This window comes from Meriones unguiculatus, chromosome 10 (genome assembly GCF_030254825.1).
Source record: "Meriones unguiculatus strain TT.TT164.6M chromosome 10, Bangor_MerUng_6.1, whole genome shotgun sequence".
NCBI classification, from domain to species: domain Eukaryota; kingdom Metazoa; phylum Chordata; class Mammalia; order Rodentia; family Muridae; genus Meriones; species Meriones unguiculatus.
In genome coordinates, this window is record NC_083358.1 from 10,404,997 (window position 1) to 10,528,733 (window position 123,737).

The 123,737-nt window shown below is 45.9% G+C and overlaps 2 protein-coding genes and 2 long non-coding RNA genes across 6 annotated transcripts; 3 read left to right on the forward strand and 1 right to left on the reverse strand.

Moving 5' to 3' along the window:
* Positions 1-6,250: 6,250 nt before the first annotated feature.
* On the reverse strand, positions 6,251-62,929 carry Hsd17b2 (hydroxysteroid 17-beta dehydrogenase 2). Its single transcript, XM_021640031.2, has 5 exons — positions 62,604-62,929; positions 32,937-33,149; positions 24,056-24,241; positions 12,459-12,596; positions 6,251-6,655 (listed from the first exon to the last, which is right to left on the reverse strand). The coding sequence occupies exons 1-5, from the start codon at positions 62,866-62,868 to the stop codon at positions 6,312-6,314; spliced, it is 1,146 nt and encodes a 381-aa protein (XP_021495706.1). The 5' UTR covers positions 62,869-62,929; the 3' UTR covers positions 6,251-6,311.
* LOC110550261 (uncharacterized) lies at positions 38,678-41,402 on the forward strand. 2 transcript variants are annotated; one of them, XR_009594528.1, is made up of 2 exons: positions 38,678-38,938; positions 39,221-41,402. It is a non-coding gene; the product is annotated as an uncharacterized LOC110550261 (long non-coding RNA). The 2 variants fall into 2 exon arrangements; XR_002476509.2 differs by having other exon boundaries at positions 38,678-38,883.
* Positions 62,930-63,685: 756 nt separating the features above from the next.
* On the forward strand, positions 63,686-71,426 carry LOC132656803 (uncharacterized). Its single transcript, XR_009594529.1, has 3 exons — positions 63,686-64,021; positions 64,962-67,149; positions 70,204-71,426. It is a non-coding gene; the product is annotated as an uncharacterized LOC132656803 (long non-coding RNA).
* An 18,827-nt stretch (positions 71,427-90,253) lies between these two features.
* On the forward strand, positions 90,254-99,182 carry Sdr42e1 (short chain dehydrogenase/reductase family 42E, member 1). Of its 2 annotated transcripts, none has more exons than XM_021640028.2 (3): positions 90,254-90,373; positions 95,805-95,898; positions 96,729-99,182. In XM_021640028.2, the coding sequence occupies exons 2-3, from the start codon at positions 95,831-95,833 to the stop codon at positions 97,840-97,842; spliced, it is 1,182 nt and encodes a 393-aa protein (XP_021495703.1). In that variant the 5' UTR covers positions 90,254-90,373; positions 95,805-95,830; the 3' UTR covers positions 97,843-99,182. The 2 variants fall into 2 exon arrangements, with proteins under 2 accessions (XP_021495703.1, XP_021495704.1); XM_021640029.2 differs by having other exon boundaries at positions 96,750-99,182.
* The last annotated feature ends 24,555 nt before the right edge of the window (positions 99,183-123,737 follow it).

Here is a 123,737-nt window from a genome sequence, read left to right on the forward strand (position 1 = left end):
CCTTGAGACTGTTGAAGGAAGAAGCAGGGGCATGGAAGCCACAGCCTTCCCCTTTCGGGCCTTTAGCCCAGAGAAAAGAAAGGCCTTTGTGTGGGACCCATGCAGGCTTGCAAGCTGCAGCTCATCCCAAGCTTCCCATCTGCTAGAGAGCTATCCTTGTAGGTCAGGCTGTCTGTGTGGTATCAGTGGACTGCTTGAACCATTAGCTTGCCCACTAATGAGAAAGAGCAAGCATGGTTCCTTTCGAAGTCAGAGAAAGCCCAGTGACCACAAGGAACTCCCCCCACCCCAACATATCATAAGAAACTGACCCCTACCCCAAGCGCAGCCCAAAGAAGTCCGGAGCCTTCTCCACAGCTCAGCAATGTGTTACATCTCTCCCAAAACTGGCTGTATAGAATGATAATAGCCAGTGGTTAGAGCGTGTCTACTAGGTCAGGGGCTTGATGTATCCACTACTTGATGATATATTCTACTGCATCAGGTAAGTTGCAAGTACTTAAATAGCCTTAAGTTATTTAACAGTGTCACTGCGCCACCAGATAAGCACTATTAATGATCTTGTGTGTGTATGTGCATACACCACACACCCTTAACAGATAAGTGCTGAGCACTACAGAAACCAGGTAACATCCTCTGGACCTCATAACTCATCCAAGTCAGAACTATGACAACCTCAGGAGGCTAGCTCCGCAGAGAAATTAAGTAGCACACCTTTACAATCTGACGCTGACTAAATAGCACAAAATCACAACTCTCCTACATCGTGCATGTATGGCTCTGAGTAAATTAGCTTTCCACACCCTACATCTTATCTAAACGCGGAGCTGATTAACAGCGACTCCATGTGACTGATACAAAGACAGGATTGTTAAATGAATTGAATTGCTTGGCAGAATTCCTAGCACAGGGATGAGGAAGTTGCTCTGTAGTAAGATGCTAGTCTAGGACTTGCAAGCCCCTGAGCTTCATCCTTAGAACTGCAAAATAAACTCAGGGGTGGGAGGAAGGGGAAGGAAGGGAGGGAGAGACAGAGGGAGAGATTCTAGTACATAGGAAATCAGAAGTAATTGCTGCCTTTAAAGCAAAACTCAGAAGGCTAAGGCAGGAGGATCACTGTTGAGTTAAAGACCAATCTCAGAACAAACAAAAGACAGAAGAGATTTTAATCAGGAGGAGAGGTGTCAACTTCCTTGTTTATCCATAAAGAAAAACCATGAGGCAATAGGAATTTTTGTCAGGGGTCAAAGGTGTGAGCTTCATTGTGTATTTATGATAATTCCCCTGAGCACTGTGGGAGAAGTATTGGCCAATGAGCAGAAAAAGAGGACTATTAGCCAAGCATGGCCAGTTCTGCTGCAACAGAGGAGCCTAAGTCAATCAGAAACATTGCTACTATTTTTGTCAGGAAGATCCTGAAGTTCTGACTGGAGACACAGGGCCAATGTGGTCTTCCTTTTATGCCACCTCAGCCTAGAAAGGGCTCGCCCAAGTGACCCCCTCCTTATTCAGATGTAGGACAGAAGAAAAGAGCTGTTATCACTCCCACATTCATTAAGCCTGGATTGCATGCCAGGTGCTGGCTAAATAAAGCCTTTGCTCTTAATCTTCAGGAGGATTCTAGGAGATTATCACTCACTGTTATTGCTGTGTTTATAGTAAAAAAAAAAAAAAAAAAGTCCCCTTAGAACCTACTTCAGGCCACCTAGCTTTTGAACCACAGACCCAGGGACAGAACACAAGTCTGTACGTCTTGGTCATTTTTAGCTGCTATGGCATATCATCATAGGGTGGCTGGCTTAAACAATAGTTTATTTCTCCCAGTCCTGGGGCCTGGGAAGTCCAAAGTTGAGTTGCCGGGCCCTGCTTCCTGATATACTTGTCTGTTCTGTCACCATAACAGGCAGAGAGTGGTGGGGGCTCTCTTCTCCTCAGAGCACCAGGATTCCACCTGCCCCCCACCCCTGCCACCTCACCTGCCAAAGTCTCCACCTCCTCACCTTCACCTTGACAGTCTGGATTTCAACATAGGAATTTGCAGAAGACACATTCGGTTGACAACATCGTTTAACTCCACAGTGTCCACACCACACTGCTTTGCTTATCTGTCACCAATGTGACCTATCTGGAGTAGTGCCAACCAGGAGCCAAAACACTGAACAACAAAACTCAATGAGTGTCAGAGCTGGGAAAAGCAGTACTCTGTCTGCCGTGAAGAAAGCCTGGAGGTGCCTCTCAGTTCTGTGTCTATGTCACCCTAAGAGCCTTGCTGAGGCTCCCTCAAACACTCTACTCCTGTAGAGGGATTTTAATTCAGAACATGGCTACTCTGGCAAGAGATCACATGCAAGAACCTTCTAGGTCTGTGTGATCTAGCTGTACTGCAGATACCTCTTTAATCTCAGGAGACAAAGGCAAGCAGATCTCTGAGTTCAAGGCCAGCCTGGCACAGATCAAGTTTCAGGTAAAGAAAAGGTTAGGTCCAGGCATGGTGGTACACACCTTAATCCCAGCACTCAGGAGACAGAAGCATGTAGATCTCAGAATTCTAGTCAGTTCTATTCAAGCAGTTTGGTTGAGTCAGTGAGTTGAGAGGCAGTGCAGTGGAATTGAGTTCATGGCAATTGAGATTATAGATTTCAGAGGCAATTTTAGCAGGAGAGTTTAACAAAGACAGGTTGAAGAGAGAACAAGCTAGACACAGGTGAAGACAGAATGAGCCAGAGAATGAGAAGGAGCCAGAAGATTAAAACATATCGCCAAAGTTATGAGGCCAAGCAGAGCAATTCTGTCAGAAAGATGAGAGAAGCCAGTTTGAATTAGTCAACTAGGAGAGGAGTTTGAGCCAAAACAGCTGAGTTGAACCCGCCAGCCAGAGTTCAGAAAGAACTAGAAAGGGTGAGTTATTCAGTAGTAAGTCTCAGAGGCTGAAAGGACACTATATACTCATTAAAGGAAAAATCTACCAAGATGACATTCCAATTCTTAACATCTATGCCCCAAATTCAAGAGCACCCACTTTTGGAAAAGAAACACTACTATAACTTAAATCAAATGTTGACCCTCACACACTGATAATGGGAGATTTTAATCTCCCATTCTCACCAGTGGGCAGGTCATCCAGACAAAAACTAAATAGAAATACTGGAGCTAGCAGGCATGATAAACCAAATTGACCTAACATGTTTACAGAACATTTTACCCAAACACAAAAGGATATACTTTCTTCTCAGCACCTCATGGAACTTTCTCCAAAATTGACCACATACTCAAACACAAAGCAAATCTCAAAAAATACAAGAAAATTGAAATAACCCCTTACATTCTATCTGACCACCGCTTGTTAAAGCTGGATATCAACAACACAAAGTTTACAAACCATGGGAACCGAACAACTCACTACTGAATGAAAAAAAAAAAAAAATGGGTCAAGACAGAAATAAAAAAACAGCTTTGTGTCATTAATGATTCTTTGTATCATTCTCTTTGTTTCCATTTTATTGATTTCAAATCTCAGTTTGATTGTTTCTAGAATTCAATAAAAATGAAGGCACAATATACCCAAACTGATGGGACACAATGAAAGTGATGCTAAGAGCAAAGTTCATAGCACTACATGCTCACATTAAAAAGATGGAAAGATCTCATACTAGCAATTAACAGTACCCCTGAAAACTGTTTAAAAGAAGTAATAAAGAGAAGTAATCATTCACAAGAGAAGTAGATGGCAAGGAATAATCAACTGAGACTTGAAATCAATAAAATAAAAACAGAGACTAATACGAGAATCAATGACACAAAGAGCTAGTTCTTCAAGAAAAAAAAATCAACAAGATAGACAAACCTTTATCCAAATTAGGTAAAAGACAGAAAAAAGAATATCCAAATTAACAAAATCAGAAACAAAAAGGGGACACAACAGACACCAAAAAAATTCAGAGAGTCATAAGGACATACTTTAAAAACCGAAACCCTACCAAACTGAAAAAAAAAAAATTCTAAGAGAAATAGATAATTTTCTCAATAGTTACCACTTACCAAAGTTAATTCAAGATCAGATAAACAATTTAAACAGACCTAAAAACCCTAGTGAAACAGAAGCAGTCATCAAAAATCTTCAAAAAAAAAAAGCCCAGGGCCAGATGGTTTCAGCACAGAATTCTACCAGACTTTCAAAGAAGAGTTAATGCCAATACCCCTCAAATTATTCCACAAAATAGAAGCAGAAGGTACATTGCCCAATTCGTTTTATGAGGCTCCAGTTACCCTGACACCAAAACCACATAAAGCCTAAGAAAATTACAGACCAAGTTCCAATGCCCAGCACCACTTAGATAGCTAGGACAGAGCGCCAGGAAACCCCAGAGACCTACGGTTGTAGTGCAAGTTTTGATGTCTTTAAAAACTCAGTTCTGTTACATAAATATGCTTTTGGTTTAATCCTAGGTGTGGGGTATGGGGCTGCTCCAGATTGTCCATAGCAGCAGACTATTTGCCCTGTGCAGGTTCTGAGAGGGCTGTGATCTTTGCCAGCTGTAGATAGTTTAATTCTTGGAACTCTGGAGAGGGAGAAATGCCAGAGACAGGGTGCTCAGAGGAAGAAGGCTGCTGTTGTTCCCTCTCCCCCACCTTCTGCTCCTGGTCCCTATTGATGCAATATGATGAGAAGTTAGAAATATCCTGACTGTGAAGATTGCACTTGCCTCAAGGAACCCAATGACCCCAACTAGCAGAAAGTAGCTAAAGAGAACTTTGGCCCCTGTCCCCACTAGCCGTCTTTCTCTCCTACCTGGTTTTGGAGTGCTGGAAGGAATTGTGGTAGGAAGGGAGAAAGAGATATAAGAACCCAAATTATATGTATGTATGTATGTATATATATTTAAAAAGTGCCAACACTAGGGTAGAACCAAACATGACTGGTCTTTAAAAAAAAAGCAATAAAATGATTTCTAGTGATATTCTGCTATGCTCATGATCAGTGCCTTATCCAGTTATCATCAGAGAGGCTTCCTCCAGCAGCAGATGGGAGTGGATGCAGAGACCCACAGGCAGACACTTTGTGGAGAGAGAGTCTAAATCAGAGACCTCCATCGGGTCCCTCCCTTGGAGCTCCGTGAACCCAGTGGAAGAGGCGGCAGAAGGACTCTAGTAGCTAGAGGGGATGGAGGACAGCAGGAAAACATGGCCCACTGAATCCACTAAGCAGGGTCCAGATGGGCTCACAGAGACTGAAGTGGTGAGCACGGAGCCTGCCTGGGACTGCACCAGGACCTCTGCTTCCGTACTGTCGCTGTTAGCATGGTGGTTTTGTGGGATTCCTAATTGTGGGAGCAGGACTCCCCTGTTGTTTTATTGATGGCAGGGGCTGAAGAAACAGCTCGGTGGGTAAACAGGCTCACTGCACACATAGGAGGACTGTGCACACAGTCAGGTGCTGGAACCTACGTAAACAGCTGGCTGCGGTCTCAAGCTCCAGGTTCAGCGAGAGGCCTTTCTCAAGGGAATAAGGCAGAAAGTGATACAGCAAGACACTGGATCTCTTTGTCTGTCCCCATGCACCTGGACACACACATGCATACACACTCTCTTTGTTTCTCCTCTCTCTCTCTTTCTCTCTCTTACACACACACACACACACACACACACACACACACACACACACACAAGAAGGGCCTGTTGGTTGCATGTGGGAGATACAGGCAGAAAGTTCAGGAGTTCAAGGCTATCCGTAGCTTTGTGGCTACACAATAATTTTGAGGTCAGCATGGGCTGCATGAGACCCATCTCAAAGTAAAAAATAAAGAAAAATAAACTGCCTCAGGAACCCCAACTTAAGTAGCCACCACCCGGATCAGCAGCCATCAGTGTATGGCAAAACTAGCCAGTACCAGAAAGGCGATGTTCACTAAGGAACGCAGTAGTTGTTGGCCTCTTTGAGCAAGAAGGGATGCTCTATTTGGGTAGATATCATTGATTTGTTGAGACATAATGCCAGTGCACGCTTTGCAGAATCCAGCATGGTGTAAACACATTTGTACGTGCTGGGAAAGGGGAAACTTCCAGGGACTTGGTTTGTCATTATATCCCTGTCGTGAAGTGGTCTAGGCCTGAACGTCCAACATCTGGAAGAAAGCCTGTCTCTGACAGGTGTCTGGTGGCAGAAGGTCTCAGCAGTTTCTCCCAGTGGTGCTCCTTGCCACTCTCCAGTCCTCCTGCCACCAAGTCACAGGAAACATAACACGTTTCAAGATTTGAGGTAGAAAATGAGTTTAATAAGAGGTTTCCCTTTCATCCCCCTTGGGGCCTCATTCTTAAAACCTGCTATCCCTTAGAGCTCTCGGTATGTGCTTTGGACCAAAATACCTTTGCATAACAAAGTCACATACAGTGGTTGGGAAATAGGCTTCCAAGCAGATCCACAGGTAAGCCATTTTCCCTGGGGCATAAAAGGGAGAGGGGTTCTTGGCAGAAATGGCGAGCTCGATATCCCGCAGCACGGGGGTGATATCTGAGCCGGACAAGTCTCTCATAGTCAAGAGGTGGTTCTTGTGTGCACGGACATAGTCCCTGCCATAGTCCTCCTGCATCTCTTTGGACAAGTGCTCCAGGATCTCCATCTCCATCTTATCCCAAGTGTCAGGTGAGCCAAAGATGTCTGGAACACAGAAAGAAAGGAAGACTCAGAAGCTGGGAAGGCCAGGCCGAACGGAGGAGGCAGGTAATGGATCATGAGCCAGGCTCTGCTGGAGAAGATGGGCGCATATGAACGACTTTTTTAAAAGCCAATTTTCTTTTCAGTTTTGAGATGATCATATAATTGCATCATTTCCCTCTTCCCTTTCCTTCCTCTAAGTCCTCCCATATGCCTCTCCCTAAAGTTTTGTTTTTGTTTTTGTTTTTTTGTTTTTGTTTTTGTTTTTTTTTTTTTAATTTATAGCCTCTCTTTACGGAGTCTATATAAGGCTACTCATATGTTTTGGTTTTTTTTTTTTTTTCAAGGCTGAACATTTAGACATGCCAGAGTAGACAAGGAAGTCCCATAAGGCCCCAGCCCTACACAAAGAACTACAGCCAACTAAGGAATGCTGCGAGTGAGAGAAAGTATTCCCACACCAGTGAGGCATCTAAAGCCAACTGGTGAGCTCTGTATATTCCTTTCACAATGCATGCTTGATAATGTCACTGATTGTCATCTTCCAACCTACACATGAGGCTGGGGAAATGACCCAGTGGTTAAGAGTACTTGCTGCTTTTGCAGATGACCTTGCCTTGGTTCCCAGCATCCACACCAGATGACTCACAACTGCCCATAACTCCATCTTTAGGGCATCTGACACCCTCTTCTGACCTCCCCAGGCACCTCCATATACGGAAGCATGCACAAACACACAGGCACACACATGTGTATAAGACAAAAGAAATCTTTTAAACCAAAATAGGATAAAGATGGATGGTTGCTTCACAAGCTGAATAGCTGAGTTCATAAGCAACCAGTCCACAAACAGAACAGTGCTCACCTCAAGGTCCCCTCTTGTCCTCACTAACAGGGCAGGCTCATTTTGCCTGTTTTGAACACTTATTCTTTGGTGTCAGCTTTTTGACTCAACATTGTGTGTGTGTGTGTGTGTGTGTGTGTGTGTGTGTGATGTATCCACATGTGATATGCCCATTCTCTTTACTTCATAGCTTTGTGTTGCGTAAATATTGCCAAAACTTGTGGATCCAATATATTACAACAGATCTTTGTGTTGTTTTTCTTTTTGCAGCTCTTACAGATATGGCTGTGTCAAGCATTCTGGCACATGTCTTTTGGTAATTATATGTGCAAAACATAATGTCTACAATGTATGATCTATTCTGTGTGCATAAACACATAAATAATCGTATATGCGGGACTTATTAAATATACAACATTTCCTTCTTCTGTACTGAAAATTTAGGGTGCAGCTTAAAATACCTTCTGTATGTAATTTTAAACATTAAATATTTCCTTAATATAATTTCAACACATGTTTAAATTTTATTATGTAAATGACATGATTACGTAGAAATATATTTTAACATGCAGACAATGCCTGCTTATTATATGAAATTAAATACAATATATTACTTTAAAATGCAGCAGCAATGCCTGCTTATGTTATAAGTAAGTAACAAGCAAATGTGAGTGCTTTAAGGTCAGTCAGTCTTCTTTGCTGTAGCTAATGGTTTGGTGTGCCCCACTACAGTTCCTCCTTGTTTGTGTACTTATGCATAGAGAAACCTGCATTTTCTTTTATCAAGAAGGAACAGAAAGGTGCATTCTGCATTTTCCTAGTCAATGACTATAGACATTAGCTGTGATTTAAAGTGCAGCAATAGAGTTTCCATTGAACAGCTCTCAGCTGACTACTTTTCCGTCATGGCATTACCAGCCAGCCCTTGCTAGGTTTTGCCGCTGCAACACTCAAGTCCACAGACTTACATCATATACCCTGCTGTACGTAGGCTTTATATTTGCAGGCTGGAGTCCCCAAAGTGCAGACAGCTGGTTAAAAAACATGAGCATTTTTTTTAATTTTAGTAACTACTACCAGATTACCCCTCAAAAGCACACTGTCCTGCTAGTTGGCTGGCTGTGGGATGCACCTTCATTTGCTACTGTATGAAGTGTTGAACCCCTGAAGTCCAGGGATGCTGGGAGAATGCAAGCGAGCATCCCATGGCCTATTTCTTTTTATGAAGGCACTGCGGGTAGAGAAATGATTACCCAACTATTGAAACTGAACCTTGCAAAACATACTTGTTTACATGTCACGTCCCTTCTCCCACCTCTCTGCAATCACTGATCTTGAAGACTAGAGAATATCTATCTATCTGTCTGTCTGTCTGTCATCTGTCTGTCTGTCTGTCTGAGTGTTGTACAGGGAGTAGGGATGGCCTATGTGCCAAGATGCTTGTGTGGAAGCCGGAGGACAATTTGCAGAATCGGTTCTCTTTTTTCCCCATGCGGGCCCTGGGGTTTGATCTTAGGTCATCAGCCTTGGCATCAAGTGGGCTTTACCCACAAATTCTTCTCTCTCACCTATTCCTGGGCTAACCACATTTGAGAATACACTGTCTAGAGCCCCCAAGTCTACCTTGGAGGTGATAAAGCCAACAGCTTTTGCTAACATCACCAATATTACTTTAGGCACACATAACCTATGCATCCCTGGTACTTTGAAGCAATACCCCGTCAATCTAGCCTGACTCAAAATCCTATCTTTGCTTTGTATCAGCTCTGTGGCTGGGAAAGTCCTTAACTTGAACATTGATATTTTTTTATTACTACAAGAACAATATGAAAATATTCTGTTGCCTCCTTCACAAACGGAAACTGAGTGAAACAGTGCAGGAAGCTGGTGTGTTTAATATGTGCTAGGCATGCAACACTTTAGCTGTTTTTATTGTAGGACACTAGAAAAATACCTGATCAATGTCCTTGACTGTTTTCAGAAGCTCAGTGCCTGTTTCTTGGAAAGTTCCTTTCTTTCTCAGTTAAATATAAACCCAGGGCATTGTTGTCTATCCTGCCCTCTGTTCCCCAGCCCCTGCCCCTCCCCCGCCTTCAGGGAGCAAGTCAAGTATCAACTGCAAAACGGAAATAGCCTGAAAGACAGCACCAGAGCTGTGCCCACACTCCTCCTCATTGTGTGTGCCAGAAGCCTGCGCAGGGATGTATTACCCACCTTGCCTCAGCACCCTCACCAAGAGACTGTCAACCGAGCCTGCCCTGGATCTGCTTAATAAAGAGCTAGAAGAGATTCCCAATAGAACAATTACAGTTTAAGAAAATGGAGATGTTGAGTTCACCAATTTGCTCATTGCACAGTACACACACACACACACACACATACACACACTTTCTTGTGTACAGTGAATTTTAGTGACACCCAACATAGGTGACTTGTAAAATCACAACATTGAACAAAAGAATCCAGGCAACCACAGACACACAAATGTTAATCCCCCCAAGCTAGTAAAGCCAAATTTCTATTTGAAGGTAGCTGGCAGGACTTAGGCCTTCAAAGAAAATCAACACATCACCGTTGTAAGATGAGAGGAGGTGGGTACTGAGAAGGGGAAGGCTTGTCAAGGGTCTTCCAGGTGCTAGTTTCTTTGCTGATCTAAGTACACGAGTGCTTGTGTTAAGTTGGTAAACGGTGAGTGTCATACCTTTCCCTGTGTCTATGATACAGTTCTTAGGGGAAACAGTCAGATCAACTCCACCAGGTATGTGTGACAGCAGGCGGTGCCTTGTAAGAGCAGCTCCCAGAAACGTCAGCAGCAAGACTTCCCTAGCCCCTTAAAGTGTAAATTAACACCAGCTTTTCTTCAAAGGGAGCCTTACATAGGTAGGCTGGAATTTTCTTTTGCCTCATGGGCCTAACCTAACCCTTGATCCTGCTGCCAGGTGTCAAGTCCGGTTCAGGCCAGAAAGACTTGCCACCAAGTCTGACAACCTGAGTTTCATCTATTGTGGAAAGAGAGAACCAACTCCCCAAAGTGTCCTATGATCTTCATGTACATACCATAGCGTGCATGTATGCACCTCCACACACACACACCAATGAAGAAATTTTAAAAAATGCAGTTTGACATTTCATTGGCCCACCAGCTCCCTGCTGGCTCTCCCCATTCTGGAACACCCCGATTTGCCTTCTATTCCTGTCTGGCTTTAATCTGTTATTGTCTATCAACTTCCCTCAATTCTCCTCCTTGCTGAGGAGTTTGGCTAGAAGCCCCTCCCCCAAAAAAATGTCATCTTCTCTCCATTTTCAATTGATTCCCCCTTCTCAGAATATATGGCTAATATCCATTTTTATGTTACCAATGGTTTCTGAGCCTCCTCCATAGCCTGGTGAGGTTCCCATCTTCCAACTGCTTCAGGCCAGAGGTTCAGTTTTTCTTTATAAATTTTACCTTGTGCATTTGGCAAGTAATACCTTCCAGTTTGTGGTCCTTATTAGACTTTCTTCTCACACCCTCACTAGCATGACCTATTAGATGTTTTATGGTCCAGGAAAAAAAAATGGATGAGCCTTCTGTCTCTGGCCAGAGTTCAGAAGTTCAAGGAGGGGATGGGAAAGGACAACAACCCCCATGAAGGAAGGAGGTGGCCCTCTTCTCTAAAGGAGAGGGAAGAAATGCTGTTTCCAAAACACAGAGAAGCTGGGGAAGAAAGCCACCTTACAGGGATGAAATGGGATGCTAATGTTTCCCGTGTATCCGCTCAGTTTATTTAAGAGCAAATCGCTAAGTCTAAATGAACAAACCCAGCAAGAAGCTGATGGATGCCATATTGGAAGTAGGGTTTTAGATGGCTTGGGAAAATCAGTGAGTCCATCAGGGTTGTTTCTGAGTTGTGCTCCCACAGAGCAAATATATCTTGGGCAGAGAAAAAGGGTCCATGAGGAAGTCCATGTTCAAAGGAGGCATCAGGGGACCTAGGCTCACACTCAGCATGCCCTCTGTTTGTTTACAGATTCTGAGCTCTCTCATCTACTTCCAGGAAGGAAACTGAGAAGGGACTCATCCACAGAGGGACATGGCACATGCCTCTCAAAGGTTAGCTGAAGCCCGCCTGCCCACTGAGCATTTGCTAATGCTCTTCAAACTCCTGCGTGAAGAGGCTGACCACACACTAGGCCAGCAATAGGAGTATCAGGACTAGTCTAGAAAGACATGAGTTTCTGCTTGAGAGGGTTCATCGTGGCCAGGACAACTCACTATTGTCCTGGCAAACACACCTCTGATGGAGGCTCCTCGCCTCTCTTGATTGGAGCATTCACTCAAAAGATTTTTCAGTTGTGTGTCTATGTATCCAGGGCAGCTCAAGGCCCTCAGAGCTTATTCCTTTGAAGAGTCCTCCTGAAGGATCAGACCTGTCTCCCAGTTTCTGTAGAGGGGTAGAGGCCTAAAGTCATGACCTCTACTCTTATCAAGCCTTTGTACTTTTATACTTTTGCCTTGGCTAAGCCTTGTGCTCTCCACTCACTCAGCCCCATTTAAACAACCAGGGCAGAGGAGGAGACATGGCTCTGTGGTTAAGAGTGCCTGTTGCTCTTGCAGAAAGCCAGAGTTCAGTTCCCAATACTCACATAAGGTGGTTCACAACTGCCTATAACTTAAGCTCCAGGGGACCCAACATTCTCTTCTGGCCTCCCCAGGCACTTGCACACATGTGCGTGCACACAGAAACAGACACATGTTCACACACATAAAGATAAATTAGAAATAAACTATTTAAACCATCCGAATCACATCTACACAGTCAGGTTGGAACTTAGCTCCTACTGAATAAAACGAGTCATCACGGCTGATGCCTGGCTTTATTCACCTCCGTCAACCCTGGAGAGTTGTCTTAACTGACCACAGAAAATGCCAGGGTCCTTCTTGAGGTGAATATCACAGAGTTCTTGAGCTCAGATACCTACTTGTTTTGAAACCTCCTGGTTGTATGGTAATAACTTTGACTCCCCATTTGGAAAGCTCTATCCTCATGACTGATGAAAACATGGTTATCGCTGCCTTTGTTGAGATGTAGGCTGCCATCATTTGAAATGGAATTCTGCCTGTGGGAAAAATGGGAGAAAAAAAAATAAGGCTTGATATTTTCATTCACTCATCCAATACATATTTAAAGTATCTGACTGCATTCCAGGAAGTGATGTCAACAGTAACCAGGTCAGGCAAAGGTATGCAAGGTCCTGCTGAATCCAGGTGAGTTCATATTCTTGGTTACTCCTACTGTCTGGATGTATTTACTTCTAAATGAAATGTGATTGATGTTGGGTTAACAGCATCTACTCTACTCACTCAAGGCCTTCAGCTTTATCAGCCTTCATTCTGAAGGTCCACCTAATGTATCATTTGGTGGGGGGAAAGGTTGGATAAGGTTACATACACTTCTGCCCATTATGGCAATATCCAACAATAAACTCAATACTAGTTGCAATGAGGAGCAACATATACCATGGCGAATTATGGGGCATTTCTGTAAAGAGCATGAGAAATAACTTAGTCTGTGAATGAACAAATGTCCATTGCCCTGCCTATATCACATTTACTTTAGTACATTGAGCCTTAAGCTGGGCCAGGTTGCAGACAAAGGAAGAGCTTTAGAAGGCACGGTCTCAAAGGAAACAAGAAAGTGTGAAGCTATCTGTTTGGAATAAAGGGCTCTGAAGATGTGATTAAGCTGTAATCACTAGGTAAGGTTGTTCTAGACTAGAATAAGCCTTTAAGGAGCTGGGGAGATGGTTCACCAGCACACATGTAAAAATCCAAGTGTGATGATGCATGTCTGTAACCCCATCACTGGACAGGCAGAGACAGGCAGATCTCTAGGACTCATTGGCTAGTCAGCCTAGGGGAGCTGATGAGCTCCGGGTTCAGAGAAAGACCCTGTCTCAAAAAAAAGTAAGATAGAGAATGATCTAAGAAGAGCCCTGGCAGCAAGCTGTAGCCTTCCCAAGCACATGCTCACAGATACACCTACTCATACAAACATGCGCACACACTGCACATACAGGTTACACACAAACAAATAATAACAACAACCAAATAAGTAGATGAAGTTGAATGAGCCCTAAGAAAGCAAAGGATGGGACATTAGGGGCACAGGAGGGAAAGCCACATGAAGACAGAAGCACAAGTTTGGGGTCTCCTGGGAGAAGCCCAGGACATCTGCAGCCACAAGAAAATGGAAGATGAGAGCTTAAACTCTCCTCCAGAGACTTCGAAAGGTGCAGTCATGCTAAGCCTTTGATTTTGACTTGTGGCCTTTAGCACCATGAAAGAAAGAAAGAAAAAAACAAAAACAAAAACAAAAAACCTTCTGTTTTTAGCCAGTTGGTTAAAGGAACCAAGGAACTGATCCAGATATGTTCTAGGTGGGGAAACAATGGTACTCTGGCGAGATGAAAAATACCCAAGTCTCAGAGCACAAAGAAAACAGGACCAGGACATGACCTCTAGTATTGAGAATGATTTCCTTAGCCAAAGAAGATTCACTTGGTGAATGGCTACAGTAGAATACAACCCAGCCATTAAAAGGCATGAACTTAGTATGCATAGCCACAGAGAGGTCTCAAAGTAATTACAGTGAGTGACAGAACCAAACAAAATTGAGTGTGTGCTCTTTATTATGGTATTTACGTAAAACTTCCAAAAATGCAAACTAATCTATAATAAGAGAAACTTATCTGTCTCTTGGCCTCGGCCTCTCTGCCTTTCTCTCTCAGTTTCTCTGTGTGAGTGTGCATGTATCTGTATCTGTCTGTATGTGACTGTCTCTGTCACTGTCACAGTCTCTGTCTTTTTCTCTTAACTGTCTCTGTCTGTCATTGACTCTGTCTCTTTGTCTCGCTCTGTCTCTGAGTGTGTGTGCATGTGTGTGCGTGTGTGTGTCCATAATATAAGAAAACAGTGAGGAGGAAGTGCCTGCAACCTGGAAGCCAGCCCTCGCCAGAACAAGACCCTACTGGCATTTTGACTTCAAACTTCAGCCTCCAGAAGTGAAAGAAAATAAATTTCTGCTGCTTGAGCTGGCCGTCTGTGGTATTATGTTATGGCTGCCATGCAGACTAACTCAGGAGATGAGGAGGAGCAAGAGAAAGGGATTAAAATTGTCCAAGGGCTTCAAGAAAAGGAAGATCACAGGAGAGAGAAAAAGAGGAGGAGAGAATGAGGAGAGGAGAAAAAAAGAGAGACTGCCATGGGTTAGCATAAAGAACCATGTGGCCAGGAGGAGCTTGCTCAGAGGATCAGGAGACAGAGAAAAGCAGCCCAGATGGAAAACATGTGCGAGTATTTATGAGAGTTTTGGATGGGAAGTAGCCCAGATAGGAATAATTAAAGCAACTGGCGTGGGATATGAGGCTGGGAGATAACAAGGTAGCCTCGGGCATTAGTTTCTGCCTAGTTCCAGTTTATAGGTATATTAGGAATCTAACAGGTGCCTGTGTCTCTTACTGATATGATAGCGGGTTAAATAATAACCACCATAATAATAATTGTGTAATTAAAAGTAAGCATTAATAGCTTTTCCTCAGCACACACCATTGCTGGTGGATGAGCTTTTACCATCCCCTCCTGTGCCTCCATCATGAACAGACTTCACTTACACAAGGCTGGAATACACAGTATAATGACTAGGGTACACTGCCTGGGACTAGATTCTTTTTTAAGCAAACTGAGTAGACATAGAGCTGGGATTCGAACACAGGAAGTATTAGTTCCAGAGTCCATATATTAGCCTCTATCTAATACCATGCCTCCTGGCTGGCCAATCTCCACCATTCATATAAATGATGAAAAGGGGAACATACAGTTAAACCCCATGATCTGTCTGTACTTGCTACACAACTAAGAGTATGCCCCTTAACCCACTTTCTCTTTTTTTGACTTTTGCACCAAAAAAAGGAAGCAGTTAGATGACAGATGTCAACAATCATGTAAAGACCATGTGCTCATGTGTGTTGGGAAGGGAACCAATTTTGTCACAGTCTGTCAACCTAACTTACTTAGTGGGTTCTAGACCAATGAGAGACTTTGCCAGAAAGGAAGAAAGAAAGAAAGAAAGAAAGAAAGAAGGAAGGAAGGAAGGAAGGAAGGAAGGAAGGAAGGAAGGAAGGAAGACTGGACAATGTCCAAGGAACAATACCTAAAGTAGTCAAGACTGTCCTTCATGTATGTGAACACATATGACACACACAAAAAGAGAGAGAGAGACAGACACACACACACACACACACACACACACACACACACACACAGAGGGAACTACTGACAGTACCTGCATCTATACAGTTGACACGAATTTAAACGGCTAGCATGGCACCAGCATAAAGTTGGCACCCTGCAAGGCTTCCTATTATTGGTACTACCCAACTTTTTCACCTAACAGCCTTCTAGCCCACAAGTCTCTTTTTTTATTAAATTTTTATTTTTTATATTAATTACAGTTTATTCATTTTATATCCCAGCTGTAGCTCCCTCCTTCATTCCATCCCAATCCCAACCTCCCTCCCTCATCTCCCCCCATGCCTCTCTCCAAGTCCACCGATAGGAGAGGTCCTCCTCCCCTTCCCTCTGACCCTTGTTTTTATCAGGTCTCATCAGGAATGGCTGCATTGTCCTCCTCTGTGGCCTGGCAAAGCTGCTCCACCCTCACAGGGAGGTGATCAAAGAGCCAGGCACTGAGTTAATGTCAGAGACAGTCCCTGTTCCCCTTACTAAGGAACCCACTTGGACACTGAGCTGCCATGGGCTACATCTGAGCAAGGGTTCTAGGTTATCTCCATGCATGGTCCTTGTTTGGAGTATCAGTCTCAGAAAAGACCCCTGTGCCCAGATTTTTTTTTTTAATTTTGTTGCTCTCCTGTGGAACTCCTGTCCTCTCCAGGTCTTATTATTTCCCCCTTCTTTCATAAGATTCCCTGCACTCTGCCCAAAGTTTCTTAAAGATTAGATTTTACCATTTTTTAATTATGCATGGGTGTCTGTTTGCAAGCATGTACACATGAATACATGAGCCCATGGAGGCTAGACAATCACACTGAAACTGGGGTTACAGGCAGTTGTGAGCTGACCAATATGGGCACTGGGAACCTAACTGGGTCCTCTGCAAGAGCAAAAGGAGCTCTTAACTACTGGGCCATCTCCCCAGTCCCAGGGTCCCTTCCCCCAACTCCCTTTTGTAGCATGAAGCTAAGGTGTGATTATATGGAAATTAAGGGAGAGATGAAGCTTCTCAAATGAATTCCCCAAGCAGCACAGCAGGGGGCAGAAAACAACAGCCTTTCCCAGGGGCTACATAGGAAAGATGGAAGTTCAGGATGGCTCATTCACTCTCCGGTACCTCGCCTAGCTAGGGCCACCCAGACCTAATCTCAGGAGAACATTATGAGGTCTCTCACCTAGCTTCTGATTCTTCTAAGGTGGACTGAAGTTGACAAAGTCTGCTCAAACCCTTCCCATGAGCTCAAGAGAGTCAGGCCTGCTGATTCCCCTGAGGATGATCAACAGAAACTCCCAACAGCATGTAATGGTTTCCTTGCTATTTGAAGGTCTCTGAGACTATGATGATCTGCGGGTGCCACAAGATCAAGGTCCAGAACCTTGTTCTCCAAAAAGTGAGCAAGAGCCAGAAGTAGAGGCATAAATTCTCAGGCCCCACTCTAGAACAATCTAGACCCATTAAGTCAGAAATATGGGGTTGGGACCCAGAAAATCTATTATTGTAATAAAGCACGTAACATAAACATAAGATTACATAACACAAAATTGACTATATGAATATTTTAAAGTATATGACTCTGTAGCATTTAGTCCATTCAGCTCTGGGCCTCCAATTGTTTAGTCCAATCAACACTTCCATCAGTCACTTCTGCCTTTTAGAACATTCTCATCACCTCGAAAGGAACGCTGACACCCATTAAGCCATTATTCCTCGGTCAACCACCTATGTTGCTTCCTGTCTCTATGGATTCCCCCATTGCAGACAGTTCACAGAAATAGAATCACACGCTGCTTGGCCCATCCATGTCCGTCTTCTGTCTAGAAATCATGATGCTACGCTCTATGATGTTTTCAAGCTTCATCCATACTGTAGCATGAATCAATAATTCACTCTTTCTCAATGTCTTGTTGAGATTCTATGTCTATTCTGTGCCACATTTGCATAGTGACCCATTGATGGATATCTGGGTTGTTTTCACCTTTTGCTTTTGTGAGTAATGCCGCCATTTACAGCTGTGTAGCAGTTCCTGCTGAAGCCCTTGCTTTCTATTCTTTTCGCCTAGGAATAGATTACTGGGCCTCCTGTTCTCTGTTTAACTTACTAAGGGACTGGCTAATGGTTTTTCGCAGCAGCTTCCCCAGTTTCAATTTCCACCAGGAGGGGATAAGGATTCCAGTCCCTCCACATCCTCACCGGCATGTGTTCTTTTCTTTAGTTTTGATGTGGACACAGTGATGGGGCACTGTATGTACTTTGTTCTGTGGGAAGGGATCCACAGATATTGACACTGCTCTGCTTGCTTTTGGTGATGTTTCAACCAATTCCTCCTTGGCTCAGGAGGAATGCAAGACTCAGAGGCCTCAATGTTTGCAAATCCTCCCTATTCTACTGAGAGAAAACAATGTTGAAAAAAAAATCTTGCCCCTTAACAAAGTGGCCACCATATAGACAAGTGGCAGAGCCTTAGGTTTTGTCACTAAGGGGCGGTGGGTGTGGCAGCTTCTAGGGGATCAAAGACATGGGTGTTTCTAAACTCCCCACAATGCATAGGATAACCTCCTGCCCCAAATGTCAGCAGGTCAGGGGAAGAGCTGCTTGACTTCCTTACACAACCTAATTTTGAGACTTCCCAGGTTCTTCATAGTTTCCACATGACGGCTCATACTAAAATAGAAGATAAGTAAGCACCCTGCCCCTTGTCACCATCTGATAACAAGAGAAAAATTTAGATCCTCCCTGACTCGAAACCCCTGAAGCCCAAGTCATTCCAGAAGGGGTTGTTTTCAACCGTTCTCATTTAGAGACACTGTGTAGCTGTATACAAATATTTGCTTTGGTTTCCTAAGAAGAAAACTGGCTGGGAAAAGCTCTTAGATCACTCTTGGACAATTGCAGATCTTTCTCAGTTCTCTAAAAACTTGGTTAAATATTTATCCAACTGCTTTTCTGGGATTAGAGCTGGAGAGCTAACCGTGTGTGGCTGAGATAAAAAAATATGCTACTACAGGAGAGTGCCCCTGAGTGGGTATGTGCTCAGTCCCCCCATTCCCTTTACTCTAGAGAGAGATGTGGAGATGGCAGGGTGTCATTCAACTAAGAAGTAGAGCAGATTCTGAACTTTCTAACTTCCAGCTTTTGACAGGGAGGAAATGCTTGACAACTTGCTAGAGAACAATTCATGGATCAAGGTCCTAGGGCAGAAGGGGATTCCCAAGGGAAAGGAAGGAGTTAGGGAAGGAGATGGTGAAGAGAAGGGTGAGTGAAGACAGGAGGGGGGCAGTTAGAGAAGCTGACTATTTCTTCAGTCTGTAAGAGCTCCAGATAGGAAATCAATATGGCCTACAGTGTACACCATCAATCCTTCCTCCACCTCGGCTTACCACTGCATCCTAAGAAAGGCAGAACTTATTGAGGTTCCCAGATCAGCTTGAAGAGCTAAGAACCAGTGAAAGGAATGTGCTGTAAGTGTCTGAAAAGAAGAGCATGGGAGACAGAGAAGAGACGAGTCAAGATTTAGAAGCTAGAGAAGACAGAAGAAGGATGCTGACCAGAGGTGGGATGGCAGCGGCTGAAAAGCAGAGAAGTATCTCGGGGGGGGAGGGGGTTTCATTAAAGAAGATCTGCGTATGAGATTTACCCTCTCCCTCTTCTCTCCACTAAGTGTTTAAGAAAATATGCTCTCTGCAGTTGGCTTCGACTTTGTGGGATGATTGAAGAACTAGTAATTAATTTAGGAATGTGTAAAGACTGAATAGAGGGTTGGTGAGATGGCCCAGCAGGTAAAGACACGTGTTTCCCAGCCCAAGGACCTGAATTCAATCCCTGGGACCCACTTGGTAGAAGGACATAATTGACTCCCCAAAGTTGTCTTTTGACCACAAATTCACCATGACAAATGTACACACACACACACACACACACACACACACTCACACACTTTAAAATAAGCGTGAGGAGATTTAATGGGTTTAAAGATATTTCCATGTATGCTCAGGTTGCACAAAAGTGGGAGGACTGGGTCTTCAGATTTGGAGAAAAGGAAAATGTTTGGGATTGGCCTGGCATGTAGCATAAAACACAGGTAACAAAGGTTTGCCCACAGAGAGAGCTAAACCAATCCATTAGACATGTTCCTTACTGGAAGAAGAGTGTTAGGCATCTAGTGGAGAGTTAACAGAAGATATCATCAAGACATCTGCTGAGACAGCTTGAGGCACAGTGAACCATGACTAACCACTAGTGTTCGGTATTGAAAAGGGAAGTCAGCCCAGCATTTTGGTAGGAAGTATAGACGCATCGCTCTTGTAAGGAATCTGTGAAAGGGCCTATAGGCATTCGATCTGCTATCCATGTCAAACCAGGTGTACTAGCTCTCTGTTGCTGCTAGAATGAACTACCACCAACTCAGAAATGCCTGTGGGTGAATTCTCCCTCTCTTCATCAGACCAGCTTCCTCCTCACAGCAGCATTAGCCTCCTTGGTGCTATTAGCCCACAGTCACAAACTATGTGAATAGACTTTCTGCGTTCCAGCTCAACTCTTTCTGGCTTGTAGAGCGTTCCAGGAAGGGTAACAGGGATTTCAGACTCCAGAGAGTCTGCCAGGTCCAGATAAACAGGATCGCTTTGGAAAGCAGACACTAGTGACTAGCTCCCTGTTTTCTCCTTCCAAGATCCCTGCTTCAGAACAGGAAACCAGTCACAATGACGCTTTTCAAAACCACTCTCGTGGCAGTATCGCCAAGAACGGCAGCATGGAGTTGACGGCACAGTGAGTGCTGACGCCTGTGGTTATGTAGATTATGGGTTACCTTTTTATAAAATAATTATGGCTTTTATTTATTTGTATATATGTGTGCCTGTGGGAATTTCTGCGCACCCTGTACAAGCAGAAGCCTGCGAAGGTAAGAAGAGATATGTACACACTACACACAAGTATGTGTGCATGTGAAAGCATGTGAAAGCCAGAGGTTGCACTAGATGTCTTCCTCATTTTTCTTTCCACCTTACTTTTTGAAACAAGGTCTTCTTGAATCTGGAGCTCACCCATTCATCTAAGCTGACTACCAAATGATCTTCAGGGAGCCACCTGTCTCTATCTCCCCAGTGCTAAGATTATGGGTACATACTGCCACAGCTGGCTCCCCACACAGGTTCTGAGGATCCAAATACAGGCTTTACAGACAGAGCTATCTCCCTTGCCCTAAACCAGCTCTTTACTTTTCTTCAAATTATTTTTTTATTATGTCACAAAATTCTCCACGATGGTCCAAGAAATTCCTCTTTATAACTTCTGCTGAATTCTTTGGTCCCTCACCAATATACTACAGATAGAATTTTGTGTACATTTCCTGCAACCTTGTGTGCTGAATGAACCCCTCACTCTCAGTGTTATGGGCATTTACAGAGACCATTAGGGTCTCTAATAGGTCCTTAAGTCGGTTTGATGGGCATCTGCCTAAGAAGAGACAGCAGGAATACAAGTTCAGACAGGAAGAGTAGAAAAGGGTACATCACAAAGGGGCCTTGAAAACCCACAAGAGAAACCTCAGCAGAAACCAACACTACTGACCCCTTTGTCTTGGACTTCCAGCCTTCAGAAAAGAAACACCTTCTGTCTAAGCCACCCAGTCCTTGGCCATGCTTCTGTTCTGCAGCCTTTGCAAATTAATACAGAGGGGGGATGGATCTTCAGGAAGCTGAATTTCTGTCTTCTAACAGCCCCCACCCCTACCCTCTATCTCCCGATTTCCTGTTACTATCCCATGACCTTTCAACCAAGTCCTTCGTGGCTCTTGTGCCCTCCAAATGTGCTTCCTGAGTTTCTCTGAGATAAAGCTGGGCTTGAAGAAGGAACACTTCAAACACTTGGTGGAGGCTTGGAAAGGAACAAAGCCAAGCAGGTTCCGTGCTTGGAAATGTGAGAGGCCAGAGGAGAAGAGAGATATAAGGAGAGCCAGCATGGGAGGCCCAAAGTAGAGTTGATTGCAGATGCAATGTCCTGGTACTGACCCTAAGTAAATGTAACGGTAAGGCTAGATGCAAAACCACGCAACCGGAGGTTGAGGCTAGAAGCAAGATGATGTGGTTTGCTTTAACACTCTGGAAAGTTACGAAAACTGCAAGAACTTGTGGCCATCAGAGTGTCACAAGCCAAGCAGAAGACACAGAGAAGGGCAGTCTACGGGGTGTAAGTTCTTGCTTTTGAAAGAGTTTAAGTTATGTACATGTGTATGGGGGTGTGGGCCTGAGCATGATACCAGCAGAGGCCAGAAGAGAGTATCAGATCCCCTGGAACTACAGTTACAACTGGGTGTGAGCTGTCTTAAGTGGGTGCTGGAAACTGGGCTCTAGTCCTCTATAAGAGCAGTGAAGGCTCTTAACCACTGAGCCATCTCTTCAGCCCCTGCTACAAGTTTCCAAGTTGCCCCATCCATTCTTCATTTTTCATTCATTCACAAGTTTGAATTTCTTTTTCTTTTTGCTTTGTGTATATGTGTGCATATATGCACATGTGTGGATTTTTCTTGTGTCTGCAGGTACACATGGGTGCATGTGTGTATGGAGGCCAGAGAACAGTCTCAAATGTCAATCCTCAGGTGAACAATTTGTGTGTGAGAGAGAGAGAGAATGAGAGAGAGAGAGAGAGGGAGAGAGAGAGAGAGAGAGAGAGAGAGAGAGAGAGAGAGAGAGAGAGATTGGAAGTCCTATGGATCCACCTGTCCCACCTCCACAGTGCTGGCATTATAAGGGTAATGCCACCACACCTGGCTTTTTCATGTGGGTTCTGAGGATTGAACTCAGGTCTTCATGACTGTAAGACAATCATCTTACTACTGAGGCCACCTCCCCAAACTCTTGTTTTGATTTTAACCTTTGTGGTACCCAAACTGATGACAGAGGCAATTAAGTTTAGTGTAAACTCATTATTCTCCATCTTCAGCCTCCCTGGTGCTAGGATTATAGGCAGGAACCACAAGGCCCAACTGCATTTGTTGACCTATTTATTGATGCTACTTCCTGCGAGGTCCTAGGTCTACAGCACACACTCTGAGACCACTTAGACTCATGGGAAGGAAGGGTCTGCCTGAAGTAAGAACAAAGACAAGAAAGAGAAAAGCATCCTCGGCAATCACCTCAGTAGAAGTTCGCTGAGTGAATGAGGGAGGAAATGTGTGGGGGCTCTGCCAGAAGTACCGGGGGGTGGGGAGGAGGTGCCGTGAAAGTGCAAGAGGTAAGTTTCCAAATTGTTTGAAAGGATAAAAGACAAAGACAAAGGGAAAAGTGTTGCATGTTGGTTGGGGGCTGGGAAAGTGGCTTAGTTGGTAAAGTGTTTACAAGCATGAGGACCCGAGTCCAAATGCAGTCCCCTCAATTAAAAAGGGGGGGATGACATATCCCTCAGTCCTAGGAAGGTAGAGGCAAAAAGAGCCTTCGATTTTGCTAGCTGGGCAGTCTATCTGCGCTAGTAAGCTCCAGATTTGGTGACAGATCCTGTCAAATAATAATAATAATAATAATAATGTAGAAAATACCTCCAGGCTCCATATACACGTGCACACACATGTGTGCAAGTATATACACATAGGCATGTGTGCACACATGTACACGCATACACACACACACACACACACCCCAATATTAGCAGTTAAGACTGGTGTCCATCTCAAAAGAAGGGAGCTGGGAGTCCAGAGCCCAGAGAGCCCAGACCCCTTTGACTTTCTTCTCATCCTTGCAGAAACCTGAGAAATAACACCAGAAGATCTCCCAAAGCTGAGGACGGCCTGGGGAACGCCTGGGTATGACGTACTTTCCACACACAGGCTGTTGCTTATAGAAAGTGAGACAGCCAGGTTGTTGATACATCCTGCCCGGGGACCCAACCAACAAAGGTGAGGGCAACATCACAGTCAACCCTGTCAGGTAGACCCAGGGTGCCCAAGGTGGGCACGGAGCCAAGCCGTTTCAGCTTACAGGAAACAGCAGAGTGCTGTGTTCAGAGAAGGCTGAAGAGAGGCTGCCCTCAGCGCCAGGCGCCCGTACCTTGAGCTGTGCTGTCCTACGTGACGTCCGTCAATCCCCAGTGATGAACATGGTAATTAACAGAGAATAGAGTAGGACTTTCGCATGAGAGGATTTGAAAGGAGAGAAAGGTCAACCGTGAACACTCACACTGACTCACTGCGTGACCCAGCCCTGCTTTTGTGCGCCCTGCTCTCTTGTGTAGCCCACAGAGAGTGCACACCTCGTGACGGTCACCCCTTGACCGCCTGCCACCAGGCTGACTCACCTGCCGTGCTGCTTATGTTCACCAGCCTCCCCTTAGATTTTCTCAGTAGAGGCAGAAACGTCTTGGTGACCTCCACCGTCCCGAAGAAGTTCACAGCCATGCATTTCCTGTAGCTGGTCATGGGGATGAGTTCCCCGTCTATCGGGAAGTTTATGATGCCAGCGTTGTTGACCACGGCCCACAGCCCTGGGGACAAAATGAAACAGCTGTGAGGACAGGAGAGGCGGGAGCATGTGGGGAGTTTCACATATCATGTTCTGAAACCACGGAACCCCCTTCGCAATGTCGATTTCAGGCAGATCACAAACGTCCTAACCCGGGTCTCTTCTCACAGACTTAACCCCCCGCCCCTCCCCCCTTGCTGGGGCACCGTGAGGAGAACAAATGTGTATAACAGTAAACAGTGGCTTTGGAGATCCTCTCCTTCTAACGTTTTTGTTTTGTGTGTGAGGTGGTGGTGCACACGTGCCGTAGCGCGCACATATAGGTTGTGGACGATATTGACTGAACTCAGATCATCGGGCTTAGCGGCATGCACCTTTACTCCCTGAAATGTCCTGCCAGCCCAGGCCTTCCTTTGCCTAGTAGCCCGTTTCTTACAGCCGGGAAGCTGGGTACTCACTGTCCATGGGAATAGCTGGCACAGCAGGAGAAGACCGGCATAGTGTGCCCGGTCTTCAGGCAGTGGTTCTCAACCTGTGGGTCTCGACCCCCACAGAGACCTGCATATCAGATATTTACATAATGATCCCTGAGAGTAGCAAGATTAGAGCTATGAGTTAGGAACAGATAATGTTATGGTTGGGGGTCACCACAACAAGAAGAACTGTATTAAAGGGCCGCAGCATTAGGAAGGTTGAGAACCACTGTCTTAAAGTTTCAAAGCTGTTTCCTCCTCAAAGGAGTATTTCTAAAGACCATCAGAAACCATTCCCACACCGCAGGATGAGATACCTACCATCTTCCTTCTTCTCTACGCTAAAAGCCTGGCAACAAGAAGGAAAGTACCAACAGCAGGGGTAATTACAATGTCCCTAACACCGTGACTCCTACTTCCTGGTTCAATGTGACTCCTTGGTTAACCTCAGAATCCCAGAACAACTGGTTCAGACATACTCCTGGCCCCACCAGCAGAAATTCCAGGTGGGCATGAAGTGGGACCTGAGCGTCTGCCTCTCAGCTAAGTCCAGATGGGGGCTGATGCTGGAGAGCTGGAGCATCCTTGGAGAACCACTGGCCCCAGCGGTGTTGCATAACCCTCCTGGTGCATTAGGATACTGTTTCTTCAAGCAACCCCAAGGCCCGAACTACCTGCCAGATTATTATATCAACCTGTGGGGCGGGGAAGAGGGGATCCAAACATGATTATGAGCAGTGTTTAAGCCTTGGCAAGAATACAATAGGGAACCACCGCCTAAAGGAAGGGTGGGAAAGAATGAATACAATACTTCTGAGTCAGGCAAGGCAGTCGATGACTTAAACTGGAACTTTCAATTACTTTTGGGTTATTTATGCCTCCCCTCTGATAACAATAAACTTGGCAGCCTAGTTTCTTCATCTTCACGTGTTACACACACACACCCATCTCCAAATAGTGTACCAAGCAACTTCAGAAACCTTTCACCTGCACAGCACTGCATGTACTCCCATCTCCCAACAGTGGTATAAGTCCGTCCCCCCCTCCCCCCGGCCCCGGAGCAATCATATTTAGTTTCTATTCAAGCACATTCTCAACATATTCAAGTATGAAGACTAGAAGGGCCGATTCAGCCAGAACTGGTACAAGGTATGTGTGCAGGAAGGCAAAACTATATCCTCTAATAACCTTTTAAGGAGAAACCTCTATTTACCATCTTTAGCCTAGGTACAGTTGGGTGTGTTTAATGAGTAAAGTCAAGGGCATTGTGGGAAGGGACATGCGCAGTACTGGAGTGGTTACGTAACCTAACCAGCCAATCAGAATAGAAAAGCACCCAAAGCACGCTGTTCAGTACCCAACCCTGCCTTCCTTTAGGCTTCTTAAAAGGAGGTGCCAAGCTGTAGCCTGGGGCATGAGAGTACTGTTACTCATGCGGCCTGCAGTCAGTCTTAGAAGCGTGTTCCTCTGTAACCTGAGCTATCACTTTGCTCCCAATAAAATTACTTTGACTCTCTGAAAATCCGTTTGAGCTTTTATTTTCAATTCTTCGGGTGAGAGGCCAAGAGTCCCAGTAACGATCCCATAAGGATTCCTTTCCGTTTTGAAGAGTGGGGTTCTGGAGTAAAAGCGGGAGACCTGAGGGAAGCAGGCGTGACAGGAGCCAGGGGTGCTAAGCTTAGACAGACTTGAACAGACCCTGGAGCCCCAACATGGCATGGACAGTAGATATCAAAATGTGGTTCGCTCCCACATTGGAGTTGGACAAAACAAACAGACTAAAGGAAAAGAGCCCAAGAGCAGGCACAAGAGACAGAGACCCACTCTTTCACACATTGAGAAATTCCATAAAGCTAGAAGCCATAATATATACACAAAGGACCGGGTGCAAACCCATGTGGGCCCTGTGCATGCTGCCTCAGTCTCAGTGCGTTCATATGTGCTTTGGTCATGCTGATTTAGAGGGCCCTGTTTTCTTTCTTGGAGTCCTCCATCCCCTCCGGTTCTTACCCTCATTCTGGCTCCTCTTCCACAGTGTTCCCTGAGCCCTGAGGGGAGGGATTTGATGCAGACATCCTGCTTTGGGCTGAGTATAGCAAGGTCTCTCACTCTTTGCCTAATGTCTGGCTATGGATCTCTGTCTTTGTTCCCATCTGCTGCAGAAGGAAGCTTCTCTGACTAAGGCAGTGGTCTGTGAGTATAGCAGAACATCCTTAGGAGTCATTTGGGGGCATTGTTTGTAACCTGACTCAGGTCTGCAGGGTCAGAAACTGTCCATCAGTAAGTTGCTAACCTTTGCAACTGCTGTGGTTAACCTTCCACAATCCTGACGCATACTCAAAAGTCAGCAGGGTGGTATGGGAGGGAGTGGAGCACGTCCCCAACAGTGGCTTCTGGTGGCAGAGGCAAGGTGATAGCAGCCAAGCCACACATAAGAACACGACCCAGCTCTGTACCTGTCAGGGAGGATCAACATGAAGCTCTGACCCTCAAGACCAGATCTTCCATCCCCAAGAATTTAAACAATGCCCCCGAGAAATGAGGGCAGGCTCCAAATCCTGGCATCTCTTTTGTCACACCACTGAACGATGGTTCTAAGCCAAGACCAAGTTGTGTCACAGAAAATAAAATGATGTTTCTTGTAAGCCAGAGTTGTGATCACAGGCAGGCACCTAAGGCTGTGACCATTTAGCTGGGATGAAGACCGTCACACAGAGAGAACGGGTGGGAGTGAGTGCAGAGGAGGTCTCTTTCATAGCCACTATAGGCCAGGGGAAAGCAAAAAGGAGAGGTTGTGCTCATGTGCACTGCTACTTACAGACCTTGACATTCGACTGGCATGTAATTTTCATGTCCAAAAATATTCTGAAAACCATAAAGACCATTCTTAATTCATGGGCCAATGAGCCAAGCAGAGCAGGTGGCAAAACACGATGAAAAGTTTTATTAGCTCTTTGGGTTTGGAGGTCCCACCTTCTAGATCTTAACAAAATATGTAATAGGTGACTGTGGACTATTGTGCCATCAGTAGAACTTACTGCTAACGTCCACCCATGACCTGATGCTTGTTAACCTTCCAGAGAATTCTAAACTGGCCAATAAGCCAATTACACTGTGGGCCTCAGTTACACCTTGGTACAAACTAATATCAGTTAGCAATGATCAGTATATTAACACGAAATCAACAGTAGTCTGTGCAGGAAAACAACATCATCAGCTGTCCTCCAGAAAACCTGCTGCTTTATCTAGAGGGTCTAGATGGTTCTTTTTTTGGTGATTCTGTGCTCCAGTTTCTCTTTAAGAAGACTGAAGTTGGAGAAACCTGGACTGAGCAGGTAGGTGGACCACTCCTCCTGGCTCAGAGTACATATGCCTTTCAGGATATTAACTATAAAATAACAGGAGCCCATGCCATGAAAATTGAGCTCCCACATCCCTTCGTGCCTGGATACCACCACAGAATTTCTGTGTCTAGAACTCATTATTCCATCACTACAGATGGTCAATGCTGCGCTGCTGGATCTCACAAAAGGATTCTGCATTCAATGTCTCCTTCTCTAAGACGTTACTAAGAGAGACTTAGGAGTGACAAGTGAGATCTATTGGTTGGTCAAAGATCAAGCTAGGAAAACTTCCTATCTGACTTGAGGGCTGGAGAAATGAGTCAGGGGTTAAGAGACCTTACTCTTGGCAGAAAACTAGAATTTGATTCCAACAAGCCAGGTCAGGAAGCTCACGACTGCCTGTAACTACAGCTCCAAAAAATCTGATGCCTTCTTCTGTCTGTCTTTCTGTCTGTCTGTCTGTCTCTCTCTCTCTCTCTCTCTCTCTGTCTCAGTCTCTCTCTCTTTCTCTCATGCATACACATGCACACACACAGGCACACACATACAAAATATTTTTTAAAGAAGAAAATGAGATACAAAGTTAATAAAATGTAACTAATAATAAAAATAAAAAATAAAAAAATGTAAAAAAAAATGCCCAAAGAAAATTTTTTTAAAAATCTAAAAAACAAAACAAACCACACAGATGTTTTTTGTTTGTTTGTTTGTTTGTTTTATTTTTTGAATCTTGGCCAACTCTTTGTGGGTATGGGGCCTGACCTGGAGTATGATTAACACACCCAGTGCACTCCTTTGGAGAAAACTAACTTTTCCTTTGCCACTGGCTATCAATTGGAGATAGCTTCTTGGTTAGAAGTGGGTGCCCATATCTACATCTCTTTCTCAGTGCTGCAACCCCATCCAATTTTGTGCATCAATCCCATTGTATCAGGTAGGCATTGTTTCGGTCTCTCTATGTTTCACATAATCTGCACCTTAAACTTGAAGCCTGCCTTCTGACTGTCATTCAAATGGAAATCATAATAAATAATAAAGACTGAAAAAAAATAAAATGATGGCACTATGCTGTAGTTGTTGAAAAATAATTCCCCAGTAACTAATGATCTTTTATTCCTTTCTTCTTCTCTCATTTTTGCTGTGGTTCTCAACATATAGGTCATGACCCCTTTGAGGATCAAATGACCCTTCCACAGGGGCCACATATCAGATATCCTGCACAATAGATGGTTACATTAAGATCCATAAGAGGGGGCTGGAGCAATGGCCCAACAGTTAAGAGTATTGGCTGCTCTTTCAGAAGACCCTGGGTTCAGTTCCCAGCACTCACATGACAGCTACAACTGTCTATAATTTCAAACTTCCAGATAATCTGACATCCTCACACCAACACACATAAAAAATTTAAAAAATATTCATAACAGTAGCAAAATTACAGTTAGGAAGTAGTAACAAAAATAATTTTTATGGATGGGGGTCAGAACAACATGAGAAGCTGTATCAAAGAGTCACAGCATTAAGAAGGTTGGTTGAGGACCACTGCATTTATGAGTAAGTACTTACTATTCTAAATGTTGAATTGGGGGGGGCACAGAGGCCTTTACTGAGTATCTCTTGCCTTGTTCCAAACTCTTCTAATTTCTTTCTATAATGATCCTCAGCTACAAAACATGGCTGGTGCCATCACTTCCCGTTCATTGGGGATGTCAGCTGTGAGGGAGGCAGAACCTGGAGTGCCCAAGGCTTCCACATACAGTCTCAAGCTGGTAAAGACTAGCACTGGTGAAAATAGAACTCAAAAGCAGAAAGCAAGTCCCCAAGGCATTGCTTAGTGGCTGGATCCAGCTGTGTCTGGCACCAATAGTCCTATAAGCAAGCATGATCCTTCTTTACGTTAGTAAATTTGTGCCAGGCCGAGTCACTTGCATCCGAGTGAGCCATGACATGCTCGTGGGTCTTAGTCTCAAGAGTCTTGGCAAGGAGTGGGAGAGGAGCAGGTGTTTACAATGGTGAGGTGATTCAGTAGTAAGCAAGGGATAACGACAAGTCTAGAAGGCTCACCGGGAAAGTTAGGAAGTAATGGCATGGGTGAGCCGTCCCCCATGGGAATATGGAGCATCTGTTACAAAGACTTTGTTGGCAAAGACAATAGTCATAGGAAGAGGGAGATGAGACAGGGAGTCAAGGAGGTAGAAGCTGGATTGCAGCAGTGGAACATGCCATTCTGTTCTGGAACACTCCAGGGTGTACCATGTGGACCATCAGGTACCACAGAGAAATGGTTTGACAGACCATTATCCCATGGAGCTTCAGTCTTTGTCAAGGTGTTTGGATCATGCATGCGCAGAAGGAGAGGCACAGCGTCAGACAATGAGCCATGTGCAAAGCAAATCATGGCCACAGAGTAACTTGTCCCAGAGACTTCACGTATCAGAGACTCTAGAGAACAAGTGACACTATACGAGGACTGTATTATGAGGACTGTATTATGAGGACTGTATAATGAGGATTGTATTATGAGGATTGTATTATGAGGATTGTATTATGAGGATTGTATTATGAGGACTGTATTATGAGGACTGTGTTATGAGGATTGTATTATGAGGATTGTATTATGAGGATTGTATTATGAGGATTGTATTATGAGGATTGTATTATGAGGATTGTATGCCATTGGAAAGTAATAGAGAAGTACAGGTAGCAGAAAGCCATTGGGATTCCCAGACAGGGAGCAGGGGGACCTTGGAAAACCCACAGAGGAAGTAAGGCTATTGGGGTACCTGGACAGGCAGCAAGGAGGCCATCGAGGTATCCACACAGGAGAAACATTCCAGAAAAGAATAGCATTTCCCACTGCTGTCTAGCTACTCATTGGGATGCCAGACAGGAGGTCGTAAAGACCTGTAGCAAACCACAGCTCTTTGGAGATCTTGGAGAGAGGAAGAGTGACAGATATCTAGGAGGGAGAACTGACAGTACTCCAGGCCAGTAGGACAGAGAGATTAAGTTGGAGGTCTCAGGGGCCACCGGGCCACTGGCTCAAATGATTGGGTATTCAGGCAAACAAGTTGCCTTTCAGGCTGACTTTGGTGGAAAAGATAACAAGGTCAGCTCTGAACACGGTAAGCCTGAACCTCTGGGATATGAGCGGAAATGTTTGGAAGACAACTTTGTGTGTTTAGGTCCAGATAGGAGGAAGAAGGGGCAGGTGGGCTGCATAGCTTTGGAAGGTATTAGCATAAATTAGTTTTTCATCCCTGACCAAACATTAACATCACCTAGGGAGCTTTAAAGAATAAAAACTGGTGATGAGGCTGGGCGATAGCGTGTTGGGTAAGCTGCTTAGTGCGTAAGCATAAGGACCTGCATTTAGATCTCCAGCCCCCACAAAAGCTGTGCTGTAATGCCAGCACTAAGGGCGTGTGTTGGGGGTGAGATAAAGGGATCCCAGCGCCTTGATGGTCAACCACACTGGCCAAAACAACAAGCTCTATATCAAAAACACAAGACAGAGATTGAGAGAATGACACCTGACATCGATCTCTGGCCTGTATATGCATGCACAAGTACGTGTGTGCGCGCGCGCACACACACACACACACACACACACACACACACACACACACACACGCTGCTGCTGCTGCCTCAGAGGCTCTCCTTAAGTAAGCTGCAATAATTAAACTTTGGGATGGATGCAACCAATTGTGACCAACCCCCAGGCATGGGCCTGGGAGTTCAGAAGGGAATCGCTCACATATGTTTAAGCCCATGATGTCACCATCTCAAATGTCTGAACCAGCTGCTCAATGAGGGGGGCTCTCACTTTCATCTCACATTGGATTCCACAGGGTTTGAACCCCAATGCTGGGCTCAAGCATGGGGTCTTTTTAAACCCTCCTCCAATGTGCAGGGGACAGAGAGTTATTGGCCTAAGGGTAAATAAAGTGCTATGACCCAGAAGTGAGGCCTGGAAAGCTGCATATGGAGCCAACTGGGAAGATTCAGATTTGATGGGGAGATGGAGGAAGAGACCCATCCAGGAAGTAGAGGTAATAACCAGGAGCTGAGGAGCAAAGGAGAGGCTGGGAGCTCCAAATGTGAGCAGGGGAGCGTCCCCTTGGAACAGTACAGAAAAGAGGTCTTTGCTCTCCAAGATGATAGTGTTAGCCTTGCGGTGACAGCCTACATTCATGCAATCAGGCATGAAGACGTGAAGACAGATGGAGGCTTCATCTCAGAGACCTGGTCACAACTGAAGGAGAGAAGGGTAGGGCCTGAAGGAGGCACACGGTCCTGTGGCTGTTTGTTAAGCTGGGAAAGACCAATGCATGTTGCTATCGCGGGAAGAAAGCAAAGAGCAGGGGATAGAGGAGAGATGAGAGACTGCACAAGAAGAAATGGGAGGCACTAGAGTGCACTGCAAGGGAGGTGAGATGCTTGCTCCATCAGTAAAGTGCTCGCCTAGCAAGCAGGAAGACCTGAATTCAGTCTGTCAGGTCCTGTCATAGTGGCACACACTGGTAATCCCAGTCCTGGGTGGGCAGAGACAGGTGGATCCCTGGGGTCCGCTAGCCAGCCAACTTTGCCTAACCGGTAAGGTCAGGGGTAACGAAAGACCCAGTTTCAAAGGGCAAGATGGGTGGTACATTTGAAACAACAGCCAAGGTTGTCTTCTGGCCTATGCGCACACAGCACGCACCCATGCACGCATGCCCGCATGCCAACACACACACCGACTTTATCTGCGTCATTCCTAACATCTTTGTGTCTTTCAGGCTCTGGCACATTGCAGGGGCTCAATATAAGTGTCCTCTTGTACGGTCAGCAGCCATGGTCATTGGAGGCTGTGACAAGATATGGCAATGGCGACCAGGGTGAGGCAGAATCAGGAAGTTAGTACCTTTGTCTTTTATCTTCTCTGTGACTTTGCTGAGAGTATCTTTTATCTGCTCTGGCTTGGTGACATCCATCTGGAGCACCGAGAGGCGCTCAGAGCAGGTTTTTCTCAGTTCCTCTGCTCCTGGGCCCGCTTCATCCAACACTCCAGCAAACACTGTGAAACCCAGCTTGTCCAGGTTCTTGGCCAGAGCATGACCGAAACCAGAATCAGAACCTGTGAGAGTCAAGAAAACACAAGGTGAGATCAAATTGATGCAATAGAAGAGATGGCTTCATGAAGGTATTGTTACCATGCGGTGTTTACGGTGTTCTCCTCTGTGAAGAGAAGGAGCCTGGGAAGTTTCTTTGGTTGGCTGTTAGGAAATAGATGGAGATGTAAAACATATATATATATATATATACACAAAATTTTTATTTTTATACATATGCTATTTTTATACATATGCACATATACACACACACACATATATATGATACAGGGTCTCAAACTGTAGCACAAGCTGGCCTTGAACTCCCTCTATAGCCCAGGTTGACCTTGAGCTCATGGAAATCCCCCTGCCTCAGCCTCCCAGATGCTGAGATTATGGGAATGAGTCACCATGCCAGTCTTGTTCTGTTTTCCACCTTCACTACAAGGAGTTACTTGTTCCACTTGTGCGATTTCTTTGTCTAAAAGCTTTGCTGGTTGGCATGAGGATCAGCTGGCTCTGCAAGTGTGGGGAAGGGGACAAAGGGGGAAGGCGGTAGGCCTGGTGTCTGCAAACGCTGCCCGAGAGACAGCAGAGGAAACTGCAGGAAGCCTGAAGCACACTCCTCTCTGATGCTCACATCGATGTGTAAAGCATCACCTCTCTCAGAATTTCACAGGAGAGTTTACACCACTTAGTTGGAAAAATATTCTGGACCCTCGAAAAGACGTTGCCTTGTTCCCACAAGTGCGAGACACAAAGATCTGGAATTTTCAAGTTGAAGACATCATGGTTAATAAAATCAGCCTCTGGCCCTCATCGTGGGCAATACCTAGCAGTTAGCATGTTTCTCTGTTGAGACTGTAAGAATCATTTTTCTCTAGTTGAGCCGTGTAATCTTCCTGAAAGCTTTGAGGGTTCCCTCTTGTCAGTAGTTTGGGGTTATGGCATCCATGCCAGATTGCCTCCACATTTGTGTTGCACAAAGGAGGATACGAATTACCCTGAGAAGAACTAGCTTCCTTAAAAGCAGGTCACGCGGAGAGCCAGGCTAGCAGCCAGGGCATCCATGGGCTGAGGGTGAGAACAGGTGTTGGGAGGCGGGATCCTGTTTTGTAGGACAAAATTTTGAAGGACTTTATGCTTCTGCTACCATTAGCACAGTGGCTATTTTGGAGCTGTGGATCTTAAAGGCCTTGGTTTCCCTCAAGGGCTTGCATTGATGTTGGGCCACCAGTAGGCTCTCTCTCCAGAAAGAGTACCATCCTGCCATGCAGAGAGTTGGGCCTAATCCAGCTCTGTGCAACACAAGCCCTCACCTACCCAGAGTACTTGTTGTTCCCTGGACAGCAGAGACAGGTGAAAAAAAATTATTTATTTATTCATTTATTTTTAGACAGGGCCTCACACTGTAGCTCAGGCTAGCCAGGATGGTTGGTCTCAAATTCTTGACAATCCTTCTGCCTCAGCCTCCCAAGAGATTACAGGTATGATGGACAAACCAACTCCCAGATATAGACCCAAGTAAAACGAAAGCGTAGGATGCACATGAATGCCCATAGCTTCGTTGTTCATGGTAGCCAATAAAAGGAAACTGACCAAATGCCTACCCCCTGGAGGCATGGGTAAACAGAGGTGGTCTATACATACAAAGGAATAGTACTAATGAACATAAATGGAATGGATACAAGCTAACAGCATGGATAAACTGTGACAACAGTTGCTAGGTGACAGAAGCCAGGGTGCCAGGTAAAGGGGTGTGACGGGTTGACCACACTTTCTCAGGGTAGGCATCTTCATTGGCCGTGCTTTGTTCCAGAAGCTCAGGATCTACCTGGTCCAGGAAAGGTCTCAGGGAGAGCTTGGCACTGACGAGGGGTAAGTTACGAGCTGAGAAAGGTAAAGCCTGCATAAGGCCTAGGACCCTGGAAAGTAAGCAGGGCAAAGAAGTCCTCACCTCTTCTGTTCTTGGAAGCAACTCACTGCTCTGGTCTTCCCTGCAGCTGGTCACAGTGTCACAGGCCTGTTACTATAGTTTCTTGGAAGGCTGATACAGGAGCATTGCCCACACAGAGCCTGCCTGGATAACTTAATGAGATGCTGTCTCAAAATAAAATATTGGGAAGCGGGCGTGGTAGACAGCTTGGTGGTAGAGTGCCTGCCTGGCAAAGTGGCAGCTAGGAAGAGTAAATCTCAACTGGGAAGTTTCCTCCATCAGACTGGTCCATGGACATATCTTCAGGGCATTTTCTTCATTAATGAATGATAAGGGGGTGGGTTCAGAACACGGTGGGAAGTATCACCCCTGCCCAGAGGGTCCTGGGTTGTACAGAAAAGTAGGCTGAGCAAGCTGTAGGGAGCAAGCCAATAAGCTTCATTCCCCCATGGCCTCTGCTTCAGTTCATGCTCCAGGTTCCTGTGTTGAATTCTTGCCCTGGCTTCCCTTTATGATGAACTATGACCTGGAAGTGTAAACCAAGTAAACCCTTTCTGCCCCAAGTTTCTTTTGTCGGTGTAAAGAAAGCCAACTATGACAACCCAGGGGCCCTCTCCATAAAACAAGGAATCACCCTCCCCAGAGGAGTCAGAGGAAACTCGTGAATTGTTCCTTTGCTCATCCAGGATAGAGTCAGACCCAGAGCTTCCAAATCCCCTCTTTGCCTCATTATTGATTGGTTGACCTACTTGTCCCACTGATAAACTACAGCCAAATATACCCAACTTTGGTAAGGGCTCTGCCCTTTCCTTGGGTCTTGGTGTACCCTCCCTCTAAGCCATTAGGTCACCCCTCATGGCCCATGCTTAAAAGAATGAACTCCCTCCTGCTATTGTCCCTGCCTGATCTGAGTGTCCTTGCAATAACCCTCTCCTAATTAAAAAGCACCTTTGGATTGGCCTCTGCATTTTTTTTATTATTTCTCTGTGTGTGTGTTAGAATATATCTGTGGTCATGTGTGTCATAGTGTGTGTGCATGTGGAGGTCAAGGGACCATTTTGTCAAGTTAGTCCTCCCTTCTACCTTTACATAGGTTCCTGGGTTTGAACTCAGGTTATCTGGCTTACACCACAGGCACCTCTACTCACTGAGCCATCTCACTGGCCCAACTGGCCAGTGAAATAATTTGGCCACAGTTTGTAAGAGCCCACCATGCTCTGCGGTGAGGGAGTGTGGCACTGAGACCAGGTGCTCATCTGCCCTTCCCCCTGCCTGTGTGTGTGGACTCTCAGTGGAAGCTGCCAGGCTTAACAGAGAAGCCAAATAGGCTACGGTCCGTGAAATGCTTGCACAGTGCTGAGTCCAAGCTCTGGAAATCTGTATTAAAAATAAGTTGGACTGATCCAGGATGTGGTTGGGATGAGCCTGTATGCCTTTAATCCCAGCACTTAGAAGGCAGAGGCAGGCAGATCTCTGTGAGTTCAAGGCCAGCCTGATCTACAAAGCAGGTTCCAAAACAGCCAAGGCTACACAGAAACCCTATCTCTGAACACAAAAACAAAAGAACAACAAAAAAGTTGGACATGGTGGCATTAAGTCTATGACCAAAGCTGAGACAGGAGGATTGCTATGAGTTCCAGGCCAGTCTGGCTAGATAATGAGTTTCAGGATAGCTTGAGTTACAAAGAAAGGCTCTGTCTTAAAAACAAAATCCAGCAATCACAAAGAACTAAGGAACACTGAGAGCAAGAGAAATAACCATCCCATCCCCGGGGAAGAGCACTCCAAATGGTTACCCAGTACCAAATGTTCAACCCTGAAAGCAGATACATGCAAATGACATTTACAGACTGAGAAGGCTGTAATTATGGATTTAAAGTCATATATATTCATCACTTAAAGCAAAATAGCCCATAAACTTGAAAGAGAGCAGGGGTGGGGTACATGGGAAGATGCGGAGGGAGGAGGAAAAGAAAAGGGAAAATGTTGTTGTTATTATGTTATGTACTGGCTGGTTTTCTGTGTCAAGTCATCAGGGAGGAAGGAGGCTCAGTTGATAAAATGCCTCCATGAGATTCAGCTGTAAGGCATTGTCTCAGTTAGTGATCAATGGGGGAGGGCAGAGCCCAAGATGGGCAGTGCCATCCCTGGGCTGGTGGTCCTGAGTTCTTTAAGAAAGCAGGCTGAGCAAGCCATGGAGAGCAAGACAGTAAGCAGTACCCCTCCATGACCCGTCATCCATCAGTTCCTGCATCCAGGTTCCTGCCCTGTTTGAGCTCTTGTCCTTTGGTGATGAAGAGCAATATGGAAGTGTGAGCCAAATGAACCCTTTCCTCCCCAGCTTGCTTTATTATGGCCATGGTGTTTCATTGCAGCGGCAGAAACCCTAAGACATATTACAATCTCAGAAAGGTAGGAAAGGGTTTAAAAACACAAATAATATAAACCATCTGAAGAACAAATAAATTGCAAAAGCATTTTTAATTCAAAAATGAAATGAAAATAACACCATGCCCTCTTTTGGGTCTTCAAGTCTTTATGTGATACGTTGGTCGATGGAGACTTCACCTCTAGTGCCAGGCCCCTGAGCATCATGGGTAAGGATCATTGCCTGGCTCTGTCGTCCACAAGTGAGCTTCATGGAAAGAGTACCAGATCATTTGGAGCCTCCACCTCCTTATGGGGAAAGTAAGGTGCTAGTCAGCTCCCTCTCCTGGACTCACCCCAGCAGTCAGGGGCCCAGCGCCACACGGAAGTCCTAGCATGTCATAGATGGCTGTGGCCAGCACGCTCTGGCCCTGCTGTGCTGACCCTAATGGTAGTGGAGAACGATGGCCCAGAGGTCCTGCAGAGGTCAGCAGACCTTAGGAGAGCAGAAGGCTGAGTTGTGGAGATAAGATAACCTCTGTGTGCTCCTGAGGCCTGGAGCCTAGAGCCAAGCCAAGCCAGAAAGGTCAAAGGTTTCCTCAGAGCCGTGTCCAATGAGATTGCTTCTCAGAACAGTCTTTTCTAAGCGAGATTCCAGCACGATCACCTGGTGTCAGTGCTTATGGCTGACAGACACCCCAGACGGGGGAGCAGATAACCTTTGTATCACCAGGTTCCACAGGGGAAAAGTGAGGCAAGGAAGGTTCACGCTCTCAGCTAGGGACAGCAGAGGTAGTCTAGATGCAGACAGGGCTTCAGATGTAAAACTTGGGGAATGAAATTCTCATATGCATCACAGCAGAGGTCTAAGCGCAGGCTATGTGGAATGAATGGGCATTTAGGAGGCTTTGGGATTTGTGTGCCTGAATGGCAAGGAGGGGGCCTTTCTCTTTTTTTTTTTTTTTTTTTTTTTTTATTAAACTGGATTACACAGAGCCATTTTCTTTTTTTTTTTTTTTTTTTTCAATAAAGATCAACATCTCAGTTTTATTTATTGATGAAGATAACCTGGACACTGTGGCTTGATCTGAAGCCAAACAGATTTTCTGAAAGCCCTTCTCAATCTTTGATTACTCTCTTTTTTTTTTTCAATGCAGTTTATTCAGGAACCTTGAACAATCATCGGACTCTGGGGAAAGCCAGCCCACAGCTTAAATAGCCTCTGTGTAGCCAACCCCAGCATGCCACGTGGACAATGCAGATAGGTCCACATACATGGAAGCAAGCCAGATCCTCAGCCTTAGCCAAATGTGGAGTTGTTTGTGACAGAGAGCACTCACCATCAGGAAGGTGGAAGGCGGAAACCAGCTCCATCTTTAAGGCGCGGCATTACGCAGACACAGAGCCATTTTCACATAAGTATATGATGGTCTTTGACCATACCCTCTTATTCCCAGGTACCCTCTCTCTTCTTGCCCTTCTAGGATTTCATGAGTCCCATTGGTTTCCTAGGTAATTCCATATTTACTTTCATGTCGTCTGTGCATATATGATCTTACAAATCCTAGGATGTACAAATGAGAGAAAGTATGTGATTCTCTCTCTCACTCTCACTCTCCCTCTCTCTCTCTCTCTCTCTCTCTCTGTGTGTGTGTGTGTGTGTATGTGTGTGTGTGTATGAGAGAGAGAGAGAGAGAAAGAAAAAGAGAGAGAGAGTATGTGCACACTCACATAGAGGCCAGAGGTCACTGACTGGTGTCTTTTGCCATCACTCTCCTCCTTGTTTGTTTTCAGAGACACCCTCTCTCCGAACCTAGAGCTCACCAAGTTGGACAGACTGGCTGGCCAGTAAGCCCCACGGATCTGCCTGTCTTCGCCTCCCCAGGGCTGACTGCTGCAGCTTTTGCACATGCGTGCTGGGGATCAAACTTAGGTCCTTGTGCTGGGCAGCAAGCACGTTACTGCTCTGCCATCGCCCCAGCCCCAATCTGTGATTTAATTCGCTCAGTCTGAGCACCTCTAGACGTATCCATTTTCCTGCTAATGAAATAATGCCATTCTTTGTGGCTGAAAAAGCTTCCATTGTGTGTATATACCATATCTTCCTTGCCCACTTCTCTGTTGTTGGACACCTAGATTGTTTCCATAACTTGGCTACTGTGAAGAATGGGATCATTATCACCATTGCTGACCATGCCTGACTCATAATGAGGGATCAACAGCTCAGCAGATCATGTGGAATCAAGTGGACACCTCAGCCGAGGCCGGGAAATGCTGAGGTCTCTGTGATATTCTTTGCAATCCTTCTGTCACAAGTGGCTTAGATATCCATCACCTCAGAACAAACACTGAGTGCTAGAGTCCTGTTTGGGCATGAGTAGAGTAAGTACAGTCCTCAAATGTAAAAATTATCATGAAAAACCCTGAAAAGCTAGGCATGCGGATGCACAGCTGTAATCCTGGCACTCAGGGGACAGAAGCCAGAGGATCTCAGCAAATTCCAGGCCAGCCAATGCGACTTCAGAGGACCCCACCTTAAAGGAAGAAAGAAAAGAAAGAAGAGAGGGAAACACAGGGGGCGGGGGAACAGTTGATGTGCCTGGTATAAGCATGTAAATTATCAAGAATCTTTAAGCGGTGCCACAGACCTGTTACCCTAGCTACTGTGGAGAAGGGCAGGAAGACTGAAAGTGTAAGAACTACAGAACCGGCTCAATGCCAGTCTGTCTAAAAATGGAAGGAAGAAGGAAGGGAGGGAGGGAGGGAAGGAGGGAGAGAGGGAGGGAAGGAGGAGGGAGGGAAGAAGGTAAGGAGGAAGGAAGGAGGAAAGAGAGGGAGGATAAAGGAAAAAAAGGAAGGGAAGAAGGGAGAAAGGGAGGGAAGGAGGGAGAAATGGAGGGAGGGACAGAGGGAGGGAAGGAGGGAGAGAGGGAAGCTGAGGATATTGCCCAGTGGTACACCAGTTGCCTAGCAAGCCCAAGGCTGTAGATTCGATGTCCAGGACAGGGAAAGAAAGGAAGGGGGAAAAAGGAAGGAAAAAAAGAAAGAGAAAGGGGAAAAAAGGCAAAAGCTTTTGTGTAAATCTTTACAAGCAAAAACTGTCAATCAAAACCTAAAATGAACTTGTCCCAAATGTGATTTCTGAATCTTTGGGTGTTTTCCTCCTTAGGCTTTTCAGTTCTCCGTTGTTTTACCATAACTGTTACAGTTAAATTTCCTGCGTGATCAAAATACACTGTGTGCATGTATGAAATCCTCAATGAAGTCATAAAAATATTATAGTAATGAAAATATTTTATTGCTAGCTTCATTTGGTGCAATTGAAATAAAACTGTAGCCTGTATGTTTCTTGTTTATGACAACAGATGATCTCCCGAAATAATGTGTTAATTATAAACTAAGTTATAGTTGGTGTAAAATAAATGCCTCAGAAAGGCACTATGTGCTTCCTCATCATCTCATTGTTCTTCACAAAGCTTGTAAGAGTCAGAAGTGCCAACACACACAAACACACAAATACATACCACACACACAGATAAATACACACACTCACACACACACACACACATACACACACAGACGGACACACACACATGATCACACTTTCTCAAGCATGCACATACACACCACACACACATACACACATACATAAACTCACACAGACATACACACAGACACACACTCACACTCACATACATGCACGCTCACACACCACACACAGACACTTCACACACATAGACACAGCGGCACACACTCACAGATCATGTAATCTCCATCTTTCAATTTGAAATAACTGTCGAGTGTTGCTTGTTTGTCTTACCTTCTGTCAGCACACCTTGACATGGTGTCGTTTGTAGTCAAGATGATGAAAAGAGTTTTTGCCCTATCTTTGTTCTGTGACAAACACACTTAGCTCATTCACACAGTCCAAGGTTTTCTTTTTATAGTTTGCAAATTAAAGAATGTTGCCAAGTAACACTGCTTCCAGCTCTGACTTACTTTTTAAATGACTTTTAGAATAGATGTTAATTAAAATACAATTGCATCACTTCATCCCTTCCCTTTTTCCCTCCAGCCCCTCTCAAGTCCTTCCCTCCAACACCTTCCAAGCTCCCCCCTCCCTCCCAGGGATAAGCCCCCTAACTATCTGTCCAACACAAAATGCCCAAGTAACAGTTTTTATTAGGTCTTTGAGAATTTTGTATGATTTTGATGATAGTCACTCGTTTCGTATTCCTTCTGGATCTACTCTCCCTTCCCTGCCCACCCCACTTCCTGTTCTTTTCTTTTCTTTTTTTTTTTTAACCCATTAAGTACTGTAGGGTGTGGTGCTGCCCCCTGTAGCACTGCTGACCTACCTTGAACCACACCCTTAAACAAAACTGACTCTCCCTCTTTGGTTGTCTATAATTACCGATAACTTCTTTTTTTTAAGATTTATTTATTGATTACATATACATATACATATGCATATACATATACAAGGTTGTGTCTGCATGTGCACCTGCATGCCAGAAGAGGGCACCACATCTCATTATAGACAGTTGTGAGCCCCCGTTGAACTCAGGACCTTTGGAAGGGCAGTCAGCATTCTTAATCTCTGAGCCATGGCTCCAGTCCCCAGGATAACTTCTTATCTAAAGCATGGGGCTTTGTCCCCACCTGCCCTACCCCGTGCTAAGATTTTGTCCTTTCAGGTGTATACATTTATACCACAGGTTAAACTGTAGCTTGTAAAATGATAAAATGGCCGAACAGAACAGTGTCCATCCTACTGCTTACCCAAGATCACATTGCTCTTCACCCTAAATTCTATCCCTTAGCTGTTTTGGATACCAGAACAAAACAAAATAAAACCAGCTAATGAAACCTTGCATAAGTGAAAATGGTGTGAGCTCAGTTCTGTAGCAGCCCACGCCTGCTGCTTCTTTGCGTATGTAATTTCTTTCAGTATCTGACTCATTACATTCTTCCCTGACTGTGCTCCTTTAGCTTTTGTGTGTGTGTGTGCTTTTTTAAATTTAATTTCTGAGACTTTACATAAATACATACACACAGGAACATAACAATAATAATTAAAGAAGAATAACTTTACCTAGTCGTGAGTTTGAGAAAGGAAGACACACAGTAGGAGTTGGGCAGGATGAAAATTATGTAAATATAACATGAACCTAGGAAATTCTCAAGTAGTAATTTTTTAAGATGGACAGAAGAATTTATCCAGTTTCAAACTGTATTTATGCTACTGCCACATGTGGGCACTGTATGGGCCCGTAAATAGGCACATACCTACCATGCAGAGTTGAACCAAGTGTTTAGTTTAGCCAAAGGCTACATGGTACGTGGTTTGGGAGTTCTTGGGGCCAGGATTCTTGAATGAAATGCTTGCACCTTCTGGATATGGGAGTGCGGGTTGAGATGTAAGCTTTTAGGGTTCCTTAGGAACTGCTTCCAAAGAAAAGAATGTGAAAGCCTGTGAATGGGCCAACACCATGAAGACACTAAGTAATACGCCCTCGTGAGTAGTAACAGCAAGCACAATGAGAGGTATGTCAGAATTCTTCCAGCATAATTTTTTCCTCTCCTGGTTCACCCTGACTATGTGTTCTTGTGGTAGAGAGCAGTGTGAATTGGCAACTACTTTCTATATTAGCATTGTACAAAACAGTTGTACATAGTTCCATGTCATCTTTGGAACCCTAATTGCTAGAAAAAAAAAATCTCACGATTACCATGTGACCTGGAGTTCAGTGCTGGAGCATATCTTCCCTGAATTTGTGATATCCTGAGTCCCATCCCCAGCACTAGAGCCCAGTACACCAAGAAAAATGGTGGAAGCCTGGTTTCTGGAGCCCAGATGCTTGGGTTTGAATCCCACCTATGCCAGGCACCTGCTGTGTTACCTATATAAGTCCCCTATATATTAGAATATATAATATTATTATATTATATCTATCCCAACATATATATGTTATTCTAACATATATAAAACATAACATATTAACATTCTAACATATATAACATATGTGATATGTATAATATCCCAGGCTGAGCTTTCATTTGCTTTATCCAGCTTCTGGAACAACAGTTTATAGCTTGACTGTCAGACTGTCACAGTGAGGCAGAGTATGGTTGGTAAATGTGCAGGTATGAGGAGGTGAATTCCACCCACAGGACCCACATAGAAGACCCGGGGGTCAAAGCCAGGCATGGCGGTTCCCATTGCTAATCTCAGCACTTGGGAGGTTTGTGGCCAGTGTGGGCTAAATCGTGAGTTACAGGTCAGCCTACACTTCAGAGTAAGATTCTGTCTCGACAAACAAAAAACCTGGTGTTCTGTGCACATTTACTATCTTAGCACTAGGGAGTAGGAGACAGGCAGATCCTTGGGGCTTGCTGGCCAGTTGGCCTAGCCTAGTTCCAGGCCAGTGAGAAACCCTTACCAAAGAGAGAGAGAGGGGGAGACAGAAAGACAGAGAGGAAAGAAAGAAACAAGAAACATTCAGGAACTTGGCTCTGTCCCTAGACTTAGCTCTGATCCCGTTTGTTAGCAGTGTCATCTCCAACCAGCAGAGTCTACAGGCAGCTGCTTCAGGGACACCCAAGACACTTTCTGCTAGAAAACTCTGCATCTAGTGGAGGCATGGAAGAACAGAAGCTGAAGACCTACTGTGTGTCAGCAAGAGACTGCACTCCGAATACCTTTCACCTGATTCACAGTCTACTTTGCAAACATTCCAAAAACTCTGGATCAGAAGATTTCACATGCGTACATACAAATACACATACACATACACAGAGAGAGAGAGAGAGAGAGAGAGAGAGAGAGAGAGAGAGAGAGAGAGGGAGAGAGAGGGAGGGAGGTGCCTATTAAAGATGTGCCCCAATTCATCACAGAAGGGCCAATCCTTAGCTGGCCTGAAAATTCCCTGTGGCCGCCGCCCCCACCCCCAGCTGCAAACAAAGCTCATGACTCAGCAGAGCAAGCACTGTTTCCAATCACCAACATTTCTCTGCCCTTTGCTCTGTGACCTGTCCTGTCATGAGCACTTTTGAAGTGGGGCCGCTGGAATGCGTGTCCACTTTACTAAGGACAGCTACTGGGAGTTGTTTATGCGGTTGGAAGTCTGTGGGAAACGATGGGGAAAGAACGTTTCCCTCCCTTTACTTTAAGACTTGGGCAATCCGTGTGATTGCCACCCTTGTGTTGACACACTCACTCATGTTCCCCACTATGTAGGTTAAATGATCCTAAGATGACAGATAATAACCAAAATGCTAGTGAGACTTCCCTGAGGCCCAGCCTGGACCTAGCTCTTGGTCTAGGAGGCGCTTCTCGACACCCACTTCTCTTGTTTGTGACACTCTGCAGAGACGCTAACTCCTGGCTGATGAGCTGGCTCCATGGATAAAGGCTTGTGCCACCAAAGCCTGGCAGCCGGAGTTCCATCCCCGGGACCCACATGTTGGGAAGAGAGAACCACTCCCTGAGAGTTGTCCTCTGATGGTCACATAGCACAGTGCCACAACCCCCCCACGTGTACACACACATACACACACACACACACACACACACACACATACTGTAGATTAGTGAGAGTACCCCTTGAAAACAGCTACAGTTTCATGTCTAATGAAAACAAATGGTCCTATTCCTGTGGCTGTCCAGGTCCTCCATGGACCTTAAAGTCCCCAGATTGTCCACGTCTGTTATAGGAAATGTTCTACACCACAGACACCCAGGCACATCCTCCTATGTATTTTAACTCATCTCTCTACAACATTCAAAAAATGGAAAAGCCTTGTAAATTATCGTTACACCGTATAGGCAAAAGAACAACAGCAAGAGAAGAAAGCCCAAATGGAACACACCCCACCTCTTTCCACTATGTTCAGTCTGAAATCAGTCTGTGCTATATGTAAATCAGCTGGACAGAGTCATCTTGACACCTGGTCACTGTGAAACTCTACAATGCCCCTCGGGCACATTTGTGAAGCAACACAGAGCTAATGTGGGAATGGTGAGGTGACCAGGAACGGAGGTCACTCAGTTAAACACATCCAAAAAGTCATATGAGCTGTTTCATGCGTGGGCTGTCAGCATGAGGTAGCTCTTTGTTTCAAGACATAGATTTTAGGGCAGGCAAGGTGGCTCACTTCAGTAAAGGTGCTTGCAACCAAACCTGATGACCTAAATTCTATCCCTGGGACCCACATGGTGGAGGGAGAGAACTGGCTCTGCCAAGCTGTCTTCTGACTGCCACATACATGCCAGGGCAGGCATGTTCATGCCAACACACACATACATACACATATTATATTACACTATAAATTTATATTATAAACGTTATATATAGGTAATTTAAGACTTTTGAAATAGATTTTATTACTTAGGACAACTTTAGGTTTATAGAAAGATTTAGAAGGCTGTACAGAGTGGCCATATATGTCACATATAATTTCCCATCACTAACATCTCGCTGAAACCTAGCATGAAACAATTCATCTCCATCATGATAGAAATTTAAAAGCAAGATTATACACGAGTGCCCAGGACACAGATTGGATTGGAAAGGAAAGGGGTTGTAGAAAAGGGAATCAGCAGGAGTTGTGGGAAATTCAGGCCGCCCCATGAGAACAGAGAGACAGGTTGCTAGCTTCTGGGGGGTGTCTGGGTGCGTCGGTTATGAGGACTCCTGCCCTCCACTCACTCTCTTCTTTGTGGCTAAAGGGGATTTTCCAGTGTAAGATGCAGAGCAATGGCCAGACTCTCTCCTGATACTGTAGGGACATTTATTTATTTATTTATTTATTTATTTATTTGTTTGTTTATTTATCTATCTATCTGCCACAAAAGGAGTAAGAGGCAAATAAGAAGAAAGTGTTGCAATTAACTAAATTCTTCAATTCGTTCAATTTCTCTCTATGTACTCTCCCCATTCTCTCTCTTTCCTCTCTGTATCTGTCTCAGTCTCTTTCTGTCTCTGTCTGTCCGTGTTCCTGTGTGTAAACATTGGATGAGGGTATATGCACATAGAGACCAGAGGTCAATGTCAGACGCTGAGCTCGGGGAGGCAGAGGCAGTTGAGTCGACATAAGTTTGAGGCCAGCCTGATCTACAAAGCGAGTCCAGGCCAGCCAAGGCCACATAAAGAAACCCTGTCTCGAAACAACAAACAAACAAATAAAATAAAAGCTTAATGTGTGTTCTCTCCTGACCCCTCACTCTCACAAGCAATATTATCAGTCTCAAAACCCAGGTGTATCAGAGTGTCGGGGTACCTTCTCCACAGGGCCCCCCAAAATTAACTAGAGGAGGGAAGGAGGCTGCTGGGGGTCTCACAAAAGAACAGAAAATAAACACCAGGACCCTCAGGTGTGTTATTCATTAAAAGCTTGGTGTGAACTTTCCCCAACCCCTACCTGTGTCCTCTTAGCAGTTTTGAGGGCAGGTCTCACTGAAAGTCTGGATGTTTCTGGATAATAGGATTATCAAAGGGATGCTACAATCCCTCGATGAACCAGCTCTGTGAGGTCAGGATGTGGGCACAGAAGGAAAAGATGTTTTGAAGCTGTTTTGACATTAAATCGGCCTCTGCCAGCCATTGTGAGTCAAGTTGCCCTACGCATTTTTGCATAACCCCTGATATAGGCCCCAAAGAGAGTAAGGACCTTGCTGTAGGATCTAGCCTTCTGGGATCCAGCCTGATGTACAGTGGGAACCTGTATTCCAGTGGTCCTCAACCTTCCTAACGCTGTGACCCTTTAATACAGTGCCTCATGATGTGGTGACCCCCGACCATAAAATTATTTTTGTTGCTGCCTCATAACTGTAATTTTGCCACTGTCATGGATTGTAATGTAAATATCTGTCTTTCCCATGGTCTTAGGTGACCCCTGTGGAAGGGTCATTCGACACCCAAATGGGTCAAGAACTGGTTGAATAGCCAGCCGCCAGAGCAATCCCCACTTCAGACACTGGACTCAGCCTTACTTTTAAGCCTCAGGGATGAGCAACCCCATGCTTGACAGCCCATCCTCAGGAAATTCTCTGTGGATCAGATCAAAAGGCGGTGTCTGAATAGTCATGGCGACACCTAGGGGTCTCCTGACCCCTGCTTATGGTGATCTGTTCACCAATGTCTGTGGAGCTCCGCATGCCAGCTACTATGCTAGATCCCGGGATTATACGAGTCAGGAAGTACATGCTGTCAGGTTCTCTTTTCGAACTCCTGCAGAGACAACAGGAGAAACCCAGAGAAACTTCAGTGTTACCTCCAGGGAAGAAACTTTTAGCAGTGGTTCTCAACCTTCCTAACGCTGTGACCCTTTAATACAGTTCCTCATGTTGTGGTGACCCCAACCATGAAACCATTTTCATTGCCGCGTCATAACTGAAATTTTGCTACCATTATGCATCATAATGTAAATATCTGTGTTTTCCCATGGTCTTTTGGGGGTTGAAACTGACAAGTTGAGACCCGCTGCTATAGGATGATAGAGGGGAGGGATAAGCACTCCGAGTTTCTTGGTCCTCCTTCTTCACAGCCCAGAGTCAAACGTTCCACATGCTTCCAACTGGCAGAGGCCAACCTCAGATATAGACAGCAGGGTGGAAAAGACAACACAGATGTATGAATACGGCATGGATATGCCCATAGCCAACACACCTGTCCAAAATCTAGCCTTCAACCCACAAACATACACATGCACACTTCTGGTAACAGAACCCTGTTAATTCCTGGGAGGAGGCGCTGTGGGTTTAACTGTATCTTTCAATACTTGAGAATGTGACCTTGTGTGGGAACAGGGTAGTTGCTAATGTAGCTGAGAGAAAAAAGGGTTAATTTGGCTTACGCTTCTAGATCACAGTTTATCACTGAGGGAAGCTGTACTGCAAATGAGTGGGTCCTTGTTCTAATATGTCAAGTATCTGTAAAAGAAAAAAAAAAAAAAAGAATGGTGTCTGTGGATATGTCTCGGTAGGCCATTTGTGTATCGTGCACAGAGCCCTGGTTTCTATCCTGAACGCCAAACAAATGGTTTGGCGTCATACTCCTGCAGCCCTACTACTCAGAGGGGTAGAAGCAGAAGGGCCAAAAGTTCAAGATCATCCTTAGCTACACAGAAAATTCAAAGCCAGCTTGGTCTACACGAGACCTTGTCTCCACAAAAGACAAAAGAAAGTAAGGAGAGAGAACGAGAGGAGAGAGACAGAGACAGAGAGAGACAGAGATGAGACAGAGAGAATGGAACTTTGCACCCAGTCCTGTGGGGAAAATGGCCCAAAGCAAAGCAGAGGTAGAAACTGAGCAGCTGCAGTTGTAAGTGGTGGGTCGTGAGGACTAGCACAAACTGGCACTGGCAAGAAAGGCTTCCTGTCTCCAGCTTTCAGAGGGCATGTGGCCCTGCCAAGAACTTAATTTCAGGTGTTCTGCCCCTGGGACTCTCAAAAGAATTCTTGTTGTCTTAAGCCAGCTATTTGGGGTACAGGCTAGCCAGTTCCAGTCTCAAAGGCAGAGATCCAAGTTACTCTAAAATCCAAAAGTTCTCAAATACCAACATAAAGTCACGAGTGGAAAATGCCGCTTTTGACTTTATGTGGCAGATGGCAACCTGGACACAGGTGCACAATGAATGCATCATTGTACAAACTGCCTTCAGGCTGTGTCTCTAGCAGATATGAAAAATAAATTATTTTCTTATTTGAACTTAGTACCACCCCAAAGCTATCTCATTGTGTATACACAAATATTCTGAAATCATCTTTTGATAAAGGACACCCATTTGGAGTTTATTACAGAAGCAACCCTAGGGCATGAATTGAGACCTTACCTTTCCCTACTGCATGGAGTCTTGGTGGGCCAGCGCACCCCACGAAAGTTAAGGGAATGGGATGATTTTTGATAGGTTATGAACTTTGAGCATAAAAATTAGAGAGGTAGCTAAGACTTCAATTCAGACCCTAGCTTTGCCACTTACTGGCCCAATGGGAGTTGGATGAGCCCACTGAAGTTCCCTACAGACATACATTGAAGTATGTATGAAGCACTGAGCTCCTCAGCTGGGTTTCTGAACAGATACAAGAACTCAAAGGTGATGGCAAGCTGGAACCCACTGGCAGTTCTTCTTACTATAATCTCTCACCTATATTGTGGATTCTTGAAGTTCCCTTTGTACTGTCCTGGGGACAGGGATTGTTCTCCCTATGCAATTGCCTACCTCTAAGAGGTGGGCAGACAGCATCTTCTACTGTTTGCAAAAGCTGATGCCAAAGAAGAAAACAGAGGGGCAAAGAGATCCTGCCCTGGATTCCCAGGGTCAGTAAGAATCCAAAACCTAACATGTCCTCTCCAGACCCACCCTCATCACAGGAGGACTTACGCTGGTCACTTCTCCCGGGATCAGCCCCATGGGAATTTCCTCAACAGACAACTGCCCACAGTGATGCCATTAAGTCACAAATACAACTTGATCCCTGATTATGTTGCTCCAAGGGTATTTCTTAAGCATATTTTTTATACTTGGCACTGTGTGTCCCAGGCACTGAGGGTACACTGTGAGCCTACCCCAGGCCTTGGCAAGGCAAGATGAAAAGCATGAGAAGGCCCAGCCAAACTACCTGGGCTCAGAAGCCAGCGGGGGAGAATAATTAGCTAGACACACTCTCAAAGGTCCCCTCTCCACGTTACAGATGAATGGAGACTCCAGATTGTTATTTAAGTTGTGCCAGGCCACGCCCCTGGTGTAGGTGGCAGAGCTGTTAAACTAGAACTCCCTGACTCCAAAGTACACGTCCTTTGTGCTGTAGTAGATCATCCATTATCACCTGTAGTTTCCTGACCACTCAGATGTTGCTGCATGCCAGGGCATTCATTTCTGCATGCCCGTGTTAAGTCGGTGCCCAGTTCAGAGTAGCTACCGCATGTCAGGAAGTGTCATAATTAGCATCAACTGCCAGCTTCACAGTCTAGAATCCTTTCCCCCACAAAGTCTCTGTTGGGGATGTATGAGTGTCCAGTCCACTATGAGCAGCATGATTCCCTAAGCAGGTGGTCCTGAGCTCTGGGAAGAAACTAGCCAAGCATAAGCCTTAGAGAGACAGAGAGAAAGCCAATAAGCAGCATTCCTCCATGGTTTTTGCTTCACATTTCTGCCTTAAATTCCTGCCCTGACTCCTCAGTGATGGGCTCTTTGTGACCTGGAAGTTTAAGCCACATAAACCCTTTCCTCACCAAAACAAACAGGACGGATATGGAAAGGGAAAAGGCAAGGGACTTGACACTGAGAGACAAGGATGCTTGTTCGAGAAGGTGACATTTAAGCCATTAGGTCTCCACTAGCAATGATCTGGAGACATTGTGATTGTCTGAAAACTTTTTTGACCATCTCCGCTGGGGAGGAGGGTGCTCCTGGTCTCCACTGAGTCCAGTTAAAGGGTGCTGTGCACAGACTCAAGGGAGAAGCATTTTCTAGCTCGAAATAGCCATAGTGCCAAGATTGAGAAAGCCTCATTCTGACAAAGATAAGAAGGTGAAGAAGCCAGCACTCTAAAGGATGAGGAAAGGAGCAGTATGCACTGGCTTGAGAGCCAGGGCCTCGAGCCAATGAGGTTGCCCTTGGAAATGGCAAACCCAAATGAAAGGCATGAGGAATTGAGCAATAAGGAAGCCTTTCTGATCTTAGACACTTTCTAAGTGTCTAAGTAGACACTGTTTTACTCTACATAGAATGTGTTAAAGAGGCAACTATGGGATTCCAAAGACCGAGGGGGAAATCCTAGGAAGGTTTGAGTAGACCAAAAGCAATGAAGGTGGAAAGCAGAAGGTGGTCCCAGATGCATTCTGGGGGTAATGGGTACAATGGAGAAATAAACGAACAGGGACTGAAGGTAACTGGGTGGCAGCACCCACTTGGGAACCCTAATATAGGAAACCCTAATCACAAGCCACATGAGGGAACGTCTTAGCTTCTTTTCCTGTCGCTGTATGTGTGCAGTCATTTGAATGTAAAATGCCCCCCCCCATAGGCTCCAGTGTTTGAATGTTTGGTCCCCAGTTAGTGGTACTGTTTGGAGAGGTTTAGGAGCTTGCTGGAGGAAGTATGTCACCGTCGGCAGGCTTTGACAGCTTAAAGCCTCATCTGCTTCCAGTCTGTCCTCTGCTTCACGCTCACAGAGGAGGTGGGAGCTCTCTCTCCACTCCTCGCTCCAGCCACATGTCTGCCACTGGCTACCATGCCTCCCCACCAGGATGAACTCTAACCTTCCGGAAGCATAAGTCCAGTTCCACAGAAACACCAACTAATAGGCTGTGGCAAAAACACATCAGCAAAAGCGAGCTGGAGGAAGAAGGGCTGATTGTGGCTCATAGTTCCAGGGTAGTTTAGCACAATAAGATCAAGGCAGTAAGAGCCCGAAACCACCAGTCACATGACCTCCATGGACAAGAAACAGGAAGTAACGAACGTGCCCTGAGCTCAGCCTGAGTTCTTTTTATACAGTCCAAGACGACCGGCCAAGATGAACCCCCAAAAGCCCATCTGCCAGGTAATTCTAGATGTATCAAATTGACAGTTAATGCTGGCCACGACAGGGAGGGCATCAAGTCAGGATGCCCTGTCTCAAGGGTGACTAGCTGGACCTACCCAGTGAAATTGGCTATGCATACGGGGTTAGGGAGAAAACAGGGCTTTGAGGCCTACGTTGTGTACACAGGACTAGTGTTATCTTGAATCCCTACCATGGATTTGCAAAAAACAACAATAATGAGCAGGTCCCACCTTTAAGATCTTTCCAGATCAGGAAAAGTGCAGTTCTAGGAATGGGTACCCAAGCACGAGAGAACGCCACCCCCCGCATAGTGAGTCTAAAACAGCGGTGCTCAACCTTCCTACTGCTGCTGACCCAACCATAAAATTGTTTTGTAGCTACTTGATAACTGTGATTTTGCTACTGTTACGAATTATAATGTAAATATCTGATGCGTGTGGCATATGGTATGTGGCCCCCAAAGGGGCCATGACCCACAGGTTGAGAACTGCTGGTCTGACACATGGTGAGGGTTGATGCCCAGCAGGTTTGAACTGTCTCCAGGTGACCACAGTACACTCAGTGGCCCACTGTGGGCTGAGAGGCTCATTTCATGTGATTACAGAGGAGCGATCCCTGTTTTGTGACTGCCTAAAATTCTGTCTCTTGCTGTAGCTCTTGGCTAAATTCTGTCAAAACAATGAGCTGCTCAGAGCCTTGTGTGTTCTGCAGTTCAGTCCTTCCTTCCATTCTCAGACTTTCTTGTTTGTAGCAGTGCCAATCTCTAGAGAAGCCCCATGGTTTCAACCCACCTTCCATCTTCTATTCACTATTCTCTCTCTCTCTCTCTCTCTCTCTCTCTCTCTCTCTCTCTCTCTCTCTCCCTTTCTCTCTCCATCCTAGGGTTTCACTCTGCAGCCCAGACTATCTTGAACTACTCTAATTCTGGGTGACCTTAGACCATAAGCAGTCCTCTCCTATAATGGGATTATGGGCATGAGCCACCACACCCAACTTGTGAACTTTCTTTCCCGGTGTCCTGTGCCAAGAGTACTCATCTGTTGCAGAGTCTGACCTATTCTTTAAGGTCAGTTGGTTTCCACTTGCTTTGTTATGTTTGGATGCCCATCCTGAGATTGCTTTATTCCTGGCTCCTGGGGATATAACGATCCATGTGCATGCCATGGCCCCCGGTCTACAGGGCTTGTACTGTAGGTCAAATCACTTCAAAGTCGAGATAGCATTGGGCTTTGTGTGAGGGCCACTCTGTGCCACTGTAGGAGGTTCCGGCAATGGTCCAGTCCTACCACTAGATGTGGCATGTCTCCATGCTTCTCAATTCTAACCACACGTTACCAAATATTCCCTTGGGAGCCAAACTTCCCCAAGTCCATAACAAGTGCTCAAGAGGAGCTCTGAGAATGCTAATGCAGGTGGTGAGTGAGCGAACCAGGAATGCTCTAACTGACGTCGGCAGGGAAAGCATGGCCAAGAACAAGAGGATACCCTTCTCAGCCCAGAAAATAGCTGGCGTTTTTGTTCTTTTGGTCTCTGTGTCTCTGTATCTCTCTACCTCTCTGGATTTCTGTCTGGCTCTCTGGCTCTCTCTACCTTACCATTGTTTGTCCTGTCTGACTTCCGATGACAGTATTCTCCGAGCATGTATTGTATGGCCAGGTGCTGCACCAATCATCTGGGATGCTCTAGCTCACTTCATTCCCCGAATAGCTTATAACTGTGAGTGAGTGAAGACACGTTTTGGAGACAAACTGCCTTGCTAACCCATAGCTTTACACTGTGATTCGAAAAGAACAAAGGAGAGACACGCACAGCTCCTGCTTCACCTGGTACCACAGTCCTTTTCACCATACACAGGTCCTTCCTTTGGGAGTCTCCAAATCACCTCCTCCAAAATTTCTCCCCTCCCCCAAATGCCCTCTTTTCAGCTTGTTCCCTGGAGTGAATTTGCCATCTGGCTCCTCCCCACTTCCCCTAGCGTTCTCAAGACTTCAATGTTATCCAGTGCCGACTGGATGCATTGGTTTTACCCTGTGGCTTCTTCCTCTGTACTGGACTGAAGTGAGTCTCTCTGGTGAGTGGGTACTCAGTGCATGGAATCCAAAGGTCTCTCTCAGCCCATTCATTCTCTCCTCCATGTCAGATGTTGTTCAGAACTCTGCTCATTCAGGAGCTCTCAAAGGAACCAGGGCTTAAAAAGAAAACAACCAAAGGTTGTCACAGCACAAAGGCAGGGATCTAAACCCTGGACTTGTAAGAAAAAGCCCAGATTGGCCCAAGACCTGAAAAAACAAGTTAGCTACAGAAAGAGAGCTTGATGGCCACGGAATGACCAGAATGCAGGAGAATAAAGGAAGAGAACAACAATGACGGAGCCAGTATGGAAGCAGCATTAGTGAGTGACTTAGCCAAGCTCCTATTGCCCTTTATCCTCCTTGGTCAAAGGCTTGACTGGACTGCAGAAGCTTAGAAAAGGAGTGGGGGTTGCTAATATCTTCTAAATTGTCTAATCTGTACTAGGTGGTAACATATCTTCGCAGCCGCTTAATCCATAGAAGGCAATACAAGAAATATTAACTCAGACAGGTGAACCTGATTGCTTAAGCGCTCACAAGTAGTGGGTGAGTAATCCCAAGTAACATGCTGTGGATCTAACAAGCTTTAGATGTGTGGGGAGGGGCAGAGGGGCTCCGGCTGCCCGAGTTCTCATTTATGTTTATAGTCAGACTTCATTGGGTTATTCTTACACCAGCTATCCTCCATCAGCTTTCTGAACCTAAAGTGAAAGGGGAATGTCTTCCCTAATTGTTATGGCCTCTGCAATGTGGGGGACATATATCATTGTGATACTGTTGGTTGCTCTCTGGCTCCTCCCCCTCCTGCCCCTGGGAAGTGAAGCAGAGTATCTGACTTGTGAGCTGACAGGAAGAACCGGACACGAGCAACTTGCCTGATGCAAAATTCCTTTTCCTCTCTAGCAGGGAACAAAAAAGGTAATAGAGAAAACAATTGCGACAGAGGAGGAAACTCAAAAGCACAGGGAGTCACAGGGGAAGCATTCCTCTCTGGGTAGTGACCTAGCTGGCCAGGCTAAGCCCCACCCGATGAGCAAACCCTGTGACTTTCCCTCCCTGCTTTCACTGGGGATGCCATTAAGGCCACATACCATAGAGAAGTCCAGCAATGCCCCTCTCAATCAACAAGGCTGATGTCTTGATCCACCTGCCTGTTCAGCCTCTCACCACTGGTTTAAGATTCACTCAGCAGAAAGAGAAGCCAAACAAAACAACAGCTTCCTGTGGGGACTCTTGCACTGATCCTGTTTAGTTTCATCTTGTTTTGTTCTTATGGCTCCTACCAAGAGGTCATACGCTGAGAATTATGAATTGATATCTCAAAGGAATGGATCGGAGAAAATGGGACAGAATGGAGAAGATCTTGGAAACTGTAGGGAATAGAAAGACGTAGGTAGTTGAAAGAAATGTGTCTATTAGGATATATGATCTTGTGTTTAGAGGGTGGTCACAGGAGCATAATTAGGTCATGTGACTTCCAAAGGCACAACATCAAGTGCACAGAGCTGCAGCTTGACCAGGCTTGACCACACTGAGGACACAGCCTGGTAAGGCTTTGCCATGTGGTAGAGAATCCAGGATAAAGGACAGAGAGGATAAAAGACAGAGCTGCAAAGGTTACCTCAGAGGAAGTAAAAAAAACCTTGAGGAATCGAGGGCCAGAGCAGTGGGAAACACAAAAGTGTAGAGTCCTGTTAGGCAGAGGCCACCACACCTGGAAGGAGAACGTGGTTGGCAGAGCTAGAGCAGAAGTCAAACTCAAATGATCAGAAAAGCCCCAGTGACTATGCAGGGCATCTTCAGAGCCCAGTAGGGGGCAAAGGAGTATCTATTCATGTCACAACCTGGGTAGGTAAGAGCGTGCTTAGAACCAAGCCCACACAAAGCCTTGTCTGGAACATGCCAGCAATCAAGTCACCACAGAACAATGGGGCCTCCAAGGGTTAGGCTGTGTCATAGTGCCCTTTCTGTACAGGTGACCCCAGCAAGAAGAACCAAGTGGTTCAAGACTAAGCAAGTGGTCCGACAGGGCAATACTATCAGGAAAGGGTGTGTGTGTGTGTAGGGGGGGGTCATTTCACTGGTGTGTGGCCGTTCATTCACATTCATTGTCGTTGTCCTTGGGTCTAATGAGCTCCTCTCTGAGAAGGGGGACACAACAGAAGAGACCTGGGTCTTGCCCTCAGGCAGCTTGCAATGCAGTTAGGCAGGTTTTGTTCCATAAGGTTACTACCTGCCTCCATCAAAGAACTCAGCTATGGTGCCTAGTAAAATCATCATTCAGGTTTAGGGGTGTGGCTCGGGAGTAGAGTTCTTTTCCAGCAGGAAGCTCTGGGTTCAATTCCCAGCACCACAAACCCACAAAAGGACTTAGGAAACTCTGATTGTAGACTGTTACCTTCCCTTTAGTCAGTGTCTTACCTTTCAATAATCTATTTTAAATTCAAAAGAGCCCAAAGCCCAAGGTGACACAAAGAGTTTTCAACTTTTAGAACCTCTACAGGACTACTCAGTCACTCCTAGAAGGTGTCACTAAGCCTTGGACCCTTCCTTTGGAGCATAAAATAAAGACCTTTGCTTAAAACAAATCTACTTCCTCTCCTGGATCCATCTGGTATTGTATCAAGTTTTGAAATTTTCAGTTTGAAGGTATCTAATAAAACAAGCTTTATGGAGAGCCAGCTAGACACATGAGGTGACCTACCTAAGCTGTTTAGAATACTCTACAAGCTCCCTTGGATTTTTAAGGACACTCTGCCTTTGTCAGTCCTTCCCTGACTTCCCTCCCCTGCACACACACACACACACACATACACACACACACACAAGGCCTGCCCAAGGTGGGCTGCTAATCACCATGGGTACTCCCCTGGAGGAACCCCCTATGCTTATGTCGTAGCCAATCAGCTACAGCCATGTCTGTTCATGGGATTTTTAAAGCATCAACAGGGAACAGTCAAGGTGGTCAAGAAAATCCAGCTGGTGAGAGCAGGAAGGCAGAAATGAAAGTTAGCTGTGCTTCCGCCACCACACCCAAAGGATCTCAGGGTCAAGGAGACAGCCTCACACGAAGAGTGGGGGGGGGGAGCAGGGGGGTGGGGATCCCCAGCCCAAGTAGGTCCAAGGTCAAGAGTTAGGAGGACTGATTACGTGCCCTTCTAAACCTTCGGCCCTGTTGGTCCTGGAAAATAGATGGCCCAAGCCACACTTGCAGTAAATAGTTGTTGAAGGACAGAGGAGAGGGCACAGGAGTTAAGAGCACCGGCTGCTCTTCCAGAGGATTCCAGCTTAGTTCCCAGGTCAGTCGGCTCACAACGGTTTATAGCTGCAGTTCCAGGGACTCTGACGCTATCTTCTGCCCTCTGCCAGAAACCTGAACACACATGGTATGCACACAGACGTAGCACACACACACACACACATAGACACACACATACATGCACACACACACTTAAATTAGAACTTTTAAAAAGGTAGACAGCAAAAAATAAATAAATAATTAAAAAATAAATAAAAGGTAGACAGCTCCTGAGGAATGACACCCAAAGCTGACCTCTGACCTCCATACTCATGCACCTGTACTACATGTGAAAACACTCGCATATGCATGTGCACGCACACACACACACACACACACACTGAATAGATAAAAGACTGGTCCTTCTCTCTGTCCACATGTCATCTTTTCCTTTTGCTTTGGTGTTTCCTTCTTTTTGTTTTTCCTCACCACTCTGGGCTGGCTTCTCACCAGCCCAGCACACAGTTCTGTCACTCTGTGTGACCCCAGTACCTTCACCTGGGAGAGTATAGTGTGTGTGTCTAAGTAATATTTCCAGTCTACAGTTGGGAAAGCAGAAGATCAAAAGCTGATAACAGAAGCCCAAAGACACATGATTCAAAACATTCTTATGACAAACTTTCCTGGAGCTCTTTTGTGTGTGTATGTGAGCTCACAGCACACTTCTCCCAGCAGCCAGCATCTACCACCCCAAGTCTGAGAGCTTGCCCCCAGGGCGTTAGAGTTGCCACCGTTGATCACTGGAGCCAAAAGTGCTCCGAAGATAAGTGACAGAGAGCAGCACGAGACTTGTCTAATGATTGACAGGTGTGATATCAAGGCCTACAGCTTCCTGATATCCAGTCTGGGCAGCTCGGAGCCGTGACTCACATCTGTCCAGGGTGACCAAGCTGCAGTGACCCTCAGAGGACTTCTCTTGGCCTCACCCCTTCCCTGTCTACCTTGCTCCTTGGCAACCTTTCTAAACCTTGCTTAGGGGTCTTCCTCTAAGAATCCCACCCAGCCTCAAGTGAGACAGATGCTGGACCCAAGCCATGAGCTTACGGCTTCAAATGTTTTTCCATCCTTTTGTGCTTGAGATTTTTTTTTCAGTCACACTGGTCTGCTCTTAACTAATTTTACAGTCATTTAAAAACTCAGATGACCATTATCGTTTCAGGATACCTTGGAGACAGACACGTTCAAACATTCTTTGAATGTTTAATATAATTAGATTGCTTCAGAGGTAAAGTAGCTTTGAACAATCATAAGGAAATGATATGAAGGACTCAGAGAGGGGAGGATACTCTTTCAAAGTCGAGTTTGTAATCATCCATTACCTAGGACCATAATTGAATAAAAACTAAAGTGACCAGATCCTTGTAATGTTATCTTTCTTTAAAGAGTCCATGTTTATCTTTTCTTTTCCTTCTGTAGCACTGGGAGTTGAAGCTAGGACCTCAGCTACATTCCCAGCTCTTTTATTGTTATTGTTATTGTTATTGTTATTATTATTATTATTATTATTATTATTATTATTATTATTTTGAGATAAGGTTTTACTAAATCCCCCTGCCTCCACAGGCCAAATAGTTGGGATTATAAACCTGCACCACAAGATCCAGCTTCTTTTAAGTCTTCGTTTGTTTATTTGAGTCGTACCTAACTGACCTCCTATTTATGATGTATCCAAGGATGACCTTGAACCCCCATGCTGAGATTACAGGCCTCCACCTCCATGTCTTGACTCTTTTAAATATTTTTATGGCATGAAAAATACAATGACATCACACACACACACACACACACACAAAAGTAACTGTGTACTCTGCTCCAACCATTTAAAAACTCCTCCGTGGCTTCTCTCCTTCTTTCATTTACTTGAATACATTTTCCCCCAGTCTTTCACCACAGTTTTCCTGACAGCCACCATCTTGATCTGACGAGGGTGTAAGGTGACCCAGACACTCGGCCTACCTGTGTTTTCTGGCAGCCTCAGCAGCTTTCCACATGGCTGAGTGTTCCTCTTGCAGCTGTCGCCTTTCATGGCTGTATATGGCTACGCTTGTGGATTTGGGCCGCTTTGGAAATGTATCTATCTTAGGTGAGATTGTGCTAAAACCATTGTTTGGTTTTCTGTCTGCTCTTTACACACTTTGCTTTGGTTGGTTTGCACAGTTGGAGATTAAGCGTAAGGCCTCTGGATTCGAACACTGGCACTCAAGCACCGGCTTGTACCCCCAGGTCATTTCCTTTTAAATTTTATTTTTATAATTTTTAATTACGTGTAGGTGTGTCGGCCAGCACCTGTGAGTTCAGGTGCCTGTGGAGGTCAGACGAGGGCATCACATCCTCTGAAGACCGAGTTATAGGCAGTTGCAAACCATTCCACATGGATGCTGGGGTTAAACGCAGGTCCTCCGCAGGAACTCTTGTTCTAAAACCACTGCGCCATCTTTGCAGCCACCACTCCCTGCCATCATTTCCTGAAGAGCATTTTCAAATAGAGGGATAACACCTGTCACTTTTCACACTGTCGCTTTTCTTACACTTCGCTTAGTCTATAGCCACTAAAATTGAAGGCTTCATGAAACAGTAGTTTTCAAACCCAGGGAGGTTTCTGGGTGTGTGTGTGTGTGTGTGTGTGTGTGTGTGTGTGCTTGCTGTAGCTTGTTCTGGGTCAGTGAGATGCTTCATCAAGTAAAGGGACCTGCCAACAAGCTTGAAAACTTGAGTTCAAGCCCCTGGACCTACATGGCAGAAGGAGAGAACTGACTCCGGAAGCTGTTCACTAATCTCAACATGTGCACTGTGGTCCACGCACGCACACACAGACACCTGCGTGCACACTGACACAGCTGCGCTCCCACATGTAATTTTAAAAATATAAGGCTGGAGAGACAGCTTCAGCTCGCTTACTGCTCTTTGAGAGGACTAGAGTTCAGTTCGCACAGCCCACAGCAGGTCACAACCATCTGAAACTCCACATCCAGGGAATCAGGCGACCCCCACCCCACCCCCCCACCTTCTGATCTTAGGGCAACTGCACTCAAGCACACGGACAATCTCTCCCGTGTGTACACATAGTTAAAAAAATAACAAACCTTTTTTTTTTTTAATTTAACGAGTTCAAGTATCCTGAATTTATTTTTTACTTTGTCCATTTTGTTTTGAGGGTTGGTTCTTGGTTGGTTGGTTTGTTGTTTGGTGTTTTGTTGTTGTTTTTTTGTTTGTATTTGTTTTATTTTGAGGCGGTTTTGTTCTTTTGTTTTAATTTGTTCATTTTGTTTGTTTGCAGTGCTTGGGACTGAACTCTGCACAAGCAAGACAAGTACCCCTACCCTTGCACTCCAACCCTAGGTCTAAAAATTTCCATTTAACAAAGATCTTGAGCCCTCCCAGAACAATGCCATCCCTGTGCTTTCACTGTGCCCAAGGCTGACATTTTAACGCCTCTCAATTATCTCTAGCCCTGTTCTCACATTCCAAAGAATTTCCCTTAGGGCTTGTGGTGTTGATAGGACGAACAAGTGGGATGGATTCCCAGTTTCCCATCTGTCTTGGGATCTGCTGAAATTGCCCCTTCTCATAGGTCAACTGAAGAACAGTCACACCTTGAACTGATCTCCCGGGGAGTCTGCCCTTCTAGGAGATTCGAGGACTGGCGAGATACCATAGGTGTTTTATTTCCAGCATTGCTGAGACTGGGGAGAGCTCAGGGTGTAAAGACTTTGTAATCACTGCATGAGTTCAGATCCCTAGCACCCACAAGAAAAGCTGTCATCTGGAGGAGCCAAAAACAAGAGGATCCCTGGGGTTTGCTTGCAAGCCAGTCTAGCCAATCACTGAGCTCCAGTTTCAGTGAGACACCCCATGTTAAAGGATAACATGGAGAGTGACTGAGGCAGACACTCAGGATCAACCTCTGATCTTCACAGAGAGAGAGAGAAAGAAACAGAGTGGGGAGGGAGAAAGAGGCAGGCAGACAGACAGACAGACAGACAGAGACAGAGAGAGAGACATCTCCATGGTACTTAATGATTCTGTCTTCTTTCATTAAGCTGGGGACTGCAGCAGCTGCGTTTGACCTGGAATGATTCCAGTATTTTGGGGTGCTTGCTCCTGTAGACACTGCCTTCTTCCCAGCCATTGGCCCTCTGAGGATTCAAGAGAACCCCAGGTCCCCAAATGCAGTGTTTAAGATAGCACCAGGCATCCACACAGGTAAATACCCCACCTATTGACTCCACTGTTTGCTTTTAAACTCCACACTTCCAGACCCCAGCGAGAACCACGCCATGCTCACGTCAAGAAAGAATTTTATTACTGGGTTTAAGGTAAAAGGTGGAGATAGGAGATGAAAACTTTAGAGTCTGTTTCTCAGGGAATCATCACCTGTGATTTTGCTCGGGACCACAACACGGGGCCACAGCCGGAGGCGATGCTTTTCCCATGAAGGGGTGACCGCCTCTTCACAAGATCACTCTGCTGATGGCCCCTCCTCTTCTTTCCAGGCCTTTCCGAGTTAGGATAACTTCGGAGAATTCCAATTACAGCTCTATCTAAGCCCCAGCTTCACCAAACAAACCCGTTTTACAACTCAGGGGAACCTAATTTGGCCTCACACTTGCCCGTGGAATAACACCGCACACAAAGGAAGCAAGAGGCTGGCAGCTCAGCTAATGAGCAACTAGATGTGGGCGCACACTGCCAACTTGATCTAATTAAGAAGCACTAATACAGTAATGACATGTGGAGAAAAGGTTCAAACAGGACACAAGGTTCATGATTCCTGTTAGCAGCCCGGCAGACGGCAAAAGCGCCAAGTGCAGCAAAGTCCCCAGACACAGTATTGTGCTGAAGCTACCCAGCCACCTTCCTCACACACATAGGGGGGTGACCGGCCTAGGACCTAGATCAACATTCACCTCAGAACAGAATCCCACCTAAGCCTGAAGAAGTCTGCCAGGTGTGTCCTGGTACATGAAACAACATCATTTTACTTATTAATATTCATTCCTGGGAAATTAACAAACTCATTGTATAGGCAGGTGCTCCTGGCCCAGTTGTCACCCTCTGTTTTACCACCACCAGCTCCTCCCAAAGCACTTCCAAATGAAAGGACAGCGGAAAATGCTGTGAGAACCGCTTGGGTACGTGCTATATGTCATTCACTCTTCAGTATTTCACATTCAAGCCAAAACTGACAACACCCTGCCAGGGCTAAGATATCAGGTCCTGCTCCACTCGACAATCACAGCAGCGTGGGCCACTCACCTGTCACCAACACGGCCTTTTGATCCACGGGTAACAGTTCTTGGTCAGATGAACTCACATACAGCAGGAAGCAGCCCAGCGATAAGAGGAGCAGGCTGCAGAGGAGGGACAGGCTGAGCAGGCAAGCGCCTCCCCAGAGGCCAGCGAGGCACAGCATCTGTCTCCTCCACTGCCCTGGGCTCTTGGATCTACAGAGAAGCATGCCCCCCAGCACTGAAGTGGCAGCCAAGCAGAGCCATGCTGACTCAGAGGAAAACGGGCTCATTCTTCACTGGCCTTCACTCGCTCTGGGACAGTGAGTGGTGTGTGTACAAAAGCTAGCTGGAGGCAGCCCGGCTTATATGAAGGGAGAGGCCAGAGGGGAGGGGGGCCAACAACCCCCGCACCCTTTGATCGAGCTAAAGGTGGTGATAGCGGAGATTACTCCCAGGAGGTAGTTTAAACTATGCACTGTGATATTAATACCTGCTCATTTCCCTAATGCACTACACACACACACATGCGCACTCACAAGCAAACACACACGTTTGAGGCTTTTAACGATGCATCCCCACCTGACGGATGAATGCACAGGTAATGACTGACAGATTGGAATCACAAGAAGATGATCTCCTTTGGATGTGCCCTCTCTGTGTTTGCTGAGTCGTTGGAATGACTGGAGTGTCTCAGTGGATGTGTCCACACCCATGTCCATGCCTGTGTCTCTATCCCTGTGTGTGTGTGTGTCCCTGTATTATCCAGGTAATCAATGAAGCGTGGAAGGCAGACTCTAAGAAGAAAGCATCCCTGATCTGGCCCATGGAGGATTACTGCCATCTGAGACAGGCCAAGGGCTCAATAGACCAAAAGGAAGAGACTCCTTAAGCAGATGGGAGGTGCCTGTGGCCAGAGGGAATTTGTGCCGGGAGAATCCCTAGCAATGACAAAAGAAGTGAGGACAGTTGTCAGTACTTTTTGTGGCTGGTGTTATGCCCAGTACCAATTCATCCTACTCTGTTGGAGTCTCTGATCTGGGCGGTAGGACTCAGTCTACAAATACGAGGTCCTTACCAAGTTTCTATTCACGTAGCAAGAGGGCAATTAACAAGAGGGCAATCTGAGGGTAGAGAGCTTAGGAGAGGAAATGAAGCAGTCTGAGAGTCTGACAAGTCAAACAGGCTGACACCCAAGCATCACGGACTGCCCACATTAGTAAAACGCAGAAAAGCAGCCTGTCATGTGATGGTCCCTCCCTCCTTCTCCCTGGCTTGCAACTTACACAATCCTGTGCTAGACTCAGTTGGTAAACAAGAAAATTCAGGCTGGGAGAGGCCGCACTTACCCAAGGGAATTGAAATCGACACACCTGTGACTCACCGGCTCAGAAGCCATCCTGTAAGGACTGGGAGACACTTCATTTCCTACACAGATGTATCCAGGTACGATATACCAAGTGCACACGTGTGCACACATGAGCATGCGTGCACACACTCCCACGGACCATCAGTCACAATACTGATAGCCAAGGGGAACTCCCATTGGGTTTGATGGGCCCAGCACTTGCTGGCATCTGCCTAGGAGGAACACAGTCTTCTGGTAAAGGCCAGACACGGGGTAAACTGGAGAGAGAGGAGCTTTCCCTTTCAGTTCAGATGACTATTATTTAAAACCAATGCCAGTGATGACAGTTGTTAAGGATGCTGTAATCTTGCCTGAGGAACTTCCATTTCCTCCACACCCTTCACCTGTGGAATAATGTGTGCCCCACCAGGAAGCCCAGACAGGGCCTCCGAAAGGCTACAGAACTGCACCTTTACATAGAAAGAGAACAAAGGGCAGGAGATGTGGTAGAACACAGTGCCCCACAGAATATGAACTTGCCCCAGAACGGGTTCTAGAGCTAAGGTACACAAAGGGGCAGGAGTGGTGGGTGGAGTCTGGCACTATGGCTGTAGAAGGAGACAGGGTTTGCTCAGGGCCAAACCTAGCAACATGGCCTGTAAGAAGACTGGTGGGGCCCCGGATGGGGAGTCATGGAAATCAGCTTCTGGCTCAGATGCAAATTAGGAGACTCTGTCCAGTGCCAGTGCAGCTGTAAAGGGAGAGTGAACTAGGACATTCCTGGACACAAGCTAGTTCAAGACCCACAGGGGGCAGACTAAGAGGCAGGAACTAGTGAATTACACTGTGGGATGGGACCAGGAGGAGAGTCAACAGAGCACATATGGGAGAGCCTCGTGAAATGGTGGCAAGTTATCTCCATTCCCAGCCTCATGGACTCCTGAGGTAGAGGGCAACTGCTGGCTCTAGACCAGGAAGCTTAGAGCAGTGAGGCTGTGGAATTCCTGACTAGCCCTAATCATTTCCTTTTTTCCACAGACCCCATCCATCCCATCCTGCTGTTGGTTGTGCAGACAGACATTTGATGCGCAGGGTCCCCTTTCCTAGGACCAGGAGGATTCTGTTATCAATGGTTTCCCACATGGACGTACAGGACTAGCTTTGGATCTTTTCTGAGGACCATGGCAGGCACTGATGTGCAGCCGTAAAGAGAAGCCACTTTTCCTGTTGTTTTGGGCACCTACCACTTCTCAGCACTTTCTGCTGGGCAGCGGCGAAATCCTTACTAGCCCCTTCTCGCTCCCTTGTTTCTATACTCAATTTGTCACCTCTCTCCTCCCTTGGCGCCCTTCCCGTGACCTCAGCTTGAGGGTCACCTGCTCACACCCCATCCGAATTCACTCCCTCGGTTGCACTTAGCTCAGAATTCCCAATTCTGGATTTCTTTGTTTATTCTGAGAAATGCTGGTCTGTTTGTCTGTCTGTTTGTTTGTTTGTTTCTGTTTCTTTCAGTAAAACAGTGGTTCTCAACCTGTTGGAGATGGAACAACCCTTTCACAGGGGTCACCTACGACCATTGGAAAACACGGATATTTGCATGACAACCCATAACAGTAGCTAAATTACAGTTATGAAGTAGCAACAAAAATAACGTGATGGTTGGGGGTCATAACATTATTAAAGGGTGGCAGCCTTGGGGAGGTTGAGAAGCCACTGCACTAGGGTATGATTCCTGAGGCCAAGGACAAGCCACATTGGTGTGCTACGAGTATTGATTGGTCGGTATTTTTCTTTTAATGTTCCCCCAGGCCCTAACCCTAACAGTGAGGTAGAAAGGAAGGCTGTAAGCCAACTTGGCAACATTTGCCTCATAGCAAGGACTTCTTGCCTGTGACATCCTGTCTTCTAGTTTTTCCCAATCATTTTGACCTGGAACTGCCTTCAAGGCTATCCTTGCAAGGCTAGTGTCCTACACCTGTCCAGAATCCCAAGGAAAAGGGAAGGTGGCATCAAGTCATTCTTGTTAATGAAGTCCCAGGGTCAGTATGCTGTAACCTTCGGCAGGTAGAGAAGTCTTTCGGAAGAGGGTAACTTACTATAGCGGTTACTTTTATCATTCTTGTGACAAAACAACTGACATGAAACAACCTAAGGAGGGCACGCTCTATTTGGGCACAGGGTGTGAGGGCCAGAGAGACTGTTACCATGGGAAGGCACAGCAGCAGGATGGAGAGGCAGCTGGTCACGTGGCATCCACAGTCAGGAGGCAGAGCTAGATGAATGCTGGTGCTCAGCTCACTTTCTCCTCTTTATTCCGTCTGGGACACCAGCCCAGGAATGATACTGCCACATTCAGCATGGGCCTTCCCACCTCAGTCAAACCTCTCTGAAACACCTTTATTGACACACCCAGAAGCGTGTTCCCACACGCTAAGTGCCCGCAAGTGTCCGCTTGGTTCGTATCCATGACTCTTGAGTCTAGATGGCGGTGAGCAGAAGTGACTCTCCTTCTAGAGTAGAGATTGCCTCTGAAACATCCCCACCAAGTGGCCATCTTCATTACTGCCAGGACACCTCCAAGAACAAGCCCTATCATGGCTCCTGAGGACACCTTCCAGGTTTGGGTGGCGCTGGGCATGACAGAGGTCTCTCAGATACACTGGATCTGGGCTCTTGTTTTTCTCTCCCACTGGGAGCCACAAGCAGACATCTTCCAGATGCCTGAGCACAGAAGCTGTTCCAAGCAGAGGACCCCTTCATCCTCCCAAGCATTCCTTAGCCTAGAATATGTTTGACCTGGTGTTGAGTTCCTCAATAAGCCTCATGCCCAAGAATCCCAACTCCATTGAAAGGATGGTGTTGCAGGTGCTGGGTAAGGTTTTGATATAGAGAATGGCGCATTATGATTCTCTGAGCACAGAGAGCTCATGTACTAGTGTGAGCCTGACCCGAAGGTCAACATAGGCTGGTACAGGACATCACACAATCTCAGAGATTGGGGGCAGTATTGCCGAAAACATGCACTTTTGAACACCTAGGGGATAATGAACATTTTGTATACTCAACTCTAATTGTGCAAATCTTATGTTTTGTGTAATTACTTTACACAGTGAGGGATAAAAAGAAATGGATGACCCAACAGTGATGCATATGCCTCATGAGCATGAGGACCTGAGTCCCGATCTCCAGAACCAACATAGAAACCCAGGCATGATGGCATGTGTTTGTAAGTCCAGCACTGGGGCAGGGGTGGGGGCAGTGGGAGGCAGAGTCAGCTCACTGCTCAGTCAGCCCAGCCAAATTAATGAGCTCTGGGTTCGGTGAGAGACATTGCCATAAAAAATAATGCAAGAGGGTGACTGGCCTCCATACTCATGTACACATACATGCTTGTGCACCCATAAATGTTCATGCAGACACACACAGACACACACACACACACAGAAACATGGACACTCACATACACCACACCCACCACTGCCCATGGAAAACGAAATGAAATTCCAGATGTTACAGGTATTTTCATATCATGTTTATTTTTTTATCATAGGAAGTTATCCAAACTATAAGTAGCTAATTATGCATCCACGGTGACTCTTTCTCTCTCTCTCAACAAGAGGAAGACAGAGACAGAGAAAATCATTTCGCAAAATTCAATTTCAGGGCTAAATAAATGGCTTAGTGGTTAAGAGCCCTTGCTGCTCTTGTAGAGGTTCCAAGTTCAATTCCCAACACCCACATTGGGAAGCTCACAACCACCTTAACTCCAGCTCCAGGGGATCTAACACCCCCCCCCCTTTTTTTGCAAGCACCCACACACATGTGCACAGAAACACACACACACACTGCAAATTCATTTACACTTGATGCAAATATCAGTGTATTTAATTTAAATGCATTATCTGGCTATTTGAACATCCAATATGACTTTTCTTGCCTTCTCTTAAATGAGTTTTTTATTGCTCTATGCTCCACTCCCTCCTCTCATTATGTTGACATTTCTGAGTTATTTGTACTTCTTTTAATGATTGTGAAGAACCTTGTCAAAGTTCATCATAACCTGGTATGCTTCCCAGATAAGCCAGGACCTTTGAACGATCAGAAGCCATGTGAGTGCTGAGCAGCAGCAGACACCAGCCCAGCAGGTACCAAGGACTCCCTCTCTCCACCCTCAGCACCACACATAAAAATTCTTCCTTCTTTTTATATATATCCATGATGAGGAAGATTAGACGAAGACACAACAGTCAGAGAAAATAGACTCATCCTTGCTGCTCTGCACTAGGATTGGAGTCTAGAGCCTTACTCATGCTCTGGAAATGCCCTTCCACTGAGCCACACCCCTAGACCCTCACTGGGGGATTCTAGGCAGGCACACTACCACTGGACCACACTAACATGCCACTGTGTTGTAAATTCTGTCAAATCTGTTCAGCTTTGTTATATTTCTTCTTACACAGTCAACAATCATTAGATTTTCCTGTTAAAGTATTAGCTCTTGTTGCCTTTCCGTTTCCTTGTTTGTCTCTTAAAGCTTACTGCTGAAATTATTTTCTTTTTGTGTTTCCTTAAGGTTTGGGGTTAGGGATGAAATTGCACAGTTTTTATTTTGTGGAAAATGTCAATTCACCTTCTCCTTTGAAGGATATTTTCACTGGGTATAGAATTCCCAGTTGGCAACTGTCCTTTTTCAACATTTTGATGCTTTTGTGGTGAAATTCAGTTCTTGTTCTTGTAAAGTATTGTGCTTGTATTAAAATGAAACCTTTGAAATTATATGTTACTAAGATTAGTCCTTGCTCTCCCGTTCTGCACCATGTTTTGGGAGGAACTCGAAGATCCATACCTCCCCAAGGCTGTGTTTGCTTTCATTTCTTATGATACCTGAGATGGAACCAGGAGCCCTGGGCTTGCTAGACGTGTGTTCTGCCACCAATCTACACCCTCAACCCCTCCTGTAGGCTTTTCTAAGTATTTAAGTGGGACACGCATTAAGCCAACATTCCCTGATGATGCACATATTCCAGGCCTTTGGGTTATAGAAATTACACCCTGGGCCTTGTGCTAGGCTCTCTGCCACTCTCTCCAGCCCCAAGTACTCAATGGAGAATGCAAGGAAAATAAAAGAAACATGTTATCTGTTCTCAGGGAACTTACAGTCCAGTCAGGGAGAAAAACATATAAGCAATTACCAAACAAGCCTGGCCTTGACATGGGAAGCTTTTTGCAATCTGCTGTTAATCATATAATATGGCTTGGCTTGGCCAGGCGAGTGTGTCAAATCCCTGGCTGACTTGCAGAGTGGTTATGTTTACCCATTCTGGTTTCCAGTGTCTGTCAGAACACAGACTCAGGCTAACGGGACTTATCTGCTTACTGGCTCATTGTGTTAATTTCTGGTGACCTCCGCCTCTCCCTCTCCCTCTCCCTCTCCTCTCTTTCTTTCTCCCTTCCCCCTTTCATTTCTCCTTCCCCCTTCCCTCTCTCCTTCACTCCCTTAGCCTTTCTCTCCATGTGCATGCATGTGTGTGTGTGATTCACACACGTGCACTCTAGTACATGCATGCATAGGTGAAGATAAGAGGTTAATGTCAAGGGTCTTCCTCTCCTACTCTCCACCTTTACTTTTTGAGACAAGGTCTCTCAGCAAACACGAAGATTTGATACGCTGGTTGGCCAGTGAGCTTCAGAGGTCCACCTGTCTCCCCTACACATGCCCTGAAGGCTAGCACTATAAACACACACCAACCACGCCTAGCTTTTTACACCAGCTCATCAGCTTTGAAGCAACTGACTTTTCCATCCGTGGTTTGCTAAGGGCCCACTTCAGGCTGAAGGTTGTGCAATACCCGTGTGGTTTTAGGTGCATTCTGGGAATCCAAGCACAGGCCCTCCTGCTCCTGCAGGATGCACTTTACCTGCTGAGCCACCCCCCCCCCCAGGTTGTGGCTTCCTTCTCTGAGGTCACCCACACTCTCTCAAAGGACCTATGCATGGACCAGAGTCACCTGCAGTTCGTGGTGTCCAGTTGTCTGTTTGTTTTGTTTCTCTTCCTCTTTGAAAAGGGACAGGAGTTGAGAGAGTGGGGCTCCCAGGGTTCAGAAACCTCTCTCAGAATGGCCAACCTATGGTGGTATTCACAGTGTCAAGGATGTTTGTGGATTCAATCCAAATCTGGATTCATTTGTGATAAAAGGGGGTTAATTCTTTCCTTAAAGCCAGTGACCATTTAAATTGTCAGTTTCTAGTTTTTCAAGCTCTTTCTGTGTATTCTTCCTAGAGACCTTTGCTGTGATTTGAGGTAATGATTTTTCCTGGACTTCAACCAAGTAACTGGACTGCAGCTGAATAATGAAATTACCTGATGATCAGTTGTTATCAGACCCCGGAGAGACGAAGATGCTGTGGGGGTTAGGCACTTGTTGCAAACAGATGTGAGAAGGGACCATCAGAACAGGAAAAGAAGCCCACTGCACCCCTAGGACAGCTTGTTCCTGTGCATCCTATCACTTGGGGCTTGTTCTTGACTTTTAAAGTCATGGATGCTGTCGCTCAGTGGGGGATGGGGTGAGAAAAGCCTAGGAATCTGGGTTGAAGCTGAAGTGAGAAATGTGGACACCAAAATACTCGGTTTTCCTTTGCTACGGAGGCAGTCCCAAGTCTCCACAGCAGAACCCAAGGACTCTAGGATACACAATCAGATAACGCCTGCTTGAATCTGAACTCACATTCGAGTGAAGTGAAGAACCCAGAAGTGACAACCCATAACCATACTCATAAAGACAATGAGTATTGGTGCATAACGTGTGTGGGAGAGGTGTGTGTTTATTTTTTATAAAACTATGTTTGTTCCTCAATTTCTCTCTTAACCCAGCTATCACACAAACAAGTGAGACTCTATTATATTTGTTTAATAATAAGCTTCACAGCACAGGAACGGAGCAGTTATTGCTCTATTCTTAACCCTCTAAGCCAAACTGGTTTCCTCCCTGTGTACATCTCAGAATTACTTGCACTTTGTAGCTGTCCTTGTGAGCTTTCTTTCCTGGTCCCTCCTGAACATCTGTTGGTGGCTGAATCCTCACACTGAATCCTCTACTTCCTCTTCTAACTCCTCCTCCCCTGGCTGACAGGAAGTCCAGTCCTATCCCCGCCCCTGCTCAGCAACTGGCTATAAGCTGCTTTACTGGCATATCAGGGCACAACTGGGGAACAGTGTTTACACAACAATACAACAGGATAGTCTCCATTGAGGGACATCTGGGCTGTTTCCAGGTTCTGGATATTAGGACTAAGGCTGCTACAAACTTGGTTGAGCAAATGTCCTTGTTGTGTTCTTGAGCATATTTTGGATATATGTCTAGGAGTGGTATAGCTGCGTATTGAGGAAGCGCTATTCCTAATTGTCTGAGAAAGCGCCAGATTGGTTTCCAAAGTGGTTGTACAAATTTATATTCCCACCAGCAATGGAGAAGGGTTCTCCTTTCTCCACATCCTCTCCTACATGTGTTGTCACTCGAGTTTTTTATCTTAGCCATTCTGATGGGTGAAATCCCAGGGTAATTTTGATTTGCATGTCCCTCAACGGAGGAATGGATACAGAAATTGTGGTACATTTAAACAATGGAATACTACCCAGCAATTTAAAACAAGGAAATCATGAAATTTGCAGGCAAATAGTGGGAACTAGAAAAGATCATCCTGAGTGAGGTATCCCAGAGCAGAAAGACACATGATATATACTCACTTATAAGTGGATATTAGACGTATAATATAGGATAAACATACTAAACTCTGTACACCTAAAGAAGCTAAGCAAGAAGGAGGACGCTGAGCAACATGATCAATCCTCACTCAGAAAGGCAAATGGCATAGACATTGGAAGAGAGAGAAAGCAGGGAGCAGGACAGTAGCCTACCACAGAGGGCCTCTGAAAGACTCTACCCCGCAGGGTATCAAAGCAGATGCTGGGACTCATAGCCAAACTTTGGGCAGAGTACAGGGAATATGATGAAAGAAGGGGCACATAGAAAGACCTGGAGGGGACAGGAGCTCCACAAGGAGAACAACAGAGCCAAGAAATCTGGGCCCAGAGGTCTTTTCTGAGACTGATATTCCAACCAAGGACCATGCATGGAGACAATCTAGAACCCTTGCTCAGATGTAGCCCATGGTAGCTCAGTGGGTTTCCTAGTAAGGGAAACAGGAACTATCTCTGACATGAACTCAGTGGCTGGCTCTTTGATCACACATACACACCCCGCCCAACAGGAGAGTACCTTACCAGGCCACAGAGGAAGAAAATGCTGCCAGTCCTGATGAGACCTGATAGGCTAAGGGTCAAAGGGAAGGGAGGAGGACCTCCCCTATCAATGGACTTGGAGAGGGGCATGGAGAGAGATGAGGGAGGGAGGGTAGGTTGGGAGGGAATGAGAGAGGGGGCTATAGCTGTGATACAAAGTAAATAAACTGTAATTAGTATAAAAAATAAATAAGGTTGAAAAAAGAGAATTTAAAAAAAAACAAAACAAAACAAAAGGATATTCTTAGAACAAGGATTGCAACAAGATTGGTGAAATCCATATTTGCATTACACAATAACCTTATGCTTACGTGTGTGTGTGTGTAGGTGTTTATGTGTATGTACATGTCTGATGTCATTTATGGGGACATGCATGTTTGTGCATGTGCACATGTCTGTTTGAGAAATAAATACATATGTTAGCACATGTGCATGTGTGAAATGGTATTACTTGTGTGCCAGTATGTACATGTATAGAACAGGAGAGTAGGTATATTCACACCCACACTTACATGGTGGGTGTGCACCCACCCATATATATGTGTATGTATGTATGTATGTATGCTTGTGTGTAAGTATGGGCGTGAGTCTATAGGTGTTTGTGTTGAGAATGAAGAGACTGCAGATAGTGAGCATGTCTTTGTGTGTGCATGTGTACACACGTGTAGATGTATAGAAATGTGTGTGTGCATGCCTACATAGGTGAGTAGGCATCCATGTGTTTTGGTGTAGAAATACATGCTGTATAATGGGGGTGGGGGGTTCTGTCTGTATCCGTCTGCATGTGTGTAGATGTTGGTGTACATGGCGCATATGTAAAGGCCATGAATCACCATTTAGTCCATCTGCAAGAATTCCTCCTCATGGCTTTCAGGCCAAAGAAGGCTTTGGAAGGTTAGTGTGTGTTCCAGTCCAGACGTTCAGCGTGGCCTTAGACCCCAGACTGTTAGCTGGAGATAATATGAATAGCGTCTCCTTCCTTGGTCATGTATGCTCATTGCTGGTCAAACATTTAGTACAGAGGAGAGAGTAGGGTTCCAGGGGATATAGCCTCAAACTTCAGAAACCTCATCCTTCCTGGTGAGTCGGATCAGATGCAAAATCACCCTGACTTAACTTTTCTTCACCTAGACAGTGACTGCTGACTTTGTTTTGGTAGGGACCACACGTGGACTCTGCCTCTGTGAGCTAAACGCCTCTGTTAATCCACAAAAAAAAAAAAAAAAAAAAAAAGGCAATGTTCCGTTGTAGGCTGAAGGTTGCGCAATCACTGTCTCTCCTTGTTCAAGTGTGTGAGAGAGCAAAGCACACACTTGCCTACATTGGCCATGCTACTCCAATGTTACGAGCCAATCAGGGGTATTAGTATAGAGCCAGCATGAAGACTATCGATTACATTCTGATTTAGCCATTTAGAGACCAACAAGGGTTCTCCACTTCACCGCCTGTGAGTGAATGAAGACTGAAGCATCCACCAAAAAAAAAAAAAAAAGTTGTTCTGCCTACGTGTTCAGATGTCTCTCTCTCTTCTCAGTCTTAGCGCTTCTTGAATTTTATATCCACTGTCTCTCTTTCCAAGAACATGGGGAAAGAATTAGAATTCTACCCAGGAAAGAGTAGGGAAGCTGGGACGGACATCTTGCCAGCTCCTTCCTATGTTGGGAGCGGGGAAGTAGATTCACAGAACCTTCTGTGTTGGACACCAGGCCAGAGCAACCGTTTGTCAGGTGGAGATGTCAAAGGGCAGTGGCCACTGCACAGAGACTGTGGCTTCTCCAAGAAGTTGTGGACACAGATTCTACTTTTTACCAGTTCCTGGGGAGATGAAGACCACTGATGAAGGCACTGTCCTGGGTTTCTATGAGACAGAAATGACTTTCTTACAATAATGTCTTCAGAGCTTATAGCTTTTCTCATTGTTTTGACATGAAATTCTGTGTGTGTGTGTGTGTGTGTGTGTGTGTGTGTGTGTGTGTGTGTGTATGTGTGTGTATAACATGTGCATTGAGTGTGGTAGAAATACACATTTGTGAGTGCAGCCAGTCCAACCTAACTTGACAAAACTGAATGCCAGCATACATACAAAACTCCTTATGCTGTAGTCTGAAATATTACCAGTGTTCAAAAATGCAGAGATATGGTGGCCTTCGCCGGCATATCCTGGGTTCATGTCCGCTAAGCTTTCATTTCTGCTACTTAATCAGCAATGTGGCCTCCTTGCTATGAGCCCCAGCCTACTCAGCAATAATTGAGACAATATCAGGATGGCTCATCTTCACCAACAACTGGACTGTTTTTTGGTTTTTGTTTTGGAATCACCATGGAAACACATCTGGATGTATCTATGAAGGTGTTTCTGGGAAGGATGCACTGAGAAGGAAAGACCCACCCTGAAGGTAGGCGACATCATCTCACGAGAATGGAAAGGAGGGAGAGAGATGAACACCAGCATTCATCTCTCCTTACCACCGGCTGTGGGTGTGATGCGATCATAATCATGGCTTCACAATCATGACAGACTTTATCCTCAAACAGTGAGCCACAATGACCCCTCCTGAGAGCCACAATGATGACCCCTCCGGCCTCCCTTCCTTTTTTTTCCTTCCTTTCTTCTTCCCTTCCTTCAGTTGTTTGGCTCTTCCTTCCTTTTTTTCCTCCCTTCCTCCCTTCAGTTGCTTTTGTCCGATGTTTTTCCCCCACAGAGATAAAAAAGTAACCAACATGAACACATGCCTTATCTTTCTCACTAAGATAGTCTGAGTAAAAGGATGCCATGGTTTTCAAAGGCATCCTTTATCTGAGGAGTCCTTTCTGTCTCAACAAAAGCTCCTGCCCTGTCCTTCTCCCTGCTTTCCTTCCATCTTCCTTGAACTGCGAACACTGAAGAAATACTGCTGCAATGAGAAAAACAAAACTCTAATCCTGCTTTTCTCTGGTAGCCATGGTTCCAGGCCAACAGGAGGCAGGTACTCATGCCTGTGTCTCTAGAAGGGAAATGAAAGCTGGTGTGAAATGATTAGAGATAAGACGTTTCAAAATTTGGGAGTACAGCAGAATACCGAAACTGTATCAGACTATAAGACAGATGTTCCCAGAACTTTTCATCCATTTTTTTTTCTGCCTGAAGGAGAAGTCTTTGTTCATGAGAAAAACAGTGAGCAGAACTGCTATTGCAAAACATCAATTCATGGTTCGTGGTTATTTAAAATGAGCCCATTTGAAAATAATCAAAGATGTGCATGATGATTTATCACAAAAGTTGTTCATTTCAGCAATATTTATCATATGTATAATGTAAAAACATCCCCAGTGGATTACCATAAAGGATTCGTTATATAAACAACAGTATACTTTCATTTGATGGACTGATAGGCGGCCATTAAAAATCACATTATTGTAGAATATTTAATGACTTGAAAAATAGTTACAATATCTTTAAAGCAAGGAATTAGTGTCACAAAGTGGAATCTGTGGTGTGGTCATATTTTACATCTTTATAACTCAGGTTACTGGCTGGAAACTCCTCTGCGTTGGGATCCAAGATTGGCTCAAATTCCCAATGCCAGGACTGTCTGGTTCAAGTCCCAAGATGCCTGTACCCTTTTACAGCTCTATGTGTCATTGCCTTCTCTACTCCCTGAGTTCAACTTAAATTCAATCTCCCTCGACCGCTCGCAAAACGGAATTTGTGCATGCAAAGCCAAGCATCCTGCTGTCCCTCCTGCCTCTGTGTTTGGGAGTCAGAATGAGACTCATGAAAGAGGTTATTGAGAAGCGGTTATAACGGGAATGTAAAAGCTATGCCCATCCGCTAGGCCAGGAGCCATGGATACAGCTTTATAGATAAAGAGGACCGCACAGATATAATTAGGGGTCCAAATGCCCCAATGATGTGTTCCTTCATAAGCGTCTAAACAGGAACAAAGGAGGTGGCTCAGTAGTTGAGAACACTCATTGCTCTTGCAGAGGACTGTGGTTCGGTTCCCAACACACACATGGTGGCTCATAAGCACCTCTAACTCTAGCTTCAGGGTTCCTGATTTCTGAACTGATTTCTGACCTTTGTGGGTACAAATGTGTACAGCACACATATGTACATGCAGGCAAAACACTCATGCACATAAAGTAATTAATAATAACAAATAATCTGAAGAGAAGATAGAGACAGACACAGAGAAGGTCGAGGCTGAGGCTAGACACAACGCCACAGTCTGATTTCTGGAAGCAGCAGAAGCACGGAAATGCTGGGCAGTAGCTTCTTTTAGAACATTCAGAGGGGCCGTGGCCATCCAGTTGATTTCAGATTGTCAGAGGATTGCATTCCGAATGTTGAGGCTGCCTGGTTTGTAGCAATACAATATCCCTGGACACCCACAAAATCACCCTAGCCCAGGTAGCAGAAAAGACAGCTCCACCCTCCCACAAGGCCCTTTGTCCCTCCCATCACCTCTGTGGCGTCTCAGCCACCACACAGGCGGCATCCTAGGGCCTCTCTCAGCTCTCTCAACTTAAGCTTCTTCTCTTCTTTCCTCCCTACCATCCCATTACTCCTCCCTCTACTCCGAAGTTACCATTTCACAACTCACTCTACCTCCCCCTTCTTAATTTCACACTCTGAGCTTATTTCACCCCCAGCCTTCCCCATCTCAGCAAGGGCAGCTGCCTCCTTCTAACAGCACAGCGTGGAGGCTCTGGACTCTCCCTACTCTGCTCTGTGACTCGGCGCACACCTGGTCCTTCACCAAGTATTGGTAGCAGCTGCCTGACAGTTTCCACTCATATCCACAGCAGCTCGCCTGGCCGAAGCCACCACCTGCCTGGATTGCAGCCATTCCCCACAACTCCTCAGTTTCACCATCACCTCCTCATAGTCCTGTGATGGTCAGCTTCGCCTATCAACTGGACACAACACAGTCACCCAGGAAGAGAGTCTCAGTGAGGACTACCAAGATCAGCTTAGTCTGAGAGCATGCCTTTCGGGTCTGTCTCGATTGTGTGAATTGGCAGGTGAAGACCCTGCCCCCATCCCCTTGGATTGGGCTGAGTACTAAAATTGCATGTGCTTCTCTCTGTTCTTGGCTGTGGCTATAGACCACCTGCTTCAGTCTCCCACCTCTGCGACTTCCCTGCTGTGATGGACAGTGTCCTGAAACTCTGAACCAAAAGAAGCCCTTTCACTCCTAAGTTGCAGTTTGCTTAGGGTATTTTATCAGCAAATAAAAAGCCCAGTGCCAGGGGTGGGAAACCTCCCCTCAAGTTGTTGATCAGGGCATTCTGGAGATACCCCCTATCTCCCCCCCCCAAAAAAAAGAAAACACAATACAGGGTTTTGCCATTGCTCTTGGTTACCCACCAGAACTTGAAGACACCATCTATGTTGGTCACAAGACGTGAGGAAATTGACAGCAAGAGCACGTCCTGGAACACAGTGAACACTCACTAAACGCATGCTGACTATGTGAACTCATAGGTAACTAACAAATACTCCACGTATATGTATATGTATATGTATATATAAATGTATATATGTACATATTGCTTACTCTTTGGAAAGAGAGACACCCACTCTCTGCACTTGACTTTGAGTTGTGAGTCTCTTAATCGTCACCCACTGCCCAAAGACGCTTCTCCAGTAAGGACTGAGTGCTGTCCTCATCCATGGGTAGAGAGACATGCCAGCACTCCCATTTTAACTACCTCCTATGTTGAGGCAAGTCACATTCCTTGGTTGAGCTTGGTCTGTATCCATTCAATAATGTTTTATTCCTGCGTACCTGAAGCTATGAGAGCCTCTGATAGTGTGAGTTATAAATCACTCTCACTTTATAGAAGACCTCAACACAAACTTTCACTATCTAGAGTTCCCGGTATATACAACAGGTTCAAATTCTTTCCCCATATAACCTTCTGTGGCTATAAACTCCAGTTATTTAGTTGTTATGTTATAAGCTGTAAGTTCTAACTTATTATAAGTTATAACTTAACACTTTCTTCAATTCACCAGCAGCAAAGAGACAGTAAATGGGTGGGACACTTGTACCAACTCCAGGACAGTTTATAGAATCTTTGCCCAAGTGGGGATTATACCTCTAAGGATAAAGTGTTTGCTGTGAAAACATGAAGACCTAAGTTCAGATCCCAACACTCACGTAAAAATCAGGCATTGCAGTCCAGTGGTGGAACCCCATTTCTTGCATGGTGGAGAGAAGAGATCCAGGGGGCTGTTAGCTAGACAGGCTGGCTGAAAGGGCTCATTCAGGTTCATTGAGAGACTCTGTCTCAAGAACATAAACAGTGAATGAAGAGGATGACCACTATCATTCTCTAGTCTCCACACTTACAAGCATATAGATGCATACACACACATACACATGTGCACGCACATGCATGAACGCACAGACAGACACACTAAATAAAGCTTAAAATGAATCTAGACTGGCACTAGACACAAAGCCTAACTTGCTGAGGCTCTGAAGTATCCCCCTACTTAGGACGCCATCATGAAACTTGAGAAATTATAGAGAATGTGGGCCTGTGCAATGACTTCATAAGAGAAGACACTTGCTGCCAAGCCCAACAGAGCTGGCCCTACAAGTTGTCTTCTGGCTGTCACATGCATTTCACGGCGTATGTCCCCACACCCAAATACAAATAATTAAAAGAGAGTGTGAGGGATGGAGAGGTGGCTCTGCGCTTAGGAGTGCTTGCTGCTCTTCCAGAGGACAGGAGTTCAGTTCCCAACACCCACATGGCAGCTCACAACCCGTAACTCCATCTCCAGAAGATCTAAAGCCCTCTTCTGGCCTCCCTCTGAGGGCCCCTGCACACACATGGCATACATTCACACAGACACACCTACATACTAATTAGTGAAAACAAATAAATCTTTTTCAAAGGGGCCCAAGAAACGACAAAACAAGACTAAATAATCTGAGAGTTAGAGTGTAGAGATGTGGCCAACACCAGGTGGGGGTGGACATACGGAATCCACTTCTGGATACGGGGATAAACTGGACCGAGCCTATAAATATTTGCAGTGTTAGGCTTATGTACGTTTGGGAGTCATCAGCCTAGGGGCCACAAGACAATCGAAGGTGTCTGTCTTTAAGGGGCTGATAACGGAGAAGAAAAGACTGACATTTGAGTCTTGGGTTTTAACCCACCAGGAAGTAGCAAAGAACCAAAAAAGGGACATGGAGAAGGAGGCGAAAGGAGGTGGTAACTCCAAGGAAGAGAGAGAGAAAACTTGATGACAGTGGAGAGCGAGTAGGAGTATGGATTAGAGGAAAAAGAATTCAAGAGGGAAGCGGGACTGAGACAAAGGAACCTTCCTTAAGATGGGAGTCTCAATACGTGGGAGTCTCAGTGTGTCTGACGTAGCTGAGAACCTAATGAAACATCCATGCCCAAGCTGCCAATTAGCTGGGCATGGGCACAGAGGTACCTCCAGAACAACTGAGTAGTACCTATGTGGTTTCCCAAGAAATGCCACCTGAACAAACACTCCTCACACAGGGATACAGAAACCAAAGGAGCATGGCCTCCTCTTGGTGCACTACCTGTTGACACTGAGTTTCATCACCACGGTTGCCAAGGGAGAAAGAACCCTTAGCTATCCTGTGGGTTTGGGGAAATAAGTGCTAAATACTGATGGGTGGGTAACTATGCTGCCTAAAATAATCCTGATGTTAAGATGATTCCTTCGGCCAGCAGAGGAATGAAAATGAAGTAATTTGGTAGTGGAAGTACAAAAAGTCAACTCTTGGTTTTCAGGGTAGCCAATCAGAAGCCGCTTATTATCGAAAGCTCACCCCACTTCCTTCTCCACTGTCTTCTCCTTGTTCTGAGAAGGAAGGAGGTAAGAGGAGAGATTTAGGGGCAGAGCCAGGGCATCAAGACAGTGGAGCAAGACAAGTAAGCTTACTGGCTCCTACCCTCTTTCCCATGCCGATTTTGACACCCTTGACATACTTGTGTGGGTGTGTCAAGGTGAGAGGCCATCCTGTCCTCTTCCACTCAATCACCCTTGAACTTAGAACGAGACTGGCATAAGATTTTTTTTATGACGGGCTTATTGACATATAATTCGCATATTACCCATATTACCCAATCTATTCATTCAGCGTGTTCAATTCAGTGATTGAATTCACAAAGTTGTGTAACCATAATTCCATTTCATTACCTCAGGAAGAAATGCTGTACTCACCAGCAGTTGCTACCTATCTCCCCATCCCCCACCCACCCCCGCAAGCTCCAAGACACCACCCATGTGCTTTCTATCCCAGTGGATTTGTCTGTTCTGGCAAACCGTACAAGTGAAATCATGCAGTCAGTAGTTTTTTTGTGTCTCTTAATCTGGCTAATGAGGACACGACTGTCATGTTTTTACGGTCCATCCGTGCTGTAGCATGCAGCGGTATTTTGTTGCCTTTGTGTCTGGAATGTATCCTATAAAATGGACATAACACACTCATGTATTCATTTGTCAGTCACTAAACATTCCGATATTTCCAGTTTGGAGCTGCTACGAACATTCCTGTGAATGTTTTACACAAATAATCTTTTGTTTTGTTTTGTTTTGTTTTGTTTTGTTTTGTTTTGACAGGATCTGGACTCGAACTCACAACAATCCTCCTGCCTCAGCCTTTCAAGCGCTGGGATTGGGGGCCTGTGCCACTATACCTGACTCTATACATCTAAATTTAAATGGATGGGGGGGTCTGTGGGGAGGCAGCCACTGTCTCATTTCAGCCAGGACCCAGGTCTCCTCAGCATTGACTACAAAGTCCATGCTTCTGATCTTAGTTTATTTCTTCTATGTTTAGAAGTTTCAATTGGGGAGTCAGGGGTTAGACAGCTGTCTCGTGGTTAAGAGTGCTTGCTTTTCAGGCATGAAGACCTGAGCTAAGGTCCTTAATGCCCTCGTAAAAAGACAAGGTGGGTCACACAATCTGCCTGAGGGGTGGGAGGAGTAGCCAGGAGAATCCCTGGCTGCCAGCATAATTCCCAGCTTGGTGTAAGACGCTGTCTCAAAGGAATAAGGGGGAGGGGGGAGGATCATGGAGCAGAGCGCTTGAAGTCCTCCTATGGCCCCTGTGCACATGTACATAGGTTGTGTGCGCCTGCATACACACGTATGCGAACGCCACACTGGCATGCATACATACACAACATGCTTACTACGGCAAGTGAACTGCTCTACGTAAGTGCAACCAGTTGTGACAGCCTTCAGCTGGTCGCAGTCTATTTGAAAACCACCGTCTCCAAACATATGGCCCATGGGAGAAAATATTTGTAAAGGTGGAAGGGGCCTCTCCGACTCTGTCAGGAAAGTGTTGGCAGGTGTTGCTCTGAAGAGCATCTGGAAGCAAGCAGGCTTTCTTCCGAGGAAGAGGCTGTGGTCTGAATACTTATGCTGCCTCCGGAACCATACGCCGAAATCCTCACCCAAAGGATGCTGTTAAAGGCGGGGCCTCTGGGTGACTCAGTCATCAACAACAATAGTGTCCTTTTAAGAAAAATCTAGCAAGCTTGCTAGCGCTGGTCCCTCCCTGGGAAACCCAGAAAACAGATGGTTTCTGTAAGCCAGGTATCTGTGTTAGCTCTCTGACCTGGGGCTTTCACTGTTTACTGTTCAGGTTTGTGTTTGTCAGTCTACGGCCATTGGTATAGTAACCTAAAGAGGGTTAAAAGTACATTAGGGTAAAACACAGGAATCAGGACTGTGCTTCTCCTTCCTCTGATTCCATTTCTCTCCATCCTCCTGGATAGTCCCAGCACAAAAACAAGGCCTCCCCTTCAGATTCATCATGACTTGTACTACCTGAAAAAAGCCTCGTCTGGCTTCCTGTCACAGACTGGTCACCACTCCACAAACCAGACTCTGACCTGCATCTTTGGCCCCTTACTTCCACCACGCTTTCGCTTATCTCCCTTCTTTTTGGGAAAACGCCAACTGGTGTCATTGAATTTCTCCTCACCTGCCACTTTTCCCATGACAGTTCAGGGATCTGTGCTCAGAGAAACCAGGAGACTCCGGAACCACTGGAGAGCAGGTCTGCAGGGATGTCCTCAGATGGCACAGAATCTACTCCACAAAGGCCCACCCCAGCAGCCTACAACTGAACTGAGACCTCACCCTCTCGTGCTTCCACAGTCTCGCAAAATAGCGCCATTAACTGAGACCAAGCCATTTGGGGAGAGTTCACAACGGAAGTACAGCCCGTTTGCACTGACTCTTAACCTCAAGGTCTGGGTCTGGAAAGATGAGTGGTCAGACAATGGTCATGGGCTTAGAAGGGATATGGCCACGATCCAGTCACACCAGAGCCCATCACAGACACCATTCACATTCCTTCCCAAGCATGGGGGAGGGGGGACCATGTGCCCTCCCATTGAGCCAAGATTCTTTCGTGTTCTAAAGGAGTTTCCAAACAAGCCAGTCAGGAGCCAGTGGCTCTCAGAGGATGTTCACTGTGGTACAAGCATCGTTTGTATTGAGTTGCTACATGGCAGCTGCAGTAGACAGGAGAACCCATGCCCTAACACCATTCCGCTGTCACACAATGGTCTGTCTTCCTTCCAGCTGCATCACCCCAGCTCTCACGGCAAGGCTGGTTGCCCAGTACAGGCTACTGTTTAATAGTGATACTCGGCAGGGCAATGAAAAGAACACATTTTAGGATCTTCCCCACTCCAACACTTCCTCCTCTCTTGGCATACGCTGTTTTACTATCTGGTCTCAGCACAAGGGCCAGAATGCCGGTAAAACAGAAAAACCTCCAAAATACTGGCTCAGTGAGCCTGTGCTTGTGGTAAAAGTGTCATGCCTATGACATAGCACGCATGTGAGTGAACGCAAGCTGAAGAGAAAGTCCAGATAAGGTCTGTGGTTTGTGGGGCTGGAGGGTGACGTCATGGTCAAGCGTGCTTGCTGGTCAAATTCATTTCCCAGCAAGCACGTCAGGAGGCTCATAACCGTCTGTGACTCTAGCCCCAGGGGAGCTCACACTCCCTTCTGGCTTCCTTGGGCACCTACGCTCATGTTTGTATAGCTACACACAAACACACATGCATATATTTTTAGTCTCTGTGGATTATGTTAATGTTAATATTTTGGTTGTAACACTATTCTAGAGTTTCACAAAGACCCATGACTGAGGAAAACTGAGTGAAACATATGCAAGAGCTCTTTGTGTTGTTTCTTAATAAATATTTCAATAAAAATCCAAATTATATATAACAGTTAGGCTACCTGGCTTGGCAAAGCTAGTGAGGTGGCTCTTCTCCATGAGATCGTTCAGGAGCCAGGTTTTCTGTCTTACTGCTATCTTCACACACACAGAGTTGAAACCAAGTTTCGAGTTTCTTTCCTGTTGATTTGATAAAGTACTGACCAAAGCAACTGGAAGAGAAATGCGCTTTACAGTTCCAGGGCATAGTCCATTGTTGAGGGAAGGCAGGACAGGAACTAAAGACAGAAGCGGGAGGCAGGAGCCACTGGTGAAGGCTGCTCACTAGCTTGCTCACTGGGCCATGCTCAGCCATCTGTCTTGTGTACCGCAGGCCTGCCTGCCTAGGGAGAGTGTCACCCACAGTGAGCTGGATCCTCCACATGACTCATTCCTCACAGTCTCTCCCAAACATGGACCCAGGCTCTTCTGATCCAGGTGGTTCCTCAGGTGAGGCTTTTCTCTTCCCGAGTGACTCCAGGTTTTGCCAGGTTGACAACGAGAGACTTAACCAGCACAGTGACCACTGAATTTCAGCTCACGAAGGGGAAAGGGGGGTGGGGGTGGGCGACCAACTCTTTTTAACATCTAGTGCAAGAACTGAACACGTCATTTCAATCATACTGTACTGGCAAGTACTTAGCCACATGGGCACACTTACCTACAGCAAAGTATACTTTTTATTATGAATGGCAATGCAGGGCAATAAAACACTATCACTATGGAAGGAAAAAAAAAAAAAAGACATACTTTGGATAATAGCCAACAATGTTGCATAAAGCGCAAAGCGGCTACCTTACTTGAGACAGTGCTTTTGATGTGTAACCCAAACACCTTCTTTTGGGTACAATACCTGACATGCTCTGCAATATATTTCTGTCTTGACATTGAATGGACCAAATTCTGTCTGCATTAGACCGAATAATGCCCCCCATAGTATCCATATCCTGGTGCCTAAAATCCAGGAATGTAATTTAACGTGGCAAAGAGGGCCTTGAAGACATGTTTAAGTTATAGATCTTGAGCAAATGACTATTGAGGGTTATCAATATGGCTGCTTAATATACTCACAAATACGAATAAGAGAACAAACAAAGGAGATTAAACTCAGAAGAGAGAGAAGGCCACGTCCTGTGATAATAGAAGAATTTCAGCGTCTATGCTGATTTGAGGCTGAGAGCGCCAGGAGTCAAGAGATACAAAGAGTGAGCGCCAGGGTGGACAAGATAGCGCAGCCCAGGCACTTGCCACTAAGCTTGGCGATCTGAATTCTATCAGCAGGGCCTGTATGAGGGTGAAAGGAGAAAACAAACGCCTAGACACACACACACACACACACACACACACACACACACACGTGCACTCGCTAAATGTAAATTTTTATTTGTAAAATCTAAAGAACACAACTCTCGAAACCGGAATAGATGAGAAAGCAAATTCTCCGCCAGCTCCTCCGTGGGTAGCCACATCGACACCTTAACGCTACTCAGGCAAGAACAACTTCCCGTTATACCTCTGAAGCTATAAGAAAGTAGGGAAGCTCCCACATTTGTGTCAGTTTGCAACAGCAGGCACATACAGGGATAATAATCCAGTTCCAACTAATCAGAAGATGTCTTCCAGCTGTGCCGATTAACAGACGGTCACATGACCCAGGGCTGTCCAACCGGAATCTTCCCTGGGACTTTCACTTGAACAGAAAGCTTCCCTTCCTAAGAGTCTAGGAAATAAGGAAGCTGCCGGCTTTGGCTGCCAGCACATTGTTTTATTTTATTATTTTTTATTTTTATTTTATTTTATTGCCACAGTAAAGAGGACAGCCAAACATTAGCAAGATGAGAGACTGCTAAATCCAGCTCCTGAGTTTCCGGTTAGAGGAACAGAAAATGTTTTCCTCTGACTTGCCAGTAACAGGATGAATTTGTATGACTGTCAATTCAGAACTGACTAAGAAACAACGCTGGTGTCTGGGCGCCTCAGTCCGGAAGGCACTAAAGGGTGAAGCGACAGACAAGCCTCCTCCAGGACAAGTTCAAAAGCTTGAGTGGCCTGGGTTACCTAGGGGGAGATACTGATTGGCTAGTCACGGGTCATGTGACCATTTCAACCAATCACTGGAAGTAGGTTCTGAGGCGTCTCCTGTCTGGGAAACCAGGGGTAACGAAAAGGTTCATAATGCGTTCATGTTTTCATACATGAATAGAATGAATTTTAGTCCTCCTCAACCGATTATCCTCTCTTATCTGCCTCCTCCTGCCAGGGAAAGTCTTCTTACCAAGGCCTCCTCCTACTCTGTGTGTGTGTGTGTGTGTGTGTGTGTGTGTCTGTCTGTCTGTCTGTCTGTCTGTCTGTCTGTCTGTCTTTGTGCGCGTGCCTGCCTGTGTGCATGCATGTGTGTTCTACCGGGTTTAAGTAGGGCTGCTGGCATGAATGGGTGATTATTTACCGGAGGACAGGTAGTAACCGCGGACAAAAGTGACATCTCTTCCCCCAGCCACTGTTAACCACAGTAGTCCCTCAGGAACGGGTTGGCCCTCATGAGCCCCTTCCCTGCCTGTGCTGAAAGGCTGCTGACCCTGGTCTTTTGTGATCGCCCGCAGGCAGTCACGGCTGCAGTGAGTCCTTCAGTCATGGTCAGAACACCCTGCATCCCAGCGCTCCTCCCCAACCTCTGGCTCTCAGTCTTCACAACCCTGCCCTTAGAGGATGCTGCTGAGCCCTGGGGTTGATGTGGATGTCCCTGTTGAGAGCCAAGCTCCCCAGAGCTACTCATTCTCCGTGCCTTGACCTTCTGCGAGTATCTGTATTAACTGCCATCCACTGCAAGGGAGATTTCCGTAGTGGGGTGCTGAGAGCTAAGCTAATCTTCTAACATGAAGTTTTAATCAGCGCTATTTAAACACATCATTTAAATTGTGTTTGGAAAGGCAACAGTTCTAATAATAAGATATTGCAAAGTCCTTTTTTTAAGGAAAAAGAAAAACCATTGACCCAGATAGGATGCTTGATAATTCTTAATAAGTGCTAAAAATGCTCATAAAAGAATGTGAAGATGCTTAATTGCTGAATAAATGAAATATAAACATTCATTAAGTTACTCGGAGAGTTCTTTAATATGTAGTGGGAAAATCATTTTATCAAATGTGCTGTAAGTAATAAATGCTTATTTCCTTTCCTAAAGCAAATTAATTCTTGAAATTGTTAACCACCATTTAAATGTTGCTTGACTTTTGTCTATTTGTTTCCCTCTTTTAATTTTTTTCCTTGTCAGTGTGAGGGAATACATTTATCCAAGAGACAGAGCAGCAGAGAGGACAGGGCTCCAAGCACCAGGACTTGGACCTGAATCTGTGACTTTCAGTCCCAGCCCTGTCATTCGTGATTTCTGAATCTCAACAAGTCACTTAACTTGATTGATTTCCAAGAGGCATGGGGGAGAGTTGCTGTTTTTAAGAAAGTTGTGTTTTTTTTTTTAATTTGTGTGTGTGTGTATGCATAGAGCATGCATTTGAGTATGTGGATATGTGTTTGCTGACCTGAGACAGGCTCTCTCGCTGGACCAGAAGCTTGGTCATTTGGCTGGGCAGCCTGGCAGGTGAGCTCTTGGCATCATGCATCTCTGTCTCCCCAATGCTGGGGTTACAACAGGCACAGCCATGCTCAGCCTTTTACATGGCCACTGAGGACTCACACTCATATCAGCAGAATAGATTATCTTACCCACTAAGCCTGTGTGTGTGTGACTATTACACAGTCCTCACTACCCAGCTCCAAGAGCCATTATATTACTAGGCCACAGCGCTTTCCAACTTAAATCATGTCTAGAAATTACTGGGGGATTTTGCTAAGAATGGACATGTTTTTCTTTTAGGTTCAGAGTTGGTCACAGGCCCAGCATTTCTAACAAGCTTCCACATGATAATATTGGTTCTGACTTTAGAGAAGTCAGATTTTGGGGTGTCAACCAAGCCTACACCTCTCTCTCTCTCTCTCTCTCTCTCTCTCTCTCTCTCTCTCTCTCTCTCTCTCTCTCTTGTTATGCGGGTGCAGTGCACACATTCATGAAACAGGCGTGGATATCTACACAGAGACAGCCTTTAGAAGCCTGCTCTCTCCCAGGACTCAAATCCAGGCCCTCACGCTTGTGCATCGCACGCTTCTACCTGCAGAAGCAGCTCTCCAGTCCTCACGATGATTTCTTTAGAGACTGCCCCCCGCCCCCCAGTGTACATGGCTGGGTCACAAACCTCTCCGGTTGGTCATGCTGGCCCCTCTTCCAGCACCACCTTGCCACAGCAGAATACAGTAGAGGTTATTTCTGATCCCAGCTGGGTCAAAAGAACATCTGACCCTCTTGGAGATTTTGAACAGTGACAACCAGAAAGATAACATTTGTCTGTTCATCTCACAAATTCTAAAAAAAAAAAAAAAAAAAAAAGGGCTAAGAGCAGCGTAGGTACTGGAGAATTTTGAGATTTTTTTAAAAATAGGATTATTGTGGAAAGCCACGCTTGTACCTCCCCTTCTACAGTAAATCGAGAGTCTGTGTGCTGAGAAGGACAGAGTAGCAAGTGAAGAAAGCTTGGGTCCTTGAGTAAGCAGGAGGCAGACAGAACACTCCTTCCCTGCAGGCTGAATTTGATTACTGATGGGAGGGGAAGAATACACTTTTATTGCACGAAACCAGTAAAGTTTCAGAGATATTATAGAAGCTAGGAACATATAGAGTTGATCAACCCTTTCTGGAATTCTTTAAAAAAGGGGGGGGGGCTATTTAGGCTTAGCATGTTCCCCGGGATGCCCACTTCAATTTATTATCCTAGAACATTGACATGAGGATTTGTGAGAATCTGCTGAGATAAAAGGGGTGAACCTAAGTTTCAACATATAAAATTATGCAAAGCTCCAAGGAAGCCTGCCAGAAATGCAATCTTTCTGAAATGCACCATGATCTAGATGCATTAATAAGAGCAACAAAACAAAATGAGTGCTGACATGTAAACTCACACTAAGGTCAGGTTCTTTCTCCAGTCTTTTCTAGCTTAGATTTCTCATTCAGGCTTTTACAAAACCTCCTAACAAGCAGTGAGAACTCAGAGGGTAATTATAAAGTTCGTAATTTTCCTTTCAGATGAAAGTGTTTATATTTTAAGAGTCCCCGGGGACAAACGAATATTAACATTTAATACGGCACTTTCCATGTTTATCCACACAAGAAATGTGGGCATCCCCTGGAGGAGCCTGGGATCGCTCACAGGAAACCAATCTTCTGCACTGCGTTCTCAGGGGTCCTCTCTTCCATGCCTGCTGGTCTCCAGGGTACATAGCTGTGCTCCCAGCGGCTGAGCATCCGTTGTCTACTTCTCTAAGTTTTTTTATATGCAACGGAACCACAGAAAAGATGTCCCTGAGTACAGCCCCATCTCCCTCCCCTGAGGCCTACAGGCAGATCGCAGCTGAAGACCAGCCAGTCAGGAAAGCCAGGGTCCCACCAGCATCTCCGCTTCCTTCACCTGGCCTCCATTCATTTTTTTGTGTCCTGGGGCTTGAGTTTGCCCTTGTGTCTTTACGCATATTCCTAAGCAAATCTGGGCAATCAGTGACGTCATTGATGTGAGCCCCTTTGAGTCTGAATGTAGGCCGAGTTCTGTTGACAAGGAAAGCACTTAAAGTCAAAACCTTTCTCCTTCCAGTTACCAGAACGAAACCCTCTGCTCCAGGGTCCTGTAGAAGGCGCGTGTCTTTGTGGGATATGCACACAGTCAGTGCAGCTTGCCACAAGCCGACACTCCTAAGTGAGAGGGCGCAAGGTATTCCTGACGGGGAGAAAGCTAATTCCCTTTCCACGTGGCTTCTAAGTTCTTCAAAAAGGTCGGTCCTGGCTCATTACAGAGGCAGTGGCCATTGTGTGTGGAGCTGGAAAAATAGAAAGTCATGGACATGGCAAAGCCTATGCACATATGGATAGCAAAGCTCAGAGAAAACAGACTTTTTTAAAGGGTACAGGGAGGGTCTGGAGAGATGGCCTACCTGTTAAGTGCACTTAACACTAGCAGAGGACCTGGGTTCAGGTTCCCACCCCTGCATGGCTGCTCACAACTGCTGTAACTTTCGTTCTAGGAGATCGGAGACCCTCTTCTGACCTCCTCAGACACGAAGCGTGCATGTGGTGCTCATATATGCAGGCAATACACATGTCATGTTTTTAAAGATACTTGGAGAGTGGATGTCCCGTTACTTACAGACCTTCATCTATCACCCATCCATTCTCCACCCAGATGTCCATCGATCCATGCACCCACATACCCCTTTATTCATCCATCTACCCACCATCTATCCACCCACCCACCTCTCCACCAACCCATCCACCTACCCATGCACCTCTTGTACTTCGTTGCCTGCACATCTATCTCTCATATCCACCTATCTTTCCACCCACCCACATACCCATCACCCACCCATTCACCCACCTATCCATCCACACATGTGTTCATACATCTGCACATCCATCTGTTCACCTGTCCTCCTGTCTCTCCATTCATCCATCCACCCGAGCACCCAAGCAACCAGACTGCTAAACCTCTTCTTTGATCAGTTCTGCGCCCATTCTTGGGAGTACACAGGGAGATGGAAGCAGAAGGTGGAGCTCGGATGAGGAGTCTACATGACCGGCTGGAAAGACTCTGAAACACACTGTCAGGGAAATTGGGGGAGATTGATTGAGTGAGTGAGCCGCCTCAGCACAAGACTGATAAACCACTTGCTCATCATAGAGATGTGGGGACCTCCAGGCTTCCTAGAGAGACCAGGGAGTGGCTTCAGGAGCCAGTCTGACAACTCTTGCTCCAGAGCGGGGCCAGCAGGGCATCAGAGGCTCTCTCGTCTTGCAGCTACGAGCCACGCTGTCGTCTGCCTCTGTGAGTGGACCCGGGTCACCCTCGGGGTCCCTATTCTGGGATGGCAGGGCGCTGCTAGACACACTTAGGCCAGGCTTGTGACAGGAGCCGGCTGAGGGTGAGAGAAGGTGAAGGTGACAGTCTGAGGGGAACAAGTGGGATCTAAGAGTGACAAAGTAGTGGTCGATGGTGATAGCCGGTGGTTGAGGGGGTCGAATGACAGCTGAGGGTGACCAATAGTTGCTGAAGGTAGCAAACGGCTCTTGTGACAAGTGGCATCTCTGAGATATGGTTGTGACTAGCACCTCCTAGAAGTCAGGACATCATCTTCTCTGTCTCCTCTGTTCCCACCACGGGCTCAGCTGAGCCATCTAGAATGTCACCAAGTTCTGAGACACCGGTTCTCCTTTTTTTTCTTTGGCTTTTTGATGTAATTTTACAGGGAGCACAGGACCCCCTGCAGAGCCTCCCACAGGCACCTCACTAGAATCAATTCAAAGCTTTCTTTATCATCGCTTGGTGAGGGAGAGTTTGTGACAACCCTGTCTTCACGACAAATGATTTGGATTTTTCTGGTCACACCAGCAAACTGAGGTTCCAAATAGAATGAATTGTATTATTATTATTATTAATTATATACATATTGGGTGTGTGTTAGACCAGGTGTGTTATTCATACTAAGGAGGAGCCACTGAGATGATAGAGTGAGAAGGGCTTGTCCCGACACCAATATTAGGCCCTATACATTGAGCTTAACCCCCTTTGATCAGGGGTTAAGAGTCACTCAGACCTTTTTCAAGCTCTGGCCCAGCTCAGCCTGCATGACCTGTGAACAAGGTATCAGATCTGTTTTCCTCAGCTCTGAGAACTGGATAAGTCTATACTGCTACCTCAGAATTGTCCATAAGCATTGGTGGTATACATCTGAAACCTCTTGCCAGTAACGAACAAGTGTAGCCATGCTTACTGTGATTTGCACTGTAGGCAGGAGGAGGCGTGGTGAGAAGTTTATTCAGGGTCACACAAGTAGTTGACGGTAGACCTAGGTCCAGGACCCAAATTTCATGATTACCGGTACAAGAACTTTAATGCTGTCACCCACCCCACTGCCTTGGGGGAGTAGATAGAGCAGCACCTCCTTTGCTCTCCTGAGCTATTGCAGCATGTCCTGGTTGTGAAATCAGGTACAATCCAGACCAGTGTGTACTTCATATCCATTGCTACGGGTCATAGACTGGCTAGCCCTGTGGGGCTGCTGTGATTGGGACATGAGCAATGAAGTCAGATGTCCCTTGTCCTCACTGGGTACACTGTATCTTCTCACCGCTTAGGAGGACTTGGAGTTGATCATTCTGTCTCTGAACCTCAGTCTATCCATCTGCAAAACGGGACCCACCAGTTAGCACTGTCTCTTTAGGGCAGTGATGTGCGCACAGTGACGTAATTTATAAACAAGTTGTAGCCCGGTGCCTGGCACATTAAGGGCTTCTGCAGTGGCAGGAGACACCGCTGTGGTAGGGTGGAGTGGCAGGCATGCTTACTTCAAGACGGAAGGAGGCACGAGAGTGGCGGAGAGGACAGGTGCCATTTGAAATACAAATACAAGGGGTAAAAAACAGCACTGCCCTTCATTCCTTTTTGGGAGAGGAGGGCAGCACTGTAAGGAAATGCCAGTGCCTTTTGTGTAACAGATATGTAGGCGAATGGAGTGTGAGTGAGTGACCTGCCCCACGTGAGGTGATGACAGTCCCCCTATTGCCCAGAATGAACCTGTGGTGGTGATCCCCCTGCCTCGACCTCCCTAAGGTGCCAGGATGACAGGTAGATTTTTTTTTTCACCGTATGAAAGCAGGGATTTCTTTGTTTGTTCATTTTTTGTTGTTCTTTGTTTTGTTTAACAGGCTGGCTTTGGATTCTCTAGCCTGAGTCTGCGGCCTCTACCTCTGGAGAGCTGGGATTACAGGCTAGATCTCCAGTCCAGTTGCTGTTCTTAGTTGGGTTGTTTGTTTGTTCGTTTTGTTTTGTTTTGTTTGTTTAGCATGCAAGGCACCTTAGCTCAGAGGTAGAGTATTTGCCTAGCATACAAGGCCCTGGGTTCCCTCGTCACACTACAAAAGGCCATATCTAGCATGAGGACATCTTAAACTCTTTCTGTTTTAGATGCTGTTGGCCAAATGCTCAGTGCGTCCATGTCTGCACTGGGCTGTGAGGCCAGGGGCCAAGCCACATCGTGGCTTTGAACCACGGAGTGGGAGAACAGTTTGCACAATCTACGGTTTTTATTACCAATCCTTAGATTTAATTAGGTCTTTTGTAAATCTAAAACACTCCCGGTCATATTTCATCACTTTCTACCTCTAACTCCCCTGTGAGGCGTCAACTGTGACCCTGGTGTTGCCTTAGCATTATCAAGAGGTCAGGCAGACTTGAAACTTCTTTCTTTCTCCTGTTTGTAATTAAGATTCCTTTTCCTTAATCATGTGCTTAACTTTAACCTGTTTCTGAGAAAACGACAGCTCAGGTCAGATGCTGCCTCCCGGATCCCAACAGAGAAGCAATTACTCAGTAAGGCTACATTTTGGAAGAGCCTCCAAGCAGTTGCAATAATAGATAGAGTGTGACCCCAGGAGGAGTCAGATGGAGACTAAGTAACAAAACAGAAGTCCTAAGTGTCTGGAAACGGGAGGAAGGAGAGATACTATACACTCTTTCCCCTCCTTATCTCACAAGAAGGTTTCCTGGGTGGAGGGGGTCCTATGGACTGTTTTTGCTAAGATTCTCTGTCTCTCATGATCCTTTTTTTTTTCCCCACAAGGTTTCCTAATTTATAGGTTGTTTGTCTTTCTCCTCCTTGGCATTGAGCTCTGTGGGCACCACCTTGCTCAACCTCTGAGGTGCAGCAGAGATTGACACATTACAGGCACTGCTTCCTGGGGCATGCCCCCACCTCTCTGTGTGTGTGTCTCTCTCTCTCTGTCTCCCTCTGTGTGTGTGTGTGTGTGTGTGTAATAAGGTGTGTATATATGTGTGTGTGTGTAATAAGGTGTGTATATATATGTGTGTGTGTGTGTGTGTGTGTGTGTGTAATAAGAGGTGTGTGTGTGTGGCATAAGCACACCCATTTTTGATGTGTGTGCGTGTGTACGTTTGGGTGTGTGCTCAAGCATGTGCATGTAGAAACCACAGCTACTATCCACTACTCTCCACCCTCTTTTCCGAGACAAAATTCTTACTGAATTTGGGGTTCCCTCTTTCAGCTGGACAGGCTGGCCACTGAGCACCAGCATCAGCCTGTCTCTTGGCCCCCGTTACTGGACTTTACAGACACATTCAGCCATGCCTGACCTTTCTGTGGCTGCTGGAGATCTGAACTCAGAGCTCAGATCTTGAAGAACAAAGGTCTTCCTCCCAGCCTTTTTTATTTTTTAATGTGCTTGTTGTTCTTATGGGTGAGGTCACTCCCCAGAGCCTCCTTTGTGGCTCCTGACCTCACAAGTCTTTCTAGGCTTTATTTTTTTTTGGGGGGGGGGCTTTCTTTCCATTGTGGTTTGTTTTGCTACATTATGGGTTTTTTAATCTTTCTCTTTTGGCCTTCCATAGGTTAGTTGGACAGGTTCTTGCCTCATCTCTCTCTGGAACTAGCTGGAGGATAATGAGGGGTAACTTCAATGGCCTGCCAAGTTTCTGTGTTCACTTATGACTTGACATTCCTGACCCCTGGCCTTCTACTTGAACTGGAATGTGTGGCTTTTAAAAGCAAGAAACAATTCCAAGTAGTTCTGTCACAAGTTAATTAGATGCTCAGAGGCCTCACCCATGCTTGGGGTCCCTTACAGTGATAGTCTGTGGGGATATTTAAAATAGTTTGAACTCTGTTATCTGGCATCTTGTTATTCATAGTGTTTGTGTATGTGTGTGTGTGCATCTCCCACACACATCTGCCTGCCTGTCCCTGGGTGTCATTCTTCAGGTATCATTCACATTGTTTTTTAAGGCAGGATCCTTACCAGGATCTGGAGCTCACCAGTTAGGTGAGGCTGGCTGACAAGAGAGCACCATAACTGCTCTCTCCACCTCCCTAGCCCTGACACCGTAAGGCTTTTTTTTTTTTCCATGAGATCTAGGCCTTTGTGCTTGCAAGGCCAGCACTTTACCAACCGAGCACCTCCCCAATCCCCGTAGTCTCGGCTTTTTTTACAAGGTGGGCAATTTCCAGCATCCTTCCGTCAAAGCCATCATCTTCCTCCAGCTTCTCCTATATGCTACCCACTGTGGCCTCAAAGTCTGTCCATCTCCTCCCCTTGGTCCTAGCTGGGCATGCCAGCCCTTAGCCCTCACCAGCATCCCTCCAATGTAGTCCCTCATCACCTCCTGCCTGGACTCCGTTCCAAGCCTCCCCCTTCCCTAGTAGAAGCCCACTCTTTATCAGAACGCTTGGATTCCCTGCGGTAAACCAACAAGTGTCCTATTATCTACTGAATGGAGTTAGAAGGGGACTCAAGGCTGTCCCTGTGCCAAGTCCAACTAGCCTCTATTTCTCTGCTCTGTAGAAAGAGTGAAAGAGTTCTCTTTTTTTTTTTTTTTTTTTTTTTTTTTTTTTTGTCATGTTCTTCAGAGAAAGTAGTCCTGGGGCCTTGAGGTGAATCTGCAGGAGAGTAAACAGATGAGGAGGGATACCAAAGCACGATACCTGCACCTATCCCCACTACTGCCCCACCCCCATCAAGTGCCCTGAGCACCCCCCCTTGAAGCACTTGAAAAATGCCTAAGGGTGGAAGGCATGATTTACTACAGAAAGGAATTTTTCTCTCTGTTCTTAAGTATGGAGTTAATAAAACAGTCTCAAACAAAGCACACTGCACATGCCAGAAGCTTCTACAGGGATCTTGGGATAGAACACAGAAGGAAACCTTTCTCTCAACCAGTTTTTAAGTAATTTTTTCCAGAGGTCCCAATCTGTTTCCAATATCAACACTAATGCCTTATATTCAAAAAGTGCTTTGTGGTTTTGAAAGTACCCCACACTTCCACTTACTTACTTACTTACTTCCTTTCTCTCTCTCTCTTTCTTTCTTTCTTTCTTTCTTTCTTTCTTTCTTTCTTTTTTCTTTCTTTCTTTCTTTCTTTCACCTCCACCTTAACTTTGTCAGGTAGGCAAGGAAGCCATATCTATGTTTATATTATTACATTGGAAGGAATTAGAAGCCAAGAAATAAGGGGTGTGGCTAAAGCAGAGCTGTGACTGGAGCGGCGCATCTCCAAAGTGTGTCCTGCACTAGCACATACGGTTGTTTGGGGTTTTCAGTGCTGGCCATGCAACCAGAGATTCACGCGTGCTGGGTACAGGCGGTACCACTGAGCGGCAAGCCCGCCACCTTTTTCCTCTTACTCACCCGTTACGAAGATGAAGCATGTTTATACATGGTCATAATGTTTTGGCATCCTCTTTCAGGTCCAGTTGTCCCTTCGCTGTCCGGTATGGACTCCCCAAGGCTCCCAGAGGAAACCGTCCTCATCACAGGAGGAGGCGGATATTTTGGCTTCCGGTCAGTTCATCTACGAAACACCCTCATGGAATTATTGTACTGGATAGTTTTCTATTTTGTGGGCTTTTACATGTTTGTATAGTGCTAAAACAAAAGTGAATTCTGGTGTCCTCTGCTCCGACTTGAAAATTGAAAAAAAAAAAAAAAAACCACAGATTTATTCTGCTTCGAGAAAAAATTTTTTTTAAAAAAACCTGTACATTGGGGCGTGGTGATTATTCACATCACTAAAGATAATTTTCTAAAACACAGGTCTATTCTTTTCTTTTCTCATCTCTGTGACCATATACCTAACAAGAATCCATTGAAGGGAGGAAAGTACAGCAGGACTCTTAGTTTAAAGGGCTGCAGTCCCTCGCGAGGGGGACGGGGGTGGGGGACATGGCAGCAGGAATGTAAGACTGTGAGACAGCAGCTGCTCACACTGCCAGACCCGGAAATCAGAAAGCAGAAAACCAACAGGAAACTGGATCTGTCCATCAAACCTCAAGGCCCACCTACCTGTCTGGAGGCTCACTTCCCCCAACTTCCAAAATAGCCAATGGGGACCAAGGGCTCGGTGGGCTGAGCCCGTGGGGACCGGTTCACATATAAACCACAGTAGGCGTTCTGTCGCAAAGATGTTGCTACGACTCACGTTGTTGAGAGGATTCCTGTCTTTTCAAAATACAAATAAGACCTGAAACCGTGGAGATGTAAAGTAAGTGACTCAGGATGAGTTAGCATGACTTGCGTGAGCCGTATGTTACTGACAAGTTATTTCGTACCCTTGCTTGCCCTTGACACAGCTAGAGGGTAACCGGGTCTAACTCTGACCTTTCTCACCTCAGCCTCGCCTGTGCTCTGAACAGGAAAGGAGCCCACGTGATCCTGCTTGACGTCAGCCCACCTGCCCAGAACCTTCCAGAGGGAGTCACATTCATCCGTGGAGACGTCCGCTGCCCCGCCGACGTGGAGACAGCCTTCCGCGGCGCTGACGTTGCGTGCGTGTTCCACGTCGCCTCTTACGGTATGTCTGGGAGGGAGCAACTGAACAAAGCCCTGATTGAAGCCGTCAACGTCGGCGGCACAGACAACGTCCTCCGGGCCTGCCTGGACAGAGGCGTGCCCAGGTTGGTGTACACCAGCACCTTCAACGTCGTCTTTGGAGGCCAGGTCATCAGAAACGGGGATGAGTCTCTGCCTTACCTGCCTCTTCACCTGCATCCGGATCACTACTCGCGAACCAAATCCATCGCGGAGAAGAAGGTTCTGGAAGCCAATGGCTTGCCCTTCAAGCAAGGCAACGGTGTCCTCAGAACCTGCGCGCTGAGGCCAGCTGGCATCTATGGGGCGGGGGAGCAAAGGCACTTTCCCAGGATAGTGAGTTACATTGAGAGGGGCCTGTTCAGGTTTGTGTACGGGGACCCCGAGAGCCTGGTTGAGTTTGTCCATGTGGATAACTTAGCCAAAGCTCACATTCTGGCCTCCGAGGCTCTGAAAGCCGAGAAGGGCCACGTTGCCTCCGGACAGCCCTACTTCATTTCGGATGGTAGACCCGTGAATAACTTTGAGTTCCTCCGGCCGCTGGTTGAGGGCCTAGGCTACAAATTCCCATCCCTCCGCCTGCCACTCGCCCTCATCTACTGCTTTGCTTTCCTTGTAGAGATGACCCACTTCGTCATGGGTAGGCTCTACAACTTCCAACCCTTCCTCACCCGCACCGAGGTGTATAAAACTGGCGTCACACATTACTTCAGCTTAGAGAAGGCCAAGAAAGAGCTAGGCTACGCGCCGCAGTCATTTGACCTACAAGAGGTGGTAGAGTGGTTTAAAGCCCACGGTCATGGCAGAAGGTCTGGAGGTCAGGACTCCAAGTTCATTCTGTGGGATGCAATTCTGGTCCTACTCTTGGCGCTATCTCTTCTTATCTGGCTCCCTCCTTCCAAAGCTCAATGCATGTGAAGAGAAAGCTACAATGTAGGAACTGAGCCTGCTTCCTGGGATGCTTTTCAAGAATGCAGGGGTTTTTTTTTTGTTTTTTTTTTAAGGATGTGTCACATCCTCTGGTATCACTCCTACTACCTAACAGTGAGTCTTTAAACCCCATGGCCAGGGATGGGCTACCTCCTTATGAGTTGTTGGTCAGGGAGGCTCCTGAGGCCTTAAAAACAGTACTGGCTATTGTCAATGCTCTTATTTGCCCACCAGAACTAGATGGTAAGACCCCGATTTCAAAAAATGCCATACACTTTAACTGCAGCACAAAAAGATAGCAAGCTGGAACTGAACTGGAAGGTCCTCCATGCCTGCTAGATTTTACAGTGGCAGCGGGTTCTATGCAGGCTGATGGAGGAGAACAGACTTCCTCAGCTGTGGACCCTGTAGACTGCACTACCAGTGCTAGGCAAGGTGTGCCCTCTGATACAGTAGTGGCATATCTGTTAGGGGAATAACAACCACTTCCTGATTGAGACCTGCTCCATAGGAGTGAGTTTATAGTACCCCTTGGTACTATAAACCTGGCCAGAAGCTCACAGATGGAGAGGTCACAGGCCAAGTGTGGCCTACTACTGTTACTTTGCTGGAAAGAAAAAAATGTGTCCATAAATCTGCTTTCTAAATATCCATGCTTATACTCATAGACTAGTGCTACTTTCGGCTGTGATCAGAGAAGCTTCTCTCTGCAGTGGGCGGCAGTTTTACCTCAGAGATTCATAACCAGTCAAAGTGCCAAGAATAAGTGAGTGCTGAATTCTCATTCATAGACAGGACATTTATATAGCCACCTTCCAAGACTCATGGGACTTTGTAACAAAAGGGGTGGAAAAAAATGCAAAAGCTGGAGGAAAGGTGGGAGTGTTGGGGAGTCTGTGTTCTGAGTGACAGACCCACTGTCCTCATGGACTAACAGCAGCTGTGATTACCTATCCTAGATGGCATATGACAGGACTTATCACCATTCAGCCATGGGAGGAAGAGGAGCTCAGGATACCCACCCCTCCCCAAGGAGCTGTAGGCAATTGGTGGTTTCCAAGAAGAGAGAGACACTTTCTCAAGTGATATTGTCGTGGCTAGGTTGTCCCCATGCTCCCGTAAGCACTCCTAATGAAACTCTTTGGAACACACACACACACATGCACATGCACACATGGTTTAGAAAAGAAAGAGGTAAGAGATCAGTGGGAGTTGGGACAAAAGAGGTATGAGGTGAATATGATCAAACTACATTACACACATGTCTGAGAATGTCATAATGAAACTCTCACATATTTAATATGTGCTAATAAAAAAAGAAAAAAGAATGGATTCTTGGATTGAATATTCATTACTTTTCTGTGTCCCCACTGACCCTGCTTGGAAACAAGAAGACACAAAGGTGAGTTTGAAGTGTGGTCTCTGGGTCCTTGAACCCTGGCTGGGTGCAGCAGAAAGTCACTCTGAAGCCAGAGAAGGGTGTCAGTGGGGTTAGAAGTTCTAGCTTGGATGTCTCAGAGGCCCAAAATGAACCCGTGTTTACATCATACACTGCGTGTGCATAAAGCAGTGGAATTCAGACTGAGATGGAGTGGCCCAAACAGAGGCTTGGGTCATATCCCTAGCAGACAGGGGAGGACGGCCACTCCAGGAAGGAGCTAGCTGTGCATACCATAGGTTTTAGGAGCCTCAAAACCCTCTGCCCTTTGTGGTTCAAGGGCATCCCACCTGTATGACCATGGGTCATATTTGTGTTGAGGCAGGGAGATTGGCAGCCTACTGCATAGGAGCCTTCTGAAGATTAAATTAGACAACGTTTACAGCACACACACACACACACACACACACCACCATTGTTACCGGTGTCATCACCATACATTCCTTCTGAAGGCTCTTTTCCTGGGAGTACTCCTTTTAGGGGGCCTACTGTTGCTGAACTTTCTGGAATGTCTCTGAACTTTCTGGAATGTCCCCAGGAGCCCGCAGCAGTGTGTGCTGTGTCTGTAACATTCCAGCACATGGTAATAGACTGACATTCAGGGCAAAGCTCAGAGCTCGTGATCAGGAGCAGTGCTCAAACTCTCTGCTTTTACATCTGAATTCCCGCTACAACTCCACTGCAGTGCCGCCTGCTGGGGAGAGTGGGCTGTCAAGGCAGCTCCCAACGGCGAACAGTGGCAGTATTGTCTGGCCACGCCGTGAGCTGCTGTGGAGGGTGTCTACACTGCACAGTTGCCTAGGAACCAGAGTGCAGAGGAGAATGTCTTCACTGTGCCGAGGTCTCATCTGCAGGAAGACAGTGGTCAAGAACAGTGGGATGCCACAGTGGACGGTGCTCAGTTATTCTGGGAGCATTTGAGAATCTGACAGCTGCACGGACCCTGTTGAATGGAGCCCGGATACTTTGGGGAATGCCCTGAACTTGATGCCACAAGACCCGCATCATCAATGTCCCTTTGTCCTTACCAAGCACCTTACCTGCAGCCTCTGGAGAGCTTAGTGGTCTACGTCTGAGAAATGGGACTGACCACGCTGGCCCTGTTTGTGAAGTAGTCCGTGTTGCAGTGTTGAGAACACAAAGGAAGGAGTGTTGGGAATGCGCTTACCGTAGGAATCCCCATAAATAGGAGGAGGACGCCATTGCTCTTAGGACAGTATTTTTGTAGTCAATCTCTGGGAAAGGTGGCTCTGCTCTCTTAGACTTTTAGACTAGGAGTGCCACAGGATGTCCATGTGAGAGGGTCACTGACACACAGGTCATTGGGTGCCACCATGGGCTCCTGAGAATGTGTTCTAAATGACATCGTGTCTAGAGCTTTCTGAGTGGCTCATCACATGACACATCGGAAGGTCTCGTTTCCATGCCTCAGGAGCATCTCTATGTGACTGCTGAGCATTGTCATGATATAGCTCCTGGTGTCCTCCAAAACAGGTAATCTAGGAGGGTAAAGTGGGTCTTGAGTGTCACATACGGGCACCCCACAGTACAATTAACAGAGACCAGTCCTAATCCACGTGGGAGAAAAGTTGATTGGGGGTCTTGGGAACCATCGTGAAGGCTGGGCTCTGGCCCCTCCACATCACCGATGTTCCAGTAACAGAAACCTTTGTTTGCAGCTCCCATTCTTGACCAGCTTCCTGCCTGCTCCAGATTCCTCTTTTGCTTCATGTTTTTTTCATGTAATTATTTTGAACACTCCGTTGTTTCCCATTAGTCTTATTGCTCTTCATTCCATTAGACAAAAGCATCACCCACAGACCCCTTTGAGATGAATCTTCTTACCGGAACGTCTGCCCAGATCACAGAAGGACCATGCCCTGAAGTGCCTGCAAAGCCTGTTGTCTGAAACCCCACCACCACCTGAGGTCTAAGGTCTTAGAAGATTTCACAACCATCAACTCAGTCACACACCACCATTTCCAACAACAGTGTTCCTAAACTGGTTAGCTTTAGTCAGTGGAAGAAGAGGTCACACAAGATCATGACCACCAGAGGGCAGAGGGTGTCAGAAGCCAGGGTTAGCCTACCCTCTAGTAGGTGGGTTGTCACCTGAGTTTTCTCCCTCCCTGCAGGAGTAAAATGGGCGGAGTAGGCAGTGATTGGCACTCTCCCCGCATACAGGCTGAAGGTTGACCATGTTTTTGAGTGTGTGTTCAGGTGTGCTTGCGTGTGGAGTCAGAAGTTAACCCCACGTGTCATTCATCAGACACTGCCCACCTTGTTTTTCGAGACAGGGTCTCTTTCTTACAAGCCTACAATTCACCAGGCAGGCTAGACTGGCTGGCACCCATTCCTTTGAAAAAGGGAACTTTAATGACAAAAGCCACTTCCGTGAGTCTGATCACCACATGAATGCCCAGCCAGTCAGAACGCTTCTGTCCCCCTGATTGTGGTCACTGGACCAAGAAGAGCCACTCAGCATCCTCCTTTCAACCTTCCTCTCAGCACCTGATGCCCAGGCCTCCCTGCTCTGCCCAGGTTGCTACATTGGAAGGGCAAGTGTTTATGCGACCAAGGTTCTCCCTCCCATGACAGACCTGAGCTGTCGATCCAGGCTCCTGGGTCTCCTTGAAGTTCAACAAAGAAATGGGAGAAGCGAAGAGCCTTGCTCACATCACTATGGTCCTGTGACCCCCCCTGACTTCAGCAAATCCATCCGAAATCACCTAGGCCATGAGTGTCAGTGTTTCTGGCTTGGGACTTTTTAAGTCGGGTTTCCTCCGACACTGGGAAAAGTCCTGTCTTAGGCTCTCCACGGTTCCAAGCACCTGGGTCCAGGTGAGCACGCCTGTGCTCTGCGTTGCTCCCATTTGCCTCTGTCTTCTTCCCAACAAAGGAGTCCTCTTTAGATAACATCTGTGGGAGTGCCCACCCCCCTGAGGTTTTCTTCCTGAATTGGTTATGTCCTAGCTTATGAGCATGTTTGAGTTGTGTTGTGCAACTCACATGGACTTGGCCAATCAAACAGGCTAGCTCTCTCGTTCTGTTTAAAAAATGGACAAAACATCTTCCCCATGACACAGACACCGAATCAGGGCAGGAACCAGGCCTGTTCTGTGTACTGGACAGAGCCTTTGTATGACATGAGCAATGAACTCTACTGGACTGGTGGATGCACTGACAGGCAGCCTGTCTCTGCCCCGGGATAACCACTAATTCCCTCATGACCCTTGCCTTTAAACCTGTGACTCTTCACTCTACCCAGTGAACACACTCAAGGTCAAGTCAGAAATGCAGGCTCTGCGGGTGCCAACAAAATGGCAGAAGAATGAGAAGACAGGAATTGATCCTTTCATGGTGAGAACCTGAAATGTTGTGTGTGCGTGCGTGCGTGTACATGTGTGTATAAGACAGAGGACAACTTTGAGTGTCCTTCCTTGGGTGCCATCTGTGTCTTCATTGAGGGACAGGGTCTCTCACAGACTGGACCTCTTAACGGGCTACACTGGCTGCCCGTCAGGTGTCTCCCTATCTCAGAGCACAGACAGGCACACCACCGCGCCTGGCATCTTACAGAGGTGCTGGGAATCAAACTCACAGCCTCACACTTTCAAGGCAAGCTTCACAGCAGAGCAGTCTCCTCAGCCCCTCCCGGTGTTTTATGTTGTTGTTTTATCTTCCACAAATGGTTCCAGTCAGCAAATACGTGTACCTTTGCAAGATGCTGAGTGAGGTATTCAAACATGCTTGTAACCTCCCTTTCCACTGATTGGTTCAGCGGGTCCTCAGCACCCCTTAGCTAAGTACATCAGAGGTCAGAAGGGACTCATAAAAGAACCTAGGCTCTCTGTGACCTCCTGCACTTCCTTTCTGCACGGCCAGATTGTTCTGTAGCCTGTTTTCTCGCTGGCCATCCTGGAAAGCCCTCCCTTCAGCCAGAAGGATTGTTCTGCAAGCCCATCTGCTTGAGCCTGGTTGTCTGGTCTTCCTGTGCTACAGCTAATAGATGCTCAGGAATAGTGGCCCATACAAACCAATGTACAAACTACTGCTGTTTGTTTATTTGTTTTTCAGGCTTTTTGTTTCATTTTGGCATTTTTTTGCCTTATTTGTTTTGATTTTGTTTTTGACTTTTGTTTTCATTTTTCAGAGACAGAGAGACAGAGACCGAGAAGTTGGGAGGATAGGGAGGTATGGAATATTGGAGAAGAGTTGGGAGGAGGAAACTATAATAAAAATATACCACATGAAAAATTTTTAAATAAAAGAAATTTTAAAAATTGAAGAAATGGGCTCCAAAAGCTCACAGCGTCTCTAAGCTTTGTGGATCTGACACTGTCCCCATCTGTATTTTAGGACACCGGGACATATACTTTGTCACTAAAACACGTAACTGTGACTGAAGCCAAATCTAACTCATTACAAAATTACACACGGAAAAGCAACCTAACAAGAGATTTCGCTGTAGAAGTTTACAATGTTTATCATTCAGAGAGCTGGTGGGAACAAGCAAGTAATTAAAAAATTCATTCCTAACGTCTAGAATTTTAATCCTGGCAAACAGTCTGAATATCCTTGTCCCCAGTCTTCCAGTGGAGCCTCACATTAGAAAGCTTTCATTATAATACACATGTGTGTTGTTGTTGTGTCTATTTTGTGCTCCTAGCAGCTCCTATTTCACGTCTGAGATAGATGGTAGGTCTTTTTGAAATATTCACCAGCTTGTACAGGGAGTTACTGTGTTTCTGGGTAATTACAACCCCCCCCCCCCCGCCACACACACACACACACACACTGTATTTTGCTCAAAATGTTCAACATGAGGAAAATGACAGATGTCAACCCATCACCCCGTCACTAAAGTGCTCAGCTTCACGTTCTCAATAGGTAATTGCTCCTGTTTGTTGTGAGCTTACACTGTGTGACGCTCCCTATATTTTTGGGCTCATTAGGTTTTCTAAGTACCATAACAACTAGGTACATTTTTACCACCTGTTTACATGGAAGAAGCGCCAGGCTTGAGGAGGCAGCGTATTTTGCCCAACTGCACCCAGCTAAATGGCCAAAGCTTAGGTTTGGACCAGGCCTGCTTAAATCTCAGAAACCCAAATTCTCATTCTTATTCTTTCTGTCTCTCTGTCTGTCTCTGTCAGTGTGTCTCTCTGTGTCTCTGTCTGTCTCTATCGCTGTCTCTCTATGCTCTGTCACTGTGTCTCTGTATCTCCCCCCCCACACACACACACCCATTCTTTCTTAGTGGGGTCTTATGTAGGCCTGGAGGCTGGCCTCTAATCTACTACGTGGCCAAGGATAACCTTGAACTCCTGATCCTCTTGCCTTCATCTCTTAGGTGTGGGGACGGCACATCCATTGCCTTCCCTGCAACCCTGTACTACTCTGAAGGTGGGACACAGACGTGAGAAAACCCTGATGGAATAGAAATGCATCATCCAGCTGGTATAACTTTCCCTCTCGACACTGAGATGCTCTGTCACTGGTGCTCTGCAGAAGTGTGACCGTCCCCCACGCCCAGCTCCAGGAATGCCTGAGGCTTTCCTTCTAAGAATGCTTTGGTAGTGGGGGTGGGGCATTTGCTAGCATGTCTGAGGGCCTGTCTAGGACCTACCTCTTCTGTGTGTGTTCATGTATGTACATATGGAAGCCACAGGACAACCTGGAGTGTCTTTCCTCAGGCACCATCTACCTTGTTGGGTTTTTTCTTTTATTTTATTTTTTATTTCAGTTTATTTACTTTACATCTCAAGGGCGACCCCTCCCTCCTCTCCTCCCAGTCTTCCCCTTCTCCTCCTTTCCCCTTCCCCTCTCCCCTTTCCCCCAGAAAAAAAAGAGGCCCTCTCCCCTCCCTGTATTAACCCTCCCCAGAATGTCAAGTCACATCAGGACTGAGCATACCCTCATTGCTGAGGCCAGGCAAGGCAGCACTGGCAGGGGGAAGTGGTCCAAAAGCAGACAATAGAGTCCATGCTAGAAACATCCCCTCTTCCCCTCACCAGGCACCCCATATGGAGACCAAGCTGCCTATCAGCCACAAATTGCAGGGGCCCTAGGTCCAGACTGTGCATGTTCCTTAGTTGATGTCTCAGTCTCTGTAAGCCTGGACAGGACTGGGTTAGTTGTCTCTGTTGGTCTTCTTGTGAGGTTCCTGTCTCCTCCAGGTCCTTCCATCTTTCCCCCAACATTTCCACAGGACCCCAGAGCTCCACCCCATGCTTGGCTGCAAGTCTCAGCACCTGGATCTGCTGCTTGCTGGAGCCTCCCAGACAACAGTCAAGTCAGGCTCCTGTCTGCAAGCAAAGCAGAGCATCATTAATAGTGTCAGGGGCTGGCTCTCTACCATTGGGTGGGTTTCAGGTTGGGCCACTTATTGGTTGGACATTCCCTAAATCTGTGTTCCCTCATTATCTCTGTACTTCTTGCAGGCAGAGTACTTTTGGATCCAAGGTTTTGCCAGTGGGTTGTTGTTCCCTCTTTCCACGAGTCCTGCCTGGCTAGAAGGTGGTCACTTCAGTCTTCATAGTACCCTCCCCCCTTTAGGAGTCTCAGCTAGAGTCACACCTATGTCCTCCCAGGAGCCTACCGTGTCGAAGGTAGGCTTGACAGAGAGATGTCCAGCTTGACAGAGAGATGCCCCCCCTCAGTTTCCCTTCTCTTTCCCAGCCCTCTTGCCCCCGACCCTTGTTCTCCCCATATCTGATTGCCACCTTTGTTTCCCTCCACATTCCATCTCCTGCCCAGTTCCCTCTCTTCATCCACTGCTGCTGTCTGTTCTGTTTCCCTGCTAAGTGACATTCTGGCACACCTTGCTTTTCTAAACAGGATCTATCAGTGGCTTAGAGGTGGAACAGTAAGCGAGGCTGATCAGCGAGCAAGCCCCAGGGATCCTCTTGTCTTCTTCAGCTCCCCATAACCGGGCTTAGAAGCATTTACTACCACCACTCCTGTTGGTTTTGATTCGGTCTGTGTAGGTGCTGAGCACAGAGCCCATACCCTCATATTTTCGCTGCAAGGACTTTACCGACTAAGCAATCTCCACAGCTCCTAGGATCTGTCTACCTCCTACTTTCAGTGTCTTTTGACAGTTACGCCCCTCATCTGTAAAGTGGAGAGTAATACATTCCTGCTGTCTCCCTGGGGAGACTTTTATGGGCTAAATCACAAGTAAGCCTTCTAGACCCTGCTCATGGGTCCTTAATTAAGAATGGCTCCTCCGAGAGCAGCAGAGGGGTTTGCAGGAGGGAGCTGGCGGGATTCGGAAAGGCTTCAAGGCATATTAGTCGGTTCTGAGACAGTCAAGACAGATGTACAGCGCACAGTTAGTGGGCTGAACGAGGAGAGCTGAGGGCACAGGTATGACGGAAGTGTCTCATCGACTCTCTGAGGTAAGACATTGCTAGTTCATTTGTTCTGGCTTTGCCTGTCTCCATCCAATGCTGCTTCAAGCTCTGAACTAAAAGTGAGAACACTTTTGAAGTTGGAGAGACCAAGCTAGAGGACAAAGGGTAACCGCGATTTTTCTGCCACAAGTTCTAAAAGCTTTGAAACTGCACAGTGCTCAGAAGTCAACCCCAATGATGTATTGACCCTGACCTTGTTCTGTGTATTCAGAACGCTTTTCTTTAAAATGTTTAACATTGGCACAGTAATTACTGATATTCTGGGGTGTAGTAGTTGTTACATGCTACGGTGTTTAATGAGCAGATGGCAGCCATCGGCACAGTGACTATTTCTTTGTTTCAGCAACAGAATCCTCTCTTAGCTGTTTGGAAGTGTGCAGTTGAATGCTGCTGACCATTGCTACCCTGTCCTGCTCTGTTCCTCCCAACCATGCCCCCAAGCACATTAGCTACCCTCTGTGTGCCACCATCCCCACCACCCGCCCACCCCTGTGCCCTTTCCGCCCTCTAGTAATCACTATTCAAATGTCCCCGTCTCGCATCTGCATCTTAGCTTCTGCATGAGTGAGAAGATGCAGACACAGTTTGGGGTCTGACGCCTTCAGCGAACACAGTGTCTTTAAGTCCTGCCCACGGTGCCGTAAATAAGCAGGATTCACTGCTTTCTTTTTTCTAGACAGGGTCTTACTATGTAACTCTGGCTGTACTGAATTTGCTATGTAAACCAGGCTGGCCTTGAACTCACAAAGATCCACCTGCCTCCACTTCTTGAGTGCTGGGATTAAAAGTGTGTGCCACCATGTTTCCTAGAGTTTCACTTTTTGTTATCTAGATAATATTTCTCTTTGTTTCTGTGCCACATCTTGTTCATCCCTTAACCCAGTAATGAACATATAAAGAATATTTTTAATTTCTTGAAGTTTCTCTTATACTTGGTTTTTTATTTCCTTGTTTTTCCTTTATAATATGCATTTTATAGTTAGTTTTTATTACATTACTAAAACACATTAATAAGATAAACTATATTGCTGTATGTCCACACGTAAATACACCATGCATTGAACATATCCATCCATCCTTCCTCTATTCTGTCTCCCACCCCTCTCCTCCCATCCTAAAGGCCTTAGACCCTAACGACCTCTTAAACCAAGAGTCATCTTTGCTTTCCCACACTCTCAGGATACTGAAACTTGGTCTTTGTGCCTAGCTCACTTCATTGAACACACTTATCTCCAGTACCATCCACTTTCCTTCAAATGACAAAAACTCATTCTCTCTTATGATGAATAAGGTCCCACAGCATATATAGCACATTTCTTCATCCATTCATCCATTGACAGGCATCAGGGATGAGTCCATGTCCTGCTCCTGTGAACTGAAAATATATTTATTATGTGTTGTTCTTCTTATGTACGTATACCTAGTGTTGTGTTTTGAATAAGATGTTTCCATGGGATCATATATTTATTTGAATGCTTAATCACCAGGGAGTAGTACTATTTGAAAGGATTAGAAGTGTTAGGGGGTGTGATCTTATTGAACAAAGTGTGTCACTGGGGGGTGGGCTTTGAGGTTTCAAAAGCCCATGCCAGGCCCAAACTCTCTCTCTCTCTCTCTCTCTCTCTCTCTCTCTCTCTCTCTCTCTCTCTCCTCTCTCTCTCTCTCTCTCTCTCTCTTTCTGCCTGTGGATCAAGATGTAGCTCTCAGCTACTACTCCAGAGCCATGCATGCTGCCATGCTTTCCACCAAGATGATAACAGACTAAACCTCTGAAACTGTAAACAAGTCCCAATTAAATGTTTTCTTTCATAGGAGCTGCCTTGGTCACGGTGTCTCTTCATATCAACAGAAGAGTGACTAGGACACTAAGGAACAGGGCTGATGAGTCACAATAGTTCTGCTTCTGTACTAACTTCATACTGACAAGTTATGCATAAGGACCAGTATTGAAGATGTTTTGTTTTATCTGTTTATTTTACAATTCTGTTGTGGGATATACTCGTTATAATTATTTAACAATAATTTCATATATGTGTATAATCATTTTTTTTATTCTCCATACCTTGTCATTCCTCTCCTGCTGAAACCCTTATTCTTTCCAACAAGAGCCCTCCTACTTTCTTGTCTTGTGTGTGATCATGTATGTGGAGATGAATGGATGGAGGGAGGGAGGGAGGGAGAGAGGAAGGGAGGAAGTAAGAGAGGGAGGGAGGAAGGGAGAGAAGTAGCATGAGCATTATGAGGTAGAGCAAGAACAACTTATCAACAGCCATATCGGTGAAGAAAATGACTCCTCATTCCCTAGCAGTCATCAGCTTCAATAGTCCCTCAAGGAGAGATGCAGCATTATGAGACCCTCTCTTCCCCATGGTGCCGTGTTGACCGGCTTGATCAGTGCTATGAACTCATGGGTTCAGCAGTGGTCCTGTCATGTCCAGAAGACAGTGACTCCACTCCCCCACAGCCTTTGGCTCTTACGGGCTTTCCATGATGGTCCCTGAGGCTCCGGTGAAAAGGGTTAATATAAATGTCTAATGGGTGGGCATGCCACTGACACAGCCTCTGCTCCCTGGCCAGCTGTGAGTGTCTGTGCTGCTGACCATTGTCCAGGACACACAGAAACTTCTCTGCTGCAGTCTGAGGATGGCACAGGTCTGTCATGTGCAGAGGTTCAGGAAGATATTTTATGACTTTGTGTCTGTTGGAAGTAATATTTCTTTTCTGATTTACTTCAGTTTCATTAACGGGCAAGGAATCAACTGCCTTTTATAAGTTGGTTCTGTGTCCTGCAAGTTTACTGGATCTGTCTGTCGGTTCTAATAGTCTTTTGGTAGAGTGTTTAGTAGGCTTTTTGTTGCCTGGAAACAAGAATAATCTGACTTTCTCCCTTCCTGCTCCTTGGTCTCGTGTCCTTTCTCTTGCTCACTTGCTCTGCTTCTCACCATGTGTGATGATAGTGATGAGAGTAGACACCCTTGTCCTTGTTCATGATCTTAGAAAAATACTTCATTTTCCTCATTTGTAAGACATAAGTAATGAACTTGTCATAGAAGCCTTTACTATGTTGAGCTGTGATCTTTTTATACCGAATTTATCCAGGACTTTTACTGTGAAGGGAAGTGGCATTTTATGAAATAACTCTTTTGACATGTATTGCAATGATAGTGTGGTTTTTATCCCTGACTGTTTATTTTTATGTATTACATTTATTGATCTGAGTGTCTTGAACCTCCTTGCATTCCTGGAATTAAGCCAACACGATTAGGGTATGTGATCTTTTTGTTGTGCTGTTGAATTTAATCTGCAAATATTTTGTGGAAGATTTTTGCACCTATGATCATTAGGGGATATTGGTCTGGGTTTTCTTTTTGTTATTGTCCTTGTAAGGGTTGTGGTGGGCATCATATTGCCTTATTTTCTGCATTCCTTACATTTCTTTGTTAGGGTTTATGTACCTATTGGGCTGTCTCTCTCTTCTGCTTGTGTGTAACCACTTTGTCAGTAAGCGTCCTTCTCCTTTGTGGTATGAAGTGCGGTGTCTTTGTGTCCTGTTCAGTATGTTTCCAGCTGACCCCTGTACTCCCTGTCACCTCTTTAGCTGGGCTTGGTGGGTTTGAGCACAATGCATATCATATCCACAAAAAGACCCACTGTCTGCAGGCCTTACAACAACGCTAATGGAAATGATATAGCCAGCAAAGCATAAGGTTTGTGTCCTATGTGATCAATGGGAGTGGTAGCCTCTATCAGCTGCTGGAGGCTTCCTCAGACATCTTGGCTATTGGCTGTGTACTTAGAAGTGATGTTGAGAATGGTCTTGGTGATGTCCCCAAACCCTTGTCCTCTAATTGGACATTGGTACATATCCAGAGGCCCCACAGGCAAAGGAAACATGGCTCCCCCCTCAGGATTCATGACCAGTCTTGTCAGCAGTGCACACATTGAGACCAGTGTAAATGCCTGTGAAGACGACCTGACAGGCAGTGTTAGGTGACTTGTATCTCTCCTATCTGCTGCTCCTGGGAGTTCCCATCCAGGTGTGGGACCTCAAAGCTCTTCTCAGCGTGCCTGCCTGGGGAAAGTGTCAATAACAGGGAACTTTTGTCCCCTATTCTCTGGTTGGTTGGTTGGTTGGTTGGTTGGTTTTGAGACAAGTTCTCACATAGCCCCAGCTGGCCTCAAGCTGGCTTCTGTAGCCAGGGGTGTCTTTGAACTTCCGATGCTTCTGCCTCTACCTCCCAAGTGCTGGATCACAGGAGAGCATCACCACACCCCGTTCTTTTTTTCTTCTTCATTTTTTAATTTTTACTTTTGAGAAATTACAACATTTCTCCCTTCCCTTTCCTTCCTCCAAACTCTCTTACACACCCCTCCCCACTTCCCTTCAAATTCATGGCCTTTCTCTTATTGTTATTGCATTTATGTACATATGTATTGAAACGGGCTCCACTTATATCCAACGCAACTCAGACACAAGGTCAATGCAGATGACAAAAATTTCTCATACTCAGGCTGCTACTGATTGATCAGGGCCTCAGAACAAACTCAGGTGACCCATCCCGCAGGTCTGTCACCGGAGATCCTGGATGGGGGAGTGGGAATAAAAAAGGGAACAAGGGCACGAGAAATGAAGACCAAGACAGTTTCTCCAATCAAGGCCTCAGTGTATTCGAGTTTTCCATACAACTATATAGGCAGGGTTAAAGGAATGTAATTGCCTTTGGCAGGGTTACTAAGTCACTAGAAATCACAGGATGGCCCACCAAAATGTGCTAATAATGGTTGTTTGGAGAGTTTCTCAGAAGTGTTACTTAGGAAGCCCCAAGGGAGAGAGGGGTTTAAAGAATTGTGGGAAGATGATCTTATCGAAAGCCCCAGGTCAGCCAGGAATGCACTATTGTATCTGGGCAGTAGGCCATCAAGCCAGATACCAACATTCAGGGGCCAGCAAGGTGCGACACTTGGGAGCTGAAGGGCAACCCTGAGCCAGAGTGTTACAGAGCTTTTAAGTTTGAAAATCATTAACATCTGTGCAAAGTTAGTTATATTTTTCCACCGAATTTAGGGATAGGGGACTTCCCTAGGACATGTCATTGTGGTACACTTGTCTTATTCCCATTGATTGGATTATTCAACTGTGGCAGGGCAACCTGCTTAGCATTCATGTCTCAATTTGCCAAACAGGATGTCTGTTACCCATGGACATGCCTCTCTGTGCCAAGCAGGATGTCCGTTACCCATGGACATGCCTCTCTGTGCTAAGCAGGATGTCCATTATCCAAGGAAGTCTTGGGAATTTAAACGTTATTTGACCCCTATTCAAAATGGAAGTTTTATTTAAAATGGCTTCAGTCTGGTTCCTTCTTACATATATTCCTAAATATGGCCTGCTTAGTCGGCATTATGCTACTTGTGTGTTCTAAGGGCTGACCATTTGGCACTGGACAACCAACTGGTGTGCTCTTTCCTGGGGAAGACCACCTCTCTCACTCTCTATTTTCTGCAGTTTGTCTAAAGCTCTTTCTTGTAGAGTCAAGGCCTCGTGGGCCTTTTCCTGTCCACGTTGGCTTGTCCATTGGTGTCGTCCTTGGTTAGCTCGTGTTTGGGTGGTCATGCTGGTTAGACTTTACAGATGTAGCTTCTAATGTTAATAGGAGACACAATCTCACAGAAAATTCCCTCTTAGTGTCTTTCTGTAACCCCCACCCCAATGCTCCCTGAACCTTAGTTGTGGGAGTGTTTTAAAGAGGTGTATCCATCCCGGCTGAGCTCCACAATTCTGCATTTTGATTGGTTATGATTTTCTGTAGTATGTCCATCTGGTTGTCGGGTAGCTGGGTATAGAGAATGCTCCAGTGGGTACCCAGATGCCCCTAAAGGGATACGGAGACAAAAGAACCCAAAATTCTGGTTGAGGGGAGGGCATGGGAATCAAATGATCTGTTTTCTGGTGTCCTCAGCTCTGGCATGTATACAGAACTACAACGGGGCTTTTCCTGTCCCTTGTCTCAGAAGGCTGATTTTGGGTATGAGCACTCTTCATTTCCTCCCATGTCACAACCTCACAGGTGTTGATGTCAGAGTCACCCCAAGATGCTTCATGGGGCAGTCATGTGCTGAGGTAGTATTATGAAATATCCATGAGTCTAAAACTGAGAGGATGTGGTATACTGTGACTCAGGGAAAGTAAGTGTAATCCGGCTGCCCCCCACCAGCTGTGGTGGCCCGCTTGCTCCTCCCTCTCCCCAGCTGCAGTAACCCACTGTCATTTAGCATCTGAGCAAAGCGCCTCTAAAGCTTTAAGTAGTGCTGCCAGCTCCTCCCTCCAGTTTCAGGCCCCTCCTTCCTGCCTCAGGGCTGTAGAGACAGGAGCAGACAAAATGGCTCCTGTCAGACTCACCTCAGTGTGAGCTGTCCATGGTGACCTTTCCTGCCTCAGACTTCATGTCATCCAGTCTCTGTTGGCTATTCATGCTGCAATGAAAGGCTTCCCGGCTGTGGACTCCCTCTGTAAACTTTGAATACTTTGTAAGCTTTGTTAACCCCTCAAGGCAGAGAGGCCAGCTCCTCCTCTGTAACTCTCACAAAGGTCATCTCCAGCCCCTCAATAAGACTCCTCCCAGATTATGCTAATTTGAAGTGTAAAGTATGGATAAGAACCCACCAACCCTGAACCTGAGAACTGACCAATCCTTGAACTTCCCACAAAAACCCACCAATCTCTGAGCACGAGAACTGACCAATTCCTGAACAGGAAAACTGACCAATCTTTGAGTTCCCAAGCTCAGGACTTGAAATCCCACCAACCCTCACTCTGGAAACCCCTACCCTAGAAGGCTCCACCCCTTAATAAACTCTATATAAAGGCTGTGTCTACCCAGTTCCCTGCTGTCTTCTCTCAGGAGCAGAGGCAGCCACTCCTGGATTCATCCCTCCTCTCCTGGATTAGTCCCTCCACTAAGTCTCTTTTAAGAGATTTACTGCCTAGTGTGACTTTCTCATTGGAAGTAGCAAGGAAGACAGGAAGCAATGAAGACAAGAAGAGAAGATGGCAGAAGAAGGAGCAGAGCTGAGGCTCCCGAGCTCCTCGGCTCAGCTAGGCTTGGGGAAATCCTCCCTTGGGAGCAGCAATGCCTCTGCTGAGGAGGAGAACTCACGGAGCTGTGTGACTCCTGCCATGCCTCAGGATGCCCTTCCATTGGTACACTGTTCCATCTCAGAGCTGTATGGTTCCTGGGCTCCTGTGTCCTAGGATTCCTTTCCTCAAAGCTATAACACTTTCACTGGGGACACCTTCTCCCATCAGAGCTATGTGGTTCCTGGGCTTCCAGGATGCTCTTTCATTCCAGTACCAGGAAGGCCAACAACAGTAAGTACAAGCTCAGACCATAGGGCCCAGCTCCAGATGGAAGATGCAGACAGATACTTCAGCTCTTTTTCCTGTTTAGGCTGTGTGTCTAAGGCTCTGGTTTCACCGGAATGCCTTTCTGGAACTCTCTCCCCGCTTGACCCCATTACTGGAGTTTTAGGGCAAAAGCATAAGCTCCGGAGTCCTGTGGACTGGGCTCAGACATCTGTCCATCCCAACATGCCAACAGAAAAGCCAAAAAGCAGAAAGAGGAGACTTAGCCAATGTGGCCTCATTGAGAAGAGGAACCGAGAATGGGGTCCAATGGCCCCCAAGTCCATCTTCAGGGAACTGACCTGAACTTTAGGGGTAAGCAGTAGACAAACGGGGGCAAGGTGAAAGAGCTAAGTGTAGCTCATTAAGGGGTTACCTGACTTGCTCTATACCTCAATTCTATAGCTTCTGCGAGATCATTGAAGGAATTATAACTGTCCTCACTTGAGGGGAGCAATCTGACAAATGAAAGGTGCCAGCCCTGCTCCAGTGCACAGCTGGTCATTTAGAGGGTGGCCTGTCCCGTGAGGCTCTGCTGTTCCTGTAATCCATGGTGACTGCTGGCTCATGACAGGAGACTCTTGGCTATTGACACCTACCCAAGCCTCCCACTGTAAACTTTGTATACTTTGCAAACTTTGTAAACCCTCAAGACAGAAAAGTAGCCATCCCTCCACTCCCCTACCCCAGGAGCTCCAAAAGCCAGGCCCTGCTCCCCAGACTTCCCTAATGGCTCTAATGGTCATTTTCTAATGGCTGTAACTCTCATTCCCAGCCTCTAGGCAGAAAAGTGCCCAGACCCCGCCCTACAAAAAGAAAAAAAATTCCCTGCAATCCCTGAACAGGAAATCTCACCAATCCCTGAGCTCCCCCAAGCTCAGGACTTGAAATCCCACCAATCCTCACCCTGGAAATCTCCACCCCCTAAGAGATCCTTTATAAGCCCTGCCTACTGTTCAGTATCCTGGAGTCTTCTTGTCTTTCCAACCCTGAATCTATCCCTCCCAATTCGTCTCATCTATGCAATTCTCTCATCCAAAGAAGTCGAGAAAGAAAGAAGCAAAGAAGGGAGGTAGGGTTGAGGCTCTTGAGCTCCTCATCTCAGCTGGGAATACCCACTCCAGGAAGCTGCAACTTGGAAGAAGAGGAGCGGAGCTGTTACACTGCAGCACTCCAGCTCAACCAGGAAAATCCTCCCTCAGGACTGCAACCGTTCTGCTGAAGAGGCTTTCTCTCAGAGATGTGTGGTTCCTGGGCTCCCTTACTCAGGATGCCCTTCCATTGGGACACTGCCCCACATCAAAGCTGTGTTGTTTCTGGGCTCTCATGTCTCAGGAGGCCCTTCCATTGGGACACCATCCAACCTCAGAGCTGTGGGGTTCCTGGGCTTTCAAGTCCCAGGATGTCTTTCCATCCGAGGAAGAGCACCAACAGAGACCTTAGGTGCCTCTGATGTCTGGATCAGGATGATCCAGACCTGACAGGAACTGCCTCCCATGCTGTTGTGTTGGCCTTAAAGAGGGATAAGATGAGTTAGGTCCTACTAGTTATCATTAAGACATCATCACCACCCCAAGTGATTAGCCTGTCGGCACACAGAGTTACTCAGGTAACTGTCCCCAAGCAATGGTAGGATAGGAAATGAAGGCAGAGGTGCCAGGCTTTCAACCTGCTTTGAGTTACATTGCCAGCCCATGTGTGTTGTGAATGTTTTTGTTTTGTTTGTTTTTTTAATCAATAATAGCTTCAGGGCCTGGAGAGATAGTTCAGTGGTTAAGCATACTGGCAGCTCTTCCAGAGAACGGAGGTTTGGGTCCCAACACCAACATGGCAGCTCACAGCTGTCTGTAACTCCAGCTCTGGGGACTTGTCACCCTCTTCTGTCCTCCACAGGCACTACACACATATGGTGTTCATACACACATGCACACAAAACACTCCTATACATGTAAAAATTAAGATCTAAAATTTAATAATTATAAATCAGTTTTGAGGGGAGAAAACATATTTTGAACATCTATGGTAGAGTGTACTAAGAGGCCCTAAATTCTGGATCGCAATATTCAGCCAATGCTGTGCGTAGAATCCCCTAGCTAAAGAAAATGTTGTGTCTGTCTGTCAGTGGTTCTCTGCTGTAGCCAGCAACTGAACAAATTGGCTGGTAGAACAGTGGGTACCCCTACATGCAGCAGGATGCACTAGGCCAGAGTTCATCAAACACAGATAAATACGAGAAAAGACACAGGTGAAACCCAGGGGCCCAGTTCCTGACAGTATCTACAACAAACAGCGAACAGCAGCCATATATCAGACATAACCGTTTGGGGAAATTCTTCCCACAAGCAGTGGTTCCGCAGAGGAATAAATACTGATACAAACTGTGTCACGCAGTGTCACACTGATAAAACTCCCAGTACTAACCTTGAGGTCATAGCAAAATAGCTCACTGATACTGTAGTGTGCAGCCAGCGACCTGGAGAACATTTCCATGCTTGTTCAGACATTTTCAGTGAATTTATATGGAGGCTGGTGCTTTAGTAAACACACCTAAGCCCCAAAGCAATTTTATTTTGGTTTTTGTTTTTTAATGGTAAATATTTTGTTCTTCATTTTCTCAAGCTGAACGTGTCATTTGAATGCCTGTCTCTAGGTAGTTCTCCCTTACAATGGCCGCCCCTGAGTTTGTAGCATCAATGTGACAGCTCTGAGCAATTCACTAGTCTTCACATTATGCTTAGAGCTCTTGTCATTCCACTAATTTATGAAACAACAGTCCTGTCCAGGGCCAGTCCTGGTGAGGATGGAGGTCATGCCTCTTCAAAGTCCTGTTCCCAGCAGGCCTCCAAGGTCTCCAAGATGGTGAGTGTTTTGCTTTGTGCTCTATTTTGGAGAAAGTCCCTTGTGCTACTTAAAGGAATGTGTACCCTGAAGCTGCATGATAGAATGCTCTCCCATCGCCTGTTACAAGCATTTGATCTGTAGTATAATTAAAGTCTGGTGTTTTCTCTGTTGCTCTTTTGGCAGGGTTTAGACAGAGAATCCATTAGTAAGGGTAAGGTGTTGAAATGTCCAAGAATCATTTACTGGCACTTACATCTGTCTTTATGCTTATTGGTGAGGTAGGTGTGAAGGAGTCAAGCTAACCTTACCGACTCCATTTTGAGTTTTAGACCCCATATTAGACCAAGTTCTCTTAATGCTTTTAGACAAAGAAGCAGGCAAGTTGAGACAGACCCACCCTGCTGCCGAAAAGTAACCAGGCTTGCACTTGAGAGATAGCGTTGCCTGGCAACCAACCCAGATGGCCCCAGTTCCCCTCCACAGGACATTCCAGGCGTTGCTCATGATCAGATATCCTCCAGATGGCCCAACCAGGACCAACCGGTCTTGACGCCTAAATTAGACCAATCAGTTTAAAGGTCAATGCAATCAACCAATTACCATGTGCCTAGTTGCTGTTTCTGTAATCTGCCTATAAAAATGGTATGAAAACCCCTTGCTGTAAGCTCTCGGGGTCACCTCTCCTTACAGTGCAGGAGACCCCAACATGTTGGTTTCAGTAAACCTCTTGCTGTTTGCATCAATCCTGGTCTCCTTGCCTCACTCTGGGGCCTTCTCCAGTAACGTAGGGCTCCCTAACGTAAGGCTCCCATGAGTCTTGCAGGTGTGTGTGTGGCGTGGGGGGCAGGGGGGGGGCTGTGATGGTTCAGCTGTTAAGAGCACATAATCCTCTTACAGAGGATTGGAATTCAGTTTACAGCAACCACACTGGGCAACTCACAACCACCTGTGACTCCAGATCAGGGGGTCTAACGCCTCCTTCTGGCCTCTGGGGGCATTACACACACACACACACACACACACACACACTTCAAAATAAAATCTTTTTATTTTTTTTAACATTGAATTATCTATAGTCTTGTAATAATATCCTGTTGGTTTGATCTCTTGGCCCTGACACAGTGACCATCTTTTTTTGTCTCACAGTTTTTGTCTGAAAGCCTGTTCTGTTAGGTGTGAGAAGTGTGAGCATAGCTACTAAAGCTTGGTTTTGAATTTTTTTTTTTTTTTGTCCTTACTGGCAAGCAGAGTTTCTTGCAACAGCATAGTGTTGGGTCTTAACCCATTCAGCCAAACTGTATCTTTTAAATGAGCAACTGGGACCATTTGCACTCAAGTTATTGGTGGGCATTATGGAGACCTATTCCTGTGATTTTTTTTTTAATTACCTAGTTTGATATTTTCTCTGATTTTGTGTTGTGTGTGTGTGTTTGTGTTTGCTTTTTTTTGGGGGGGGGGCTTAATGGTTTAGTATATTGATAATGGTTCATTATTTCCTGTTTTTACCTGTGTATCTTCTCCTGTTAGATTAACGTCTTTATTTAATCTCTTCATGGTCTTTCTATTTCTTCCATATCTACATGGAGGAGTCCCTTAAGCATAGTTTTTAATGTATGTCTGTAGTCTTAAATCTCCCCAGTTCATGCTTACCTTCATTTGTCCATCAGTTCTGAAAAACATGTTTCTGAATTTTGGCCCAAAGGTCTTCAAGTCCCTTAGCATCTCTCTACCTTAAGGATAGACTTCCTTCTGTTCTTAGAATAGACTTCCTGGCTATATTAACCTTGATTGGCAATTGCTTTTCATTTGTTTGGTGTTTGTTTGTTTGTTTGTTTAGTTTTTTGTTTGTTTTTCCAGAAGATAAAAACACCACACCCTGCCTTCTTGCCTTTACCTGCTGAGAAATCTACTGGCAGTCTAATGGGAGTGTCCTTAAATGTGACTTGCCACATTACTCCTGTGGGGTTTAAAATCCTGCCCTAAACTTTTGCCCATAATCTGTCAGCTGATCGTGTGTTACAGTAGCCTCTGTTGGGATTCTGCATTCTACCTCTAGTTGCTCATATCTTTCCCAAGAGTTATCAGCTTTTCTGCTATTATTTCACTGAGTGGGTCCTTAAATTAAGTGATGACTTCATTCATGATAGCCTACATTTAGTAGAAAAGTTTCCTTTGCTCTTATAGATAACACGTTTCCCTTTGAATATGCCAATCATGCCAACATTTTATCTTTTAATGGTGTTCTTAAAACCTTGGGAATTCTCTCTCTTTTTCTTCATTACTGTTTAGATGAAGCAGTTTGAAGATGTCTTCAAGCTCCAGTCTTCTTTATTGTGGTCACACTCCAATCATAGATGCTAGGCCTATGACTCCCAGTTCTTGGGGATGGCATCCTCCATGTTCCCCATGCTGAAACATGTAGTGTGTCTGTGTCAGTGTCAATCGACTGAGTAACTTCTGTCTCCTGAGGCAGCCATCCACTGAGCCAGTGTAGCAGGATTCCCTTAAGTTAAAATTCACACAGCAGTTCCTTACTTAAGATGGCTCCTGGCCTTAAGACCCTGTAGGTTTTTAGGAAGACAAACAGAGTCTTTTATTCCAAAGCCAACCCTATTTTTGGTTTTTTGAGGACCACACTTGCAGTTTAATTAAGACATGGAAACTTCTATATCGTTTAAAGCTGTTAGCCTTTTGCTGGGACAGTCTCTCAGCTAGCTGTCTTAACTAACTTAACTTTGACTTCTCCGCCTTCTCATCTCCCCGCATGGTTCTCCTACCTGCTTCAGTCTCCATCAGCCTCCCTTCCACGTCTTCTTTGAGTCTCTCTGGTCTCTTGCGTCCCTGCCTGCATCATTTGCCTGCCCGGAAGTCCTGCCCCCATACTTCTTGCTCCAGCTCTGGGCTATTAGTTCTTTATTAATTACACAAAAACACACATTCTAGTCTGAACCAATCAACAGCAAGACAATGCCTGATCTATCTCTTATGGGTTACCCTTTGGCAAGTGAAGAAGAACAAGCATTTACAAATAGAAAACCAGTAATGGGTCATAGAAATTACAGTACCAAAATCCTGCCAGCACTTAGCTCTCTGCCAGGACAGAATTAACAACTAAAAATACAGGGACACATAGGCGGGTGCAGCAGAGCATGCCTGCAATCCTAACACTCTGGGAGGCAGAGACAGGCATATCGCTGTGAGTTCAAGGCCAGCCTGATCTACAAAGTGAGTCCAGTACAGCCAAGGCCACACAGAGAAACCCTGTCTCAAAAAAAAAAAAAAAAAAGAAAAGAAAGAAAGAAAGGAAAAGAAAAGAAAATCCAGGGACACACTTTCTCAATGTGAAGGAAGGTCATCCCAACACAAGTTACTATGCAGATGTCTAAGCCTTTTAGACTGTAAGTCTGCAATGACTATGAGAACTTGCAGGGCCTGAGATGTCCAGTATCCACACTGATATTTTGCTAAAACTCTTTCTATCATCCTGCCTCACACAGGAGGGAAACACACCCAGCTGTGGAAATAGCAGCAGGTGGTGGCCTCTGCCTCCATATCCTGCTGCCCCAGGTCTCTGGATTTTACAAGGCTTTCATCTTTCTCCTGTTGATTACTGGTTTTCCCCACAGCCACTCCCCTTTATAGCTGGAAACCTGTTGCTTTAGTTCTTTGTGGAGGATCAAATGGCCACCTTTGTTGTCCACATTGCCCCGCCCACCCATTTCTGTTAAGTGTAAGGCTTACTCCGGGGTCATATTTCAAGTCCAGGAATGATACCAAAGTAAATGTGCAGTAGACACAAAACAGGCCAGAACCAGTTTCGACTCCTGCTATGAAAAAACACCCTGACAAAAAGCCACACAGGGAAGAGAGTGTTTATTTGGCTCACACTTCCAGGTTATAGTCTATTATTGTGGGGAAGTCAAGGCAGGAACTTACAGCACCACTTCCTTAATCAAGAGCAGAGAAATAAACACACTTTTACTACTCGGGATCCCACTAATTAGGGAGTGGTACCTCCCACAATGGATATAAATCAATTCAGACAATCCTCTACATCTACAATTTTCCTTTTACACAGCTGCAAAATTGGTACTTTTTTTTTTTTTGCATCTTCAAATAAAAGCAACATTCCTTTTCAGATATCATCAGGAGGCTCTGATTGACAGATAATACCTCCCTTCCAAACCAACACAAACAAGGCAGCTTTGAATAGGAAGTTTTCCTATTTTCCCTTTTGCTCCTGGAATTTTTATTTTCATCCCATTTCCCCCTCAAATCTGTAATCCAAGTTACTTTGGATTTTCATGCCACTTAATTGCATCTATTAAACAAAATTTGCATATTATCCACTAATCATGAGGCTCTAAAGCTTTAAAATTTTTTAATTGAGCTTGATCAATAAAAATATAAGATACAAGTCATAACACATAAATCATTAAACATAGTAAAAAGATTCACTGGAAGCATGAGACAGAGGCAGGCTCCATCCCGTTCTCCCTTATAGGTTTCTTGTAGGGAGTGAGCCTTGCTCTCCTTCATAGGCACTCGTTAAAACACCTGTGTGACTCATTCATGAAATTATGTTACAAGTCAAAAACCTACAAGTACTCAGTCCCTTCACAAAAGCAAAGGACCAGGAACCACATTTCGTGGTTTGTGTGCGAAAGGCCTTGTGCTCTGTTGTCTGATCTAATCCCAAGGTGAGAATACACCGGCTGCTTACACAGTGGAGTCTCAGGAAAGGAAGGGAACAATCTGCAAGGTGATGCCTGAAAAATTCCGGAATGTTCATGAACTCAGTGGCTTTCAGACTCCTGGCCAGGGGTCATGTCATGAATTCAGTTGTAACCTGTTCGGGAAGCACATAAATGACTCGATTTTCATGTGTGGCTTTGTTAAGAGAAGCAGCAGGAGTGGGGGTGGGGCTGGAGAGTCAGGACCGCCTCCTTGTCTTACTGAGAACCTGGGTTTGGCTTCTTTTACACAGTGTGTGGCTCACAACCTCCTCTAACTCCAGCTCTAAGGAATCCAACACCCTCTTCTGGCCTGTGTGGGTACTGCGCTCATGTGCACATACTAACACACACACACACACACACACACACACACACACGCACACAACTAAAAATAAAATAAATCTTTTTAAAGGAAAAATTCTCAAAAACCGCCCTTAGACATTTCTTTACAGCACATTGGACCCATGCACTAAGATAGGTTGGAGAATCCTGGGGTCACCTTGGGAAATATAAGCCTCTGCACCCTGTTTGACTACTGTATACTCAAGCATCTCAGCACACAGACTGTCTAACCTTGTCTACTGAAGTTTCTCATGCCCTGTGACCTTGTCACCCCAACTTTGTATTTTCTCATGGCAAAGCCAATATCCCATACAATACACCCAAGATGGAGAATAAGCCAGTGTAACATGACACTGTACATGATTGGTGTCACCAGAGCTGCTGTTATTATTCAAAATACCCGTGGTCTACTGTCTAGACAATTCGGACATGTGGCATCAGGACAGACCAACTTGGACCCTGACCACCGACCCCAAAAACCAAATCAGTTCAGTGCATGACCTAATCAAGCTCGGGACAAAAGCACCTCACCAAGTGGCCTCCAGAGATGGATCAGGAGGACATTCTTCCCAGCTCATGGGTACAGCTGCTCCTGCCTGCCCCCGCCCTGCAGGGTTTGGCTCTCTGTGGCCTTCACACCTCACTGTCAAAGAGCTGCTGCTTGCTTCCTTCTACTTGCCTCTCTCACTTTCTTTCATACAGTAGCAAAGATATCCATTTTTAGCAAATGAAAACTCCAGCCTTAGCAATTTGTCTTTAAAATAGAGTAAGGGCGGGGAGGTGAACAGAGGGATGGCAGCAGGTCCAAGCTGTGCTGTGCAGAGGTGACAATACAACAGAAAAGGGGCCAGGATGCTGCCATGTGGGAAAATTACGTTCTAGCCATTACATGGTCCCAGGCAGTGGGAAACTGCTACCAAGCCTGACACATCCTTTCCTGCGGCCTCCACCCAATCTTTCATCAATGTTACTTTCTACTTGGCTCCCATGAGGGCTCTTTTCCTCGTCAGTTATCAAATGAAACACAAAGTCAGGATCAGAGAAGTCATAAGATAACACTCCTCCTCAGGCTGGCATTAGCTCGGCCCTGGTTTTAAGAGCTCGTGGTTGGATGTGGCCCCTGAACCCAGGAACAACTGCTTTCTTCCAGGGTCAGAAGAGGTTGGCTTGGAGCTTAATCTATGAAGGAGCTGTGCTTCTTCATAGAAATTTTTGGAAAATGAACAGTGTCTTTTGGTCAGAGAGAGCTAGCTTTTAGTCTTTTCTCCAGCAACACATGTTAAGCCCAGCATTTTGGATATCACCCAGGGAGGGGAGACCCCAGAGGGTTTCTGACCCCAGGATTGACTCTGCCATAAGCAGGTCACCGGTCGCTACCCCCTCCACCCACTCCCAGATCCCAGCTGGGCACAACTACAACTGTTTTCCCATCTCAATTCTCCACTCGCTGAGAAGCTGTGAGGTTGCTGTCTGCCTGTCTTCTCCTTCAACAGCTTTATAAAGCTGGACATTTCACTCAGTGGTAGTACAAGGGCCTGAGTTCGATCCCTAGCACTGCAACACACACACACACAGACACACACACACTTGCCTACTTGACACCTGCAAGTATTGAATGATGTCCCTCTGGAGTGGCCACAGGTTTCCTGCAAGACTCTAACATTAGTAACCATCAAACCTTGACCCAAAGAAATTTTCATATAAAC

Bases quoted from the DNA above. Each gene is read 5' to 3' on its own strand.
- Hsd17b2 (XM_021640031.2), bottom strand. From the start codon at position 62,868: ATGAGCCCGTTTTCCTCTGAGTCAGCATGGCTCTGCTTGGCTGCCACT. The intron at 24,242-32,936 runs GTACTAACTTCC...TTTTGTCCCCAG, and splicing joins AGAGAAGATAAAAGACAAAG to GGCTGTGGGCCGTGGTCAAC. The intron at 12,597-24,055 runs GTGAGTCAGCCT...TTTTTCCCACAG, and splicing joins GAACATAAGCAGCACGGCAG to GCAGAATTCCATTTCAAATG.
- Sdr42e1 (XM_021640028.2), top strand. From the start codon at position 95,831: ATGGACTCCCCAAGGCTCCCAGAGGAAACCGTCCTCATCACAGGAGGA. The intron at 95,899-96,728 runs GTCAGTTCATCT...TTCTCACCTCAG, and splicing joins GGCGGATATTTTGGCTTCCG to CCTCGCCTGTGCTCTGAACA.